This window comes from Solea senegalensis, linkage group LG5 (assembly GCF_019176455.1).
Source record: "Solea senegalensis isolate Sse05_10M linkage group LG5, IFAPA_SoseM_1, whole genome shotgun sequence".
NCBI lineage: Eukaryota > Metazoa > Chordata > Actinopteri > Pleuronectiformes > Soleidae > Solea > Solea senegalensis.
In genome coordinates, this window is record NC_058025.1 from 13,628,738 (window position 1) to 13,750,633 (window position 121,896).

Below are 121,896 nucleotides of genomic sequence, written 5' to 3' on the forward strand. Positions count from 1 at the left end.
ATTATTTCATTTTATGGCTCTTTAAATAGTTTAATTGCAAAGCAGCGTTTTTTTTCCCCAGTGTTAATGTTACTTTCTCATTCTGTGTCTTTGTCATCAAGTCAAGTCCCTTTATTTGTATATGTAGCTACATTTGTTTGCCAGTTTTAAGACCGAAGCATGCAATAACAAACATCTAACAGAAAGCGCAGACATGACAAACATAATTAGGGAGAAAAAAAAAAAAATTAAAACCAAGTAAAAAAAGCGAGATAAAAGAGCTCCAGGCTCCCATGAGCCAGACTTAAAGTACATGATGGTAAATAAATAACTAACAGAGCCACTGGACCAGTACTGGAATAGAAATAAAATAAATATTATAAGAATAAAACTGTAAAAATCAAATAAATAGATAATGTGAAAATATTACTTCTTTTCTTTCTTATCATCATACCTTCCCACTGTCCCGTGAGGGCGAGTGTGCGGTTGATGACGATGTCGATTTCAGTGGCACCATCCGCCACCGCCATACGCACTTCCTGCAACCGTGTCTCTAATGGCGTCTGGCCAGCTGGGAAACCAGTGGCCACTGAGAGAGAAATGCAAAAATATATACGGTCAATGAATATCAGGTTTTTAACAATAATAAAAAAAGAAAACATACATATTTACATCACACACAAAAAAAGGGAAAACTTAAAAGGGACCTCAATGAGTTTCAAGTGACTCACCTGAGGCGACAGGCAGGCTGGAGTTGGCTGCTTTTAGTGACGCGACGGCGTCAGCCACACGAGACGGATACACACATACGGCTGCCGTGGTCACTCCTGACACAAAAACAACACACACACACACACGTATATACACACATAGCAGAGCAAAAGGAGAAACAGCATTATGAACTGGTCTCTGTCGCCCTCTCCAGGTTGAATCTTGTATGAACTGAACAGTTTACATCTACAGAATGATACTAACCTGACAAAGACAATTGGCTGAATATGACAAATAAGGAATCAATGGAATCACATTGTCCAGGCATGTTTCAGTCAGATATTAATATGAATGGAATGTTCCATTCATGTAAACATAATAATCTGAATTCAGAATGAGGTCATTAGTCAGATATACAAAACAACACAGACACAATCTTGTGCAAATATGTCCTGATCCGATCAAAATGTCTGGTCATGTGACTGCGATTGACCAGACAAGTCTGCGCAGTCTAAGACCAGACAGTCTTAGACTGCGAATAAGACTGTCACTGAATGTGTTCACTGAGAACTGCTGAGAACAATGTTACTGTCACTGATAGAAATGATGGACAAAATGCTGACAATGTATTGTGCAAAATTAAAATAATTTTTCAATTCATCAATTACGTCAATCAACAATACTTAAATGGCAATCATTTAAAAACAGGAGACAGACTATAAGTCAGAGGGAGCTTTCTCATATCTGCAAGACTGCAAGGGGACAAGCCGTCTTATGAACAGTTCAGGTGTTTTAAATGGATGAAAAGATCAATGGATGAATAACCAACTGGTATTTGATATCAGAAGATAGTCAAGGTTGTGATAACACGCATTCCTGACAGGCACTCCTACCACAAAAAGGACCTAAGATACTGCAGTCACATTTGTGCAGGAGGCAGCACGTCACAGAGCAGTAAGTTAAGCATTGACAGCATCAGGTGCTTTATTAGCAATGTGGATTATATTGTTGTTGGAGATAAGAGGGTTTTGGTTTTTTTTAACACTGCTTTTTCATTAGCAATTTTATTTGGTTGTACACTATTTATAGTCTAAAATGTCACAATAAAAAAAAATAGTACCTGAATTTCATACTATATGTGGGAAAATATTACACGGTACACTGTGAAATTACTGCAACAACTGAACAAAAGTTACAGCTATCGACATATAGATATAGAGTAAAACACTGACAAAGATACACTGGTAACAGCAGTGTTGTAATGTAACAAAGTACAAATACTTTGTTACTGTACTCAAATACAAAATTCACATATCTGAACTTTACTTTGTTACTTATATTTTTAGCAACTTTTACTCCACTACCATTCCTCTAACTATCATTGTTAGAAGAAGAGTTGGTAATGGTCTGATGAGCTGCTTTACACTATAGTTTTGTCATTCACCCATTCACACATCTTTCATACCCATTCACACGCTTCAACATGGGTTAAGCATCTTGCTCAAGGACACATATAGACTAGCAGAGCCAGGAATTTAAACCACAGCCTTCCAGCTGAAAGACAACTCGCCCTACCACTGAGCTACCATGGCTCAACCCTAATTCCTTACTTTTTTTTAATACTTTTACTTCTAAAACTACATTTATAAAGTACATTTTATGTCTGAAAATAACTTTTGACACTTTAGTAAAGTAAATATCATATACTTTAAGACTTAAGTAAGACTATAAAAAGTGACTTCAACTTCAACTTCTACGAAAGTCATTATCTGGTAAGATACCCTTTAAGGTACTTTATACAAGACTGGGCTTGATTGACCTTAACTGGTTCTGATGTGAACAGCACCACACAGAGTCCTGGGTTGGGTAACTGACAAGTAACCCACAAAAATATTGATAATATAAATTCAGGCATATGGGCATAAGAATGCGGACAGGCAGTACTTCAGTTATAAATGTAAGTAATCGTATGACATTAGTTTTAACATCTGAAAAAAAGATGACGTGAAAACTAGTCAGCCGTTTGTTTTCTTGAAGATAATTGCTAGTAATGTTTTGAATTCATACATTGCAGGTCAGAATCAGACCTTTGTCGTGCATATCCATCTTGCGGAGCAGGTCGATTCTGACTGGCTGAATGGCTTTCAGGCACAGTCGGTGCACGTTGGACGGTGTATCGTCTCCAGCCAGAGTTGTCAGGTCAATACATGTCACAGCCTTCAGCAGCCAGGCGGCCTGCAGGACGAACACATGGCAAATAATGAGCAGCCAACATGAAGCAAGTGTTTTAGTTAGACTGCATCTTTCGAGTAAATTCTAATTGGACACTGGTGTGAACACACATACAGGTAGAGATGTCAATATAGAGTAAAAAGCAACCGTGAAAGGGTTATGGTTAGGGTTAGAGCTGTACCTGCCACTGTTTCTTCAGGAGTTTCTGTCCTTGGATCTGCTGTGCTCTCTTCAGAACAGCCTGTGTGTTCACTTTCACTTTGGAGATTCTCTCCAGGTCTGCAGCCAAGGAGCGCGACATGAAAGAAAAGAAAATAACTTGTTCTCTGGCAAAAAAAAAAAAAAATGCTGGTAGTGCATGTTCACAAATAGGGCTACAGCTTCTCAATTAATCTCAATTCATTGAATAGAAAAAAAATGTTGATGGTTGTTTCCCAAACCTCAACAAGAAAAATATTTGCATAGTAGATAAAACAGTCACACTAGAAGAATACAAATGCAACCATAGTGATTTGCCAAGTGCTTTGTTTAGAATATTTGCCCATCAAAGGTGTTGTGCAATATTATTTATTTAATTTCATTATTTAATATATTTATTGAGGTTAAGCTATATCGATGCTGAATTTCATGGGACGAAGGAGAAAAAAACATGGCCAACATATAGGCTGTACAAATCATACATCAGCTGTGGTACCTCAGTTTAAACAAAACTCACATTGGATGACCTCTAGTGTTAATTTTATGCTAAATATGTATATAAAAGCATCACTTGGGCCCAGAATTGACCATTACATATTTAACATAAAAAAATAGCAACTGAAGTGAGTGAAACGGTGAGGAAAACACATCAGACTGATGCTGGATGAGTATGGCTGCTGTTGCTAGTGACACAAGTATGCTGAGTCTATATGTCAGTGAACTATACTCAACCAATATTGAACTATGGAGCTGTAGAGTTCAACAGGTCAGCTGATCAGAGAGGGATGGTCTGTCATGAGTTTTCAATTACACCAACTGTGGTCACAATATATGATACAGTATCTGACAGCCTGTTGTCTGTATTTATGTGAATCTATCACTCCATAGATTGTGTTTCCAGGCTGTTAATTTAGCATATGTTGAGCCAATGTCGTATGAATATTACAGTGGTTTACACAGTTACATTCAGCACGTCACTGACCTATAAAGTGTTACTTATTAATAAGCAGTGGGGAGTCAAGACTGCACTGTAGCTTTCTCTTTTGTCTCTTATTTATTTTCAGTTAAAACGGTAAAAGGACATTTGAGGCAAGGTAAACATCAGCCAAGTGAAACGTTACATAATAACGCTGGAGTGAAAAGTTGCAGCAAAAAGAGTCGACCACACGTGTTAGCATGAAACTTAGCTTTAGCTCTGAAACACCGAGGACAGAAATAAGTGGACTCACCGAGTTTGGTCCCTGGGTTCCTGGCCGACATGTTGAAGGACAGACAGAAGTGTGTTTGAAGTTGTGCTGCATGTAATAAAACTAACGGCACGGAGTAGTCGCAGCCACCTCTGACAGAAACAACCTGTCGACACCACTTCCGGACTACAACACGGAAGTACCGCTGGTTTAGCGGAAAAGGAATCCCTCAGCAATAAAAGGTTCTTTTTTTTTCCACTTAACTTTATTAGCAGTACGTTTGTAAACTTTAAGTAAAGACATACGTTTGTGTGTGTATGTGTTTACTACAAACGTATGACTGTGAATTTAATTATTTACTACGCAAAAAGGGAAGGAGACAAAAGTGTATTACACAGTCACATAATTCAAATTTAATTCAAAACGAATTATTTGCAGCTAACTTAAAGGGGATTTCGAAGACATCTGGCACACAGACATGTCACATTGGCAAACATCACGAAGCTTGCCTTTCGTCAAGGAAATAAATGTTTTGCATTCTGAAAAGATAACTGTATTGCCATGCAGTGGAGTGATATGTATTAACTAAAAGTCACAACTGTCAATGATTTCTGGTAATTATGTTTCCTCTTTTTCCCATTGTCTGTTTTCTCTGGTTCTTTGCTGTCTTTTAGTGCCTTTCATTTCGCTTGTATGTTTAACGTGCCTTTGTTTCGTATACAGTTCAGTTACCTTCATGATCGTTATGAACACTGTGGAGGAAAGGAAATATGCATGATCTGTATTTATAGTTTTTAAAATGCACTTTTCTAGTCTCAATGACAACTCAAAGCAGCTTTACACTACAGTTTTTCCATTCACCCGTTCACACTCATATATACAGTGCATCTATGTGAACCACTTTTTCCATCACACATCTGTCATACTCATTCACACGCTCCCCACTCTACCACTGAGCCAATATCCCTGATATACATGGCTCATAACTCAACCACAAATAAACGGCTGGATTTTGGTGTAGTGGTATAGTTTCTTGTTATGTAAAAGAAAGGTTATTGCATTCAACACTGACCCGTAAGATATGGGACTACATTCATGCTACATTCTCACTCATGTTAAATAAAAGGCAACCCATATGGAAATAATTGGTTGGTCTGAAGAGTACATTTTCAGGCTCTTTTGAACTGCTGTGTTGGTGCATTTTAGTGAATGTGGAGCCAGAGCGTGCCAAACGTTTTTCATCCACACTAACATTAATTGTTTTTAAATGCCTCCATGGCCTGGCTCCAGATTGCATTTTAGACCTTTTAAACCCAGCCTTTTCTTAGTGGCCCAGCCAGTGGTCCCACCAGAAACACTGAGAAAAACACATTTTACTGTCCCTCAACGATTCCTACATAAATTCATGCAGTAGTACTGACCATTAATGCAGCACTCATGAAGCCCGAAAGAAAATAAACAACATCGCTTATGGCTGTGTAAGACACATCGGCGAGTATCTTGAGATCCTCGGGCACCAGCATTGTGTGAACTTCCTCTTCTTCTCTCTGCCATGACTTTGCGGTCACTCCCGATCAATATATATTAATCTGGGGGCGTTTATCTCACTATTTATGGTCAAGTAGAGTGGTTACCTGAAGCTCACAAAAGCAGTGGCTACAAATCAACCAAATACAGTTAAGTCAGAGGAGGTCAGCTGAGTCTCTAATGTGTCCTGAGGACAACCACATGTGTCCTCAAACTACTTCTGACTGTGGTTTCTGTGAGGATGGATTCAAGTTGTGTATACTTAAGTGGATCATTAAGGCCAGATGTTAATACACGGTCTGAATTTTTACTAGAAAGTCTATTCCAATTTATCCATCTGCTTGGTTTCTTGCAACAGTTGTACGTATTAGGATTTCAATTGCACTTTTCTGTTTGCTTTATTAATGTGTTATTTTACTGAATGTTGGGTTTTATACTGTATTTTTCTCAGTGTCTATATCCTTCTATTGTTTTGAAATGAGATTAGTTATTATGATTGTATTTTATTCTAATTTGTGCTCATGAGGTACAGGAATCTGTGGAGAAATAATAATGAAATTCTTGATGTACAGACAGACTCTTTCCTTGCAAGGATTCAGTTAGCCTGGACTTCAGCACAGTCTCACATGCTTGAGCAATTGTCACATACCAGACGTATATGCAGAGGCACATATTGGATCTTGTGGCTGGGAGAGGCCGGGCCTGAGCCAAATCCTGCCCAGTTACCATGGAGCTGCTGCAAAATATTATGGAGACATATGTTACAGGGGTACGTGTTGTTATATAGTCTGTCGTGGTTTCGTTCACTTTGAGTTCTTTTCAGCCTCGTCTGGAGATGGAGAAAAACAGAGTCGATTTGAATGTAAACACATTGTTTGTAGAGAACATGTTGATTCTTAACTGAGCATGGTTACTTTACTTTACTTTTACCTTTTATATACACTCATCAGCCACTTTTTTAGGTACACCTGTCTAGCTGCATGTTAATGAAAATATCTAATCCAGCAACTCTGCACGTATGCATGTAGACATAATCAAGGCGAGTTTAAAGTGAGCATGAGAATGAGGAAGGAAGGGGATTTAAGTGACGATGATTTTTTTTTCAGAAACTGCTGATCTACTGGCACGTTCTCGCACAACCATCTCGAGAGTTCTCTGGGAGAAAATGCCTTGTTGAGTCCAGAGAAAGAAGGCAACTGGTCTTCTGTTCTTGACAATGTCTCGCCTCTCATCCAAAAGGCTGCTTCAGTCCTGATTTTGGCCAAAAATTCAATTGAGTGTTGCACACTTCACTTTTCCTCCACGAGATGTCAGTGCAGTGCTGGGTTTAGAAGACCACTGTACCTTCAAACGCTACTCTTGATAGAGTTCTGTTTTTTCTTTTTTTTATCTTGAGACTCAAAAATGATATTTATGCAAACTCATGCACACACACTTATAAACTAACATTTAAATAATGTGTAGCTGATTTGTGTGTATTTGAGACTCAGTCAAACCTTCAAAATCTATCACGAGACGATATGGATATACTTCAGTAGCTTTGATGTTGTGGCTGATGAATGTATATATGAACTGTGTAACTAAACATTGTTTAAAAAAAAATTACAGATCAAACACACATTTCAAATATAATACGTTATAAGTTACATATACAAATATCTTGGGCTGAATTTGAGGGACAGTCTGCTCACAACAATGTTTCTAGCCATAAAAACATTCATCTTGTGTTCGGTCTGTTAATTACCTCCAACAGTTACAGTATATTTTCATATATGAGTCCGTCCGTCTGTCTGTCTGTCTGTCTGTCTGTCTGCCGCAGGTTTTCTCCAAACCCACTGAACGATTTGCAATGAGATGTTGTGGAGAGGTGGGGGATGACCCAAGAAGGAAGCCATAAAGTTTGAAAACTGTTTGGGTACAACTACAAGCACTTCCTGCACTCACATATTTTAAGGTGCACCTTGGATGAGATACATATGGATACAAATTTAGGGAAAACAAGACATTATCTTCTTCATATATGACAATGCACCAAATAAATGGAACAAATTCCACGTTATATTGCAACTTGGCAGAATTGGATCCTGTTGCTTTATATTTCAGCATCTGCCACATTCTGCTTATTTAAGACATTATTGCCATTTTATTACTTCAAATGTGAGATTCTTGTCTGTTTTGTAGACTAAATTGTAAATTGTGTCGTCTGCTCTGTAGTAATTGATTTATTATAAATGTATTGTAATTACTTATTACTCATTGAAAGCATTTTACAAATGCATTTGTTGTTGCTATGCTCATTATGCTTTTTTCAAACTGCATTTTTTTATTTAAGAAATTTCTTGGGCATCATTGATTTTAAATCAGACAATTCAAGTATCATTGTGTGCGTACTACACCAGCTGCAGAGTTATACACAGCATCCATCCATCCATCTTCTACCACTTTATCCTCTCCATGAGGGTCATGGGGGGGCTGCTGGTGCCAATCCCAGCTGACACAGGGCGGAAGGCGGTGTACACCTTGGACAGGTCACCAGTCCATCACAAAGGCCACATATAGGGACAAACAACCACTCACACTCACACCTACGGTCAATTTAGCAGCAACAGCAAATATAGGACCGATAATTCACAGAATACGAACTACAGAATAAAATAAATATGGCACCTGTTATAAAACACAACAAAATTGTCAAATGAAAATACATCAAAAATGTGAAATAATAAATGAATTGACCATTTCATTGCATTTTTATCATACTTTCTTCTCAAAAATGTGACAAATACCACACTTTAAGCACTTTCGAGTTTAGTATATGTAGCATAGTTTCACTGTAATCTTTTAAAAACAATTTTTTTGTAAAACTACACAGCTCTGATAGTGAAGCACTTCACTCTTGTGTTTCAGGGGAACTGATGATTCTGAGAGAAAAAAAAAACTGGATGACTTATGAGCTGTGACGCCTTGTATGGAATAGTAAATACCTCCCGGTCCCGTGTGTTTGGTCGTGACACTCTTGAGGTGGAAATTCCCCCAAACCAGATTCAGGTTACCGCGGAAGTTTTTTTGTTTTGTTTTGTTTCTCCGCCACCATTGTACATCTCGGTCTCCATATAGGAAAATAACAATGTCATTTTCTGTGACTCCATAAGACACTTTGCAGATGCATCTCTGAATAGCTTTGATTGTCACAGAAATGTTGCACATGCTGAGACGCCACTCAGAAGTGGTTTTAAGTGGCAAGTGTGCGCGGATGGGTTGCACAGCCTTTTCCGAGCCTGTGCTTCATTAAACTGAGGTCGCGTTTCAAAAGGCGAGGAGGGTGTCCACTCTAAGAAGTGAAGCGAGGGGGGGGGGGTGAAAGTGAGGCCCAGATGAATCATAGAAGAGGAGAAGGAAATTGTTCTTCGATTACTGGGTTGTGGCGAGAATGACAGGGCTGTGAGTCAGTGGAAGACGGAAGTAAGTGGAAGTGAGTCAGTGGGCGCCTGGTCTTGAAGTGATCTGATGCTGGTTTAAGGGTCCGGATCAAGAGAAATATTTCTCATTCCTTTCCACCCCACAAATGTACCTTTGACTGCTCTCTGTGAATGTGTTGACTGTCCTTTGACTGGCAAACAAAAGAGGCATGCGATAAATGGTGGGTTTCCACAATTCTCTTTTGATATATTTTGGATTTCCCGCCAAAATAAGATGAACGTAAACACAGAAAAACCAAAGCAAAAGTCTTGACACGTTGCATAAACATTTTTACTCGTAAGAAAGGAGAATATGTTGATGTAATTAAAAACCAAGTGCAATGGAAACAGATTAAGTGAATGAAGGATGACGCTTATAAACCATGTGAGTGAAACCTCATTCCAGCTTCTGCGATTCACTGCACTGGACAAATGGGAGAAATGACAGAGGAATGTGGAGCCTGATGGCAAACATTCCTCCACTTAGTGCAAGAAGCAAATATTACTACAATAACAGATGAAATCAAGAGCTACTGGCATTCTTTATCTACATTATTAACCTTCTTTCAGTCTAATCTGACCCATTTTATCACTTTCCCTTCTTTCCTTTTATTGTCTCAAGTATTTGAGCAAATACAATCGTTGGTCACCACTTTCATACATTGTTTTCGTGACCCCCCCATAGGGAATAAATGGGTAAGGCTATATTATGTTAATCGAACAGATAAAACAACATTCCCATACGTTCATACACTCACCCACACATCCACTCCCACATGAACCATACTCTAGCTTATTGTTTCCCAAACTTGCTCAATGGGGACCCACTTTTTAAAGATGCTAAATATCATTCATGACCCAAACCTAATTAGTAATTGAGTCATTTCTGAGACATGTTTATGATGATTTAATTAAAACTTAATTTTATGTATGTTTTTTTTGAAACGTATACATGTAAATCTTCACTAAAAGGCTGGGCAAGTTTGTTGGGGGACCCGAATAAAAATGTCAAACATTGTTATTCCTACATACATACAACTTCACTACTACAAACCCTCCCCAAATCTCCCTTTAATCCAGACACATTAGTTAAATTCATTTATACATTAAAAAGAACATAAACTCTCAAACACCTGTGTTATGGATGCCATACATTTTATTGTGCTGAATAAAACACAGTGGATATCTATAAAGACTTTGTTTAGCAAGCAAGCAAAAAAAAAAAATTGCAGTGAACACAAAGAGAGGAATATTAGGTGGATAGAGAAAAGTTAAAAGATAAAAGATAAAAGTTAGACACTGTAGACAAGGTACGATGATACACGAGGAGAGAGGCAGAGCAAGAGCTGGGTAATCTCTCCACTTAACCCCACAGCTACTACAACTACATTACATTGCATAAAGAAAGAAAGTAAGAAAATGCCTTTTCAAAGTGTAAATGTCCAGTCTTACCTTATGGTGACTGAGAGGCAGAGAAAAAAATAAACATTCTTAAAAAATGTATCCCCCACAAAAATAAACTATATATATATAAAATTTTAAGATGTTCTCCCTAAGCTCTCAGACACCTGAATTTTTTAAACAGTATTTCATTTTTTGAAGTTGAGGTATAAGTATAGGCCTTTCTGGAGGTAGTAGTGTGCATTTGATTGTACTAGAACATGATATCATGAAGAGAAAACCCACTTCATTAAGACTGAATGCTCATCAACAGTGGCTTCTATGGTCAACCTGCCCAGCTCTAGGGTTAATGACCCCTCCAGAGAACATTGGCTGTTCACATCTCGGAAGGACAAAAAAACCTGGAGCTTGTTGAGCCAAGTGGGCACCATTTAAACCTGGTATTATTGTGTGACCTGTATCTGGATATACTACCTGGCATGGATTGGATTGTGTTGTGATTGCAGTCAATTTCCTGGTGCATTAAAGAGGAGCTACACCCTGTTCACAAAGGATCACAGACATCCTTGTTGGTGTATGTTAATTCTCTAACAAAAGAACACAAAGAAGGCCCCTCACAGTGATACACAATGTTACTCACTGGTTTTCAAACTTCTGTCTTAAAGCCTTCTATTTAGTATTTTATTCAGTGCCCCCTGAAGACACCACCTGCAACCTTGCACCCATTGACCAGTCATTTACACGCCCTGTTGGACGCTTACATGACTCCCTGACATGTCAGAAAGTTTAAGTCAGCCAACATCAGGCTTGCGCAAAGTTAAAAAAGAGACGTGACTGGATCCAAGACTTGAGTCTTGTTTTTTTCTGATAGGCTATGAGGTCATTTAAAGTCCAAGCTGCACTTACAAGCCAGGGTTATCACTTCAGATACTGTGATGCACTTCTGTGCAGTATATGTTGTATTCAAACGGGCTTTTAAGGTTCGAGGTTGAACTTTCACCCCCAAGTTCGAAAGTCTACAGTCTATGAATAAAATGCATGTTCTGTGTATAGAGTGATTTTCCCTTCCTGACCTTGACTGTGACATTATAGGTGAGACTCTGAGGTCGTGTTGTGACCGCATGCTGAGTACAAACGGTGTCGCCACGTGTCTCACCTAACAAACACTCGTGGAATGTGTAGAACCAAAATTAATTTACTCTGCAGTGGCGGTGAATCTGGCCATAGCCTGGTTATAGTTGAGGCTTCCAGCATAATGTGCCTCAAGTGACCATCAGAGTGCCCTATTTTCCACCAGAAACACAGAGAGACTCAGTGGGTTCTGATTACCAGCTCCACTTCACCATCCATACAACACTGACAGATGGTCAGTCAGTCTCACCCACTACATACCAAAGAGGCCACACACTTCTGAAAACCATTGCATGGTCTGATGATACAGTCTTAAATGTTTTGGGGGCTCTACATGAAATTATCACGATATAACGAAAAGATAAACTGGGATTTACAGCACAATGACTAGAATGAAAGCGCCGGGAATCAATGCAAGTCAATAATGCCCTGCTGTGTGTGTGTGTGTGCCTGTGTGTGTGTTTTTAATATATAACAGCCATTACAGCTATTACACTGTGTGCGTCTTTGACTCAGCAGCATAAATACTGAAAGTATGTGACGGATTGTTTGGCACTCAAATCCGTATAATAGCTTTTGATGGAGACAGTTTTGCCAAAGTTGCGTTAGGGTTGTATGCCAGGAACAGTACAGAACAGAACAGAACAGAACAGAACAGAACAGAACAGAACTCTTCTTAAACAGCAGCCATAACCAGCTTGTGGCCTGTAATGCTAAGTGCAGGAATCAGCAGTGGGTACACAATTTCTTTTGAAAAAGACGGCACAGACCTCCTCCTGGCACCGATGAAACTACAATTACTCCGCAGAGATGACGAAGCTGTGTGTAATTATGGGAATTGTTGCAAAGCTTCAGCTGTGCAGCTTACGTCGGAACTGAGCACCTCTTTAGTATCATCAGAGGAGTTAGCATTGTTGGAGAGAGTCTCCCATTCGTGATTAAATAGTTACAGTAAATATGTAATATAGGTTTCAGCTGCAGTTTTTGTTGTGTGCTTCATTATGGTGCATTTACACAGACAATTAGTGCCAATTTTACAGAAGGAAAAACCAGGAGATGAGCATCCACATCTCGCCAACAAATGGTTGCCAACTACTGCAAGACAAATAAGAAGCCATGGCTTCAAACCCCAAGCCCAATATTTACATATTTCAATAATAGTAAGTTAGTAAGGAATAGAAAAGGAGAACAGGGGACAGAATACCCAAACACACAAGTAAATAAATATAGGAAAATAGCAACCATAAATGTAAAAATAAATAAATAAAGCAACTTGCCAGATCCTCGTAACCAGCAACTTTATCTTATAAAATGAGCTTTCCAATGAATACAATCTTTGATTCAACTTTGCAGCAATGGATGCAGAGAAACCCAAGTGTAATATAAATCTCTCTCTTTTGGGGAAAATTTAACCAGAATCTGATTGACTTTGGAGTTAAATATTATTAAATGAAATGTATTTGATTAAAAAAAGATGAATACCAATCTTAATACGAAATGTATATGTTGTTATACTATCAACATCGACTGTCTCTCCAACAGCTGCTACAGGTCTGTAATGACACGTCACTGACAGATGTATAAATAGCATTTCTGAATAGTTGTGGGTCCCATAAAAGGACTAGTGCCTCTACTGTGTGTGGTGTTTTATCTCAGCGGCACCTGCACCTTCCCACTGCGAGAGTCTTCTTTGTATCAAATGATTGTGAACAATGAGGAACAACAGACAGCCTTAAATGGAGACTGAAGAGACATTGATCATGCTAATGATCAAATCTCACAAATATGCACCTCCACATGAACAGGTGGTATTCATTAGTGTGATAGGAGCGATTTACAATGTTTTGTGCAGTAAAGAGAGGTCAGTGAATCTGACTTGGAACACTGTTACGAGCAAGAGCTTTGTTAAAAAAAAGTGTAAATGACCACTCAATGTCATGCTAGACATTCACCCATTAAGGCTCATATCACTTCCACATGTTTTTGTTTTTGTCCATCACACATCCTACTCATACACTGCTGGCGTGGGCCTGTGTACCCTCCAATTAATGGACAGCCTGATCCATAACTTCTCAGCAGTGTTGAAGTGTAACACTTCATTTTCAACATAACATTTAAATGTTCGATTTTGTTGGAAAGGATAAGGAGACTATCTGCAATCTCGTGTTTGCACAGTAAATCTTCCATAGCCATAGTGGTTGTACTGGCTTGAGTGTTATCATCAGTGTTGCCAGATCTCGCAAAAGAAACAAGCAACCGGGCCCATGAAAACAACGCCAAAACAAACGACTTCTCTCGCTCTCAAAATAAAAAAAACAATAAACACCAGCAAAATGTGCACAAGAGGGACTTAAATAAAGACTGTTGTACCAAGTACCTCTGATAATTAAACTTTGCACACACACACAAATATCATCCTGAAGCCACAAAGCATTATTCTTTTTTAATTGCTCATCTGGCTTTTTTCTTTTAGTTCCAGTACTTCAAACCAATATGTCATACAATACAACTAAACTAAGATTTTCCCTTTTTCAGTGGAGAGTGGATGGTTGTTTTACCACACCCTTTCGGCCTTACGTCAGCACCCCCGCGACCCTCATGTGGAGGATAAAGCGGTAGAAGGTGGATGGATTCAGACAGGAGATCCCATTAATAATTATAATAATAATTACAAGTGGAAAGTGAAGGGTGGTGGGATCTAGCAAGCAGACAAACTATCCTGTGTTTTAATAACATATTGAAAATATCTCCTTGACAACTCATGAAGCTGGAAACAAGCCCAAATACACAACTACACTTTATCAACAAGCCCAGAAAACCTGCAACATGACTACTAATATCTGTAAGCGACTTTACAGAAAAAACAAGCGAAAAGTCGCTTATAAAGAGCAAACGTATTAACTGTGATTATCATCCCATTGATGAGCAACAATTTTTCCCAAAACATTTACAACATCATCTGCTGTCCCTGGACTGAAGTACAAATTGTGTTTTTTTTTCCCTTTGTTATGTTTGTGTGTCATTTTTTCCATCATTTTCATCTCATATGAGCTTTGGGGCGTTTATATTTTGTTACGTCTAGGAAATGAGATTAACAATGGTTTGGAAAATGTTATTCACAAATCAATTTTTTCACTCAGTATTTAAACCCATCCATACAAAAAACACATTTACACACATGAATGTGACAACTGAGCACTTCCTGCAAGTGAGGACTGAGGGATAACAAGAAGGAGAAGCACTGAAAAGAACAGGAACAAATAAAATCAAGTTAACCAGTCATTGATTGAATGTTTTGACAGAAGTGGTTTGGAACATGAGAGTGTCTTTGACCCACCACAACAGTTCAAAATGGACAAATTCTAAGTCGTTCAAGCTGTTTTATATCAGGATACGGAGTCGTGGAAAGATGTTGGGCTGAGATGACAGAAGAAAGAAGGAAGAAAAAAGGCAGATGGCAAACAGGGAATTATTATGTCCCGAAACATTCATTTCTTTTTGTTTTTTTATAAGATGCTGACTGTGGTGGATGGGCGTGAGAGGTGGCTCCATAGGGGGACGTGCTGAGATCGGGGGATAGGAAAAGGACAGATGGAAAAAGACAGGAGAGGAGGTGGTTGATGGAAAATGTTATTCCTCTTGCTGTTAATGTTGTAAGCGCTGTCATGAACAAGTGATGGAAAAAGGCGGACGCAGCAACAGAATGAAGGGGAATAACGTTGATTAAAAAATGATAGGTTTAGCAGCTGAGGGGAACGGCGATGGGGAGAGATATATCATGAAACAGGGGGATGCTAAATATGGAAAGTGAGCAGATAATGAGGCCTGATGGAAGGTTGCTAAATGAGAAAGTATGACAAGCTTGGAAAAACGGGCGCTAATTTAGAACAACATCATCAAATAACAGTACAAAGTTTGGTAAATGGGGAATCATATTTCTGTAGATGTTAATTAGGGACACTGATTGAGGATAAGATAATAATATGTTGCACTGCACACAGAGATATAGTTTAACAATGACTGTGGAATGGGAGGAGGAATGCAGTGGCAGAAGCTCATTTCCGGCACAGGTATTTATATATAAATTCTTACATAAATTAGAACAATGAAACACGCTAATTATGTAAAACTGAATATGATAGTGTTTTTTTTACAGTGTAAATGTACAAATGAAAATGGTCTAAACCGCAGAGCAAATCACACAACGACCAGCTATTTGTCTACAGACTTCCCTCGCAAATCAAAAAACAATCAAAAACTGGTTCCACCTTTCAGACCGTTCCTCCAAGCATCATGCAGAAGCCCACCATCCACGCCCACCCACTGCTCCATTGACTCCCAGAGAAGCTGAGCTTCCCTGGAAGTGAGGACTTTGTCTCACATTCGAGCCCACTGCAGTGAAAAAAAGCTATTCTGTGTCACCCCATAGAGAACAGTTGAAGTTGAGCTTCAAGTGGTTTTAATGCGGAGGCTGCTACAGGAATACGAAAATCTCGTAAGACGATACGTCACCCGCAAACAGCTGATTCTGAACTAGCTAGTGGCGTGTTGTAATCGCGTCCTAGCACATGTTTAGTATTGAAATGTGAATACAACACAGTACATGTATGACCACATTTTAGAGGAAGCTGAGCTTCAACAAAAATTAACACAAATTTTACACACTGTACTTTTAAAAATGACGGTATGACGTACTGTAAACCAACACCAAAATTTTTCCGCTGAAGGGAAAAAACATAGAAAGCAATTGGGGAGGCATTAGTCTGCACATGTCAGTTTATTTGCTGTTTGGGGGTGTTAATTAAGGAGAAGTAGTGCGAGGCATTTTCATGGGTGAACGCTTACAACCGAACCACACTAAGAAACAGTGTGGTGAGGTAATTAGCTGGTTAAATGTTGGGTCTTGAGGGGATGTGGATTTAATGGGCTGCTTTCGCACAGGGTATTGTGAAAATGGGAGTGCTGTTGTTTTTTCTGTTTTTGTTTTCTTGAAGACTCTTCGTCATGAGCCGAAGATAGAAAATGTAAATACGGATCTTTAGCCACATTTACTGGATCACAGTTGGATGACCAAACAGAAGGACAGTTATAAAGTTGAGAACCAATGCATTTTGAGGAAAGATGGAGATTTGATTGGCCAAACCACCACCGTCAGGAAGGCATCATGTAAATGCGATGTCAATCCACATATAACAATTATGTGGGCGGATATAATAATCACATGTGACCGTTCCAAACCAGTGAAGTAGCAGCTGGGCAGGAAGTGGCCATTAGTCAGTAAACAAATGAAACAGTCCTCTCCTCAGTCTTCAGCTGCAGATGTTATTCAAGATAGTCATGGATGGAGTGAAGACGACAACGGAAGAAGCTCACATTTATGCCTGTAGATACTGTTTTCAACTTGTAGTAGTTTTAGTAGTGTTTATTTATTTATTTATTTATTTCGGTCATGACATTTAGATCACTCATCACACAACAGTGCAGTTCACACAATATGCATAACCGAAAGGGAAAGCGGGAGAAGCAAAGCTTATATATATATATTGTATATAAGTATATTGTAGGTTTATGTTTTATCAGCATGATGAACAATATAATCAACAAAATCATCAGTGAAGTTTTTCTAAGAAACACCTTTTCTCTGCAACTAAATCGATTGGGTTTAGGCCCTCGAGCACTTTAGGAAACATCGACATCTGTGTTTGACCGATAACAAGTCTTTGAACGCTCAACACTTCTTTACAACTTAAGCCAAGTTCACACAACATGATTGTCAAGTGTATGTGGACACTCACAGACTTTCACCAGCAGGAGACAAGAACTGCTGCATCTTCAAAGCTCACATGATACAAACACACAGATTGTCTGGTGGGTGTGTTCTCCAAAAAAATCTAACACTGAAAATGAGATGCTTTTGGATATCTGATGGAGACAAGCAGTGGTTTTCTCTCCCTGCCTCCCTCCCTCTCTCTCTATGTGTTTGTCCGTCTGTCTGTACAATATTGGGTTATGGTGGACTTCAGTTGCTTACAGCGTAGATCGATGCAGCCTCTGAGAGTCTAGCTGGGCTTTAATGTGATATTCTGAGTGGACAGCTTTTCTTCAAATGCACCTCTTAATCACATCACAGATAAATCTCAGATCTTCTTGTCCCCCCCACTCTCTGTCAGTCTCCCTCTCCCTTTCTTTCTCTGACTTTCTCTGTCCAGTGTGTGTGAATGTGTTCCGACCTCTCCGAGTACATGCCATGAGCCATAGGATGAATGTATGTCCTTGCAAGCACAGAGCTGCTCATCTGTCCTTTATCTATATATGGCTATAGTACGGGCACAATGTTGTTACTCATTTTTTACTCATTCCAGAATAAAACCTTGTATCATCATGGTCAGATGCCAAATTTTATAAAATGGCAAAGAGTCACGAGTTACTAAGCAACAGAGAGCAGGTTTCCCAACTCTGATCCAACTGCGGGTGAGCAGAAGAGAGTGAGACAAAGAAACATATTTTCAAATACAGGATCAAAGGAAATTAAAAAGGTTAGCGTATTTAGACATGAAAAAAATAACAAGTGCAACAGGAAAAATATCCTCATGCATCTATTAAATAATGATCTCCCTTCTTATGATCTAATAAAATTATTATATATTTTATTGTTTTTCTACCGCAAAACAATAAAATATATAATAATACAAGAAAATTTACATGAACAGAAATACAGAAAGGGAAAAACAATGGCAACTTAAAAAAGTGAAAGAAAACATTTATCTCTTTGTGTAAAAACATTGGGAATAAGACAATGTCAAATATTTTATATTAAAGAAATTACATTTGCACTTCAGGGATTCATTAAAATGTGCTTTTTCAAATTGAAGAGAGACAAGTTTGTTGCAGCAGTTCAATGACAATGGCACTAGAGTTTGTACATCTGTTAGATCATCATCCATGTTCAATACACTTACCATACCATATTTTCCAAAACATCTGTTTTGATACCTGGTACTGTAGCATGTGGTCACCCACAAATCCTCCCCAAATCTGGGTGTAATCTATTAATCTTTTCCTACAAATGTCCACATATTTACTCCTTTAAATCCTCTGGCCTTGGTTTTTACCCTTGAAATTGGATTGGTCAAATAAAACAACATATATAGTAAAGTGTAATATTTAAGTTCTACTTGCAACTGTCAGAACTGTGACCTGTGGACTTTCCACACTAACAAAGGTGTAAATTGTGAAATTGAAAGTATGCAGAGTTTCTGACACAAAATGGCCAACGTGTATTTTATTTCTCTCTTTGTTCAACAGTCGTCCAGCATATTAAGAGACACAACATTGTGTTGAAGAGAGAGCTTGGAGAGGGAGCCTTTGGAAAAGTCTTTCTGGCCGAATGTTACAACCTCTCCCCTGACCAGGAGAAGATACTGGTGGCTGTCAAGGTAAACTGGAAGTTTAATTGTTCAATTTGGTATATTTGTCTACATGAGAAACACATTTAAAATCAAAATGATGAGTAAGTGTCTGGTGTGTCGCTGATTATACGATAAAGATATTAAGAGGTTATATAACTACAGCAATCCAGTGTTTGTCCCTTCTTAATGCATAAGGTTACAGTGTGGGTAAGTTGGATTGTGGGTGAAAACACATCTTTACCACTCATCAGTTAGATGAAAGGACACAATCTTTTCCCTTTTTTTTATGGTCTTATAAACTGAAGGCCACACATGAAGGACAGGTTGTCTTTGTGATAAGAAATAGAAAGCCATCTCATCTGGATTACAAAGAATGTACTCCAATACACGAGGACTCCAGTTTCACGATAAGACGTTTTGAAAATTCCTGCTCCTGCAAAATGTTTGGTGGCACCAAAATAAAACACATCGACGGTGAAGTTATTTCCTTATTGACAGTATTTTGCCATTCGATCTGATGCCCGAAATACATTAAAACTATTGAAAATACACCTGATAATCTAATGTTCCCTGAAATGTATACATGGTCCTCTTGAAGTGAATCCTTTATGTGGTGTCTGTACAGTTTCTGGACTCATGACCTCCATTTCCTCTACTGTTGTTACAAAGTCACTTCTTTCAAGTGTTTTTTTTTCCTGCAAGTGAAAGGTGAAATTACAGTGAAACCACTGACTTCCGGGGTCAATCATCCCATCACATCTATCTATCCATCTCTCCATCTCTCCATCAAGCACACTCTCACTGTTGGTGTGTGGTGAAAAAGGATCTGATTGGTGAAGAACTTCTCATTAACAATACATGACCTGTGATAGAACCCCACGCCCCCCAACCACCCCCCTCTGCCCCACACTTCCTCTTTCTTCTGTGCCTCTAATCCCACATTTCAACCTGGATAAAACAGATCTTATAAAATGTGTAGAATCTACATCTACTCCCATGTCAATCAACTATGGGAATGCAAGCAATGCAAATTCCTGTGTAGTTTCCAACATAACTGTATGACACATTCATCTTCCGACCACCAGCATAGCCATTATCCATGAATGTTTTTCAATTTGTTTTGTTTTCAGCACATTCCTGATGACACAATAATGGACAGTATATAAAAATGGAAGTAGTCCTCTGGTTACAAAATAGAATGAAGACTTGAGAATTACAATATGGCAGACACCATGACAGTTTTTGAGTACAAACTGGAAATTCACATCACCTACAACCAGGCACTTCTTGCACAGATCTAGCTAGAACTGTGCAATTAACACTTTCACACCTAAGCCTCAAACTTGAGGTTAAAAAGACTTATTTTAACCAGACAATGTCCTGTGAGTAAGTGCCTATTTTCCCAGAATAACTCTCAATATGTCGTATGTCGTGGTGTATTAATGATTTTAAATGAAGAAAAACAAATGGTTTTATTTAGAAAAAACACTGAGAATTTTTGAGTTTTTGTCTCAATGTCCAAAAACAGGCCAAAAAATGGAAATTTATGTACAGACGTTTTTACACCACTCTCCCCTTTGGTGCAACAGCGCAAGTGAAATTACTGTAATAACCACTAATAACTTGTGTTTCAATTACAATGATGGCCCCCAAACGATTAACAAACCAAAATAATCGCACGTATGACTACCACATTATAGTTTGGCTTACTTGAAGCACTTACTTACTTCTAGCTCTTGTTTGTACCCAAATGTTTAAATGCACTTATTATAAGTCGCTTTGGATAAAAGTGTCTGCCAAATGACATGTAATGTAATGTAATGATTGAAAACAAAAGGATTATTACTAAACGGGGGCTTTTATTCTGACACATTTGTTGTGCTTGTAATAGTGCTTGATTTCCTGTCCCTGTCCTCATCATTCAGTGGAATGATTTTAAGGTCTATTAATGTTCATGTTTATGATACAGTAAATTTACACTTGTTTTAGATAACCATGATGTCAATTTTGACCCAAATAATCGGGATTATTATTTACCCATAATCGAGCAGCCCTAGTTCTTAGCTTTCATCACACTTGTGTCCACTCATATGTGTCGTGCGTCATTGTCAAGTTTCCTCTAAATGGGAACACAATTTACAAAACATACATCATGTTCTGTTGAAGAAGCAGAAGCAGACACTAGCGATTTAGTCCATTAATTCCGCAGGAAAATGTTAACTGACATTATCAATCAAGTTGGCTCATTTCCCCATAGACCTTTCATTCAGAGTTTATTTCTATATATGGAGACAATTCATGCATGACTAACACCGGGATGGAAAAAAAAATACCACCAGACAGACCAATCATTGGTAATGGGAATTGTGTTAATAGCTTTTTTGGTGGGTTTACGGTTTTACAAATCTGGGGTACTTTCTCTCATTTTAGTGTGAAAAAGACCTAAGTCTCTCCGTCACCTGGCATTTCCCATCTGTATTTATCTTGACACATTCCTCCTCCAAAAATACTCCACTTTCGTTTCCCCGTCCTACACTTCCCGTTTCCTCTCCATTTTAGCTCTAAACGTCTCACCGCCTCAGTAAAATTCTATGCCAGCTGAGCTTCGGTCTATAAAATATGCACCTGAAAATCCTGGGCTGAATGTTGGTGACTGTACGTCAAACAGGCATCATTTAATCAGCACATAACTTACACTAAACTGTACCATATGCACCGATTCATGGTGTCAATGAATCACATAATCGTTAGTGTCGTGTAACTGATTTAAGTCTCAATTCATCTTTTTTTTTTTTCAATTGGCTAATGCACTACCTGCTCACTGAGTGCACCATATGCTCCTCCTGCTCTTTTCTTCTTGTCATTTGCATGACTCACCATTTCTCATCTGTTGTCTTTTCATCCCATGAATGAAAGAAAAAACAGCTTTTATAATTAATGACGACGATTCACCTTTAAAGGGTTGATTCACCCAAACTGACTTAAAGGGGGCTGTTTAAAAAAAAAATTAACTATTATTCTTGTTGTATATGTTTTCAATGGGTAAAAGCCCATTATTGAGGTTACGGGCAACACAATACTACATTAATCAGCTAGTGAATGAAATGCATTTATTCTAGATTGAGCAGAATAAAGCTTAAGGTCTTTAAAAAGTCATTGGTGCCTGGAGAGGAGAGATCAAAGCTGAGGTGTTTCTGCTTCTTAGCCAAATCCCCTTAAGTCCTACTCTGGTGATGACAGTGGTCACCTGGTGGTTAAGTGATGAAGAACAATGGATCAGATGAGAGGGTGTAGACTTTGTGGAGATGGGGAGGTGCAAGGTGCACACATATGTGCCCAGTAGACTGCTTGTGTTTGATCGATTATTTCTTTGTTGTAACAATGTTTCTTGGCATACCGTTATACCGTTGGAAAGCCTGTTTATTTCCCTCACTTAAAAGGTTAGCTTATTCTGCCATTGTCTCTTGTGTGGCATCTCCCATACTGGAAAAACAATTCTCTTCATCATTGGAGGCAAGCTCAATGCAGAGAGATATCAAGATGAGATTGTGCAACCACAGTCTGGACCAAACACTGTCCTCCAAGATGACAAGACTTGGGTTTATCAGAGACTACCTCCGGAATTTGGGAGTCAAGATGATGGAATGACCTGCCTGTAGTCCTGAACTTAACCCCATTGAATACATGTGGGATCAGCTTGGGTGTGACAACACAGCCACTGACTGGCTGATTGACCAAGCTGGCGACCAGCATGAGGAGGAGGTGGTGCCAGGCTGGTGTGGCTGTGCATGGTTCTTCCACATGCTACTGAGGCGCCTGTTTGTTCAACAAATAAATTGTTAAAATGCCAATATGCCTTGTTCCTTCAGACTTCAATCATCCAATCCAAATAAATGACAACAAACAAGAGTCCGTAGCAGAATAAGCTGTTTGGCATTGGCAGAGAAGATTTGGGAAGTTTTTCATGGACGCAACCCACAACTCTGCTGCTCATCCTGCAAATGCTTTGCAACAGTTTAAGACTTGTTACAACAAAGAAGTAACCAACCAAACACAAATGTCCTTATTTTTGTGCTAAGTTTATAATATGTGACTTTTGAGATCCTCCCAGTGTGTACAGTGTCTCGTGTATATACTGGACATATGTTCTATATGTTATGTACTATATGTTGACTTTGTCATTTATGGTATAGAAACATGTTCTTCTCTCCACAACACATTACAATAACCTACGCTCACTAATAGAGCTTAATGGCTCTGGTTTTAGAGTCGGCCATCAATCACCAGGTCATCCATAATACAGAAGCAAGTTTTGCTATTACTGTATATTACACACTGAGCAGCCATCGATCACTGCACACTTTTACATAAGCAGCAGATGAATGCAGATATATGCATTTGCATACCCGTCCATACACACTTTCACACTTACATGCCATCAATCATGAACACCTTCCGCTTTCAATGATGTTGCCTTTCTCACTCATAAAGCGTAAATCACCACACTCACGGGCTGGACGTTAATGTGTGCGGACTGGATAACTAACAGTGCAAAAATATGGCCTTCTGCTTGGGAAATAATGCAACACGGACCTCAGAGACTACACAGTCTCTACGTTCACAGAGGTTTGTGACTCACTGGGAAGTCTCCATTGTATTGTTCATGAATTTAACATCGATGTGATTTGCTGAATGCAGAGATCTTTGTGCAGTTACCTGATTGAGCTCGGTTTTGCAGTGCAAGTCTTTGCAGAGAGGGGAAAACATTCTCTTTGATCAAATTTCGTGTCGCAGGTTTTCTTTTACCCGAGGCACAGTGTGTTATTTACAGACAGGACAAGTACTATGTTTCAGCTTCAACCGACCACCATCAGTCACGTGGTCTGCCTGTTGTCCCCTAAGAATTTCAGTGGCAATTTTAATACATCAGGTAATGCATTTACAAATACCTAACAGATAAATATAAAATAAAACCTGGGTTGCCAGGTTGTGTCTGGTTTTCTGGCAGTTGTAAGAATAAATGCAAAGGAAGGAACACTAGACTGGTTAATGCAATTGATTATCATCAGATAAGGATTTAGCAGCTATATATTAAGCTATTAATAACGATTTGTAAACCCTCTGTAAGTGTGGTGCACTGTAAATACTTCGGACAGTCATTATCACACACGCATTTCGAACAGAAAGGCCTTACGAAAGACATTATAACTCCAAGCATGTGTAACCTCCTCTATGGAAAGTCATCCCATATTTCCCATACATATCTGATATCACGTTTCAAACTGGGATCGGAACATCGTCTATACAGCATCTATACTGTAATAATCCACAGTCATTATCAGGCAGTATCCGATTACAGCTTGAAATGTACATGGTCGAGGCTCTGTTTCGCCTTAAATGATTGGCTGGAAATGTATGTAAGTGTTTTTCTGGCATCTCAGTGGTCTGTCTGGAGGGTCACGGGTCACTTCCTTCTTGCTGAGTTTTCTTGGTGACTCCTCCTTGTCATTTAGGTCTTTATTTGTAACTGGAGCTTCGATCTACAAAGTATTAAGCGAACATATATCCATGTCGTACTCTGTAGGAAGCCAATCAATTATTCATGTAAAGGACAAAAGGAATTCTCTATCATTTTTTTTCCCGTATCACTCTCATTTCCTGCTACTCTCTCTATCTCTCTGAACATAAGTTATGGAGAGATCCACCAGTACAACAGTGTTGTCTTTTGTAATGGTTCATATTAATATTAAGTACATCAATCAGTCTGCTCTGTCATGGAATCAGTCCTCACTCCGTGCCAGTGATCTCACAATGTGTCTGTCGAGTTGCTGGAACTAAATTGGCGACACTGCGTGTGGCACAATGTGTGAGTTTCTCCATTTGACATTTTCTCAAAGTGTCACTTTTTGTGTGTGCCCAGACGCTAAAAGAGGCCAGCGAAAATGCCAGGAAGGATTTCCACCGTGAGGCTGAACTACTGACCAACCTTCAACACGAACACATTGTCACATTCTATGGCGTCTGCGTGGAGAGCGACCCACTCATCATGGTCTTTGAGTACATGAAACATGGAGACCTCAACAAGTTCCTCAGGTAGGCTCTATGGCTCTTCATGACATGAAGTGGTCATCCATATGGAGTAGCAGTTATCTTGAAACATTTCCACCATGAAAACGTTAGGATCAATAGATGTTTTCTCTCCAATATCGATTTTTTTGAAAAAATAGAATAGAATAGCCTTTATTGTCATTGTGCAGCCAGTGGTTAATGAGTAATAAATAAGAATGTTGGAATTGTTTCTTCTTAAAAGGACTGACTCAGCTCACTAACTTGTCTCCCAGGGCTCACGGTCCAGATGCAGTTCTGATGGCAGAGGGCCAGACCACCAGACCTGTGGAGCTGACCCAGTCTCAGATGCTCCACATTGCCCAGCAGATAGCGTCCGGCATGGTCTACCTGGCATCACAGCATTTTGTGCATCGCGATCTGGCCACCAGGTTTGTCATGTACTCTGTTACTACACTATGGATAGTTTAGAACACAACATTTATTCAGGGATGAGGTGTCAAGAGACTTTGGAGGCCTTGACAATAAGGAACCTGCAACACTGAACCAAAGCAAGTAGTATTGGACTATGGGGTTTTCAAACCATAGTGTTGTTGCAGTCTCCTGTACAAAGCATATTGTTAATTTTAGGTGGGTCCTCACAAAAGTGCTGTTGCTGTCTATCAACATAATCATCGATTCTCTAAAGTTCGATTCTAAAGTCAAGGATCCATGAACATCCATAAATATAGGGACAAAAAGGGTTTTATTTTATTATTGAAGCCGGTTTTATATTAATTACACTTATATTATTATACTTTTTTCTTCCGTTTCTCTGACAGGAACTGCCTGGTGGGTGAGAACCTGCTGGTAAAGATTGGGGACTTCGGCATGTCCAGAGACGTCTACAGTACTGACTACTACAGGGTAGGTGTATGTGTCGATATATTTTTTGGCCCTTCTTTCAGACTCCCCCCCCTTCCCTATTGCATGTGTGTGTGTTCTCTGCTCCTCCCCTGCATGGGCATGACTGACAGAGATACACAAAGAAACCTGCTGTGGTACTGCAGGTCTATGACTGCAAAACAAGTACAATTTTAAACATACACCGTATTAATACTCTACATAAATACAATGACCAGTTTGTGTGTTCTTCCATCCAGTAGCACTGTAATTACTGCGGTGATAGGTTGCAGTGACTGTCACTTAGTTTTTGACTACCTAACATAGTCATTATTACTAGTATAATCTATTAAAAGTGTGTACTGGTATTACAGAGCAGATACATTCATTAGAAATGTGAACATGTCGGTCGTGCGCATGTCCAGGACATCTGTGAAAGTGTCTGGTTGAACACAAAGACACTCTTCAGCGTCTATACTAGATGCAACAGAGTGAACTCACAAGAGGAAGAACGCGCTGGATGCTTTCTTGGGTGATTTTAGGTCACAGCAAGTGTAATATTAGAGCCGTTTATCATTGCAGTATTTTCTGCCACTGAAAGCCAATATTTCATTCAGGGTTTTTCTTCTCTTTCTTATTTATTTGACAGTATAATTCGCTGTTGTTGAGCAGTCTGTTGTTCACCAGAGACCAGGCTAATGAGACAGCTGCATGACAAGACCAGACACATTTTAATACGCTCTCCTTGATGAAAGCTCCTCGTTAAAATTATAAGAAGAAAATTCAACACAATGATGTGTAAAGATTCACAATATATTAAAAACAATATTTACATTCATATTGCTATTACAATTTATAAACTATAAGAAGATGCTGTATTTTTACTGACAATAGGGAACTTAATCCACATTAACTCTATTCACACGGCAGGAAGTGTAATATAACACACACACACACACTCACACACACACACACACCTCTGTCATTTTTAGAAATGTAGCCACATTTCCTTTCTTAACAGCTCTTTCTAAAGTACCCCTGGAGATAAGTGTGTGTGTGTGTGTGCAGGAACATTTAGCAGCTCTACTGTGAGTGTCAAGATAACTCAGGGGTACAAGAGACAGCTGAGTGTGTTTTTTCTTTTGCACAGTAATCTGTCACCTTTCCAAAAGGGCAAATTCTAATAAATCGTTCAGACTGATTGATAGTGACTGCCCATTTGTCCAGCCCCTTTTTCCCATCCACTGTGACAAACTGACATGAATGACACTGACAGAACACTCAGGCAAGGAGGCCCAAAAGAGAAAACCAAGGAGCAGCCACTCACTAAATGGAAAAAAATCTTAATTTTGAGCAAATTTCAGATAGAGAACAAGAATCTATAGGAGTGACATTCCCAGAGACTGTCTGGGCCCACAGATGAGTCAAAGGATATTTCTTGGGTCTCCAAATAATACATGTGAGTTAAGCCATTATGGTGGATGTTAACTGACCTTTGCTTTGTTAATGAAATTAAGTTCACAAAAATAAAGACAAAACACAGAAATAGACTATAAGCTGCATCAGATATGCATTTTGCTCTCTCAACGATCAACAATCAGGAAATTAGTTGGAATTTTATCAGTCTCTTGGAAAAGAGATGGTGGTTGAAATATAATACAAAGCACACATTATGTTGTATAGTAAGTTGCTTTGATTTGGCGTCTTGAAAACATGAATCCCCATTCGAGGTAGGGCTTAACAATTAATTTGAAATTTTATCTAAAAATCACAATTGCATGGGCTACTGTCATTTTCAAATCGCAGGAGGTGCAATATTTGTTAAAGCCAAAATGTGTGTCAAAATATGATTTTAGATGAACTATCTTCTTGACCTATACACACCTTATTCTACAGTGAAGGGAATACCTTTCTTTTCTCACGGATCTGCTCACAAATCATACAGTAATCATTTTAAATATGTTTTTTGAATGAAAATGAGAATAATGATGTAAAAATGACCATCCCCTCTGATCATATGCGAATCATATCGCAACCGCAATTCCCGTCAAAATAATCGCAATTAGACATTTATTCAAAACCACTCAGCATTAATACGAGATATGCGAGATTGTGTATTACAATCAATAGATTTGGTGTTCTATGTAAAAAGCCTCTACATGATTTTAGATAGTAAATCATTTACTCAATCCAAAATTCTATAATCCTACAAAAATTAATGTATTTTTAGTCTGTGCGTGTGTCCACATTAAATCAGCAAAGCGTGGATGTACTTTCAGCAAACAGGGTGGGAATATTATGCTGGAGATTAGCCTATCTCCAGGCATTTTGGGGCCGTGTTGGTCTGACTGCCTGCTGAGGGCTGAATGTTTGCTGATCGAGGATAGTTAAGAATTTATGGGTGTTTTTAATAGGCCACCAACGGTTCCTCCCACTGCTGCCACTGGTCAGCCTGACTATGACAGATTGGCCAGCGTGTGTGTGTGTGTGTTTGCAGAGTGCTGCACAGCTGCACAATGGAAAAAAAACACACTTATTTTATGTTCTATGAACAAAATGCCATATTATGAAAGTGTGGTAGACCCCATTTAGACAAGGTTGGACTTAACGCTTATAAAATCAGATCCTAGCATTAAAAAGGAATCATCAGGACATCACTATGGAGTTGGAAAGTGATGTCATGCTATAGAGTATAGTTAGGCACATGGTCTCTTTGTGTGATTGATGTGATTCATTTTTAAAAACAAATATTATATGGTTAAAAGGCTTTTTTTATACTATCTATCTGTGTGACGACACACAGCAGTCTCCCTCCTCCTCCTCCTCCTCCCTTTCACCTCTCCTCAACAAAGGCTAAGCGCCGAGGCTGTAGTCATAGAAACGGGTGAAGGCAGTGGTGGTGAGGCTTGTAGATGTATCTAATGTTTCTCAGGAAAAAGTAATCAGTGAACTTCTATTTAGTAGTCTAAAAGCAGTGTGTGAGAAAGAGAGAGAGGTGGAAAAAGAGAGATGGGAGTGTGGGAGTCAAAGATGGCAAATATGAAGGGGAGAAAAAAGAAAGAGAGGGTGGACGGAGGAGAGGAAGGCCAAGGAGAGAGAATGGAAGACGCTGATGAATACACAAAATCAGTAATAGAATGATAAAGGGGAGGAATCCACCTGCCGAGGTTGGAGAGGAGGCAGCCAGTGGAGAAGACATCGCACAAGATAATTAGTAAGAAAATAAACACAGGAACACACAAGCACAGACTGACAGCAGTGAAACAGCCAAGCAGGGGAGGAGTACAGAGTGGTGGGAGGCAAAATACAGTGTGTGTGTGAGACTGTGGGGAGTATACTGTGTAGGGACTCAGTCATGCTCTTGCGTCAGACAGGAGCAAAGATGAGTCATACAGGAATCAGAGCTCCCCCACACCTCCACCACCTTCCCCAGTGCCTATATGTGTGTATGCATTTGTGGAAGAAAATAGAAGCAGGGGCGTAGGGACTGAGGGGGCTGTGGTGACGTCATTCAATTCCCTGTGTGGAGGAAGAAGAAGAAGAAGGCCCCGCTCAGACCTAGTATTAATATCTATTCTCAGTGAATCACATGTAGATTTAGCTCTAAGCATGACTGTTTACACCTGACATTAAATGTGTCCTAGATGGTTTTCCTGTGACCACATGAGATCAGATATGGTTTTGTGTGCCCTTAACTCAAATACACACTGATGTCATGTCTCTTCACAAGAACGAAATAATGTTTTTAAAGAAGCTAAGTGTACAGATGTTTCCTGTTGTCAACATGTTTGACAGACAGAGACAGAAAGGGACTGGCAAAGCCCGTCTTACACTGCTGTAACGTGAAATCCGAAAATATGACAATCAGTGTTAATTCTGTGATGATGGCTACAAATGAATCAGTGTGTGGGCACTGATCAGTGAAAAAAAACAAAAACAAAAAAACCTGTAGGTTAGTGGACATCAGCTAAGGAGGCGGATTGTCTTCATGCATGCTCAGAACTGTGGACACTTGCGTCTTCAAACCACCTTCGAATGAGGCTTTTATGAGCAGATCTGAGGATGCATTTGGAGGATAGGGACAGTTCACACCTGTACTTAGTGCAATCTGGACGTAAAAGGGATCACGCAGGACAGATGTTAACACCACGTGTTAATGGGCTCATAATATTTCTTCTGTTCACACATGGTATTCCTTACTTGCAGTATACAGTTACAATCCAGTTCACCAGCTTCCACTCCCAGTACAGACAGAAATAGATCAATGGCAGAGGTGTTTGGTGTTGTGATTGGCCAAATGGGATGCTTACACATGATGTTCAATACTTATAATTCTGTGATGTCATCTTACAGATACTATATGATGTTTATTTTTCATATTTCTGATCGGGTGGTATGTTTCTGTTGTTGTCCATTTTCTTGTGTGGTCTATGGAAGTAGAGTTATTAGTAGTAGTAGTTGTACATGGACAGATAATCACACACGCACTCTAGCTCGTCTGTGCAGATATGTGGACCTGGAAAGTATGAACTAAGCAATAGTCTGTCCTTCCTGCGCTCATCTTTGTTGTGACACACATGTTTTGAAATGTGGATCTTGAGCTGTAATTGTGCAGTTGCCTTCTGTTTCCACTGTGGTGGACCTGAAGGAACGTTTTTAATCGTCCACACCTTCAGCAGACAAACAAGGATGATATGATTCAACGCCTTGGATTATGTGGCTATGTGGGTGGGGCCCAACATCCAGTTGAAGTTGAGGAGGAGGATGGCACATTTATAGCACACATATTTATTTTCTCCATAAACGGATTTCCTGCCCAAAGGTGTGGGATGAAAGTAAATTAGATGCCTGCATTTGAATTGTTTTATATTTCTGACACAGAAAAAATCTGAAATTGAGCTAAACAATTTAATTTGGCCCCTGTATGTGTGAGAGTGTGTTTGTATCCTTGGTACTTATTATGGCATGAACCGGACCAGTAGTCCTCATAGAGACCAAAACCTGGTCCTAATGAGGAAGAACCTTATTTCTGAGGTACTGGTTAAGTTTATGACGCTAAGGAATTGCGGTGAGGTCAAGGTTATTGTAAGGTAAAACGCCTTGTTTAGGCTGGTGAGGCTCAAATGTGAGACACACACACACACACTAATGTATGAAAAGAGTTTTGTTTCCATGGCAACACAGAGGGCAATTAAGGTAGACTTCCCATGTCGCGATAACAGTAGAGTAGATAGGATTAGTCACACAAGTCCCTCCTACATCACATCCCATAATGTTGTCTTTTAACCAGTCTAGTTGCTATGGAAACTACAATTTCCAGGGGGTCACTACAGGGAGCCCACTGCCTGCATCTGCTTTATTTCTCCTGGCTTTTTAAGGCTTTCCTGAAATGTACAGGGAGTGGTTTCGCTGTAATTGTACTTATTTGTAACAAGGAGAGGGTGAGACAGTATGTGCGTCGTGAAAAAGAATGTGTGTGTGTGTGTGTGTGAGTGAGAGAGCGAGAGGTAGACAAGGAAAGCAAAGGAGACGAAGGCTGATGACGAAGCTTCTGACAGGAAAGACGCATGGTGCAAAGAGAGATGCACCATCCGTGGGACTGCTCTGCTGTAAATGTGACTTTCTTACATTTTGATGCCCCTTCTCTCCAACAGAAATGTGCAATGCAAAGATTCCCATTCCTCCTCCTTCATTCCCTCTTCTAGTTTCTTATAAATCAACCTTCTCGGAAGCACTGGCTTTTTCTTTCCCCCACCTGACATGCACTGCATCAATGCAACACATAATGAGGCAAAGTTAAGATTAATATTTTGAACCATCAGGAGAAATGATCAGCCATGATGAATAAAACAACGACTAATGCGTATGTGCAAATTAAGACACATCAGTGAATAAATGTTGCCAGAAAGTGTCTGTCTATCTGTCTGTACATTTAAAAAAAAAAATGTGAGCACATTTGCATTCAAAAGAAAACGAGGGAAATATAAATGAAACAGATAAACAAGGAGAGAGACAAGGCATTACAGAGCGAGAAAACCGAGGTCCTGGTTATGAATGAAATGAGCGCGAGCTGCAGAGACGACGGCAAATATGTTTCTCCCAACATAACAGTGAACCTGATGGCTATCTGACCGTGCACTTTTTATTACTCCATTAAATAACCAACTGACTAACATAGAAATAGGCCAAGTGTGGGTACCAAGCCATTAATAACAGACATAAACCTCAGAAAATAGATCGTGCTGTCTGTGTGGAATAGTGGAGTGTGGATCGGTTGGTTAGATTCATGTGAGGAGCGGAAATAAAAGGAAGAGGGGAGGTTCAATATAGAGGGAAATAGCATCAACACAAGGGGATAGATTTCATTTCACCCAGCTGTATTTTAAACATGTTAGGTTTGAAAATCTACTTTAAATATTTACCCCCTTAAACCTTGTTTTTTTTTTTTATTATTCATTAAAATTCATGCCCTGCAGACAAACATGCATGCTGAAAAGTATAAAACTAAGTTTTAAATTGAGGGAGAAATCTCTACATTTCTTAAAATGTTAAATATGTCTAGTTGATTTAATGAGTATTTCTCATTGGACGGAGCAACTGCGTTTGCTTCATTCGCTGTCTACGTATGACAGGTAAATTGATTTCATGAACTGCATTCTGCAGTTGCATATTTTCAGTGCCACTGCTGACTCACACGCGCACACATTTTACAACACTGAATTGTGATTGATAATCAGGGGGCTAATCACAGACTGCAATCAGTGGCATGCTAATTAGGTGTTCAGAGCTCAATGGCATATTTCAGGAGTGAGATGTGGCACAGTCAAATACACGGCACATTCCGCTGGATACTGCTGCCAGTGATGTCATGTTTTGAGTAACTTTTGAATAACTTTTTTTTAGCCATTGCTGCCCACAGTATCAATATCCCGCACCCTTCTCCCTATATTACTGCATAAATGCATTTGGTGAGACGGGAGGCATTTATACACTGACAAAGAGACAAACCTCATGAGCAGAGAAGCACTGTCCATTTGTGGGGTTTTGGCTTCTGATAGGATAAAGTGTTGTGGGATAAACAAGAGAAAGCCGAGCATACCCTAGCTTATTCAAACATGAATAAGAAGGAATAATAAGTAATTAAATAATGATATGACAGGATGCACATCAGATTTGTTGCATCAGATGCTTTTACGCGCAATATGTTGAACAGCTCAGCAACATTAGCACCCGTGTGGTTCTCATTCATTGCTCTTGGTTGTTTTGGAGCACATGTGACATTAGCCTCCAGTCATCGATGATAGAGTGCGCAGTTATAGTGACGTACAACGCACTTCGGAGTTGCGCCTTTTCGTACCGCCTATTTTTTACGTTCTTTAAAATCGGAATTTGGACATTCGAGAAAACTTTTACAGTGTTGTTTTAAAATGAATGAAATATGAAAAGTATGAAAAGCTGCATGCCCATGATTTAATAGAATATAGAGCATACATGTTTTGTTAAATGTTTAACAGCGCCCTAAATCTTTAGTATTTCCTCTGTTTACTCAACTCCTGACTGCTGACTGACTTTACTCTCTCTCTCTTTCTCCCTGTGCTATGCATGTGTGTGTTCAAAAGGTCGGAGGTCACACCATGCTACCAATCCGTTGGATGCCGCCTGAAAGCATCATGTACAGAAAGTTCACCACAGAAAGTGATGTTTGGAGTCTCGGGGTTGTTCTCTGGGAGATCTTCACCTACGGAAAACAGCCTTGGTATCAGCTCTCCAATAATGAGGTACAGAACAAAGTCACTTGTGCTACCACTTTGTCACCTATGAACCCACTCGTCGAGATGAAGTTGCAATATCTCGACAGTTGTGAACCTCGTGGAGATATCTGATCCATCACAATGACAAAGTAATGTAGCCAAAAGTAGAGAGCAACAACTTTATGTGAATGTTAGGAAGCAACTTCAGCCTAATAACGGCATACACGACGTTGTAGCCTCAAGGTATAGTGACATTTTTATTTGCAGCTAAACTAAATATTTGATCATCTGTGTGTGCAGGTTTCTCATGGGTATCTTTTCATGAATCATTTGGCCTGAGTCAGCTAGACTGAGGCTCGGAAATTCAGCAAGTTGTTTATTATGTGAACATGAATTAATTGTAAAGTAAGACAGAGAGCTGGGAGCAGGTTTTGCCGCGTTTTCCTCTGTGCAGCTGAAGTGTAGAGACCACTTTCTGGCATCGCTGTCAGGCTGGTGCAGGAGCAGATGTTTCTTTTGTTTCAAGTGGAAATGTGTTTGAATCCATGTTTTTCAAAGAGTCTCATAAAACATGCCTCTTTGTTTTGGATCACACTGAATTTTGTGGTAGGCATGGCACTGCTGCAACGACACTGCAACGACACTGCTGTCAATGCTTACATTCCCACACTGCATCATCGGATTACATTTATGTTTGTTTTTTGTGTTTTTTACATTCACTTTTGTGACATGCCATTGTTGTTGGTGTGTAACAAAGTCAGCGAGACATAGGTCCAGCACAAGACCATAGTCAGAGAAAAGGTCGACATCAAATGATGTGCCTGTACCCATTGTGTTTTTATTGACATCCAGTGAGTGTTAAGTCTGTGAAAGTATACATTTTAAAATGTAAATTTAGAGTATTATAAGGAAATCTGATTGTTATGAACCTATAATGGTGACACAGTGATTTCTTTTTATGAAGAGATGCTAATAAGAAAAATCATGACCTTTACCTAGACCTCTCCAGGTGCCTTTAATGTCCAAACTAAAACACAGTTTAGTCACTTTGCCTAAAAACCTGATTACTATCACCTTAACTTCTTCATAACAACTGTGTTGATATGCTTGTCTTTATATGTGTAAATACTTGGGTAAATGGGTTACTTTCAAAACATGATTGTGTATGTTTTTGTGTACAAGTTGTGTACATGCATTTTTTAAGGAGACAAGGTTATTCAGTCATATAGAGCGATGGCACTAAATAAGGATTTCCATTTATTTAATGAATAAAAAACATTAAATTGAAGTCTTCAACTAAAGCTTCCAAAGTTAGTCAGTAGACCAAAAATCAAGTGTATCTGTAGTCTGGTATTTTCATTGTACATCATAAGAGCTGGAACAATGCAAGAGATTATATGCATGTGATAAACTTAATGAGGAAAAATATAAAATTGTTTCACATTCTGTCAGTTGACTAAATGATTCACTGATCCTATATAACACTCACATTACAGCAAAATACCCAGACTTGCACAACGGTCTATAGCTTTTAATAATAAATAAGTCTTTACAGAACTCCCCTCTATTACAATCTGGGTCATGACACAGTTTCCGGAAAACACAGCTGTATCAGGGCCTTTCAACCCTTCACCTTACCCTTAGCCTTAACCACATGAACCTTCCTTCTGACCCCAACTCTGGTTACAGCTTTGCTACCAATTCAAAAGTCCCCTTATGATTGGACTAATGCGGTTTACATTTGAAATGAACCTTTCACCCTATTACATTTCTGCGGATTCACAGTTCACTCACCCTCTGACCTGAATGAGGTGCTGTGATATCTTTGACACAGGATATAGACTTTTGTTTTAGTATTAGATATCCACGATATACATACTCTGTTTCCCCATCACAGACTTACAAGAGCTTGGCAACGGCTTGGTTTTTGAAAATAGATAAGACCCATACAGATTAGATTTTTAATTATTATTTTTAATGATAATCTGGTGTTACATTTTTAATGGTTGTGTTATAATTGGGAGGATAGAGGTGAATTCATTCCACACACAGAATAATGCATTTAATGTTCACTGAAATAATTAAAAGCTTCATTATATTACAGGAACATAATGGTGTATTTATGTTGCTCTCCCACCACTGCTTAGAGATGATGTACTGCATGCTCCCTGTATTGCTTTCCTCTGCATATAGCAGTTAAATTTCATCTTCTTTATCCACAATTCTTTATCCTGAAGCATATTTTAAGCTCCGTTTTTCTAATCAATACAAAAAAGAAGGTATTATGTGTGCAGGAACAGTAAAATAATTGAACTGAGGTAACTCTATAAGTGGGAACTTTTTGGGAAAGTTATTGAGAAATTGCACCATTTGTCCAACTGACTTGTCTAGTAAAGTGTAACTTCACCAAAGCAATAAATAATAAACTCATATTTACTGACATTTTCTCTGTATGCCAGTGCTGCAAGGTCAAACAACTTCACCAAACAAATATCATATTCCCTGAGCAAAAAGGTTTTGGATTTCAACGAAGGAAATGCCTTAACCTTACCTTAACACCCATTCACATTAAACCTAACTACTTTATTTGTTTCCATGTGTTTCTTTCTTTCTTTATAGGTGATAGAGTGTATAACCCAGGGCAGAGTGCTGCAACGCCCCAGGACCTGTCCTAAAGAAGTGTATGACCTGATGCTGGGCTGCTGGCAGAGAGAGCCACACATGAGACTCAACATCAAAGAAATCCACTGTCTGCTCCTTAATTTGGCCAAGGCCTCACCTGTATACTTGGATATACTGGGCTGAACAAAGGAGGTGGACGGGAGAGAGTTGTGTGTGTGTGTGTATGTGAGGGAGAGAGAGATAGAGAGGTGTGAGAGGTCTGTGTAAGGATGGTTACTGTATATGTGCATTTGAGGCGACAGTGACACCTCTGAATATGGTGTCAGCGTCTGCAAGGTGCCGCTGTACAGGATGTAAAGCTATTATCAAACTCTTCAAGGCAATCAAAAGGTCCTTCTACCGAGCCCCAATCGTCTCTTTTCCTCCCTACCAATTTTCTGTCCTTTGTGCATCCGTACCCTTTCCCTCTGTCCTTCCTGAAGAGTAATTTAACTTTGGAGGAACAAAAGCTTCTCAATTCTTTTCAAATGCTTTAAACTGACTGGGGCTAAATTGATGATACCCGATTAACAGGACTTTAAATTGCCTGACTTCTCTATCGCTGCCTGTCGGACAATGGGACTCGTTTGAAACATCCGGCAATTTTAAAGGAGTCATGACGTGGGGAGGATTTGCAGAAGCGTGTAAATATGAGGGTGCGTGACCTTTCAGAGGAAATGGCTCTGTGAGATTTTGAGCCATAAGGACACTGTGTTTCTCCACTCACCCTGTCTGTGTATTTGTCCTTTCTTTCTGTCTGTCTGTCTGTCTCTCAAAACTGTACAACAGTATTATATGAAACCAACCAATATGACTTGTGGAAACAACAACATAATTAACACACAGATTAGCATATGGTGGATTAACAATAACAGAAAAAATGACCAAAAAATGGAAGTGGAAAGTAAACCAAATCTGGTTTTCTGCCTGTCAAATAAAGTTAGATGAGGGTTGAAATGGGGTGATTTCTGGTTGGCCAATTTTGCTACGTACAAAATGAACCAACAATGCCATGTCAACTGAGGCATAATGGAAAAAAATGATTCAGGAAGAAGGCTGAGGTTTTCTACTACACTGTAACTGAACGACTAATATACAAAATATAAAAAAAGAAAAGTCAAAAAGGCTGATGTATCTGATCTACAATATGTTGTCATGCAACAGATTGATATAAATGACTTTATGGATATAATGTACTCACATCTGCATACAGGACTCTTTTTATTTATTTGTGTTACGTTGGACTTTTGTTCAGGCATGGACTGTACATGTACTGTACTGTCATACAGTCCATGCAGGGTAACGCGATGATCAACCACCCAGCCCCCAGCAAAGTGACAGATGCTTCACGTGTGATGTCAAGCACTCGTGTCGGAGGTCAATTGATTCATTTGTCCACAGCTGTCCGACGATTGCGAGAAATTGGTGTTGATGGAGGGTGGTTGGGGGTGGGGCTTGGGGGGGGGTTTAAAAGTTGCTTAGGGAGGCTGGGTTTTGAGTGGTCAGATCACTGTCAGATGTGTGGGTGGTGGTGCTGTAGAAGGTGTGGTTCATTTGGTCAACCCATATTAAATCATCAAGGCTTTCAGCACTCAGACATCCTTGAAAACCACATCTCGGAGATGCACACACACACAAACACACACATGTTGTATACCTTATCCCGTCACCCCACCATCTCCACACTCACACACACTGAAAGACACTCAAAACGGGCCAAGAAGGAAATTGAATTGTGCATGTTTTATTATTTGAGCGGTGCAGTGCTTTAGCCAGGCCCCCGTCCTCTGTAATGGTGTAATGTATATTTCATTACAGCCTAATGGGCCCCATTAGCACAGTCTCCTCACAGACATTCAAGACTTATTGTTTTATGGCTGAGAAGGAGAGATGGAGAGAAGTGGAAAGGAGAGGTGAAGGAGAAGAAAACAGAAAAACCATTGAGGAGAGATGGAGGGGAGGGGTAATAATGCATATTTGTGTAGGGCCAAAAAAAGAGATGGTGATGGTAGTGTAAAGCTTGGAATGGATCAACAGAGAAAGAGAGAACAAGAAGAAATGGGAAGGTAGCGGAGCAAAAAGAGTGAGGAGGAAAGGAGAGGAGGTGTGAATGTCCTAGGGGAGAAAGTGAGAGTGAACATCCATCATCACTGTGGGCCGCAGATGTTCTGTAAGCCGCAACTTCGACTTCATGCTCCCAACACATTCCTATGGCTGCGCACACACACACACACAAAGAAAGAGACATTTGTTCAGCTGCCCTTAATGATTTATCCTAACCTTAACCTAACCACAATTCAAACCTTAAGTTCCTCAGAAATTAGGTTCTGCCTTACTCAGACCAGGTTGAGGCCACTGGTCCTATAGACAGGAAAGAAAAGAAATCTTAACACGTCCACAGGTGTGTAAAGGAGAAAATGTAGCAAGGAGACTCTTGCACACTACTAGACTACTTTTTGTGTCTGATATTACATACATATTAAAATAGTAAAGGTACTCTTGAAGGTTCAGTGTGCGGGAGTATCCTTAAAGGTCAGTGTTTATATGGCAGAAAAGGTCTTTAAGAGGTACACAACAAGTACACACACACACATACATTTTACTGGCAGTCTACCAAACGCTTACACTGAAAATAAATTCAATAACGCACCACACATCCCCATGATGGGGAACCACTTCACTTGCATTCCTCACCGCTCACATATCTGGTGACATGTTCACACACACTCTGTATATACAACAGCTCATGTTCGTGCAAGTGATTACATTTAATGTTTGTTTTTGCATTTTACTTTGGCATATTTTACCCCTTTCAGATGTTTGAAGAGGTCACAATCACTGCGGTTTCACCAAAAGCTGTGCAACATTAACCTGGTGTTTGTTCAGTTTATTTATCTATGACGAAAGCATTTGAAGGTATAGGTGTTTGTGAATTTAAAAAAATGTTGATTTTATTGATTTATAGTGATTGATTTATATTGATATTATTATTATTATTTGTAAATTGATAATCATTTTGTACTTGTATTTCTTTCTATATCTAAGGTTGCCTTTTGCAACACCAAACAAGCTGAAATTGAACACTGGTCTAATTAATTATGTTTTGCAAATGTGTAAGATAATTTTCAGTATTTATATATAGTATATATATAAATATATATTGTTGTTTAAGACAGGACTCCCTTGTGAAGCTGCCTATTAGCGCGTCCTCAAATATAGTCCGCTGTACAACAGGGATGGATGTTTGAGCAGTCTGTTACATTTGTAGCCGTAGTTTGACACATTGCAAAAACCATTATCACCTGCTGGAATGCATGAAATGAATGCAGGGTTAGTGGCTGCAGCATTGACAATGCAGGCTAATCCATCCCTGCTGTATAGACATGTAGAGATTGCACTGAGTGAGCACGCTCAAATTCTTGCCACACAGTATTCTCTGTGCAATAACAGAGAACAGGGTGTGTGAGGGCCTGTGTGTAAGCTGGAAAAAACTGTGAGAAAGAAACACAGACCGAATGCATCTGATGTCAAAAGAATAGAGTACATGTTGTTTTCCTTTTTCAAAAAAAAAAAAAAAAGAAAAATTAACCATGTCCAGTCAAATGGCAGTTAAGTTTTTACAGCTCTAGGAAGAGGCTGGGAGAGGGATGTTTGTGAGGATGAAGCCTTGTCAGCACAATGCTGGAGTACTCTGTGAACCGAAGATCAGCTGCATCAATGCCTCACATCAAAGACATGGCTCCAACAAAAATTAGGAGAAAACAACTGCTGTATGAACGGACACCTCAGAAAATGAGGGACCGACAATCACTGACTTCTTTCTCTCTCTTATTCAAGTGACCTACTGTAAAATAGACTTTTCAGCCAACTTTCCTCTTCTATGCTGCCTATACTGTACGTGATAGTCTTAAACTTTGGTGTCTAGAAGTGCTACTTTCTTTTTGTAAAATGAAATAACAGCGACTGGAATGGAGAAAAATACATGTACAAATGTGAATAAGCTGCTGGAGGAAATCAAAAGCATCGCTAACTGCTGTGTCCGAGACTGTGTCTATATCTAAGTTCTACTGTTTTCTTCTTTTGTCTTGGAAATGGAGGGCAGAGAATTGGGGAAGCTGCATGGGATTCTCTCAAGTACACAAAATGACATACATCAGCCCCCGGGACACAGACTGATGTTTGCTCATTCTCCCGGTGGTGTGTGCATGTGTATGTGTGTAAAGCAGGTTGATGCTAGTGTGAGTTTGGAGGGATCTATAGACTGGGTTCAGGCTCTATAGCCAAACTGTATAGTTCAAATAAATAAGTACTAGGAATCGATTTGTTGTGACCATTTACCAATTCATCATAAATGACTATACCTATTTATGTAGGACTGAGGCTGGTATTATGGCAGCTAACATTTATGGAATCATTCAGCTGCTTTATTTATGATTCCAAACCCCTTTTTTAAAAAAAAAAACAATAAAAACCTGAGTTTCACATGAGTATATCAGCAATACAAGAGATGTTTTACTCACTTTAAAATGAACGTTGGGTTGAGTTTGAACTAAACTATGTGACTCAGTGAGTGCAAATAGAATCACTATTCTATGATATACTATTTACAAATCATGACATGAATATCATGACTTATCCATGATATATCCATTCCCCTCCATCTCTTTCTCACAACCATAACATCACAGTTTGAGTTGAAATATAGCTAAAATATCATTAGGCTTACTTTTAAGATTACCTTTGTGCTTCTGGTGCCCCTGGAGAATTTAATGTCATAAAAACTGCTACTGGGAAAAAAAAGAAAAAGACACAGATTTTGCCTATCTGCAGTACGTCTGTTTTTTAATATCTTTTTATTAATTAATTATTATTATTCTGTGCAATTTGTCTCTGTGTTAGGAGGAATTTGCAGATAAAAGGAAGGTTTTTGATGTTTTTTGGTGGTTTTGGATTTGTAAGAGACTTTAAACAGGACATTGTAAGATTTCTGTATGAAAGGTATGTTGTAATGTTGTTTTTATGCCAAAAATGTTCTTCAAAATGTAAGGAATGGGTGTATTGCAAAGCACACAGAGTAATTAAAAGCTGGAAATATTCTGACTGGTGAAGCTAATGCTTTTCTTTGTAAGCAGAAACAACAATTAATGCCACCCATGTGCTTTGCTAATGAAAACCCACATCTCTCACACACACACGCTCACACACAGACGGGGGGAACTTGTACAGTCAGCTGGTGGAAATGGTCGTAGTGAATCCTGATGGTGATATGATTTCTCTCTGAACGTCGTGATACAGTGTAATTAATAAAAAGTGTTATGTCACATCAAATCTCCCGCAAGTGACTACAATGAATAGCCAAGTATGTGTCTGTGTAAATGCGTTGCCGAGGACACACACACACACACACACACACACACACACACACACACACACACACACACACACACACACACACACACACACACACACACACACACACACACACACACACACACACACACACACACAGAGACAGAGAAAGGCATGCGATAGAGAAACAGCAAAATATGCTAAATTGAATTCAAAAGTGTTGGAGTGACGGAACATCAATTTATTAAATCCCAATATAAATCCTGTGTGTTTATGGGGAAATAAACTTGCTTGGTTTGCAGATTAGGAACAAGCCTAGAGCTGTTGCAGAGAATTGTACAAGCAAATTGGACATAAGAGTGCCCCTAAATCCCTGATGCAATTAAGCAACAGCTGAATTAATATATTCTTTTTACCCAGAGCCCTATACAATTTATCTTTTAATAAAAACATCACTGGAAATGAGATGTGAAGGCACAAATTTAATGCAGTGTAACCGTGTGTATATACCTGTATTTGTTACCTCTTTGGGACATTTTCTGGCAAAAACACTGACCATGTCAGGATCAGTGGTCTTCATGGATACCAAAACCTGGTCTAAAAAATAAAAATATTTGAATGGTGGTGCAGTTAAAGGTTAGGCATTAACTGGTTATGGTTAATGCAAAGGGATAATGCATCATTTAGGCTGTCCAAATGAATGGATGTCAATGCAAACAGATGTGCAAACCTGTGTGTGAGAGAGAAAGGAGGTGTACAATATAGAATTCCAGTACTCAGCACTCCACCTCATAAATAACACTTTTAATCAACGAATGAGCACACACGCACGCCGTCTTATTTGTGTAGTGCACTTTATGATGTTTAATTGAATAACTTGAAAGACAAATTGCAATTCACAAATACACATGAACATCCCAGAAGCCTTGCCCAACATTTCAACGCTCCATCTTTTGTCGTGATAAGCATGTGCCAAATGCCGGTCGTTTTGTCAAAAAAAAATCTCATCCCTACCTTCCACAGAGAAGGCACTTACTGTTTGGACCATGCTGGAACCACTTCAATGTGGAAATTGTCAGTTTATTTAATTTTTTCTACTTTTATAGGCACACATTTAATTTTCGGCATTTAGCCGTGGGCAACCGGACTAGCAAGTCAGCCAAGTACTGAAGACAACAATGACCCTCACAATCAAGACCCCAGACAAGTTTTGGATTGTTCATTCCCTACTCTGCAAAAGCTAACCACACAAGGAGGCCAACACGGCAGTCCATCTAAAAACAAAATGTTAGTGCATTGCAATTTATCAAGCATTTTTAGGAATTGGCATGCCAGCCCTTTAAGACAAACCTACTCAATCCCACTTCAATGTGAAATGCTGAGCAGAACCCTATTCTTGGAGCATCTCAACTATTCAATCTATAAATCACACAAAAACCATTCAACACCCTGATCAGCAGTCTGCCAAAAAACTTTAAAACCCCACATCAGTCAAGCACCTCATTCTTCCAAATCACTCGCTGAGCTGTTCCACAATGATAAACAAGGTCCAGATTAACATTTTGCATATTCAGACCACCCAAAAAATGTTGCTTTGACCAGCAACAAACAGAACACAACCTGTGGATAATGCACCATGTACAACCCGCAGCTATTGAACAGATGAAAAGAACATGCCTATTTTGGACAGTTTCAGTAAATTCAAATGGACAACACAGAGGCATGGCAGCCAAGAAAAAGAGTGGGACACGGCAGCCACCCAGAATTAAGACATGACACCTACTGTTTGAAGACCTTCATGAAGATCAACCTGAAAAAAAAGAGACAGTTGTAAAATAACTAGTTCAGGTGTTCTGGAACGTGGTTGTATAAGATGCAGACATGGTTCAACCAGCCTGAAATGTAAAGTCTCAGTGAAAACATGGCTGCCAGCACAAATTCTATGTAATCTTAATATGTTCACTGATTTATACATGTTTGAAAGCAATTTAACAGGTTTTGTAAATTGCCATTTCCCACTCCAGAGTTCACAGAGAAAACTAGTGACAGCACCCAGGAGTCATTGGTCCACTGCTGCCTCCATCAGTAAGCTCCTATGCGTTACTTTGTGACTTTAATGTATGAAGACAGATCAGATTTATCTCGGATGTGTTCCCGTGTGATAAAAATGCTGATTTTCAATATGGAGTTTGGTGTAGGAGAGTGAGAAGTACAAATGATTCAGTTTTCTGGTGTAAAAGGCCACTGCACAGTGAAATAAAGAAACAGACATTATAACAAGTGATTGTAGAATAACAGTGATGAAGATTTGAAGAACGCCTTTTGTTAAGTTCAAATGTAAAAAATGGCTGTACCTCATACGGACATTTGTTTACACACACACACACACACGCTGTATTGATATCAGTTCAATAAATTATTTAAATTAGCCCTAAAGTTTTGAGGTGAGATAGAAAATTGTCTCTAAAGGCGTCACCTTTTTAACAGTCTCAGGTCTCTATGATGCTGGACGAGTCTGACCAGGTCTCCATGAGCAGGAGGCAGAAGTTTATTCCTTTGAAAAAGAAGTTGTATTTTAATGACTACATTAAGTTCAGAGATGTATAGACAATACTTTCCCTGTGTAAACCTGAATATGCCTTTAAACCTTTAACACAACACTAAAAAACAAATGAATCTTTCCAGTGAAAACCCCCCATAGTAATGACATTGACTACAACAGTGAGTTAACATAACAGTGGCCATTTTAACTTGTTTTTAATCGTGTTTCATTTAACTTTTGACAGTGGTTTGACTGTTAAACAACCTGAATCTTAAATATTGATATTTCCCAATTACTTTGCTCCATATAACACAGAAATCATTAAGTACAGAATCATTTTGGATTGAGAATATCATTTAGAGATTTGAGAAACACCAATTCGGATAAGAATGAGCTACAAGTGACTGAACATAAGTCAGTTCATAATAGTTCAATTTCTGTTGGTACAAAGTATGGACAACAATGAGCCATGGATTATATTGAGCACATAATTAAGCCAACATTAAGCCATAATTGAGCCAATAGTGAGACAAATTCACATAACACTGAGCCAATGCTGAAATTGAGCACATAAGCAAACATTAAGGAGGTACAGCACAGCTAACACTGAGCTAAGGCTAATTTTGAGCCTAAAATTAAGTCAACATTATGACATAATTCAGCCATGGGAGTCACAGTCAAGATAACTTAGTTACTCACCATTCTGCCTTGAGTCATCAATCTGGACCAGGTCCATCTCGCCAACTTCAATGTCGTTGACAGGTTTTTGAGCTACTGCACGCATGGTTGCACGCGACCAACTTCTTGGCGTCTGACGTCACGCCGCAAGAGTTATGTTTTCTTTTTGAAAGTTACCCTCCTTCAGGAACAGTGTATGTCTTTAAACAGCGTCACTTTTTCAGCGTCTTTTTTCGTTTTTGCGGTGCGTGTACGCGATTTCTCTTCGAAGTAACAGCACTGAACCGACGTTGGCTGGAGGAAGATGAGGAAGAGGATGAAGTCGCGGTCATCAGCTGATTGAAAACACCTGCTGAATATGATCAGGTGTGTGTATGTCACCAACCAATCAATCTACCAGTCTCTTCTTTTATATGATATATCCACAAATTATTCACATTTACCTACTTTACCACTAGTTTGTCATCTTCAGCAAGATAAAGACAAATACTTACGATTTTATTTTGATTATTATGAATATACTGAGTACTTTCTAACTTTAGCTGTATCTGTATCTATCTAGTATCTTTCTTTTTTTTCATGTTTGTTTTTTTAAGTTAAAACAAAAAAACTGATTCTGAAAATTGGTATTTTAGTGTAGATATACATGGAACAGGTCATTTTATTTTGTAATTGTCAGGGATTCTCCTTTATTTGGACTTTAAAATGTATCTGGTGTGAGACAGTAATCAAACTTTAATCATATAAGTGTCATGACATTTTGCTCAAGTAAAAAGCAATCTGGGTCTCTGTCCCTCACAATGCTTGCCACATTTTGCCCTACTCTAATGAAAACAGACGTGTAAAACAACATTTGCATGAAATGCCACACCATTTTTAACGATAAACCATTTTTACGATCGTCGCAACAGCTACTCACATAAACGGGAGGCATATCTGATGAAAAATGGTCCTTTCTTCCTCCTCTCTCCTTTTATTTACTTATTTATTTATTTATTTGTGCTAATGGAGAGGATGTTATGTTTACCTAATGAGGGAAAATCTGTGATTTTTTTTGTGCCTAAACCTGACCAAATTCACCAGGGAACAATTATGATCACGTTCATTACTGCCAAAAGCACCACAAGTGGTCAAAACACTATTATGTTGACGTTCACATCTGTAGATATAAATATGCAATGTAATTTTGGTTCTTTTGGTTTATTTGTTGTTTGCCAAAATGTACAATGGCAACGTGTGATACTGGTTACTGACTTTCATTATATATATATGAAATAATATAATGCCTGCAGAAACCTGTGGGTGATGTAGTTTTGTGCATGATATCATTTATAGACAGAAAATTCCATAACCCTCTCTTGATTATATATCATATTCTTACAACGGACTTGTCACACAGCAGAACAGCTTTCACTCCCTAAAAACACAAAATGGAGATCAAAGCCTGACAAATGAGTGGTGAACCCTCCGAAAAGGACAGCTCACCTGACCCATGTGACAGGAACCCTCCAAAGTTTCCATGAAGCCTGCTGTGCATCAAAGCTGCCTTGGTAATGCTATTACTAACTATAGCCTGTTTCCACCTTAATACTATACTATTATAGTATAGTATTAACAGCAGCTTCATCCCAGAGGATCCAAAAGCAGCAAGGAGGAGCAGCTAAAACTGAGAGAGAGAATGCATCATTATTACAGACACAAAGCCTGGGAGAGAAAACACGCACCAGAACAACAGTTTAATGGAGAGACGTGGCAAGCCGAAATAGCTTTGTAATGACGCTGACCAATTACAGACTCGTTAAGGCAGTGACAGGTGGTCATTAGTGGTTAATTCTTCACTGGTGCACCTGTGTGGTGACATCACAAACAAAAGGACGAGGATGTGGAGGTGTTCGCTTACAAATGCAAGCATCTCTTAGTGTGTGAGCGATTTACTGGTCCCAACACAGCAATATCAAGCATAACAAATGTTTTTTCTTTGAAACAAAGCCACGTTACATCTGATCTGTATTGTTTTGTTGTTACATTTTTCAAGTGAAAATTGGCTGGTTTCTTACTTAAAGACCACATATTTCTCTAATCAGACCAAAACTATTACATTTAAAGACATTTTGGCTTTAAAACACATTAAAAACAGTTAGTTTTTTTCCATCATCTACTGTACACAGCTTATCCTGTGTCCGGCAGACACTGGGTGCATTCACTGAACTCTTCTTCAATGAACTCTGGTCCGCCTAAAAACATAGGTCTCGGTTCGCTTCAAGTAAACCAAATTCAGGAAGCGGATTACAACACAGAGCACTGTGGGTAAACACAACAGAAAACATACACATGTGTAGAACGATAGCCTGGAGAAATAGCTGAGCCCATTGTTGCAGTGTTTATGTGTCGTATGTTTGCATAAAACAAAATAAAAACGCAAGACCGATAGGACTTGGCGTAGCGCCATGTTTTGCTCTTATGTGGCAGAAACTGTGTTAAAACAATAGAAGAGCAAGTTTTAATTGTTTATTGTTTGTCTTGTCTTCTCCTCCAGTAATTCTTGATGCTGGAGCTGGAAGCTGGAGTACCTGAAGAAAACACACACAACAAACGCTCCCCTCTGTATAGTGACATTTACTTATCATGCCTTAAAGAGGTTTTTTTGTTGTTGTTTTTTAAAGAAACACATAAATAATTAAATACAGATATTTTGCTCGCTGAAAAAATACAGCTACAATTACAAAATAACACCTTTAAATTGAATTTCACTGAAAAAAAGCACACTGGAATGCTGTCTCCCAGAGGACAACATCAAAATGGAAAACACAGAAAAACAGGACAACCTCATAACTGGGAGCAATTCCTCATCTTCTGTCTCCTCCTCCTCCTGTATGAGTTTCCTGTTCCACCAAAACGGAACAGCCAGTGGCTTTATCAAGATTTATGAGCTAAATCATCATTGGAAATATAAGACACTTGCTGGGGCATGGGGGGGAGGTGGGAGGAGGAGAGGGGGAGCATGAGGGGACAGGGGTGGTGCCGACTGGAGAAGAAGAGGGAAAGGGGGAGAGAGGAACGAGTGAGTCAGACAGATGAAGAGAGGAAGACAAATGAAGGAGATTGAGGGAAGATTTTGTTAAAAACAGATGTCTAGTCTTGAATAAAAAATATAACACCACTACTTCAGTACTATCATCCATGTTGCTGATGTTTTTCTCTCCAAATGTACTGAAATCCCATTTGGAAGCTGTTATCAAGTAAAGCCAAACTATTTTTTGGATTAAAATGTTTAAATTGAGTCTTCAAATGTTAATTGACAAACTACAGTATAATATATTAAACTGTCATTACAGATTTTGATATAGCCTCTGTTAGGAATTACACAGGAGTGTAGGTCAGTTATCATCAGGACCACAGGAGGTCAATATAGAATATATACAAGGTCCGAGTATAACAGGTGGAAACCAGTGTAACTTGAAACAAAAAACAAATGAGTTGTCTCAACAATTTCTACTTCATTTAATTAACCATTGTAATGACGTAATATTTGGAAGAATTCTAAAGTGCATTGGCTTAATGTTCTTTATGGTCTGTCCTCTTCCAGACTTCCACAGTGGTCAGGGGTTTCGTTCTGGTTGCCAAATTGTTTAGATGTGAGTGATGGACCTGCAACTGTGAACCACCCACAGCCTTGTCCTTCGTCTGTCCGTCCTGGGAGAGGGATCCCTTCCTGTCGTCAGTCAGTCAGTCATCATCTAACCGCTTTATCCTCCACCAGAGGGTCGCGGGGGGTGCTGTGCCAATCTCAGCTACATCGGGCGATAGGCGGGGTACACCCTGGACAGTTCGCCAGTCCATCGCAGGGCCACACACAAACTAGAGACAAACAACCATTCACTCTCACACTCACTCCTATGGTCAATTTAGAGTGTCCAATTCACCTAAACCCCACATTGCATGTTTTTGGACTGTGGGAGGAAGCCGGAGTACCCGGAGAGAACCCACGCACACACGGGGAGAACATGCAAACTCCATGCAGAAAGGCCCTTGTTCCAACCGGGGCTCGAACCCAGGTCTTCTCGCTGCAAGGTGAGAGTGCTAACACTACACCACCGTGTGGCCCCTTCCTGTCGTTTCTACCACAATTTTTGTGGCGTTTTTCCTCACTCGATGTGAGGGTCTAAGGACAGAGGCTGTCACTTGCTGCTCAGACTGTAAAGCCCTTTGAGGCGAATTGTATTTGTGATGTTGGTCTATATAAATAAAATTGACTTGACACAATGCACAATAGAAATGTGACCCTTTTAACGACCGGTTACTGAAGCAAAGGAACTTTCCATGTTCAGAACTGTAAGAGCAAAACTAGACATCATTTAAAAAGACACACTCGTTGTCTCACTCAACACGCAACGTTGTTTTTGACTTGTTCAGGTTGTCTCGGGTGTCCAAACTTGCTCAGACCACTTACAAAGTGTATCACAGTCAACACAAGTGCTTGATAAATCCCAGCTCTGATTATTTTGTGTCCTGTTCCACATTAACAAGCTCAGTGTCTGTCCAAGGAACAATACCGCGCTCCATGAACCAACAGTTGAGCCGTGTGTTTCTGTAAATTTAATCAAGTGTGTCTGCAACTGCCTGATATTCAGATGATTGACTAATGAATTGCAAGTGATGCAAACCAAACTAAATCAGTTTAATTTGCCCTTTGTGCGATCCGGTAATGACTGCTTGTGCAATTCCCATTTATTCAGCAGATAAAGTGTAGAATTAGAAATGTGGGAGGGGGGAAATATTGAAAATAATTCTTAGCTAACGGGATATGATGAATGCGGTGACAGCAGTGAAAGAAATTAGAGAGTGAGGTAGAAAAATAAAACAATCAATCAAATGAAGGACACATAGAAAGCAACAATATTGAAAAAAAGACTAAATTCAAATGAGGATGAGACAGTGAAATCATGCATCAGGAGCCAGCAACAGAAAACACAAGGGAGCCCGATGGAGGGAGAGTGAAAGAGCAAGCAACAAAAGACAGCCAGTGAACTAGGGATGGGCTTTTGATGGAGTCTCATCTGGAGTGTTTATGACGAGGCAGCGCCAGCAACGTAATGAGTTGACTGATCAATCTTTCCTCCTTGGTCCGCTGGATCAATAACACTGTTTTGACATCCTACATTAAGCTCTAACTAATTGCCAGATTGCTAAATGCTTTTAAGAAGGAAGAAAAAAAAACATATCCAGGGCAATCAATAATGCAATCACACCAGTGGCTCTCCTACACTGCCTAGGGAGCAGGGATGTGCTGTTGTTTGTTTCTAAGCACGGACACGTGTGTGAGTGTAAATGTGCGTGTGTGTGTGTGTGAATGTGGAGCTAAACATTTACCTATAGTTCATGAATTTTAGGACCTGTGGATGTGGCAATTGGTTGTGGGAGTGGGGTTGAGGCAGCTGGGAGTTGTGGTCAGGGAGAGGGAGCAGAGCAGAGCAGTGGAGTATTTGGGGTTTGAACTTCAATGGCCTCATTGGGACAGTTAGTTGACTTGGCTCACCGTGGCTAAACCACCAAGACCACCAGGCACTCATCGACAAGGGATAAGAGTCTTAACAGCTTCATTTAATAATGCCTGTCTGTATGGATACTGTTGTCCTATATGTCTTGTGTCAGTTTTCTCTATTTTCTATTAATCGTTAAATCGTTTTTTGATCGTGGTGCAGACCAAGAACAGAGTTGAAGACGAATGAATAATGAATTTACATTTTCCAGGTTGTAACAAACAGCTCTAAATGTAGCTCCACACCTGCTGGATGCTCAACATCTGGTTAGTTTTGAAAAAACGTTTCCATAAATAAAAAAAAAATTACAACATTATATGTTTTACTGTCTTTGGCTTAACAAATCATTCTTAACACTGAAAATAACACTTCAAGGTCCTTCAAATAATGGGTTGTTTGCAGTTGCCACACAATGTGATACATACATAGTTATCAGAGGTGGAAGGTAATGAATTCCATTTACTCCTGTTACTGTAATTGAGTAGGTTTTTTTTGTGTACTTGTACTTTTTAAAGTCATTTTTAATTAGTCATTTTACTTTAATTTTAGTATGTATGTTTTTTTTGGAAGTACTGTACTTCACTATTTTAAATCACATCCGTTCAAAATGTTCAGGTCCCTGAGTGAGCGTGAAAGTTAAAGCATGTGTGACCTTTGACCCATTTTGACTGATACATTATGTGTTTTTGTCAGCACTTTAATTTGTGTGTCCCCTTGTCCTTTTTGCACGACACAAGAAAGAACTCCAACTTTGTTAAAAAGGTCAAGGAGTAAACTTTAAACTACTACTTTTTTACTTTAACTTGAGTACATTTTTAGACCAGTACTTTTACTTGAACTTAAATGTTATCAAGATTGTGATACTTTTACTTGAGTAGAATATTTCAGTACTTTTTCCACCTCTGATAGTTAGTATCTAAGGCAATGAAAGAAAAGGCTAAGGTCTGTTATGTTTTAAAATAAATGTAATATGTGAACACGTGTTTTGGTCCAGTGCGTAAAATTAAGCGTATATTTGCAGAAATGTAATATACTACCCATAAGTATTTTGTATAATAGCTGTAAAATATAAATCAATGGGTTTTTGTAGCCTTAGAATATGCCTTTTATGTGAATTTTAGGAGAGGGTCTTGCCTGACTTAGGCTGCCATCTTGTTCTGTCCGTGTTTCTGCTGCAGCCAAAAACAGTGGAAGCTCACAACCACGAGAAACAGCTCCATCCACACAAACATGATGCATTAATAAAACAAAAAAAGCAGGGGGTCACTGGCAGGGAGAGAGAGTTGTGAAAGAGTGTTTATATGCTTTCTAAGCAGAGTCTGCAGTCTCTCCATTAGATGTCACTAATTCTTACTGCGAGTGGACCTTGCTCACTTGACTTTCCCGAATAGTGTTGCGAATAATATGCACACACACGCACATGTGCACTGGCCGGGAAAACAATCTCCTCATCCCCACAAAACTGGGAGCTAACAACCCCCGTTTCATGAATTTTTCAGATAAGTGGTGCTTCTTGGGCTGAAGAGGCCTCTCCCGCGCTGTGGATTCATACATTTTTAAGCAAGAGAAACACACCGGACAAAATGTCACTGATTCAAAGTGTGGCCACGAAACAGAGAGTGAGAGAGAGAGAGAGAGAGAGGCTGACCTGGTGTCTGCTCTGTTTTCACAATGCACACGATACACTTTGCACAAGCCCAACTGAAATGGAGGCAACCTGAGAGGTGAGCATGCAGGACACAACAGGAAACGTAGACACACACACACAATCACAATACATGATCAATAATAACAATTATTATTCATTGTCTACCTTTTTATCCTCCACATGAGGGTCGCAGGTCACTGGAGTCCATCGCAGGTCCAACATACAGAGACGAACGACCATTTACTCTCACAGGGTGAACACGAGGCAACAGTGAAGCCACATAAATCATTTTTATAAGCTTTTTGAAGACCTCAGTGACATTAAAACTCTCTTTTACAAGAGGGTCCTGGACAAGACAGACAGCAGCACATTCAACATGGTTGCAGACAGACATATTAACAAATAACATTATATCTTGTTTGGTTTTACTGACATTAATGAGGCTAATCTACATTTAGAGTGAGCAGGAACACTGACACTTGTCGCTAAGTCATTTGGCTGAATAAAAATGTAAAAATACTATATACTTTTGTCTACTGCACATTATTTAAACAATTCTTCTCCGATCTGCTCCGATTTGAATATTTTTTTAATGCTTTATTGTTGTTTGCAATTAGGATTTCTGAGCCCATTTATTTCCATCAAATGATCTAGTCTGGGAATTATTCCCTTTCATGTTTATGTTTGTATTTGTTCTCCTCTTACTCATCCTCCTACTCCTCCTCTGGCTCCGCCTCTCTCCCTGACTGTTCATCCTCTCTTTGCTTTCCATATCTGCTATTAAAACAACTAAATTATTAAACCAAAAGTGATAATCAATCAATAACACTCTTTCTTAGAGGGATAGACTGCTTAATAATTGACTACTCACTGGGGGGGGACCTCAGCCCCAAGTGAATATATGAGTGGCTCTGTTTGTGTACGCATGCACCCCGCGATGGAACAGACCATCCATTTGCATCTGTGTGCACCTGCATTTCCCTATTGTTCCCCTTGATTGAGGTGACTGTTACCGAGGTAGACTGACTCTAATTAAACCTTTATCTGTCATTTCTGGAGAATGAGAAAAAGAGAGCTATCAAGGAATGCAATTAGTATGACAGAGCCACAGGTGCAACGAGGGTAAACAAACACACAGAGTGCTACGTCACATAACTATAGTAGGTTCAGTCATTTGATTCCGGTATGTAAACAGGAAATCTCTGTACTCATGGATCTGAAAGTATTCATCATTGTCATTTGTAAAGACGGAAACCTGAGGTACACGCAGAGCTTTCCCTTTGAAAAATTGCCACAAATAACATACTTTTAAATTCACAAGCAGCTCTAAGTTGATAACGGAGTTGCATTCAATGAACCAGGACCATAGAACAAAAATGTCCCAAAAATGGATGTAGTCTTCCAGTTGTAAAACAAAAACTCCCGTTTGTGAAGCCTCCAGATTCACGATGTCAAATCTTTGAAACTGGAAGTTCACAGATGTCACCTATTGGAATATACCAGCTCTCGGTCATGGTAACAACTCATATGAGCCCTATTCTATTTTTTCCCTCTTAATGGGAACATAATTTACAACTGAAGAAGATCTGAAACTAGCGACTGAGACCATTATCTACTCAAGAAAATGGTTACTGATGTTTTTATATAGACTTCCATTCAACTGGAGTTCTTTTTGGTAATGAGCAGAATCGCCCCCTAGTGGCTGATTGCTACTTCATATTATTTTTATGCAGTCCAGGTCCAGGACCAAACACGGTGCTCACATTCAGTGCACGTATCTAGACCTAGCATTGACACAAAGGGACAGTAAAGGTTCTTTTAATTCATTATTTTGGTCAACCCATGGCTTCAGTTTTTTACGACAGAAGTTTTAGCCACGCATGAGGAAAACCTTTTTTTCCGTGTCGAGTTTATAGTCGACATGTTGAGATTAAACTCCAAATTTTCGAGATTTATGAGGTTGAAATGCGAACATGAATTTTTGACCTGCTGAGATGGGAAGTGGTAAAAAAATCAATAACATATAATAACTTTTAAGTCTTTGGTGACGAGTCGGTGGAGCGGTTCCTCTCGCTGATGGACATGTCGCGATGAACTGTCGCTATGGCATTCGAAATTTATTCCAGAAATATCGAGTTGAATCTTAACGGGTCAAGTTTAATTTTGTCATACGTGACCTTTAAACTCCGTAGTAGTTTTTTGGTTCCTCTTAAGAAACATTTTCCAGGTGCAAGAGACAGACAAGAGACAGACAAGAGACAGACACACGTGCTGCTGAAGAAAAGCTGATATGGTAAAGCAGCTGGTGAGCACAGCCACATTTCGCCGTGAGCAGAAACCGAAGCAAACGCACAAGAGCCAAATCAGAGAGAAACACAATTTCACATGAATGATAATGTTCGTACACGCTGTGTGGATTTGCAATGGGTGCCTGTTCGTGCACGAGATCGCCACATAATTGACGTCAATGTTGAATTCACCAGCTGCGACGGTACGGCAGGTCCTGCTTTCACCTTTGACTTCTTCATAGAACATCTGGTGCATTTTGCAGGTGCACCCGTCCTCATTTGGAAAATCAATAACATGAAATAAATGGAGGAATGAAACGCAGTCAGGTTTGTGTATTGTGTACAACATGTTGTATCGTATACATTCTGGTGTATTTTGGCTCGCCTGGGTCTTTTTCAGTCCTTTCAGTCAGCAGTCCTCCTCTCATTCCATCTCTGCATTTTGCATCAATAACAACTCTCCTGACAAAAGCAGCCAGCCGGCACTCAGCTGCCTCGCACAATCCTTAAATTACCTTCTAAATCGTGAAGGAGGGCCACACAACTGCTCCGCTGATGGGATTAGAAGCTGCCCATTTTCTTGAGACGTGCGCTTGACAGTCCGTCGGTCAAGCGCTGGGGTCGCGCAAGAGGTCACAGAGTGGATGTTTTGATTGACATCTGAAAGGAGAAGATACGGAATTAGCAGTAATTATGTCATCCATTGTTATTGCTCAGCAAAACTCAGGTTGGCCTCCCTGTGTGCAATCATGATGAGTCTGGGAAAAACCCCAGGACACTTTTATTGATTATTTGAAGCTCAAGTCCGTCACCTGTCACTGATGAAGATTCCCCTCAGTGTCCGTCGAACTACGGAGCAACCATGAGGAGCTGAACTCCCATTTTGAAGCCTTGACATTTGCAATAGAGCTGCAACTAACGATTATTTTCATAATTGATTTATCTGTCGATTATTTTCGTGATTAATCGACTAATCATTTGGTCCATAAAATATCAGAAAACCTTAAAAAATGTAGACATCCATTAAAACAAACTTCTATTTGCAAACGGTGGAGTCGCCCCCTGGTGACAGCAACGTGGGAAAAACACCCAGTACAACAGCATTTCTCATCAACATTCAAGTTCCACAAGGTGTGTCTCACTCTACATCCTCAGGGGACACTAGGGGTGCACATTAATATCTCTATTCATCCATCCATTATCTATAATAAGTATCCTTTATGGGGTCACAAGGGAGTCACAGGTCGCCTGTCCATCGTCAACATTCGGACACTCACAGGTGATTTAGAGTCAAACAACCTAACCTCGATCAACATGTCTTTAGACTGTGGGAGGAAAACGGAGTATGACTAGAAAACATGAGGAGAACGTACAAACTCCAGAGAGTCGGTAGCTTTTTTAATTTGGAGAGGATCAGACTCACACTTTGAGCTGCGGTGCCCCTTTGTTCCCTGTGCCCTGTTCACTGCTGGATGGGTTAAATGCAGAGGTAAAATTCACTGATTGGTGTGAGTGTGTGTGTGTGTGTGTGTGTGTGCAAAAATAAGCAATTGTAATTCTTGTCATTAAATTCTCATTCTAGGTTGTAGCTCGAGCCGGTGCAAAGCATCTGTCCTCTCACTCAGACCAGGGTATTTTGTACACGGTCCCTGGTATGAAAAAACAAAAAACAAAAAACAACCAATGAATTAACTAAATTAAAAGCACAGAGGCTCCAGTTGAACGAGGACTCAAACCATTCATACAGTTTGGCTCAGCAAAACAACACAGAGCCTGTTCATTTCCTTTTAATACTTTTGTACTGAAAATTGGCTACATTTCCCAATGAAACGAATAAATGGAGCTACATGGTCAAAACAATGACTTGTATCTTCTTGTCCCTTTTGTGACCCACTTTTAGATTTTGAACAGAATTATACACAAACACATGCACATACAGTGTATACATGTATATATACATATATATGTACACTTCTGGCGAATCAGCGAATATTTGTCCCCCTTTAACCACATGGTTTCCATTTTCTCTGCCTGTTTTTGCACATTGAGAGACAAAGCCTCAAATTTTTCTTTATTGTAAATATGTTTTATACTGCAAATGTAAACTACAACATGCAAAATCTCATGTACAACTGCAGTGTTACTTTAAACTGTCAATACACTCTTTTAACATGCAGTAAATTGTAAATAACCGTCAGATAGTCAAAGTTTTCTAGAAACATGAGCAAGGGTTAGGTGTTAAAGTGTTAAACAGAGGAGGAAAGGAAAACACGTGTCACATACAGTCTGTGCTGCATGTCCACATACTGTACACCTGCCGAGAAAGAAAGGAAAAAAACACAAAGCGATTTTGTCTGAGTGATGTTTTCTTTGTCCGCTTTTGCTCTGTCTGTATATTTATGTCTCCTTTCACTGCAGTTTATTGAGGAACAACACATGATATGTAGGTCATACCGTAGAGAGCAAGATCAGCGAGATGCAGAGAGAGAGAGAGAGACCGCCAAACTCATATCTATGACACACAAACTTTCACCTCGCACATTTTACTACACTCTCGAGACGGAGGGCGTGCCGCTCTGTCTGTGTCTCTATGTCTTTGGATCTATCAACACATTCATTAGTACCATATATACTCATCTGTCTCTTCCCTGGCGTCCCATGAACTTAACATGCTTTATGCTCATCGTGTTTGTCTGTTTCTTTCTCTCCTTTTACATTACTCTGCACAGTGTGTTTTTGAGCGTAGTATAAGAGCTTGTGTTAACATGAAGGTTATGGCTGATGACCTTTGTGGCGTCCATCCATCGATGTCCCAAAGTCGCCCCTGGTCTGACTGGACGCTGACACGGGACAATTAGAGCTTGCTGTGTCTATGTCTTTCTTTCTTGTCTTGAAGCTGACACAAGAGACAAAGATCTATACCTTTCCTGCGTCTCATATTCTCATTTTTTTCCCTTTTTGCCCTACCCCAAAATGTCTTTTTTTTTTAAACTGTTTTACACCTATTTTCTCCTGCTCTGCCGCCGTGTATTCAATTTCCACTGTGTTTTCGGCGCTCTGTGTAAAATAAGATGCAGATCTCCTGTTTAACGACAGAGTGGGAAGTTTCATGTGAAAGAAATTCACAAGGGTTTTCTCGTGATGCTTTGATCTTCAGTTCACTTCATCGTTTTATCATCCCAGATGGGGAAACTTGGCTTTCACTCAGCTGCACAAGGTAAAAGACAACAAACAACACAGAAACAACACAGAAACAACAACAACACCAACACAAAAACAGAGAGTATATCTATAAGTATAGGTGACACAAAATATGATCAATCTCTGGAATACTGTATTACATGTAGAACTGTGTCCTTCAGGTTGCCAGATTTGATATAATAGTGACATAAGAAGCAGAACGTTTACATGCTTTTAACATTCTCATGCACAAATGTCCCACCTTCTGTTTTACATTTATAAATACTTTGATTCAATGTTCAAATGTGGTTTTCATTCTCCTACATTTAAAGATACCTCCACTGCAGACCCTCATCTTGCTTCTCCTCTGATTGAACCTTCTTTGGACTGGTCGTGTCGTATTAGGTTCAATATTGTTCAGCATTTGACATATTTAAGGAACAAATGAAATGTGCCTGTTTCACTGTAAAACTCTGTGTATGTGGTTTTATGTGCGGCTCACTGAGCCTAAGTTTGGGCCAATCCTCGCTGAGGAGCTGCTGGTCAAAGATATCACATTATTCCAAGTCTCACACTGCCGTGCTCCATATTCCCAAGCTGTAAAGAACAGTTTGTTTTTTCACGTAGCTGCTTACCTACGAATCACTGCTGCTTTAATATATTTTCCCTCCTTGCAGAAAGACTTTTGTGTCAGCCCGTGTGTGTGTGTGTTCTGTGTCTCCAGAGTTCTGTCCATGAGGCAATATAAACTTCCTGTTTCCTGCTTTGTCGGCCAATGATAACCTGATACACCCAAGAGGGAGCGGTGGGGGTGACAGAGAGGGAAGTGCAGGCAAAGAGGCAAAGGATGAGTTGTGAAAGGAGATGCAGGATTTTGAGATGTAAGTAAAAAAGAGTCTCAGCCCATTCTAATGCATCTTACGGCATTAGATCCATACATCGGTTGCCAACTTGATAAAGACACACTGTGATTTTCAAACCCTTTATAAAACAAAATGCAATAAATAATAATCTATTTTGTGTGCGAGCAAATCTGAGCCACGATCGCTGCTTGCAACCACCAAGGACACAATGCTGTTCCTTATTCTCTCCACTCTCTGTTTTTTTTTTTTAATTGGTTTCAAATCTGCCTCATTTGCATATGCATACTAAGAGGGCATCTTATTGGAGGAGAGAGAGATGGGAATGGACTGAAAAGCACCCAGAGAGAGAGGGAGAGAGGAGGGCGACCTTGTCGGGTGGGCGAGAGGGGTGGTGTTATAAAGAAAGACTTAAAAGAGGAATGAATGAACAAACAAGTAACTAACAGACGGGATGTGAGTAAGTGCTTCTAGAAAAATCAGTCTCTCTGGTTGCCACGGCAACGAGAGGTGCAAGTTGGCTCTGCTCCCTATGTAACCAATTATCTGTGTGTGTGTGTATCTACTATCTATCGAGGGTTATTGATATGCAAAAGAGGTCCAGGTCCATGTGAGCCTCAGCAAAAATGTTTGCAGAGCATTTGATTTTTTTTTTTTTAACGTGGTCTGTTTGCATCTGTTACCTGTGTCAAACTGTCTTCTGTACATTTATCATCAGCCCTACACACACACACACACACACACACACACACACACACCCCAACCCCAGTGGAGCTTTACAAGGACACATTCACAAGTAGCTCCCCCTAGTGAGAGATATTATCAATGGCACACAACTTCTTTAACTGGCAACATCTGCCTTTAAAATGCATTTAGGCAAAATGCAAGGAAAGTTTTTATCATGGCTTTACAGTTTTGATATAAACTGGCTTAATGTAAAGGCTTAACACCTTATATTATTTTACCAAACAACTTCCCGTTTTGACGTTACTGAATAGCGTATGCGGAGAAGTCGTCTTTGGGGTTGTTTAAACCTTGATACCTAATATACTTGATGTGTGGAACATCCGTCCATCCTTATAATGTCTGACGGAGTGGTATCGCAGGTCGTTTCTCTCTGCCGTTGGACTGTGAAACAAGCACTGCTCTCACTGGACCACATTTACTCATCCCATGTGCAGTATGACCAGTGTCATTTACAAAAGTGCGATACCTTATGTGCAATTCCCTGACTTTGTTACACTGCAAATAGCAAGTTCATATCGTTCAGTATCGTATCGTATCGTATCATACCGTACCGTACCGTACAGTATCGCATCGTATCATACCGTACCGTATCGTATCATACCGTATCGATCGATCATACCGCAATTCGTATCATATCATACCGCATCGCATAGTACCGTATTGTATCGATCATACCGGTATCGTATCGCATCATACCGTACCGTATCGTATCGTATCGTATCATACCGTACAGTATCGTATCGTATCGTATCGTACTGTACCTCATCGTATCGTATCTTAACATTTCAGTTGTAAATGATCAGGATAATGTGTGACTATCATATAAGATTGCAGTATGTCAGTCCATTGGAAACCACTTTTCTCTGACTGGATTTATCTGAAACTAACTCCAGGACATATAGTCTCCACAGCCTTTACACTGTTTGGATGGACGGATGGGACATTACAGGAAAACAATTGCTGTGTGTATCCATACCTTGTAGTGCAACCAAAAATCATGACAAATCATTAAAGCAAATGAAGAGAATGAAAAATGACTGTGGAGTAAAGACTGAAAACAGTCCCTCTCCAGTCTTCTGTTCTTTTTTTTCAGCATGTCTAAAAATATGGCTCGATGATGCGGTGGAGTCATAGTTATTATAACTCCACCTTAAATGCTGTAAAGATAAAAAAAGGGGTTAAAAAACACTGCATGTTTCATCAGCAGCTACTCATTCGTGAGTGACTGCACCTGCTCCTACACTACTGCCTTTGTTTTGCAGATGTCTTCATCCTGAAAATGATTCTTTCATTGAGTGAGAAAACACACAGAAAAGCTCTGACACTTTAGTTAAAGTATGTAAAGATGAGGAAATGAAGTAGAGGGGAGCAACAGACTCCAGAAAGAGGAGCAGGACTTCAGCTAAACCAGCTCTGTTTGTGGACAGTGTGTTGTTGAGCTGCAACCAGATGAACAGCGATGTTTAGCTGCTTTGGTCACCGCTAAAGCATACATGTCTCTGTGTCCATGCAAGAGGAGGAGAGGACAGAACTCGACGGGGTGAGTGGTAGAGCAATTCGTCTTTCAACTCAAACGTTGTGGGTTTTGATTAAGTAAATGACAAAACAAATAATTTACCATTAAACTCCTGTTTACATGCACTGGTGTACAGTGTACATACTTCAGTGGGGACAAAGCAGGTTAATGTTGCTAAACTACATGTCTGTTATGTTAATATTCTGCACAAACACTGACAAACAGCATTTGTGGACTTAAATGTGGCACTTTAATTATTCAGACTGGGCAAGGTGGTTAGTAATATGTTTTCCAGTCAGGTGGCAAAGTCAAGAGAGGTATTTTTATCATTTAACATGGTATTTCATGTACAGTAATTATCTGAACTTTGCTTACATCCCACTCTTTGTATTGTATCATTATTATTTGGAAGCGTCTAGCTATGTTGCAGCCAACAAGTTTCTCAGCACCTCTGGGAACTCCTTCAACACTGTTGGAAAACCATTCCAGGTGACTAACTCATGAAGCTGACTGAGAGAATGCCAAGAGTGTGCAATGCTGTCATCGAAAGCAAAACAGTGGCTACTCTGAAGAATGTAAAATATAAAAACGTACAGTATAGTGGTCTCTTAAACACTTTTTTGTGTACTACATAGTAATGATAATAACAATTCCACATGTGTTCCTTCATAGTTTGGGTGTCTTCAGTATTTATCTACAATGTAGAAAACGAGGACAGGTGAATGACGAGGACAAACGAGGACAGGTGAATGATGAGGACAAATGAGGACAGGTGAATGATGATGAGGACAGGTGAATGATGAAGACAGGTAAATGACGAGGAAAGGTGAATGATGATGACAGGCTAATGGCAGGACAGGTGAATGATGATGAGGACAGGTAAATGATGAGGACTGGTGAATGATGAAGACAGGTGAATGACGAGGACAGGTGAATGATGAGGACAGGTGAAAGATGAGGACAGGTGAATGAAAGATGAGGACAGGTGAATGATGAAGACAGGTGAAAGATGAGAACAGGTGAATCAAAGATGAGGACAGGTGAATAATGAGGATAGGTGAATTGGTGCTAAATAAGGCCCCTGAGTGAGTGAGAAAGTTAAAGCATTTGTGACCTTTGACCCATTTTGACTGATACATAATGTGTTTACATGTTTTACTTTGTCAGCACTTTAATTTATAAAGATTTGCCTTCAATTAAAAACAAGAAAGACCCTTGTTAAAACAAAAGGGACAAAGTAACTTTTACTTGAGTAAATATTTAGACCAGTACTTATCTCTTATAGTGGTACTTTTACTTAAGTAAGCAAGAGGGTGAATGTGTTTGATGTACACTTTTAAGCATTCAGTCATCTTCAAAAGCACTTCTTATTATACTCTTTTTTGAAGACTTTATGTTGCATTATAGTAAGATCTCTCTCTCTCTCTCTCTCTCTCGCTCTCTCTCTCACACACACACACACACACACTGGCACATGGTGTGTTACAGTCCTGTGTGGTGCTGTGACATGCAGCCTAAACACACAAGTCTTTGTCAGGCTCTTCTTTGTGGACTTGTACCTTTTCAGGGGGAACCATTCTGTCCCTCAGTAGGACCACCAGTAAGTTAGAGATGCAGCCAAGTCGGACTCTGGCACTAATTGGCCACGCCATTAGAGGCCCACAGAGCCACACTTAGACTACAGAAATAAGCTGCTCAGAGTGCAGATAGAGGCTGGGCACGGTGCCGGTGTGAATGCGTGAGACAAAGAGGGCCAGAAGGAGAAAGATTTCTAATTGGGGGTCTCTGGAGGACATGAGAAACATACAGGAGCAGTCCAAAACCCTCCAACACACACACACATACTCACTTGTCCCTGCAGTTGTGGGGACATTGTGAGGACTCCTTACTCGTACCCTAACCATCTAAACTAACACGAAAAAGCTGTTTAAAGTTATTCAATGATTGCTTTGAACCAAAATGTGTCCTCATAAAGACATGAAACACAAACCTCCAATCCATAACCAGTTCATTGATTGGTTTATTGGTTTGTGGTGATTTTGGTGTGTGTGTGTGTGTGTGTGTGTGTGGCAGGGTCTTTTGTCTGATGCACTTCATCTACGTTGATTGACAGCAGGGACAGGAAGTGAGGGCGTGGGGCTGAGAGAGGAAAATAGCTTCTTTTTTTTTTCTCTCTCTACCCCCTTCCTCAGATTAACATTCTCCTCCACCTCTTCAAATTCCTGTGCTCTTGCTTCTCTTTCTCTCCGTCCTCTCTGCCATGTTTCCTCTCCTCCTCCTTTCTCTCCGCATCCCCTTTGTCCATTATATCCGTTAACATTCAGCATCTCTCGGTTCTTCCCTTCAAGACATTCTCGCTGGCTTCTTTCTTTGCTTTTTTTTTCTTTCTTTCGACCCCACTCTTGTCATGTTCATTTCCTCAGAAGCAATAATATATGAGGCTACTTGGGCCACTTGAGCAGCGAGGTACAATGAATGGAGTGGCAGTGTCTGTTTTATAACGTACATCTAACATTAATCAGTGGAAAACTAAACCCAGACGGTACTCTGTAGATACAGGCCGACATCTTTAATGTTACTGAAAAAAATAACAAAAAAACAACAACAATCATTTTTGAGCTGCTGCACTTTAAGAGGCTGACTGAGGAAAAGCATTTCAACATCATCACATTCTCCACACGTCTCCTTTCAACATTTAACTGCTGCAGTTTGCCTGTGAAATGAAAAAATGTCCTAAAAAAGCATTCAGTCGTCATCCACGTGGTGCCGCAGTGGCTTGCATTGTTGCCTCACAGCAAGAAGGTCACTTCCTGCCGCACTGAAGAAACACGCAGTTGGGGATTAAGTTAGGATTGGACAATCGGACATCTGGAGGCTCTAAAACTGGCTATAGCTGCGTATGTGAGAGTGAATGGTTGTTTGTTTGTGATGGCCCTGATCGGCCCTCTCCGGGACGAAGCGGTAGAGAATGAATGAATGAATGAACAAAAAAATCATACAATCTGAGGACTTTCGGTCAAAAATAAGTTCTCAGCAGTCAGAGCCAGATGTATGGTCTATAAAAGTGGATGCAGTCCACCGTTGTCTGAGGACAGACACAACAAAGCTGCTAGGATCACCCACATTAGGACCACGTTAGTGAACACCAGAATCTAATAGTTAAAGGAATACTTCAGCGATTTGCATTTAGCTTTGTATGACTTGAATAGGGCCTTTCTGCATGGAGTTTGCATGTTCTCCCTGTGTGTGTGGGGGTTTTCTCCGGGTTCTCCACTTTCTTCCCACAGTCCAAAAACATGCAGATTTGGGGATTAAGCAATATGGACAATCAGGGGTCTCAACAGCTGGTGGGCCACTTCTTTGCCCTGTGGCCCTACACTTATTTTGAAATGATTAAATTCAACATTCAATTATATATATATAAGCTTGTCTAGTGTTTTAATTACAATTGTCTACTTGTATATGTTTTAATTTTGTTTTATTTCTGTCTTTTTTGTTATTAAATGTTTTTTTTTTGTGAGCTATACATCAAAACACTTTTACTTTGAAATAGTGTGTAATGTCATCCTAAATATTTGTAATTGCAACAGCATGATGTATTATCAAGATATAACTTTAATTTCTACTCACTAAACTGTTAGTTTTAGACTTTTTTCACTTGACCCGGGCCCTCCTGACCAGACTAGAAGTTCACTGGCCCCCCAGGTCATTTTCAGGTCCTTTTGAGGGCCCTGCTCTAAATTGTCTGTAGGTATAAGTGTGGGAGTGTGTCTGTCCAGAGACAGTGGTTTTGTTCTATCACATGTAACTGTAGCCGGCTGGTGGAACTGGTGGTTCAGTAAGAAGTAATGACTGGAAAAGAATCAATATTGATCGGGGAATAAACCTGACATCAAGCAAGAGGCACAGTGAAGGATGAACAGTGGGGAAATCCCTTTAAGAACTGACAAGTTGCTGATCTTGGAACGGATATGGTCAGATTTAAGGATGTGGAGATTCCCCACAGAGAGATTCAAAGTCTACGGTCATGTTGACATGAATAGAAGACCACACAGTTGGCAGTATTGAAGAAAGGTTCATGTCTCGCATACATACAGTTCTTGCAGAAATCAGTTTTACTCTGGATGAGAGATAGAAAAGCAGAAGCTATTTCTGGGAAATCGAGTCAATGTTTTCTTTTTAAATCACATTTTTCTCTCTCTTTCCACAGAATATGTCCTTGTTGAACAGTGGTTGGAGGTTGTATAATAATAATAATAATAATAATATTAGAAAAGGGGAATTTTGCTCTACAAAGACTACCACTGGACATTACTGAGTAAATGTAAAAACTTAAAAGACAGAAGCCTTACTGAGATGGACTGTCTGCACAGTATGAGGACATCAGAATTCGCCCCAACACTTTCACTGATGCGTGTTCAGGCCAAAGCCAACAAAACAAAACAATTTTATATACAAAGAAATAGAGCACAACCTTATTTATCTTAAAACTGCCAAATACAAATAACATCACATACAACATATACATATCTATTTTCTCTCTCTAATAAATGAGGGACTTTTCAATAGGACCAGGAGAGGAAAAGTGCTTAAAATGATGTGTGTGTAGATGAGTAGTGAGTATTGCTAAAGGTTAGGAGGGGGGGGAAAAAAAGCCGCAGATCATTAAAAATCTATGAAGGATATCCTCATTTCTATCGTGCGAGTTGTGACATTTTACGCCTCGTTAGTCGGGGTCCAAATTCTGTGCGGTATTTTTAATTTTAGTGTGTAAGCAATCACGAAAAATTGTAAAAAAAAACCACAAATGCTAAACAAATCCGGGTAGGGAATAAATTAAGTTGCGTGTGGAAGAGACCACATTTAGGAGAATATTCGCCATGACAAAAATGAAACGCCGCAGTTTTACCACATTCATATTTTATTTCTCATGTCTTAGCTTCCGTCTCCTGCGTTATACAGTCAACCTAAAAACCTGCTGCTATTTCCACTTGTTCACCTTCAAACAAACACGTAACAAAAGAAGCAGGACAAACACAGATACACTGTAACAGCACCCACAATTTCATCATATATTCCACACAAAGACACACACACACATGAACAAAAAAAAACCTCCCCAGGTTTGCAGGATGTTCATGATTAACTCTTAAAAAAAGGGAAGTAACTGAAAAAGACTGAAGAAAAAGAAAGGAATGAAAGAGGTTCAGAGGGAAGAGGAGAAAGCAAAAATGATTGGGGAGAGTGAGGTGGAGGATAATCAAATTCAAAGAAGAAACACTGTGTAAGAGCATTAGCTGAGCTGAATAATGGAATAACTTAAACTCCTGTGCACACACACACACACACACACACACACACACTCACAGACAGACACACAAAATCCCTCATATACATACAGGTTACATCCCAGAGACAATCCGCAATAAATTACAAAATAAAAACGACAGGAAAATAGCCATGCATTAGCTGTACAATTGCAATAGAAACTCAATAAAAAAAAAGTGTCAACACAAAGCACCGTCTCTATTTAAGCATCAATCTCTCCCTAATCGGCAAATTCACAAAAGTAAAGTGCTCACACAAGGAAAGAACAAAAAGACATTCCAGTTTGCAAAAAAAGTTGACATTTGTTTCCATCTATGTTCCGCATTTATAGTGTTTATTGAAAGTGCAAAAGGGTTTTTCTGCTCGTCACAAGCTCGTGTGGTTGCGTGTGTGCGTGTGTTGCGTTCGTCGCCGCTGGCTAACAATAATAATACTGTCTATTATTAAAAACAATGAAAACACCACCACAACAGTGCGTGTGGACGTTCTAACGTTCCACCTCGATATTTTTTTTTACGTCTGTGCGCAACCAGGAAACATAAACAACCAGTGTTAGTCTGTGTGTGTTTGTAACAGCAAGTCTGTCTTCAGAAAGACAAAGTACATTCTACATTTGAGTGACGTTAAGAGTTTCAGTTTAAGATACAGCAAGGCAAAACAGCTCGTGGGTTATTGGACCAAGCGCACCGTCGTCAAAGAGGTATGGGTTACGGAGAGGAGGAAGTGAGGGCGTAACTCAAATTTCAATTTGTTTTAACCAGCACAGAAGCGAAGGGTGGTTTTTTTTTGTTAGTTTGACCCTCTACCACAATTAGACACTATCACCTTGACCTGTCAGGAAAGAACAAAGGCTGAAATTGAACAAATGGAGAGTTAAAAAGAAAGAAAAGAAAAATCCAGGATGAGTAGATCAGTGCCGAAGATCCACTTTCCTGTTTCAACCAAACACAGTGTAACAGGTAAGAGAGAGGTTTCAAAAACAGTATAGAAAGAAGCTGCTGGCTTCGTTACATGGTATGTGGTTATATGTGCTGCTGCTATAATGCGAGAGCGTATGGCGCCCGAGGTTTAAGTCCATGAAGGTTAGAGCGAAGGTGAAAGGTGAGAACAATCATTAAATTCCATCCTAAATCTCACCAAGGGCTTACTCTATGCTGCGATCCATTTGTAGTCGGAACTCGGATTTCCCCGCAAACTCGGACACTCGGAAAACACACTGCTACTTTCACCGTTAATAGCACCTCCGTCGCGTTTGTTTCCCAGTTATTCAGTTGTACACGTAGTAGTGTTTACATTGTTAACCATGGACATGTTGCTACGCTGTTGTTAATGAATGGAATTGCCAACAATGCCGAGGCCAGAGGACGGTTTGCATTTGTGACTCCCAGTTTCCGAGTTCCAATGTAAATGAAACGCAACGTTGTACAAGTCTATCTGACGCGAGAGGCTGATGCAGCAACAACGACGCAGTCACATCCAGAGGGCCGACAAAATCAATCCACCTGGGAAAATCGGATCCGATTGGTGCCAAACGCAGCGCAACATACCTAGCGTGTCGATATAGAGGGGTCAAGTGTATATGTATATATATACATATACATACACACACATCTAAATTTATTCATCAGTCAAAATGACAAGTATAAACAAATATTTAAACTTGCGACGTTTTGATCTGAGTGGAGCTAACAGTCTGAGCAGTGGATGGATAAAAGCATGAGCTGTGTGAAGGAGATGACCTCATCCGTCCGCATCAATCCCTGTGATTGGTGTCAGTGTCCGACAGGTGATCGGGATTCTTTTGGACTTCGCCGCCGTCCTCGTTCTCCGGCTCCGCGTCCTCGTCGTTGCTCTCCGCGCTGTAGTCGATGGCCTCCAGGAAGGACGGCTCGTCCTCCTCCATCACGTAGGTGGTGGGGCAGCTGGAAAAAAAGTAAAAATAAAAGCGTGTTAACACAGGTGTCGCCCAAAGCTGTCACTGAGAAACGCCTTTGTCTGTAACCGGAGAGTTTTTTAGAGCTTGAAGATCAATATGACAATTTATGAAATGCTTCTACAGAAACACACGCCTTCATTTGCATGTGTTGTAGCAGCGACATTGTTCGTGGTTTCACGGAAAAACAAACACCCGTGAAAATTAAACTGAGGGGAGTTTCATGGTCCTTGAAAATGTGGCGTTGGTCACGTCCATTTGTTGAAAAGCATAAAAACACAAAACAAAAAAAGGCACGGATCAGTGAATCTGAAATCATGTTTCGAAAACCTGTCTGAACTTGTAGCTTTTTCTCACTGTGTGATGAAGTCATATGAGGGCTGATGTTTTTTAATCTTGGAGCTGCTATGACTGAGGGTGTGGATCGAGGAACTGTATTTTTCCTTCTTTAACAGTCTTAATGGAGTCAGTTGGTCTTAATGGAGATATATGCCGTTAGCACAGCAGCTGAGAGCAGCCATGGTCGCGGATATGTTTTTTTTTCAGTCCGTTATCTTGAGATCACGGCATAATCAATAATTAACGAGATAAATGAGTGCGTTATCTCGAGAGAACGAGGCTCGTTTTCTTGCGACGACGAGATAACAAAAATTAGAGGTTGTTGCCTCTATCAGATCAGCAGTCGTCATTTAAGGAGAAGACTATCACAGCTGAGGCTCCATGACATGTTTCCACCGAGTGGAGCGGTTTGGTACGGTATGGTGCGTATGTTTTTCACGTTTCCATGAGTAATAGTACCAAAATAACTGCCCCAAAATGTTCCATATTTCAGTATCCTTCCCTTGAGTTACCAGAGTGATGGTACGGTACGAGTGGATCTAGATCCACGACGGTCAGCTGATTGGGCGGCAGAAAAAGCGCCACTCCCCTTGTAGACACCTGCAGTCTATTCTCATACAAAGCCCAAATTTGTCTTGTTGAAGTTGTCCATCTGTGTTGTTGTCTGTTGTGTTCGATGTTGTTGTCGCACTGGTACAACGTCGCCACATCGGGCATTACCAAGTAAAAGGTATTGTTCCGAGCTGGAATGCAAGCACAGCTTGACTGTCCCAAACAGTACTGTAACTGTACTAAACCGAACTGCACCACGATGGAAACAAGGCTGTCGAGGCGATTGCTCTTCAGTGACCCTGCAGGACCATGGACAGCGCCCTGTCGTCCTCTCAGAGAAAGTGTTGACAAATATAGAAGTGACTGTGGCCGATCTCAGCTTCTATCTGTCAGAGCAGCCTCTAGTAACATATCATAACACAAATCATAACAAAACACAATAAAAGAGGTTGCTAACAAACTGCGCTTGTGTGCTAGGACTGACAAGGCTGTTTTTTTTTCTGAGGGGCTTAATGGTTAAATGGTTGCTGGTTCTTTGAGGTTTTAGTGGCTTTAGTGGGTTTTTAATGGTGTTAATGGGCTGAAATGTGATCCCAGGGAGACAGTCGATCAGGGGGCTCAGACAATGATCTTCCAAGTTTACTGGTGTGTGAGTGCACTGGAGAGAGGGAGGCAGAGAGTGAGTGTGTGTATGTGTGTGTGTCAGTATATGTACAGTAAATGTGTATGTGTGTGTGATAATGTTTTTTGTGTAATGATGTGAATGGACAGCAAACTCTCCAAATAAATAATGAGAGTTGTGAGTTGAGCCAACCATTACAGACCATTATAGGAAGCCCAGTCTCTACTTTTTTGGAGTTAGATTTTTACACTGAATCCGACTGAAGACCCCTTCATATACAATTGCATTAATGCACAATGAAACATCCACATCTCCAAACATTCACATGTAACATGTCTAAATTAAAGAGAATTAAATAATTTGGGTTTTCTTTACACTTAGAAAAAAGCACACCAGTGCCGGTATCCGAGACACCCAGATATCTGCAGACGCCTCCCAATGGCAACAATATTGTTGTGATGACCTATTAAACGGTAAGTGGTACCATACCAAGCCCCACGCATCAACCCGTAAACCTGGGATGAGAGAGCAACCAATCCCAAAGGACGCTCAAACACACACACACACACACACACTCACACACTTTGACTCCCTTAATGATCAGACACATAAATGATGGATGAATTTATCAATATGAGAGTAGAGAAGGTTTGTAAGAGAGAAACACTGCCAGACACAAAGAGAAAGAGACATAAGCATTAAGTGGTCTTGAGTACGAAGCCATTCTTCCAAATGAACTGCGTTAACAAACCTTTGGAGGGCAGAACGCCCAACATTTTATGGGGACCTTGGTGGTCACAGGTCAAGTTTAATAATTTATTTGCCAATGTTGAAGTGAAACACAGTCTAATCTGCATGGATGTCATGTTCCTGAAGAGTAAACTTCACTGGTGATTAGATGCTGGATTTCTTGAAGATGAAGAAGAGTAATGTGCTGGCTTAGCACTGTCTTTGAGTGAGGCTGGCTCATTTATAACCTTTATACTCTGGTTTGGGGCTTTGTAGCTTAATTAAGTGCTAAAAACTTAAGAAGCATTGGTTCATCTACAGTACCTAATATTTTATGACTGTCTCTAATTCCCTGTCTGGCAAAATTACTTACTAATTTCAACTGGGTTACAGGTTTCAAATAAGGCATCGGGTGCATATTCCTTTTAACAAACAGAGAAAAGAAGCATATACTGACAGTGGAGCAGCTGGAGCTAGAGAATGACTGGCATTATTCCATGATAAAGACTAAGCTTATTTATTTTTTTCCAGATAACTAGATATGTAGAGCTTTTCATCATGACCTGTGCATTTGTAGAGATAATAGAGCACAATCAATGTTGTTTTTTTCTGTACTGTGTTATTGATTATGCTGATAAAACAGTGAGAGACCAGAACATTAAGCTGTGAGTTGTACGGAGCTCGATGACGGTCTAACCGCAGACGACTGCACAGAGTGGCAGTTAGTTTACATGTTCCGTGTGCTTTTCAGTTACACTGAACCGTCGACGGCTCGCTGTCCTGAAAAACTCGACTATTTTCCATCAAAGAAATTTGCTTTTTACTTTTTACTCAACATCTTGGGGAAAAGAAATTATGCTTAACTGACAATTCTTCACACTCATTATTCTCTTCTCATTAACTTTTCACTGCATTCATCATTAACAACATTTCGATACTGCTTACAGGCCTTCATTTGTTGGACTGTCACACCGTTGAGTATCAGTGCCATGAGGGACGTGAAAGGCACTAACGATGTTTGGTATATAAAAAATAACAGTCAGTAACCATTTTAATATTTTGAGCAACAGAAACCACGTTTAAATCTCAGATACGTTAGGTAGGTTGCATGAGGATAACACAATTGTTACATTTACAACCGTAAATTTCTAACTTTTAAAGCAACACTGACTGCCTGTGAATCGTCTCATCACATCTGTGTGCATGAGCATGAACTAATGCTGCCACTTTTTCAAAATCTGAACATTTAGCTCAACAGAGGATGGAGTTAATATTTGAACAGAAATTACCTGTGGATTTCAAAATTGACACATTAGGACACCCTTAGGAGAACCTTTTTTTTGTAACCAAGCAGAGGGCACTCCGAAACTCACAAGTAAGGCCTATGGTTTTCATTATTGTCTCAATAGACAATGACCACACTAAAACATCTGAGAAACCATGTGCCAAAGTAACTGTTTGCCACCTACTATGGGGCTGTTAGCTGACTTTGCATCTGTCAGTTGGAAGACTGCAGCTGCTCCACAGTGCAACAACTAATCTGAGGATTCACCCCATCATCATAGATAAACGGACCAATGTCAAGTATACACCCTCCTCTCCCTGCCTCATTTTACACACTCAGCATAAGCAGGCTGCTTGCCAGAAGCTTGTAAATATGCCACCACAAAGAGATAACAAGATTTATACTCAAGGTTGTGCGGAGAGGTGGATTAGAGGGTGCACATTCAGATTTTAACAAATGTATACCATTTTTGGAAAAAAGTGAAACAGGATCCATTTGAGAAGTACAGTACGTGAGCGTTGCTTACCTGACCACTTTGGTCTGCATCCCAATAATGTCGCTCTCCAAATCCAGCAAGTGCTGGTGGTTACGGAGCCCGGTCAGCCTCTTCAGTCTCAACAAGGCCACACAGAACTGAGCTCCCATCTCCTCCAGCTCTCTGGTGCCGATCTGAAGACCCTGGAGAGGATGCACGTGCACATGAAAGAGATTACAACACTAATATATTCAACAGAAGAAATGTCTCTCTTTCACATACAAAAAAAAACCCATCTGAAACACATGAACTTGCATGTACTGTACTGCATGTACAGTCCACAGCTAAATTCAGTCATCTCCAAGGTTAAACAGCAGTCCACTCTCACATGGCAGCTGCAGTTTTTTTTTATTGCTGCTGCTGCTGTGTCACTGTCCACCTTCAAACAGCCCAATTTTCAATGCTGGGAAAAACCCTCACTACAGAAACTTTTCACAGGGAAACAGGATCATAAATTTCAGCGGCATCAAGGACACATTCAGACAGATATGCACTCATATGTACAAGTCTAACAAAGTCCGTACAGCTTTATTCAATCATACAGGTACTGTGTGGTCTCAGACTCCACTAAAACTGAACAATAAAACACACAAATGTTCATGTTCCCTTTTCCTTTGAGCTAAACCCTAAACTCGGTGGCCTGGCCGGAGAGAAAGACAACCACAGTTCAGAGCACATTAGTTCCTGCACATCTGGACAAATACTTTTACAAAAAGCAGTGGGGGGTGCAACTCGGAGCCAAAATGGCATTCAGGGTTTACCGTTGGCTATGTTAGGTGCTGAAACTGGGATAATCCATTTGGAAAGAAACTGTTTTGGGATGGAAAGTCAAGTCAGAGAAGAAGGGGAGGTTATCAGGTTAAAGGGAAAGAGGAGAAAAGACAAGTGATGAAACAAAGTATAAAAAGAAGACTGCAGTGCCATCTGCTGGACACTTGGGGGATTTATGGGTGGCCTCGCTCAAACTTACAGGGGTGGAAACAAAATATAAAGTGGATAAACAGTCATTCAAAAAGGACAAAGGCAGAATTCAACCGTTTACAACAAGCAGACCTTTTCGCCCCTGTGAACAAAAACACACTTACCTTATATTTACCCTGGTCACAACCACAGAGCGTACTCTCCATGGTGTAACTGCGTTGCACTCCTATCTCTCTCCATACAACTACACGGGCAGTCGACTCTTTAGTGCGCTCCACAACAAAACTGCAGCTCGCCATGCTGAAGGCCGGGGCAATCTGAGAGAGGATCTTAGGAAGTGCCTTAAGAAAAAGACATAAACTGTTAAAAAAGTCTGAATGATTTTGTGTGTGTGTTCATTTATAGAAAAGAACAAATATCTTGGTAAAATTTAAGGGAAAATACTAAAAATGACAGAAAGTAATAAAAAAATATGAGCATGTTGGTAAAATAAATGTTTGCGGGTTACAGGCAATCTTGGAACCCATCTGCTAAACCGTCTGGTGACAAATTAGCCTTGGGCTTCCGGCGTAGACAGCAGATATATGGGCCAAGACTTTTGTTTGCCATTCTTCTTCTTATACTCCGCTCGACTAGCAATGTGAGAATGAAGATGCGAGATGTGGGACTACATTTCCCGCCAGATGTTTTTGGGCTTTTCTTTATTAAAAGGTGCCGACATATGGATGCAGTTAAATAAAAAAATACATTACTGATAGCCAATGCATTTCAATCGAGCACCTCTTTTTCTCTACACATGGCCAAAGAAATCTTTCCCCTTAAGTAAAGATTCTGCATATTGACATGCAAAATTTGTTTATAGGTGTTACAGATTATATTACAAGCACAGATGTGTGTGTGTGTGTGTGGGTTCTCACCCTGTATCCAAGGTCCTCTTGAAGGTCGCTGGATGTAGCAGTGATATTGGAGTGCCAGACTGTCTCCTTCACGCTGCAGCCGTACATGAAAACGTTTTTCTTTCTGGAATGACCGTGGTAGTCACAGAACACCTGTTCGAGTTCACCCATGCATTCACACATTGAAAGGAAGCAGAAAGAGACAGGAATAAAATCAGAATGCTCTGCATATTGTAAATTGTATTGTATATTCCTCATGTCTCTTTCTCCAAAGTGCTGTAGTTTACTCAAATGTGTAAAATGTTCTTAAATAAGAATGATATATTATAAATAAATTCAATAAACAAATCAAGGCTGTGGTAGGTCTGGAGGGACAGCTACAATAACTCAAATATCAATTTTAATGTACTATCATCAAAAAAAAAAGGCCAGCATAGACACTTGTTTGTAGCTCCACTAATGTCTTAATGTTGAGATGTGCGGATGTGAAGTTTAGTGACCGTGCAGCTTAAGAGACTGAGCAGCTGAACAGGAGAGATGGCACCACCATTTCATTTACAACTTAAAAAAATACTCTGTGTTCTTCCCAAAGGAAAAATTATAAAGCTGAATTAATTTATGGTCATACCAGTGGTGCCCTTTGTATGTGTACAAGGTACTGCAGCAGACTCTTAGTGTGGAAGATGGTTGGGTGGAGCTCAGGATTGGGGTTCTGCCACTGGCGATTCAAATCCTCTCCACTAAGAGAGCAGCGATGACTGCAGCAGAAAAGAGACAGCATAACACAAGAAGAGAATAAATCAACAGTCCTTAAATCTTAATATTCATAAAGCTGTAATTTATACCAGACTAGAATTTATTTTTTTTTTACTTACTTTCCATTTACAACTCCATCAGGGTTGAGCATGGGGACTATCTTGAAGATGTAGGCCTCTCTCAGGCTGGCTGCCAGTGGGCTGGTGCCCATCAAGAACTCCAGTGTGCCCTTCATTACCCAGCTGGCATTGGTCTCTCCAGGGTGCACTCTGGCCGACAGGAAGATTATTGGACGATTCCCTGGAGAGTGAGACAGGATGAGAGTGCACTTCAATCACAAACAGAGGAAGATGGAATAAGAAAGTGCTGTCATTTATAACATTTCAGAGCAGTGACGCAGCATCAACGAACTAAAGTATACAGCAAACATACTAGTATATGTTGATAGTGCAGGGAAAACTAATGTTCTTGGAAACAAAGAATGAGGAACTATCCATTTTTTGGAAGAATTTGGAGAACTAAAAGGTCAACAAACCAAATCCTCAATCAATCAAGTGTACAGATGAATAGATTTACACTGGTTTACTTACTAAACTGACAGATGTGATCATTGGAGTTGGACTCTGGCATGGCAGTGATGGTTAGAAGGGGGCAGCTGTTTCCTCCCAAGGTTTCGCACAGGACATCTTGTCTCAGGTAAATCTGAGGGGTCCGCAGGTCCTCCAGTTTGGAGAGGTGCATCTGAGGATACAGTGACCAAACATTCAAACAATATTATCTCCAACTTCATTCCTCTTGGGTTATCAATACGTTTCCTGCTGCTCTGACTCCTAAATAGGTCACTTGTAATGAAGTGATTCAGACTGGGCTTCTCGAACATTGCTTGTATGGTCAACTGTTTTGTAAATAACATGAACACAACTCGAACAAAACATTAGAAGTGGACAATGAGGAAAGGTAAAATTGTGAGCGGTCAGTGACATTTATACGACTAAATGCTAATATCCTCCGGATTATAGTAAATAACAGGATTGTTACGCTACCTTAAGAGTGGAGTATGTATATGGGTAATGATAGGCAAAGTAGCAGACATCATCCTTGTGGCTGAAACTTGTACTGAAGGTCATTGAATAGTACGACTTTCCTTTCTGACCACCAGCTGCAACAGAGCTCCTTGCAAAATGATTCCTATGGAAAAACGCGGAATATTACATCAGTAAACATTGCACTCACACACTGTATTAAATATGCTTGTGCACATACAGTAAATACTGCAATTAAATTACTTCCATTACATATTCAATGTTAGGTTTTTATATCATGTTTCTAATATTCTGCCCTCATAATGTAAAACTGGAATCAAAAACAGCTTTGACTTTATAGGCAGAGTTAAATTAGACTTTATATCATCATACATGTACTTTTTACGTAGGGAATGTGCAGAAAGGCAGCGTCATCATTCCTTTCAAACAGACAATCACAGTGTAATTCTACCTCACAATAATTCTGTCAGGGTTGCAAGCCACATTGCAGTTGAGAGTGTTTTATGGCGTTATAAAATGTAAAAAGATACGAGGCATTTAATTCAGTATCGTATAATAGCTGCTGAATGGACCCATTTGTATGCTGCATGCAAAGCAGCATAGAAATGGGTTTTTTTTTTTTTACCCAAAGTAAGCATCAACACTTCTAACAAAAGGTACTTTTTGCCACTTTTTTTTGAAAGTACCTACTTGTAGTAACAGATGTCTGCTCCTGTTCTGACCCAGCGAGGCCTGCCACTGATGGCCTCCTGCACAGAGTACATTAGCACCTGCATGCCTACACACACACAGACAGTAAAGGGTCAAATGTCAGCGGTCAACACGTCATTTTTACTGTACATGTTCATTAGGTCAGATAAATAATTGAGAGCTGTTAGCTACTTGACTATGTTTTCTGTCTAGGTGCTGAAGTGCATCTCACCGTAATTGAACTGGCTGTTCGACTTCTCACAGTTGATGATGTTGAAGCGGTAAGTTGTTCCAACACGCATGCCGCTCACCTCAAAGTAGAACCACTGGTGGTAATGATTACTGTTGATATCTGAATTTAGCATCAGATCATACTCATATCTGGAGAAAAAAGAAACACACATAAAAAGTAAATATTGAGCCAAACATCATCATATATATTTTGTTTTCATTCTCATTTCTGAAAGATTGAAGCAAGATGGAAAGTGACAATCTTGCTCCAAAGCTGCAGTGTGTAACCTTTGGTCATTTTTATTGTTGATCCCATTATTCTGCCTCCAGTCATGGTGACCTGACATAAATGGTATGCTGCGTGATTCATATGAAAATTGGCCCTCTCAAGCATTACTATCAGACCTGATTGAGAGGAACATTAATGTGCAGTATATACACCAGCAGTGGAGGTGCGGGGCAAGGCAGGGGCAAGAGGCGTTTATCCTGTCAAACTGATGAACAACCAGGTTTCTGAGTCTAAAAATTGATCTTTCCGTGGCCACTTCTGTGTTTTTAGACAAACTCCAACCTAAAAACACTTTAATTGGTTGATTTGAACACTGCTATACTGAGAAATACAGAGAGACTTGTGTGGAGCTGATAGGCTAAATCAAAATTGTATCAACTCATTTGACAATGGTTTAATCTAAAAGATTTATTTTTTTTCAAAACATACACACTACAGTGTTAAATAAATGCATGTAATTATATATATATATATATATATATATATATACATATATAGATGTTTATGCGGTTAATGCTGCAGTACATACTTACTTTCTAACCTGAACTGCCTTCCTGAGATTCCCACACTCAAACTGAGAGTTGAACTTAAGTGATTCGCCTTCATCTTCAATCACGGGACAACTGAAACATGAGGAGGAACAAATTATACTTTTGAGAAGTCATTACCCCACTATATATAAAGATGATAAATTGAGCTAATGTGCACTGTTAAGAGCAGCGCTCTGTAGCTCCATTTACCACGAGTGATAATTGGGTTAGCGGACCCTGTAAGACAAACTTACCTTAACACATCCAGGTCATAAACTACTTTATCCAGGATATCATTAGGATGAATCAACCTCTCGATGTCCTGGAATATCTTACACCTGTAGGGTTAGACCCACACACAAATATGTAGTTAACACGATGAGATGGATACATGCTATAAGCTACAGGAAATGCCTTTCCCTGCCACTATAATTGTATAAAAGTTAAAATGCAACATCTTAACTGTAGCAATCAGATTGCAAAGCCAAATTCACTATAGTGAAAAACAAATACTGTATACTGTGCCTTTATACGTTCATGTCTGGGGCCCAGACTAATCATAACGAGTCAAACACAGCACAATATACGTATAGCCACTTTATTCTTTTTTTAAACTTTATTCCACTCTCCTAATTTTAATGTTTTTCTGTATCTATACCCATTTTTTCTTTTATAGATAATGACCAACGCTATTAAATCTTCTCACCTCTGTACACCGTAGACCCTCTCCAGAAGGGGCTCTCTAAATGTTGGGGCAACATGGCCAAAGTAGTCTGGGTATGCAACTTCAGCATAATGAGGTACAGAGTGTGTTCCCTTCACCATTTCCACATACAGGTCAGGGTCATGCAGTGAGAGGAGCAATGCCGTGTCTGGCACCTCCAGAACGGCTCCTTCCCCTCCTTCATCCTCAGCACCCTCTGAACCACAATCTGAACCCCAGTTACTGCCTCCTCCTCCTGAACGACGTGTCACAATACCTTCTAAGAGCAGAGGAGACTGTATGAGTCTTGTGGAATTGACAGGAGACTCTGCTTGTTTCACTCCCTTTATTCCATCTTCTGCATTTAGAGCCCCCTCCTCTTCTAGAGAGACACTCTCAAACACACGTGCCAGTTCCTGTTCTATCATCTGCCCTTGAGAAGGCTTGGTGAATGAAGACAAGGTTGCATCTCCATCTGGGGAAGGAATGTGGGACTCTTTTTTTTTGTCTTGGTCCTTGGCGAGGTGGACGTCGTCCAGTTTTAGAGGCTTTTGCGATGCAGGGGGAGGAGGAGCGGAAGCAGAGGGAGGCAGCTGAGTGTGTTGTCCTTTGGTATTATTGCAGAGCCACTGAGAACTAGGAATGGGGGTGTGTTTTGGGGACAGGGCTTGAGCTGTGGGCACTATGATTGGCCAAGAGGATCGACCCGAGGCTGCTGATGAGAAGGATGGTGATGAAGCTGTAGTAGAGGCATTCTTTGAGCATTCAAAGTTATACCCCTGTAAGAACAAGATACATGTAAGGCTTTTTCCCAAATGACCATGTTGCATAAAATATTAATTAATGGTTTAAATGTATGTTCTGGTACAATTATTGCAGGTAAATCCTAACACCACACACAGAAAACAGACCTGAAAGTCTTCAGATAGCTCCAGGAAGAACCTCTCATAGACTCTCAGCTCCTCAAAAGAACGACCAGGACTCTTTTGGGGATGTAGTTTGTTTAAGTCTGTCTCTATGTCTTCATTCTGATTTTCGGACACAAAGGGAAAAAACAAGTTTGCTATACATACATAATTTGGCCCACTGCTCAAGTCTGTTTCTCAATTTTGATTGTGAGATACTTAATTTCAAGTATATGTGTGGTGCCATACTTGGAGATTAATTTGTAATGTTTAAAAGTTCAAGGTCCCACAGAGCACAAAAAAGTCTGATTTCATTAAAAATGCCTATCAGACATGGTGAAAGTGTTCGGCACTGGCTTGTGAGGTCATTGGGTTATGACTGCCCTCTGCTGGAAATTTAAAGGAGTGTGACTAGAATTCACAACTGGGTCATCTTTAACAAAAACCCAAATCTTTGAGAAATTCTGCCCTCTAATGAGACAATCTGTAGAGATAAAAAGTGTCATTGAGTATTAAATAAATCACAAATGCCAATTGCCAACAATACATCACAGTCCTCTGTGAATCACAATGTGAAGGCTATGAAAGATGTCATGAACATAAATCACTCTGTGCTGTCTCTTTAACACCATGATTAACACGATGATGCAGCGACGAGATACGCAGCTGTTGCTCTCCTGTGGATATGCGAGTATTACCGTGGTGTGGTGATTTTTCTCATCCTCCTCATTCTCGCTATCGTTTTCTGAGTCTGCCTCCGCCTCCTCGTTATCATCGCTGTCATCTACAACATCGTCCACTGGGTCCAAAACACAAAAACAGACAAACAAAAAATTGTAAGGTCAATAACAATTTATTTACTGTCTTCGTCCACAGTGAAGTATGTTTATCTTTCGAAATGTGCGTAGGGGCTGGCACATGACCAGACTAGCAGACCTTAGATGATTTTGGTCACAGGGTCTCATTTGACAGGAATAAAGAAAAATGTTAACATAAAGATTTGAGCAGCCATGATCAAGCGATGAGTGAGAGGCAGTGAATAAAGAGGAACTGTTGAATATTTTGCAGAGCTTACAGTCTTACTCAGTTCTCCATGTGACACCTTGTTGGGAATAGAGATAAGACTGCAGCACAATGCTGTGCTATGGTTCAAACTTTCAGACTTGCTGTTACCAATTAGAGCTTTTAGAATTATGGCATATGCTGTTTTCTACCAAGTTCCTTTTTGATTTTGGACAATAAAAAGTATGATTTCAGCAAACCAACTAATGTATTTGTCATCAGAATTAAAATAAGACTATTTTTTTATATTTCATGTTCATTGGAGGAAAAGCAAAACGCCTCAAATGTGGACTCAATGTAGGCAGCAAATTGGTTGAGTGCAGTACAAATACATAGGTCGACTACTGAGCAAGCCAGCCCTATGCGATGTGCACTAAGCATCTTTCTTACTAACACATATCATGTGTTAGTTTGGTGAATGTGTCTGTAATGTATAATTATCAATGTCAGGCATGTGTATACTAGTGTGTGAAAGATGAGGCACACACTAGCAAACGGTGTGTGTTTTGCTGAAGTTGGCTGTGTGTTCTAACCTCCAGCAGGCTGGTTGTACAGTTGTGCCACAGGTCCGACAACAGGAATTTGTGGCAACTGGTACTGGAAGGCCGACTTGATGGTGGGTAGAGGCAGACGGTTCTTCGGGAAACACTTCCTCATGATGAGACTTGACACATTCACCAGAGGATCCAGAGTCCGCACTGGGAGACATTCCTGGGGATAAGATCAAACAGAAAATAGTGAACAGCTGAAACCTTGTGTGTATTGCATGTACAGTGCGTGTGTGTGAGTGTGTGGTGCATTCTTTGATTGCATTGCCATTTGTACATCACACGCTCACTCACAACAGATGAGTTGTAGAGGATCCTCATGCCATCGGCTTCTATGAATGCCTTTCTGCCGAGTTTGATATTGGTGATGTTTCTGATGCAGACCAGAAACCCCTTGCGAATCAGCATATGGCGATGTCTTGTGTCACTCCGATGCCAATCCAGGTACAGAGAAAGCAAGACAGGCACGTGTTTGCCGTCCACTGCACGGCGGGCATTAGTTTCTGCACAGGGAAGTGGAAGAAGACAAATAATTAACAGTAGCTAAAAGGGATAAAGAGGTGTATGGGAACAAGTGCAGCTTGAATAACTTGATATCAATCATGTTTAATTATATTAGTAGTAGGATTCATGGTGAGAGAAAGCAGCGTGAGTATACAGCATGGACCCAAACACAAATGAAAGATCACTACTGACGAGTCAAACGTTAATACTATGAAGTAAATGACTTACTGGATTTGAGCAGTGCTCCCAGTGCATCCAGAGCTACTCTGTTGGTTTAGAAACAAAGGAAAATTAGCAAGGTAAAGCCTGTGGATGTCACTAGTGTGTTATGATATTCATGCTGTGAGATTTATCAACATAGACAGATACTCACTTGAGCAGGGTGGTGTTTTTCTTATTGTATGGTGCAACAATCTTAACCATGAGCTCCACCACCCCATTCTTGCCCAGTGAAATAGCGTTCACCACTGTACATAAACAAATGCATAAATGGTACAAAATCAGGCAAAAGCATTTCAAGAAATGTATCATAAAGATTGAAGTTACTCACAGTTGGTAGCGTAAACCCTGAGGACCTGCAGGCATGGCATGAGCAGTTTGGTATTCTGTAGTTTCTGTTTCATTAAGTTGACAGTGACAGTCAGAGCTCCACTCAAACGTGCCTTCACTCCAAACTTTCTGTCTGAACACAGGGGCTGCTATGTCAGTGTACACCACATCACCACAAATCTTACCCTGCAGTTTGTTTCAAACTATTCTACTGATGTACAGGTGGCAATAACACACTGAGAAATCTTGTGATGTGCATACTGTACGTGCATGATGAAGAAGTGGAACTATCTACAAGGATATAAACAAAGTTTAATATGAAATATTATAAAAGGTATGTTAACTTCCATAAAGTTTTGGAATACAAATCTTTCTAGGTGCTATATAAACACTGTCAAAATGCTAATTTCACAGTGAAATACACACAAATAGTATTTTGGGAGTGGAGGTTCTTTTCCCATACCACAACTACACAATCACTATCCTCCAAACCATTACCCCAAACATTTCACGAGGAATGAAAATCACTTATAATGCTTGTTGAACTCCAAATGCTCAATGTACTTTTGTGAGAGATACAAAAATTAAGGTTTTACTTATTCATAAGAAAACTCTACAGGACACATTTTTCCAGCATAGATGAGGCTTCACCTGACATAAATGTGATTTAGTTAGAAAACAAAGACAAAATCAATTAAAAAGTCGACAAAACAAACCTGTTTGTACATTATGTTAACTTAGTGTCTGTATCAAGCAGTGTCATTAAGCATACCTTTTGGGCCAACCTTGGCCAACAGTGAATGCAGCTGCAACATGAGTTCCTCGCTGGGTGACAACTCCTTACTGGCAATGACCAGTATCTGGAATAAAATTCCTGTTCCTCCTTTAGACACAAACACTGCTACCCTGCGACCTCTGCCTGATTGAAAAAATAACAAGCAATGCAACAACATTACTTCAGTCAGACAACACACATTTGAATGTTAGACTGTTTATTGCATCAGAATACAGATGGTTATGTTTGGCGTCCAGGCCCCGACTTAATTACTCCCCACAGATATGTTACACTGGAATATCAGGGAGTGATGAACAAACATCTTAAACCCCTGTGAGACCTGCAGAAGGATGCTGGGTTGGTGGTGGGGTTTAATGCATGAGCAGCAACACTGGTACAGGGCAGCAGTAGCACTGACGAACGAGGGAGAGACGGGGAAATTTTGCAGCTTAAATAGCCTGTCAAATTGAAACGGGTGTACGTAAGCTGTGTTTTATGGACATGGAAATGCTGCCTGAATTAGCCCATGGGTTTGCATCATTTGTGATCAACTGTGGTGGAATTAAAAATACATAGAAATAACTTACCCACAGTAAGCAGCTCACTGAGAATGGACAGGATGTTCAGGGTGGTCTGGACATCCTGTGTGTTCTGTCAGTCACAAACAGTGCCCTTGTTAAAATGACATACAGCATTCAGTAGAGCAAATTGCAGAATATGGTGCAACGATTTCGTCTTCGGCACAAAAGAGACAAACGTACAACCAGGAGCAGAGTCTCCTGCAGCTGGGGTATACACTTTTTATGATCGGATCTGATCTGATGGACTGGTCAATATGCAAAAGTTGCAACAAATATAAGTACAAAAGTATAGATAAAAATGTAGATGAATGAGCTGACCTCTAACGAGGTCAGGATGACCTCCATGCCGCTGCAGCCTTTAGACATCACCTCTTTTCCACTCTTCTCTGTAATACAAACAAAGTCAAATTATTGGCTTATTCCAAGTAAATCAGGTGGGCATTGAAAGACAATTCACAATTTTAAATAGGATCATCTTAGAATGTGTCAGCTGTTCTGATTTAACTGATGACTTATGTCAAATGTGTGCTGTTGCACACGTGAACTTTACCATGTTCATCTTAGAAAACAAGACATGAAGTAGGTAATGAGGTCCTCTTCCACACTTTTACAGAGACTTTTTTTCTTTCCCCATCTTCCCACCTCTTTAAACCTCGTGCCTGCCCAGTAATTTGTGAGCTGACAGACTACCAACCGTTTTGAAGCAGCTACAGTGAGAGGTCCTGTCCTGAGACAAATGCAATCTCACAAATCACAAATGAATGGGTAAATGAGCCTTGGCAGTATCCCCTGAAGCAGTACTCAATTTCATAATAGTTCTCAAAGTTCTGGATGACATGTTTCCAGGTTCACTGCAAAGTTTACAGTTCATGCATTCACAAGGCCTGGCTGTGAATCTAAATGACTGCACTGGTATCTCTCTGTCCATCTAAGGCTGGAAATAAACTTTTCAACTTCTTCAAGCCTTTCCAACTGTGAACAAACACTGAGCTTAAGGGCAGGTCACCATAACCCTAATACTTTCCCTTGCACGCAACCACTCACCCGTCTACCACTAGTGGAGAGCTAACAAACGTACAGCCGATACATCACACTCCTCATGTGCCCTCTCCTCTTGGACTTGTCAACTTTTCTGAATCAGCAGGAGGTGGAAAAGAAGAGCTGCCAAACTCTCAAATTAAATAATGTCTCCGAGTCCAAATACTAAGGAATCGAACGAAACCCCTACTAAGAAATTTCTGTATCATCTGCATTTTTCTTCAGATATGTTTACACAATATACTACTCTCCACTAAGCACTCTGAACATGAGACAAGAGTACAGCAAAGTCCTGATGGTGTATAGTTACCATGAATGGGGTCACAGACCCCCCGCTTCCCCAAACCAACGTCACACTCATACACTTTTCAAGTTGAGGTTGCAACCAGGGCGTGACAGTCAGCCAAGCAGGACATGAGAGAGGGACAGCTGATATATGATGATTATCAGGCTCACAGACAGGAGTTAATCCACTATGGCCATCAAGTTTACTTTTAAGAGGGATAAAGCAACATATTATTGTGAGAGGGGACACAAAACCCAAAAAAAGTGACAGGAAAAAATTACTTCAAGGACATACCCTCTTAAGAATATGCTGCTGCTCTATCACACCAGCATTTTTGGATTGGAAACTGAAGTTTGTGTCCGTGGAGAAAATCTGTATTTCTTTACATAATGGCACACAGCAGTTGTTGATCCACTGGATTACTGTCCACCAGTAAGTTCAAATTGTGTTACTTTGTCACTTTTGTCACAGTTTGAAAGCCTTTGTTCAGAATGACCAAAATAACACAAACTTATCAAACATGGTACCAGTAGACTAGTGACTCCTGTGACTTTAGGACCTACTCTGGCATAAACTCTGACCTTGTCAGGACCAGTAGTCCTCACGGAGACTTAAACATGGTCCAAATTAGATAGAACCTAGACAGAACGTAATTTCTGAGGAAGTTTAGGGCTAAGATTTGAATTGTGGCTCCATTAAGGGATACTCGTTATAGTTACAGTTAGGGTGTAGCATTAAGCTGTGGTGGTTAAGGGGCTAAGGAATGCATTATATCCATCATAGTCCTAACTAAGAATGCGTAGGGTTTGGGTTAAATTTGTGTGTGTGTGTGTGTGTGCTCTCACCCTGCGTCTGTATAAGATGCAGTATCTTTGCGGTGATCTGTCGAGCTGTATCGACATCCTTAACCATAGCCTCTCCAGTCATCCTCTCCAGTTGGCCGAGAAGCATCAGTATCCTGGAGTTACTGGGTACACTAGAAAAGCATACTCAGTTTTACCACTGGAAAGAATATATTTAACAGGATAACTTGATTTGATAATGGCCTCCCCTGCAATCACAAAGGAAAACATTGTGTATTCAAATGCATCTGAAAAGATCAGAGACCAGTGTGAATGACAAACAGCATGATGATACATTCACATTGACAGAGGAATCTTATGATTTCCCACTATATGGCTAAGATTATAAGTAGAGAATAAATGCACCTTATCAAACAGTGCTAAACTAACATAAATAAACTGATCAACCACAGCACTGAAATCTGTAACTGGTTTTTAAATGTATTTTTGACTTAAGCTATTTAGATAAATTGAAATAGCACCTCAAAAACATTTCTTAACTTACTTGCAGCAATGCAATTGATGCTTTAAATTCTGAAGTCCTACGATTAAGGAATGGTGTACCACACGGTTCAATTATAGGCTCATGGTTATTTATTCTGTATATAAATGATGTTTTTGTACCACAGTAGACAATGCAAAGCACATTTCTTCACAGATGAGGAGTATTTATGCGTACTGGTCATCTGTGGAATAAGCAGTGTCAAACTGTGAGTCTGCTTTGGACTGTGTGCAAAAAGCCATCAAAAACCTTCATTTTCAGACTGAAGTTTTTAATGTTGTAATGCTTTATCTGAATGCACATTCAGGGCATTGCAGTAAAAAAAGCTTGATGCTCAGTCCATTTCTCTGAATAAATAATGGTTATACAAACCTGACCAGTATGATCTGGACATTCCTAACTAGTGCACAAAACGCACCGATGATGCTGGTACTGTTCTGCAGTGTGTGAAAATCCAGTTATTCTGGAAAGACATGGTATCATATATTATATGTTTTGGGGCTCTCTCTTGAGGTGCATCTTGGGAAAGCATTGTTGAAAAAGAACAGATGGGAGATAGTGTGTATTGTTTATTACTATTGTTGTTATTATTATTATTACTGTATTACTTATATTACTTATCCCCTGATGTTCTATTTTTGGGGTTGCAAATTGATAAATATTACTGTGTGTTTCGTCTATTCTTGGCAATGTCAAAAACAATGTTAACATTTTTTGCAATCCACGTTTAATGTAGCTTATATGGTTAAGAACTCTGATCACTGCTGACTGTTGAGGTTGTTTCCTTGTGCTTCATTATTTCTGGATTCTTGACCCATTCTCCACTTATGATCTCAGCTCAGTGGTGCTCACATGGAAACACAGGGTTAGAAGTCAGTTGTTGGTTCAGCAACAGCAAACATGGGATAGCAAATCAAAACTCTGTGATTGTACCCAGTGGAGCAAAGTTTCTCATGTCCTTATAAAGACAAGAGGAATAGACAGAGAGAACTATCGTGTGTGTGTGTGCTGGAGACAACAAGGGGAAACACTACATAAATGGAAAGACTGTTAAAAAAGGGAGAATAAACTGCACAAGAGATGCAAATGAAGTAAACAAAGAGATGAACAAATACTTCCTTCTAGAGAGACAAGCTAAGCACACACTCCTGATCCCTCACTCAACCAACAAGCACACATTTTCTTTCACATATAACACACACGAAGAAAGATGACAAACCACACAGAAAGTTATATTGCAAAGAAAGTTAAACATTAAAATGGTACAAGTGCAGAATCTAAGCAGAGAGACCAAAGGTAAAAGGCATTGACATAGATAATATGGGAACAGATGCATGTGACAGAGGAGCCTTCACATAGACACATAACACAGCTTTTGCATATAGTAGGTGTTTGTGTACACAGATGGAACTGTATTGTTTTTCATTGAAAGAGCAAAGTAACTCACCCTTTTTCTGTGGCCATTCTTGGTTTGTTCATTTTTACCAACTCAACATTTCATGTCGTCTGAAAAACAAAGAAAGTCAAGATTTGAAATAAATCAAACTTAACTTGTTGTGCCAATAGAGATCAAATTTAACTCTATGTTGCAAATTTAGTTTTACAATATAACAATAAATTCTTGGTCTGTCCATATATATATATATATATATATGTTCATCCTGTAACAAATGAGAAACTTGTCTGGAGTGCACCTACCACCTTCCACCAGAAACATACTTTATATGATGATTAATGTGTCTCCGCAACATACTTTTAACTACTGGTTTACTATTTTGGCTTTTGGGTTAAAGTTTGGGATAAGGCTTTGTTAAGACTGTCCAATAAATGGAAGTCAATGCAGACCCCTTGAGTCCAGAGTTTTTGGCTTTAAAACTTGTTTTATGTAACTGTGAAAATTCTACTGTATGTAGCTATTTCTGCAGTCACCTATTTCTGCATCTGTGAAAGTTGCACTTCTACATCTGGCACCTGCACAGTCTTCAAAAGCCCCCACGGACATGCCCAGTGCCATTGGTGTCAGTGGGGAGACTGAAAAGGTGGTTGGACTTGGCTGGGACAATTGAGCACGAAGATCCTCACGCACAGTCTTCATTTGAGAGGTCTGTCATCTAACTCGTTACAACCCTGCTAACTGACTAACATCATATGGAGACATACAATCATGCACATGCAAATACTCTCTGCATGCTCCCTTCCGATTCTGTGCCTCTGATCTAGAAAGAATCCTTTGAAGTGGCATGGTATGAAGTAGCACCAATGAGTATCAAGGAGAATATGGTGGAGAGAATGTAATGATTAATTAAATTTTATATAATAAATATTTTTGATTTCAGCACCTAAATGCAAGTTTAAAGTAAGAGTGGTCTAGAGTAAGTTAATGTCTTCACAGTCCTAGGAGGGTGAACGGAAGAAAATTGACCTGGAAGACCCATGAAGATCAAGTAAATATCGACTGTGAAAAGGTGAATAACATTCTCCAAAGCGTCATCGGAGGTGCTTGGCGAGTAAAATGCATGCTTGTGATTTTCCTGGCAATCATAAGGTATGGGACAGGGAGCAAGTCCCTTAGAATCTGCCCCAGCCTTACTTGTTCACATATGAGAATCCCCTCTAAAATCCAGAGGATGCAAACATGTCTGGGCTAGGTTGAGTAGCCTCAAGTCTACTGCAAAAGACCCTTCAAGTGCTCGGAGTTGGATGATATCAAGAAAAATCTAATTTCTTTCTTCACATAAGGCAGCTTAGCTTACACCATTCATTGGGCTGGAGCAGCACACAGTAATTGGATCTGCCTGGTCTCTGGTCCCATTCTAGTTTCGAAAGTGGCCTTTGCTATTTGTGAAGATACACAGAATTTAACAAGTATACAAATCTGCTGTAAGTCAGACAAGAACATTTTCAGATTTTTACAAATGGGTCTAAGGATCTGGAATTTGGACAGACTGGCTTTGGCATGTTTGTTGCTAAACTTCAGAACAGACAGACAGACGTTCGCATGTCAGATCACATTTTTGTAAAATTGCCAGTAGAACTGTTTACTGGATAATCGGGTGTGACCCTGCAGCTGCTCTGATAACATTGAGGAATGGGAAATGAAGGGCCCGCCCTGACCTGGTCGAAATATTTATGTTGAGTATTTAGGTTTAAGTAAATAAACTGTAATATAAAGGGAATTAAATATGTAACTGCTACTTTCATTCCATTCCATTTCTACATGCAGTCAATGAAAAAAAACAAAAAAAACAGAGGGGGACCCAAAACATTTCATCCCTCTTGAGTGACCCTGTTCATGTATAAAGTTTCGACTTTAACATTGGAGCACACTTTGTTGGTAAAATCTGTATATGCGCAGATTTTCATTTGCACTTTTTGGGACATTTGCGAGCTCACCCTTGTGACACTTAAAAAAACAAATCACTGGGACTGTGTTTTTTACGATTTACTTTTGAAGTCAGTTGCGTAAAATATTGACGATGTTGCCCTTTCACAATCAACCCCATAGCTGCAACGCACCGCTATCAATTTCTCATAAGTCCCCTTTATCGCGGTGCAAGATAAAGGGGTATCTCGTCTCATCTCTAGGCTAAACAGCTGTTATATCAGAAACCCGCGGGGACATGCGGGTTAAGTTAGCAGCTGTCGGTGTTTTAGCAAGCTTTACAACTACGCAATGCAGTTTTACCAAATGCACCGTCTGGCTGAGGCTGCTATGCCTCTGCACCTGCTAGGCGAATCACTCATTAACGACCGCCTGTCTGCACCAGCAGGCTAGCTAAAGGAATTATGTAGCACACAGTCATTTTAAATAAACAGCATACAGGCAACGTTAGCTAACGCGCTACACACGTATAACGTTGACGGGGACAATGGTTTTACGTACCTGCATGGAAAATGAGCTGTTATCCCGTTCAGGGCGGTCCAGTATCCGAGATAAGGGGTACTGTTACTGTTGTAAGAGCAGCCTGAAACGCCCTGGTGATGTTGTGGTGGTGACTGTCAGACAGAGGGGGCTGTCTTACGTGATTACGCTATACTACGTCTCTGTAGTCAGGACGAGGCTGGAAAGCTTCCAAATGAGACAAGTGCGACATTACTTTCACTAAAATGTAACTCTGATATAACATATATATAAATATGTTTATATAATATGATACATGCACTGGTCTGGCTTTAAACGTTAAACGGTTCACATCAGGCTTGAGCTCATCGCAAACATCAGACAATGCACACGGACTACATTTCCCATGATGCTACTAACTTCTGACGTCAAAGCTGTGCGCCAGCTTTACAATATACGAAGAAGCTGTGCAATAGCTGCAAAACAAAATAAGAAGGTATGTACACGTCTTTAATGAGATTATAACTTTCACGTCCGCGTTGTATGAAGCGGAATAAATGTAATAACCTTAAACTTGCGCCATTTGGGGTTTGTTCACAGGAGATATGAGAGTAACCCAAGCAACATTAGCTTGTTAGCACACGGTAATACAAGCTAATTCATCAACAACATCGAACATCTCTATACGTATATGTATATATATGTGTTTTTATGGCATGTGCGTTGTCTGCGGTTATAAACAGTAGAACGAAGTAGAAGAAGAAAGGGTCATTTCAATCAGATATACTTTACTGACATAACAGGCATAATTGTGCTAGCAAACACACGATAAACAATAAACAAAATGAATAACAGAGTAAGAAACAATAGTCAAATATTGCACCTCGCTGCACAGTTAAAGGAACACAATTTTTTTTAGGTTTTGTCTTTTTATCAGTGTAAAATATGACAACAAATTGCATTGATGAGTTCAAAGTTTAATACTGAGAGACCCTTGAAAATGTTGACTACTTTAGCTATATCTTAAACTTAGACTACAGCTATTCAACTCAAACATTCAGCAGATAGTTTACTTGGTAACCAGTGGAATGCCTGATGGAGAAAGTGTTTAGACCTAGTAAATGTGTGCAAATCAGGTTTCCATTTCATCATTAGTAATTATGTTAACATATAATACTTGCTACTCTATGACAATGAGACACTGTTTTTTGTCAGTTTAGCTATACATAACTGAACATTTTGTTTTTCTTGTCTGTAATAGTGACCATGGTAATGAAATCAGCAGTTGAGGATGATGATGCTGGCTGGGGGCTAGGCATCCCAGATAAGATGAAGAACAATGCCAACTGGGTGGATATTACACATGAATTCAAGTGTGCATGCAAAGGTAACGGCAGACTGTGTGTGTGTGTGTGTGTGTGTGTGTGTGTGTGTGTGTGTGTGTGTGTGTGTGTGTGTGTGTGTGTGTGTGTGTGTGTGCACGCACACATGTGTATGAAAGGGACTGACATGGTAACCCTTGATGCTCACCGTGTCCTTTGTTCATGCAGAACTGAACCTTGGGGAGTTGCTTCATGACAAACTGTGAGTAAGAAAATAGCTTTTTGCAGATTCACACTTTAGAGGGCTTAGTTGACTGATATTACTATCACAGCAATTATATGATATTGTTTCTACTTGCCCCTAGACAAACTTGAAGTGAGTCACTCTGCTTACCATATAAAAACATTGATTAGAGCTGTTCAATTGATTTTAGTAAAAAAAATATTTATTCAGCATTATGCAGCACTTCTCAGTTGCACACTGGCAGAGCCATCAGGGCACTTTCACTCACACCAACTCTTAGCTAAAATAAACAAACATTTGCTGATGCTGTCAAGATGACCGCATCATGACAGCATCACTTTTCCTTCTTTTATTTGTTTTTATAGTATATTGTTGTCATAGTTAATGATTAATAAAAATGTCAAATGTAGCATAGTTTTCCTTCAGTTTCTGAAGGAATTGCCAAAGAATGCTTGAAAAACAGCAGTCTGTATGGTGTTTCACAGACATTATTATAGACAATGTAATTGCAGAGAAGCACCCTGTCCTCCTCTAACATATGGTTATATGACGAAACACATACTGTTATCTGCAGAAGCTATCACACCAATCCAGAAACATCAGGATGAGTTAATAATATCCTTTATACTGGTACCATGTGTACACAATAAAACATACACTAAATTGTCTACTAATTGTGACAGGTTTGGTTTGTTTGAGGCCATGTCAGCCATAGAGATGATGGATCCCAAGATGGATGCCGGAATGATTGGAAACCAGGTCAACAGAAAAGTGCTGAACTTTGAACAAGCTATTAAGGTACAGTTATGCTGCACAAACCAAATCCTGTATTGGTCAGGAATGACTCCACAAGGCTCTATTCTTCTGATGCACCACAATTTTATGATTGCCACCTTGCCTCATCTTCCTGTTTTATCATACAGGCATGTACATCAATTATTCTTATATCTTGTTTTTTAGGAAAGTGCCATCAAGGTTAAAGACCTTACTCTTCCTGAACTTATAGGGATCATAGACACGTGTTTCTGTTGTTTGGTGAGTTTCTTGAATTATCTTAAACAATAAAAATATGGGCTGAGTAAAGAAGCTTTCCTCCACAGACCCAAAACCTTGTGGGGAACTTGTTTTTGTGTTGTTTTACCTAAACATGTGTATGTTTAGATCACATGGCTGGAGGGACACTCCCTGGCACAGACTGTCTTCACCTGCCTTTACGTCCACAACCCTGACCTTATTGAGGAGCCGGCCCTCAAAGCCTTTGCCCTCGGCATCCTGAAAGTGTGTGACATTGCACGAGAGAAAGTCAATAAGGCTGCTGTGTTCGAGGAGGTAAGCATTGCTACAGTTTGTGACTGTATCTGTGTGATGCTGCACTGGAAGGCTTTAATATATGAGATTCAGCTTATGCTTTTGTATTTCCTTTGGATCTGGTTCCTTTTTGTAATCACTGGTGTTTCTGGCCATTGATATTGATGCAAACATTTAATTATAAATTGTTTAATTTGAAAGAGGCCTTTGAAAGCTCAGTCTTTCTCTGTTTTCCATATTTCTCTGTAGGAGGATTTCCAGGCCATGACTTATGGCTTCAAAATGGCCAATAATGTAACAGACCTGCGAGTGACAGGTAACAGTACTGTACTACTACTTAATGCATGCTGTGGATACAGAGGACCAAACATCGCTGATGTCATCTCTCTCATTTATTCATCCTACCAGGAATGCTAAAAGATGTGGAGGATGAGTTGCAGAGGAGAGTGAAGGTATTTGTTCTCGACCAGTTTAAGTCTATGTCTTAGCGTGAACTCCTGCTGATGCACATTATATTGTGTGTAATGTTTTTTTTTCCTTGTTTATGACTTGCTCCCTCAGAGCACACGGAGTCGACAGGGTGAGCAGCGGAACCCAGATGTTGAGCTGGAAGTGAGTCATCATTCTTCCATGTCTGTACAGCTTTTGTAAAATTCATGTTTTTCAGTCACATTTAGAGCATCTGAAAGCTGAACAGTACTTGTTTTTCCCCATGAAATCTTCAAGCAGTAAAATAAATGTTACACAATATCACACTTAAGTTACAAACTAAACCATGCTTCAACCTTCTCAGTCTCCTTCTGCTAATTATAAACTGTTTTTAATCTCCTGTCTACCAGTGTGGGCTTGAGGTGACCTTTAGAGACTATTCTTGGGAATTTCCATCAGTTGTAATTATAGTATCAAAAATAAAGGAGGGAAAAAAAATGTCTGTCTTTTGTTTTATGCTCTTTTCATTCTAGCATCAGCAGTGCTTGGCACTTTTTAACAGAATCAAATTCACACGCCTTCTACTGACTGCACTGATTGCCTTCACCAAAAAAGAGGTAATTCATTATACAAAAGCGAGACAATTAGTTGACAGAGCACATGTCTGATGAATGGCTTTAAAATATGATGCATATCAGTGAGGAGAATGGCATTTAGGTATCTTGTGCAATTGCAGCAACTTGTCTATAATTTATTTCTTTGTACTTTTTTGTTTTTGTGTGAATCTTTAACAGACCAGCTCAGTGGGTGAGGCCCAAAAACTTGTGGCTCAGGCAGCTGACCTCTTATCCGCTATTCATTCCAGTATCCAGCACGGCATCCAGTCACAGAATGACACCACTAAAGGAGGTGAGACACACATACCTCTACCTCTGTCTATGTAAGGACACATCTCCAGCACTACTAGGGGTAGGTTACATTATATGCGTTCTAGCCGTCCAGTCAAGATGCTGTCATGGCAACCTTGAATTGTAATAGTGTCAGAATCAAATTAGCATTTTCACACACAGAGCTAAAAACAAATATAATCAGGAAGTGAGGTATCTGTTAACCTTTGAGTGTCTTTCTGTGTATGCTGCAGACCATCCCATCATGATGGGCTTTGAGCCCCTGGTCAACCAGAGACTGCTGCCACCTACCTTTCCTCGCTACGCCAAGATCATTAAGAGAGAAGACATGGTGGCCTACTTCAGCAAACTTATAGAGCGAATCAAGACCGTCTGTGACGTGATCAACACCACCAACCTACATGGCATACTGGTATACACACAATAATAAACATAGAGAACCACTCATTCAAAAGTATTCCTTAACCCTGAAGATATATTAGGAAAAAAAAGAAATGCTGTTGTTGACTTGAATTTTATATTTGTGTTTTTTACCAGGATTTCTTCTGTGAGTTCAGTGAGCAGTCTCCCTGTGTCCTCTCCAGATCTCTGCTCCAAGTGAGTTAAAGGTTGTTCTTATCAGTGTCGGGCAAGTTACTCAGGAATTGTAATACGTTTCCTATTAGATATTACTCCTTTGAAAAGTAATATTATTACTTTTTATTATTACTCAAACTGCAGAACTGCAAACATGGCAGCCTTTTAAAGCAAAAAGTCTTAAACTACTAGTTACTAGGTTATGTACTAATATTACAGTGATATGTCCTGAGTAATGATTTACTGCCCAACACTGGTTCTGATACATGAGAACAGAGAAAATCACGACATACTGTTGTTCAGCAGAATCTAAATCCAATTAAACTAAACGGATGATTTTCTGCAAATCCAGACAACGTTCCTGATCGATAATAAGAAAGTGTTTGGCACCCACCTGATGCAGGATATGATTAAAGATGCTTTGAGATACTTTGTCAGTCCACCTGTCCTCTCCTACAAGTAAGTCTGTTGTTGTCAGTTTTTGTTTTTTAATCTATCTTGAGTGAGCATATAATGTATTAAGCTTGTTGTTTGTGTGCTTGTGTTTTTGCACTTCTCTCTCCCTCTCTCTCTCCAGGTGCTGTCTGTTTAACAACCATCAGGCTAAAGACTACATTGACTCCTTTGTAACACACTGCTCCAGAGTATGTCACCTTTCTGTTCCAAGATATTATATCTGTTGGTCCAGTTAAAGATCCAGTGTGTAAGAAAGAATCAGTGAAATCTAATGGTGACACTGCAGGGAATTACAGAGGCCCTTGCACCAAAAAGCATGCACACACTCTTTCACATCTCACTTCACCGTTTGCCATTTCCGTGTTCTTTGTTAATTTTTTTGAACTTATGTGGATGGCGTACTAAGTAAGCCTCTCCTTCGAAATGCCAAACACACACTCTTACTGCTTTGTCTGTTCAGACTGCTGTACAAACATGGCAGTAAAAAAAAGTTAAATTAATGTATTATAAACTTTTTAAAGCAGGTATACTCTTATGAGTAGAGAGTGCAGAGGGCTGTTAATCAATAGTTGGGTAAAAACAAAGGGATGACAGAACTGCCAGATTTGCTGTTGTAGGATAATGGGTGTAACCCCGAAAGTGTGTATTACTTGAACGCCGAGCATGAATTTTTTATGTTTGTGTGTTTTTCAATTTCCCCTGTAGCCATTTTGCAGTCTGATCCAGATCCATGGACACAACCGAGCTCGACAAAGAGACAAACTGGGTCACATTCTTGAGGAGTTTGCCACGCTACAGGATGAGGTGACCTGCACCTGATTCCTCCATTTTCCTTATTTTCTGTCATACAAATTAAGCTTAAATTTTACAACTTTATTCTTTCATGTCAAGGATTTGATCCCCTTAAAACCAGCTACTTAAGTCATTCTCTGTGCTCTTCAGGCAGAGAAGGTGGACGCAGCGTTGCATAGCTTACTGATGAAACTTGAGCCTCAGCGACAGCATCTGGCCTGTCTCGGCACATGGATCCTCTATCATAACCTCAGGATCATGATCCAGTACCTGCTGAGTGGCTTTGAACTGGAACTGTACAGCATGCATGAGTACTATTACATCTACTGGTAGGAGTGCACACATTTTGTTTGTTGTTGGCACGGACAAACTGGCACACATGCTCAGTGACCCTCACACACTGGTACAGTTGTGTTCATCTACATATAATTATGTGATTGTTTTTGCCCCCAGGTACCTGTCAGAGTTCCTTTACGCTTGGCTGATGTCCACCCTGAGCAGAGCCGACTCCTCTCAAATGGCAGAGGAGCGGATTCTGGAGGAGCAGCTTAAAGGACGCAGCAGCAAAAAGACTAAGAAGAAGAAGAAAGGTAGACTTTGTTTTAATAAACCTCATATCCAGCGGATACGCTCTCTTAAGTCAAGTGTACCAGTCTATATCAATAGGTTTCTCTCTCTGTAGTTTTAGCAGATACTGATGATGTTTGTAAATTACTTTGCAGTTCGTCCTCTCAGCAAGGAGATTACCATGAGTCAAGCATACCAGAACATGTGTGCTGGCATGTACAAGGTAAGGTTTGAATAAAAATACTGACCTCTCTTCACTCTGTAGGCCCACTGAGACATTACCTGTCCTTTCTCTGCCTCTGCCTCTAGACCATGGTTGCACTGGACATGGACGGAAAGGTACGTAAGCCTCAGTTTGAGCTGGACAGCGAGCAGGTCCGCTACGAGCATCGCTTCGCCCCCTTCAACAGTGTCGTCACCCCCCCACCTGTGCACTACATCCAGTTTAAGGTAATCTTTCCTTTCCTCCCTTTTCATCCAACCATTCCTCTTCATCCTCTCTCACCCACACTCCACTTTTTTGTGTTTGCTCTCTTGCTTGGTGCAGGAGATGTCCGATCTAAAGAAGTATAATCCTCCGCCAGGCTCGGCTGACCTCTACCTGGCAGCTAGCAAACACTTTCAGCAAGCCAAGCTTATCCTAGAAAATGTGTCCAGCCCAGATCCTGAGGTCAGTTCATGAAACGGCTATAAAATAAATGTTTGATTGTTTAACCCTTAAGAGTTAACCCTAAGGACATTTTCTGCCATTCCGTTCTTGATTGTTGTGTAAACATACTAGCCTTTAAAGGGTTGGATGGCAAAAATATTTCAGGCTGAAGTAGTTTTAAAACGCATATAAAGTGGAAAAGAATAGAACAGTTTTTGGGCAGGTGACATTTTCTGCCACTAGGAACAAATTAGTAAGTTTTTTTAAAAGGAACTCTTAAAGGTTGTGTTTTTGATGTCAAAGGCTCTTAATTTGCAGAGGGAACTCTTGAGCACCATTTTAGTTGTTGTCATGATCTATTGTGACCTAATTAACAGGTGAACCGTATACTGAAGGTGGCCAAACCCAACATAGTGGTTATGAAGCTCCTAGCTGGAGGGCACAAAAAGGAGACTAAGGTAACGCAGAACTATTTTGAGTACTATTATCTGTTTTCTGGTTACAGTAATCATAAGGTTTTTCTTATATTATATATATATATATATATATCTGAAATGAATGTGTATATGGTGGTGTTGAATTGACAGCCATTGTCATCAGTTTAACTCCATGTGGTGTTTCATTTTTCCCTAGGTGCTCCCTGAATTTGACTTCTCAGCACATAAGTACTTCCCTGTGGTCAAGATAATCTAACTCTGCATCAGAGGATGACCATTTCTGTGCATCCAAAGTCAATCCAGTCATTGTCTGTGTGTGTGTGTTTGTGAGAGAGAAAGATACAGATACATCTAAATCTAACTGTAACTGCAAAACTGTGTAAAACATTCTTGAAATGCCCAGAGAAACCCAACTACAAAAGTAACACCTGGACCTAAATGGGTGACCTTATCCATATCTGTGTGTGTGTGTGTGTGTGTGTATACGGACAGACACAAGTTGAGGTTGCCTCCAGAGCAGTTTTGTTAAGCCTTGAAATATTACTGAACTGACATTGGGTGCATATTATTAAATGATTTTAAATGTTTCCTTTTCTGAGTTTTAATGTGCTTATTTGAATAAAAATGTTAAACATTAGACAGTAGGAGTGGCAGTTTTACATTGTATGTGTGTTCATAGATGGTCGTCTTCTGCGTACTAAACCTTGAAGGTTGACATGTGATTCCTATTTTAAGTTCAAACATGTCTGGTCATTCCCCTCTGACCCAAACATTTTTGGGTCAGAGGAACTGCTGCTCAATTGATATTTCCTCTGCTTGAGTTTGTTCTCTGTTAACACTAGAGGTAGTTGTGTGAAAATCCCATCAGATCAGCACTTTCTGAAATATTTTGAGTAACTTGTCTGTCACGAACAACCAGGCCACCTGTGGCACAGCCTGATCTTGATGTCTATTGATGAGTTGCTGCCATGCAACAAGATATTTGAGGACCTAGTAAGAATGGACAATTTGCAGAACAGGAGCATTGATGAAGTAAGCATATATTAAGCCTGTCCATCTAAATGACAAAGAGAGTGAGTGGCATTGTCTTCAAATGAACAAACAGTAGATTTCCGGTACAGTAGATAACAAAAGTAGTTTCATCTCTTGCAAATTTGGTGTTTGATATTGAAATGTACTTTAAGAAAGAGAACAGGTAACACATGAACCGCGTTATTCATGGAGAAAATTTGGTGTGCTTCTGGGATCCGTATCAATCCGCTCACCGCCCCAAACACTACACACATCCTGCACACAATACTCGACCATCTGGAGAACAAGAACACCTACAACTGGATACTTCAGCTCAGCGTTCAACAGGATCATCCCCCATAAGACAGCTGTGAAGCTCCTTCTCCTTGATCTAAACCCCACCACAAGACTCTTGGTTCTGGACTTCCTGACTGAAAAACCACATTGGGAATTAGACCTCCAAAACCATCATGCTGAGCTTTGAATCTGTGGCTGTGTACTTGGTCCTCTACTGTTTGCACTGCATTGCTAACAGATGACTGATGACATGAGAGGAATACAATTATCAAGTGTGCGGATGATAGCACAGTGGTGGGAACAAGGAGTCAAAGTACAGAGATGAAGACTGGTGCACCTGGTGCTAGATATATAGGATAAATCTGACATGTATGAGGCTAAATGAATCTATAAATAACAAAAACAGACAGACAAAACTTATGGAAAACTAATTAAAACACTAAAGAAGCTTTTTATATATATATCATTTGTCTGATTTGACTTTCTATCATTTTCTTTGTAATGAATTGTCAATAGCAACTTTATTTCAGGAATCCAATCCAATCCAATTTAACTTTATATATATATATATATATACATATATATATATACATATATATATATATATATACATATATATATATATATATACATATATGTGTGATTTAATGCATTTCCTGACTTGATAAACACAACCAAATGTATTATAATTTGTGTTGTACAGAACATTTATGGTTTTCATCACAACATTATAGTAAATGGTGGACCACATGCAATTGATTGGAGGGCCACATGTGGATTTGTACCTTGTTGTATACATGTCTTTTATATTGTGTTTATCGAGACAACGTCGAGACGACTGATCACTAATCTCATCCTGCCTGCATTACATCTGTATTCACTGCTCAGTGACAACAAAGTTTGATTTGATTTTATTGACCGGCAAATGTCCACACAATGTAAACTACCACTGACTGTGTAGGAATAACAAACATGCTTCTGTACAAGATCTTTCCCCTTTTAGCCTTAATCTACATAACAGTGAACATAACCCCATTTCAAAGGAAAATATGAGACATTGTGAGCTTATTGTGATGCTTTAAAATGATGCTTATCTGCATGCAAGGTTTCCTCATGAGTTTGCACGTATGGTCTCGTCAATCCACTTCCTGTAGTGACAGACGTTGGCGATTACAATGGGGTTTGCACACTTATCGACAGGGTCGCTCACGACGATCCCGTGTAAGACATTGTTGTACTCCACAGCTGTGCCTCCATCGCCCTGGAAGTGACACAAGTGATCAGACGTGTGATCGAGTCACATATTTTTATAACACAAGATTTTAGCTAAACAATGCATCAAATCAAAGTTTCCTTACAGAGCAGGCCTCCACGCCTGCCTTAAAGGCACACATGATGGTGTCAGGGTCACTGAAATACTTGTCATCAGGTTTGTCGGCCTCACCACACGCAGCAAGATCCGTTTTGCCACACTTTAAACTCTTGGGCTTCTTTGACTCTGAGGATTTAAAAGCAGAGAAAAGCATCGGAAAAGTGTATTTTTATATTATTTCATTATTTTATGTTTGTTTATACGCAAACAACAAAGGTTTGACTCACGCATGACGTCCGCTGTCTTGGCTCCCCAGCCTCCAACCTCAACCTGCTGACCTTCCTCTGGTTTGGAACATTCAGAGGGAGGAAGACTGATGACGGGAAGCTTCGCAGACACATCTTCGTTCAGTTTGATGAGCATGATGTCATGTTTGCGACCCTCCTCGTCTTTGTAAGTAAACTGTTGCTCTAGCTTAATAGTCTGCGTCAGTTTTTTGGACGATCCCTTAATTAGAGACCAGAATTTCTTTAGACGTGATATATTGTTGTTTACACCAATTGTCAGAGTCACAGTCCTGGACAGAAAAAGGAGGAAATGATTTTGTCAGGAGACGGATATAAGAAAATTTTTTATCATTTGTCTTATTTGACTTTCTATCATTTTCTTTGTAATGAATTGTCAATAGCAACTTTATTTCAGGAATCCAATCCAATCCAATTTAACTTTAAAAACAACAACAGCTGAAACAAAGTGTTGTACATCAAAGATAATAAAATATAGAAACACAAGACCTAATTGACCTAAAAACAAACAGAAACTTTTGCACTTTCGTTTTCATATGGAGTGATGTGTAGTTCACAATAAAAACATATTTATGAGGCTTAATTAATCTATAAATAACAAAAACAGACCGAATCAAAAATTAACTAAAACACTAAAGACCCTTTTTGTATAGATTGTATACATAGCAACTTCATTTCAGGAATCCAATCCAATCCAAAACAAATAAAATATAGAAACAAAATACCTAATAGACCTAAAAACAAACAATAAAACATACTGTAGAAAATATATATTAAAAACATTTCTTTCTTACCGTTCTCCACAGTGGGAGGCAGTGATGACCCAACGGGTGTTGAGCAGAGTCTATCTGGACGTGGTATTGCCTGTCGGTCTTACAGGATTTGCTCCCCACGAACCTCTTCTCGATGGCTCCTGACGCAGCGCCTGATATGAGGAGGAGACAGAGCGGAAACACTGAGAAATGACTGCACACACATTTCAAACCAAGCCTTCAACTCTCACTCTTCCTTATACTGAAGAGGTTTATTAATAATAATAATGATAATGATGATAATAATAATAACAATAATAATTTATATATAAAAAAAATTACACTCACCAGCAAGAAACAGGATGAGGATGAGTGCAGGCTTCATGTCGTCACTTCAGGTGTCTCACTGTCTCATTCCTCATCTTTATATAACAAGTATCAGAGGGCGTTGCAGTACAGAGATAGTGGTTATTACCAATTATAGTAATGCGATGTTAGGGTTGGACAAGTAGAGGACTTGCAAAGTATCAAGTATTGTACACATCACTGTTTTATCATTTAAACAGAAGGGCCAGGTTAGAGCACATAATATTATACTTCCTACTTCAAATGGGGTTTTCTCCCATTATTTCTTTAAACTGGATGGAGCCGGAATTTCTGTAAGTAATAAAAGAGATTTTTTATGTTTGACGTTATGTTTATCTAATGACACAATCTCAAAGTCACTTCCTTCAAAAGAAAATAAAAGGTTTTAAAAGAAGAGTAAAAGATCTGCTCCGTATATTAAATTTTTTCAGTTATCATTTAATACTTTTCCTTCTTGTGAAAGACATCACAGATAATTGTGTGTTTAAATTACAGAACTTAAATGCAGCAACTCAATCGGTTTAATTTGGTTTAAATGAATGTGACACTGGGTCCTCAGCGCGGTGAGTCAGTTAAACATCAGTCAGTGGTTCAACACCATTCTCCATCAACACTTAATTTGTAATAATAAAATATTTTTTACGCTTCCACCTCATGAAACTTGACACCAAGATAATTCACATAGAGCATATAATTGCAGAGATGATACTGTATATACTGCAGATATAATATTTAGTTGAGCAGGTACCCCAAAAAGACGGTCAGGGAAGAAGCGGTTGAAAGCTTTCAGACATTCAGTTGAAGTCCAAATGCTACATTTATATTCTCTTTTCTTCACAGTAGGTGAAATTCATTTTCCAATTTCATCTTTTAATTTTAGACTGGACGATACGCCCATCGCAACTCCACTGCAGTTGTTGAATATGCCGAGACGTACTGTATCTGCTCCATTGTATTTGAAAACCACATAAAGATCACGCTTGGATATCAGTCCTGGTTTGACTGTACACCGTAAGTTCCTCTATCTGTGCAAACCCACGCGGATAACGAATATACCGTCTTAAACGCGTTCCATTAGAAACATGCAAACTCTTTCAACTGCAGTTTCATCCCCCACAAAACGACTTTCTGTCGTCCTGCGATCATGCGAATAAATGCACCATACAGCAAAAGAGTAAAGCCCACATATTAGTAATAAAAACAAATTTATTCTCTTTTATATGAATGATCAATATAGCCCATGATTATTTAAACCTTTCAGAAATGTGTTCAGCAGTACAGAATAAAGTTAAACATTAACAAATAAACAAAATAAATGTTAGTCCACTTTATAAAAATCATAAAACATTTCTCTCTAATTAAACAGATTCCCAGTTCAGAACTTATTTTGTCCCTTGAATTAGACAAACAATGCATTCTGGAAAAAACAAAAGCAGTAGTTGTCCAAACTTTGCAATTTCAGATAATTACAATAACAACAGCTCTGCAAAAAAAATAAAAATATATATATATATATAACACAACATTTCAGATGTCTCCAAGATAACATAAGGGCGATAAAAGCAGGCAGAACGATTGATGTGAGGAGAGGAGAAGTTCTCCTGGTTCTTACGTGTATGGTTACTCTGTAACACCATGAGCACGTTCATATTTCAATAACAATAAAACTAAAATAAATTAATGAAGCTGATATGACTCGGGACAAAAGAGCAACTTTGAAATTTGATTGGCTTTTAGCATTTGAAAGAAATCCTTTGTGAACTGAAATATGACATAATGAAATAATCATGTTACGTTAGGTTCTCATAATATGCCGTCTGGTGTTTTTCTGGTGGCACACTTACTACGGATGATGCATAGTCAAGCTATTCATGTTAATCCACAGTAAACGCCATTTAATGAGCTGTATCTTGTGTTAATTCATCTCTGTTAAAGCTAATGTGTGTCATGTTAATGTTTAACCATTACCTTCTTTACATTAAAGGGGAAACTCTGCTGCAGCACATGTAAAACCATCCTGCTCACATGACCTTGTAACGGCCATGTGTCCATTCACTTATCACCTACTTGGAAATGACGGTTGATGATGAGCTAATGCATTTCAACACTGATGTGTGATGATACAAGTCAAATTCACCACGTTGAAATGAAGCAGAATCCCTGAAAAATAATATTGTCACAAGGAACAAAAACACAAGGAAATAAAACATTCTGTTCCAGTTTACCGTTTTTCTTTTTTGTTATTTCTGATGCTTAATATAGTTGATATTTAAAATCTGCCACACCATTTCCAATCTCGGGACGGCTTTAAAATGAGCAGACGAACACATTTTTAGCACAGCTACATAATTTGACTGCAGTAGACAAAGCACAACTCACTGATCCTAAATAAAGGAGAAGTCCTTCAAGATATTACAGCAATTCTCAGAAATGTCTCTCTTTGTGTTCTTAATAAAGTCTTCCATCATATCAGTAGAGGAGAGACGGCGTCAAAAACATGTGGTGCAAGTCTAGAGCTGAAACAATCGATGAATCGACAACTATTTTGATAATCGCTTAATCAGTTTGAAGCTTTTTTTCATGATTAAAACAAGATTTCTGATTGTTTAAGCTTCTTAAATGTGAATATTTTCTTAATTTCTTTGCTCTGGATAACAAAGAAATACTTTTTTTGGCTCACACGTAGAAACATAGCACATTTCAGAATTTCTCAGATTCTGCGGCTTCTTAAATGTGAATATTTTCTGGTTTCTTTGCTTCACATAGAGAATTCATTGAAACTGAAATCATTTTGGTTTGCGGACAAAACAGAACAACTTCATTTGATGTATTGGGGAACACTGAGCCCCTTTTTCTGACATTTAATGGAAAAACATAATCAACCCTCCAAAAAGGCTGTTTTTGTTCAGCAACACTAAAACAAGAATATCCATACACTTCCTTCATTTGCTGCTTTAATAACCCTTTTGTAGACGTACAGGAGTATCTTAAGGCATTGTTTAAGATGCTGTTGTGCCTCGAGAGAGAGAGAAGAGGCTCATGCTGTTCGTACAGTCCCATCACTGAGATTATTTACATTTCCTACACTATGTGACACCTCATAACCCTATAAGGGTCTTAACATTATCATCAAGTTACAGTCATTAAGGAGTGAACACAGACAACACATCTAATCCCCAATTACAAAGGTAGTGATTATTAGAAAATGTAGAATTCCTTTTTTTTTGTTTACATAACTTTTATATCATTTATTTAAATGAACGTGAGCACGGTCACCACGACAGCGAGGGGGCTACCTGTATATATTGAAATGCACGTGAACTGTAAACATGTACGGTCGACTGATGCTGAATATTGCGATAAATGACCATGTAACGACGGACGACATGAACGCTCCCCACAGTGGACGCGACATATCTTGGTTGCCCCCTGGTGGTAGCCATGAATAAACCCTTTTCAATCCTAGTAACGTCTGTCCTCAGCGATCCCACCGGGTGCAGATTGCACTAAAAATTGCAGATCGGAAAACGCCCACAGTCCATCGTGAATGCGACCCAAGCACACAAGCCACATTTTGGGGATGGTGCGAGGACACGCTGCATGAATGCAATTCATCCTCAGGCTGCATGAGACACCACCTCCTCAGCACCAGCCATTGTTTCACAGTATTTTACTGTAATCAGCATCAATACATTCATTCTACATCTCCGCCACAGACACAAACAGACACACACACACATTGACACACACCTGGACAGTCAGATTAGCTAACAATACAACATCATTTTGAGATTAGTGTTCATTTGAATAAAGGACGGGGGAATCACTGCGAATCACTGAGGACAGATGTTGCTACCGTGTTCTAACTGTGATACGTTAAGAAACCGGTGTGGACAAAATTTCGGATTAAATCAACACAAATGACTAATATCACAACAAGTCTGTCGGCTGAAAATCATTGGTAACGGTTTTGTGTTTGCCGTGTTTGGGGGGGGTGCCTTAACCTGTATCAAGTCCAATGTCCTTTTCCAACATCGGCCCTGCAATGAAAGTAAAATGTGTGAATGCAAATATACAGTAAGTATAGCCGCCACGGCAAGATCAATGCTCATGATTATCACGTTTACAACTCAAACTATTCCTCCTAGACCCATATGAGAGGCGTAGCTCTCAGAATTGTGCCAAAAACAAGCACACAGAAGCGAGGACAGAAGAGAGTACAGGTGGGTAGGTAGGTAGGTTTTAAAAAATAAAATAAAATATGTATTTTTTTGTTTTGCTTTACATTGTAAGATTTACATTTCAAGTGATTTGATCTTTTCTGTGCCACACAGGTGGTGTAGTGGAGTTTGCACGTTCTCCCCTTGTGTGCATGTGTTTTCTCCAGTTTCCTCCCACAGTCCAAAAACATGCAGATTTGGGGATTAGGCAACTTGGGCAGTTTAATGAGTGAGTGAGTGAGTGAGTGAGTAAGTGTGAGTGGATGGCTGTTTGTCTTAGTGGCCCAGTGATGGACTGGCGACCTGTCCAGGGTGTACACCCATCTTTCTCCCTATGTCCGCTGGTATTGGCACCAGTGACCCACCCGTGGAGGATAAAGCAGTAGAAGGTGGATAAGTGAGTATTTATTCTGTGTGTTGTAGATAGAGATAATTGTCAAAAGCTGTAAATGAACACACCAAAGACCAACCTTGAAAATCTATGATATCACCAAAGCTGGTGTCACACCTTCATATAAACAGCACAACAGCACTGCTGCTGAAAAAACAAATCTTCGAGGAATCACTGCATAAACAGTGTACAGCAGCTAAATGCATGTTCAATAGAAAGTTCCCACTAATGTCAACACGCATCTCCTGAAGTTCAGGATGAGATGAGGTGTTTTAGTATCATCAGTGCATGAAAAGGTGAATCGCAGTTGAATGTCACGAGTGTGGTTACCTCAGTTTTGAGCAAGCTCCGCTTGTTTGTCTGCTTCAAACTCCCCCTCATTATCGTCATTGCCATTGTAGTCAGCCAGCTCCTCTTCCATTTCCTTGTCTATCACACAGTACAATTAATATAAAACAAACACATATCCCCACAGGACAGCACAGTGCAGTTATTTCTTTGTCAGTGCCCTGAAATTAGAACCAAAAATGGAGACTGATACAACAAACTCGTACCTATATTTTCAGCCTGTTTATTCTGCTGTTGTTTCTCCAGATCTCCTCCCACTATTTGCTCGTCGGCATCATACTCCTCTGGCTCCTCCAACTTCAGATCAACAGGAGTCTCATCAACCTTCCCCTGGCCAATCAGCATGCCTTCCATCCCAGGGTCCGCCTCTGGACACAAGACACAAATTAAACTTCCTATAGTTGGCCGTGCATCGTCAGCCTGACAGTGAAAGTGTTAACCTGAACCCTGTAACTACACAAGTGCTTCTGTATTCAATGTGCTTCGTTCTCTGAACTCATTACCTTCTGTCTGAGTGTCCTCTTCATGAACATCCATCACCTTCTTCTCTTTGTCCTCAGTCAGATTATTCTTCTCAAGTTTACTTGGCTCTGTGTCAGCCACTTGCGTTTTGACTGCACCCTCTGGTGGTGGCAAAATGGCCTCCTTCACAACAACAGCAGCAGCAGCAGAGGGATCTGATTGTGAATCCATTTTAGCGACGTCATTCACAAGAGGCAGGTCCTCTGATACATCAGCAGCTGGGATATAAAAAGGCACAAACAAGTTATTATTTTGGATGTGACACATAAACACACTGCATGTTCAGTTGTCAGTGATATTGCATGTTTTTAAATAGTTAAATTCTAGTATAGAGTATACTGAGCTATGAACCACGTGAGCCTTTACCTCCGTCCACAATGATCTCATTTGTCAGCAGTTCAGCCGGTTCCTTTCCTTTAGGTTGGGAGAGGCCTAGAGTGTGGTTCACAACCGTTGCCGTCTTCACTGTGTGAGCCACAGTCACCACTGCTCCCTCCTGGTGTGTTGCTGCAGTCGATGGATTTTCCTGATGAGGAGAAAACATCATTATAAAACACTGCATTCCTGTTTGTGGATAATTATCAGAAAGAAAAACAATGAGTCCACACAATAACATCTATTTATTATATACATTATATACATCGGGTGGCACAAGAAATAAGAAGGCAATAGCCATTATATTCAGCTAATTGCCCTAATGTTTGAGAAACACTTGAAGAGTTTTAACCCTTTAACACCGAGCGCATCGCAGACGACACGTTGGCGCAAGTGTACGTTGCACTTTTTGAATATTTCTGAAAGCTGAGAGGTTGCAAGTCAAGGCCAACATGTGGTTAGAACTTCACTTGGACTGCTGAAGGAAGCCAGCGAATCAGTGTCTTTGTCACCAGAGATGAAAGCACCTGTATATAGTTTCCATTTTTATTTTTTACCGTTTTACCTATTTAGCCTTTTGTCGACATTGAGACAAAAACTCAAACAAAAATTATTTAAAATATGTTTTATACTGTTCAAATTTCAAACAATGGAGCAGCATGAGGTGGTATAATCTGTTAATCTGCCAAATTCATACATACACATTACTCATTATATATTGTTATATGTGATAGATACTATGATTAAGATAACCTCCAGTCTGTGTGTGCAGAGCATGTGCTGTTTGTAATAAAAGCACTGTCGTCATCAAAGTGCAGTTTGTCATCAAAGCTTTGCTATCACAGCTCTTTTGTTATGTTAAAAAAAAAAAATTCTTAACCATGTGTCTCAGTCTAACTACAAATCATCAGAACCCGTACGATTTGTCGGTTTACAACCCAACTACCCAGTGTGTGAAATAAAACCTCATAAAGACACTCAAGTTGTTCCCGATGTACTTGTTTCGGTAGCCCTTTCCGGAGGGGTTTACTGATCTGAAAGGATCAGTTTAGTAATAAACCGGCAAAGGTTAACATATAACAAAAGAGATTTGATAGCAAAGCTTTCTCTGGTTATGGAGCACTTTGTGTTGGTGGAGCCAAATAAAAAAAACAATCTGATCATCTGTTGTAGCTTGTGACTGTGAATAAATAGTGTTTTCTGAACTGTTGCATAAAACAGTTGTATAAATATAACAACAACAGCGAAGCCAACTCACGTGTGAGGAAGCAGCTGGGGGAAGCATGAGCTTCTCCATTTTTTTCTGAACTTCAAGTTTCGCAGCAGCCACTCTTTCATCACACAACTCCTTCTGGGACAGGACCTGAGAGTGACAGTGTGTCCTGCATATGTGTAGAAAGAAGAAAAAGAGACACACACACACACACAAACATGTTAACCTATATAATAAAAGAAATATGCTTACTGATTACAGTTTGTGCGCATGATATTTACAGTATCTAAAGCTGAATTTAGTATTATGAGGGCAACAAAAGTCATAAACAAAAATAAAGCACCAACATAAACCAAGTAATTAGAGAAAATAAATTTCTCTTACATGTCATACGTGAGTTTGTTGTTAAGAGTCTTGATATTGCCTTGACAACTTTGTAGCTCTTTCTGCTGATTCCCCAGGTCCTCATTCAGCTGGTTCAACTGACCTTAAATACAGACATGCAGAGGACATCGAGAGCTGAACTATTGAGACCTCAATTATATTATTTTTCGATGGAGATTTGTAGAGCAATAGGTTAAATGTCAGCAGCCTACCTTTGAGTTCTTGTGTGGTTTTTGCACAGGAGGAAATGTTCCGCTGATGTTTGATCTAAAGGCAGAAACACAGCGAAATTTCCTTCATGGGTTGTCAATATATTGTAAACCATAATAGGGAGCATGTTAAGGAGGTATTTTAATTGGTCCCAATATTGTTTGTGCATTTTTTTGACAACAGTTTACATACAATTAATCTCCGTTGCATTATGTTCCCACTTAAACTTGCAGATTGGGGTACGTGTGCACCTTTTCTTGGTTGCACGAGTCCTGTGCTGCTTCCAGCTGCGTCCTATAGAGGCTTTCCACGTGGCTGATCTGCTCCCTCTGTCTCTGGATCTCCTCCTGGAACTCGATCTTCTTCAACTCTGCCGCTCCTCGTTCTGTTGCTCCCCGTCTTACCTGGCCCTCCAACTCATACAGCTTAGTCTACATCACGCACAAAAAGACAAACGGTAAACGTTAGATCAGAAAATGATCTGATTTTCTTGTGGTTTGTTTGTTTGTTTGTTTGTTTATAGGCAATTCATATTGAGGGGTCTGTCTTCGCTCATTAAGACCCCATTCGGACCTTGTATTAACATCCAACCTGAGTGATCTCATCACATCCAGATCATGTTAAGTATAGGTCTGCAAACACATGCTGAATGCATCCTCAGGTCCAATCACAGAAAGCACATTTGGAGGGGATTTGAGGACATGTGTCCATATTTCTGACACACAAAAACCCACAACAGACCATTATGACTTCAGTGCGTATTTAAATAAAGGTGTGGGAAGCCGGACGTTATGTGGTCACAGGGGACACATCACATCCAGGATGCATTTTACTGCTGTGTAAATAGTCATACTGTGTATTATCCATGTGAGACTGGATATTTCTATATAACATGCAACAATTCTGCATTAAAATATCTAAAAATTATGAGGTTAATGTTGCATATTTTTTCAGTATATTACATGACATCAGCCAAAATGTTTCCAATACTCATTAAATCCAAATATATATATATATATATATATATATATACACAGTACTGTCCAGAAATCTTAGGCCACCATTAGATTTGTTGTTTTAGCAATGCTATAACGACAATAGAGGATAATTATTTATATTTCACTTTACTGGAACACATCCGGAAAATATGTAAGCAATTTCTTGTTTAATAATAATAAAAAAAAAAAGGATTTAGCGTGATCTACCCTTACACTTAACACAGCTGTTAATACTAGAGTGGCACCTTAATTAAATATACTTAAAGAAATATCTGCTTTAAATGAAAAAAAAAAATCTATTACGGCAGGTTTATTCAAGACATGCTTGAGTATTACATACACATGTTACATGAGTTCAACTCATTGACAGCTCGCTAATATACATATAAGACCAGCTTTAAGTCTCATCACTTCATTCCAAAGATCATAGAATTTGACAAACAGAAAAAATAACAGAGTTGGTGGTGCCTGAAACTTTTGCACAGCACTGTATACATATACATACACACACATATACATATATATACATATATATATATATATATATATATATATATATATATATATATATATATATACACACACACACACACACACACACACACATACACACACACAAACATGAAATACAAAGCGACTCTTGACCAAGAGTGACTTAAAAAGATAGCTGAAGCTCATGATCCCTTGCTGCCCTAACGTCATCAACCTAGGCCGTTGTCATTGTTTTGATTGAGAGATCACTAGCAGAAGAAATGACGTACTCTACATATAAACAGATATATAACAATAATGTAAACACTGGAAAAACAGATATTTATGAACATGTATACAATCTTGTGGGAGTTTTTTTATTATTATTATTACTTGCAATAGCTATTCTGTCAATAAACTATTTGAAAGTTTTTAAAGGCCAATGCCTGGAATATAAACAGCCTTTCCCAAGACGAAAAACACAAACAAAAAAAAACTCTCCAACTTCTGGAGAAGGACAACGTGTACGACTGATGATCCAAGTGAGTGAAAAATGTGATAATGTGTTCTATTAACGTAAAACTAAAAGCTACCTTCACCTGTACTTAGTTCAGTATGATTTTGAAAACCACAGAATCACACACACACACACACACAGATATGTTAACTCACCTGTAGTTCCAGGTTGCGGGAGCTGGACACCCAGTAGTTAAATCCCAGAACCAGGATACAGGCGATAAGAGCACCAATCAGAAGAGGGGGTGATCTTACTCCACGACGCCCGTTCCCCAACCCACCCATGGCTGTCTAAAGACTGGAGACACACAAACCACAGCTAAGGTTAGCTTAGCATACATTCAATATTTAAATATAATACATGCATGTGTTATTTTTTAGTGAGCTGTGAATAGTATAAAGCTTACCTTTTCATAACAATATAAATACTTTTATGTATACAGCACGTTTGGTACATAAACTGCAGCTCATAATTTCTTAACCATGGAACGATTTTAAAAGGTACACATAAGAGGATGAAGTTACAGTAAACGTGAATGTTGCAACAAGTAGTCTCAGATTGTTCATTTCATTTGCAGGACATACCATATGTGCTGAAACTAATAGTTTCACTGCATACTGAGTCCATGCAACTAAAGCCCTTTTCTCTGCTCTAGTTCCTGACAAACAAATAATCAAAGAGTGACCGTCCAAGATACAAATGACTGTTTACATTAGTGGGTTAGTGCAGGTTTCTCCACATGAAATCCAGGGTAGAATCATGATCATGAAGTAAATCAAACACCAGCATTTCTGCAATAAGTTACACTGTGTGACACCAAATTGCTTTAACTTTATCATAATTATTAAACAGCACGTACGGTCCGTCTCTCCTAACTGTATTTTGTGTCTGCACTATAATTCAATGTTTGAACCAAATATCAGGTCGTCAAAAACGCTACTTTTGTCAAACTTATGAGTGCAAGTGTTATAAGACTTAGCAGCGTTCATCAAGTTCCATTATTGGTTAATGTTTAACTTAGGCAAACCCCGACCTTATATAAAGAAACACAGACACACGAAAGATAATGATTGAAATAAGTAAGTAAATAAAGTAAATAATACTACACTGCTTAAAGTGTTTATTTATATAATGCAGGATGACGATAAAAAAAACACTTAGGGTGGCCCTGGTTACTAAAGTGACCGTCTCCTTTAGCATTTAAAGGCTACTTTCTTTGAGCAGCAGCACACGGGTCATGAAAGAGGTCGTTTGTTGTCTGCCAAGGATGGATTAACAAATAGGAAGATAACGTAAATAACTTCATTTAAGATGTGACAATCAAACCGACAGAGTGTGGCGACGAATATGTGGCAATTCTTAATGCTCGCGTCGTTAGGCTAGCTCGATAGCTTGTCCAGTAACCACTTACCCTGTACACCCAAGACACGAAGCAGGAAATAAAGACTGGGCTCAGGATGAGGAGAGACGCTTCAGACCGTTTCGATGAGCTCGCAGTTAGCCGCACATCACCGCTAGACAGTGTAATCCATTGTTTGCATACAGACAACACGGCAGATACCTACAGCCCGCAGTGCAGTGTGAGTAAGCAGCGGTTCTGATTTTTCTTGCGTTTTTCTTGCACTTACGGTAGTACGGGTGCTGGAAGAGGTCAAAACAACGCGTAATCAAAAGACACGGGCGTGATTTATTACATTTTGTACGGAAGATACCTCTTTATACTGTATTAAATCTTGCATCTCATATGTCATATGAACATTAAATTTGTGTATATTTTCAATGCATGTAAGCCACTGACTATAATCACAATAAGGCCAAATGATAGCACAAATGATGAAATAATTTTCCCTGTCAATGGACTGGTAAAGGATAATTATCTAATTATTATCTAATCTGTAGAAATATCGTTTTGTATTGAGATTTAGATACAGTATTTTACCCCATCGACCCCTTCTAAAAAGAAAAAAATATCTTTGAACTGACACCTGAATGGCCAGCACAGAGAGGGAGGGATAGATGTGAGTTCAATTAAATCAGAATAAGTTAAGAATTCTACAGGCAGTGCAGTCTTCAAATAAAAAACTATTTACTTGCATTAAACAAAAGAGACCCATCCACCGCTTACTTACTGAGTAACTTTTACTCTGAGTACATTTAAACTATCTACTTTATACTTTTACTTGAGTAGATTTTTAGACCAGTGCTTTCACATGTAAAGTAACTAAAGTAGTTACTTTTACTTGAGTAAAATATTGTTAAAATACTCTATACTATTTCACCTACAATTGTATATATGAATATTCATTATTTTTTAAGTCATGCCACACATTGAATCCAATGCAAAAATTGTCATAGTAACCCAAACAGGTCTTTTTTATTTAAATGTAATGCTCATAACATTTTATATGGATATTAATACTTAAAAAACAACAGACCTGTGACAGACTGGCTTCATGGCCAATGTCAGTTTGGTCACACTAAAAAAGATAAGCACTCTCATGTTTGCTTGAGACAATAGTTGGGTGTACAAAAAAAAGGTTTATGCTTCAATCTCTTTACAGTTAAGCAACTCTTTAGAGTCTTACAGAAAACAGTTGTTTAAAAAGTTTAACTTTAACCCTTCACATCATAATACAATACATACATTTGACAGAATTATTTTCCTCTTTTTTTTCCTGAGATTTAAATGTTTTAACTGTTTACTTTTCCTTCAGGTCCTGAGTCTAGCAAACATCGTCAAAGTTGGCCCTGCTAGACAGAGACTGGTACTGTCCTCCAGTAGATCGACTGTCAAACACGGAGAACACACAGAGAAACCATTTTAAGATATTAAGATTTAGCTCACTCAGCCTTTGTCAATCACTAAATATGTCCAATTAATTTAGTGAAAACAAAAAAACAAAAAAATTTACATACTTCCTGTTTGGTAAAGCTTCATCATTTGAGTCATCTTGCAGTAAGCTTGTCTGCTGCTCATCCATTTCTTCGTCTCTTCTGATAAATGTGATCACTGAGAAAAACAGAAAGAAAAAAGAAAAATTAAACATACAATAAATGGCTTTCATAATTTTTCAAATTATGAAAGAGATGAGGGAGTTTTGGTGTGATGCAGATTTCGCCACCGCTAATTTGACAGTATTATTCCACTACCCTTTAACTAAACCCACACAGACACAGCGTTACACCTTTATCCACCTTGGGCTAATCGGTTAGTGGTCAATATTCTACAACTACTACTAACAAGCTTAAAATATGAAAGCAAGCCACCCATGCAGACCTTGTTCGACATCTGTTATCCTGTCTATTCTATGGTTACATTTGTTTTCTTTAATCCCTACCACTTTTCTTGATCGCAGTCAAAGGGCTGCACTTGTTATCCTTTATCTCAGAGTAACCCGCTGTGTTCTGTTCACTGGTCCCCTGAGCTCCATACTGCTCCCTCCAGGCCTGAAACACAAAACAAAACAGGCACATAAATACCTGGATATAGCACTAACCAGGAGAGGCAGTGAGGCAACAGGATGGTTTGTATATGCTTCTCAGGAGAATAAAAATTCCTAACCCATCTGCGATTTTCTCCATCTTCAGCCTTTTGTCTTTTCCTTCTTTCTGCGAGAGGACAAATATTTTAACCACTTTATGAAAAACAGCCGCACATTTTTTCATAATTATAATCAAGACTTTCCTACTTTCACACATTCAACAACTTAACAACCAAGTATAAGAAATTATACATATATATGTATGTATGTATATATATATATATATATATATATATACACACAAACACACATACATATATATACACACACACATATATACATATACACACATATATATATGAGAGTAAATAAAACAGTCATAACATGCTGAATCAATTTAATATACTTAACTTAAATTACCAGTAACAGCTGTGTAACCTTTACATTTAATTGTTTTTGTCTCACCAGTTGTTGGATGACAACAATAGCAATAGGTATAATGGTGTTATCAATAAGAGCCACAATAACAACAGTTCCTATTAAAAACTGTAATGCTAATAACTCCAGAAATTAGAGGATCAAATCTAAAAGGATTTGGCAAATTTTCACACAAATCTTACATCAGAGCACATCAGAAACAGAGTGATTGAGTTTCTACCTCGTCTGATGAGTTCTGTGCCTTCATTCACTAAGTCTGAGGTCAAGTCATCGTCAGTAATGTACTGATGGAAACCCAGGAGGTTCAAACAACGAGAGCCCAATCTACAAATCCAAGCAAACATACACAACTTGCATTTAAAACTCCATATTTAAAAAAAAACAACAAAAAAAAACACACACATGAAGACACTGCTTTATTTTACACTATATACAACATATGCTATCTTAACAGTGAGCTAATATCAGCTGTTATTGATCTAACTTTAGTAAGTGAATAGGGAACAAGTGTGCACAGTATTTTAACACTGTCTTTATACAGTATATGATAATTACCAAAAATGGTTGGTTTTGTTTTACTTACTTGTAAAAAGTGGCAAAGCACAGCAGTAAAACCAGTATGGGATAATAGATATAGAAGCCATCAGATATGAAGGAGAGCAGAGACATTGAGCCCATGATCTGACACAAGGAAAGAAACAGAGATATTTCATCATATATTGTAACATTTCCTATATTGACCTCATTCGTGATGGGTGCATAAATAAAGGATTTTGACCCACAGAAGTGTAGGATGTTTGTATTTTATCCTGGTGCGAGATGGCCGAGTCCATGTGAATCAGGCCCAGGAAGTTGAGGCACAAAGGTGGAGTGAGGCGACAAAACAACCTGAGCAGAGAAAATAAGAAGAAGATCATGACACAGGAGGTGAGAACGCTGTGAGAAGGTCAGGTATTTTTTTTGGCATTATTCAACTATGATTCCATAATAATGTAAATCATGGGAGAGAAGAGAGAACAAGTTTCCAGCCTAGCAATTACATTTTATACAATATAACCTTAAAAATGTTCATTTTAGATTATGTTAATGGTTACACATTATATAAAGGAAATCTGTGACCTGTTATTCTGACTTACATGCCGCTAAACTGCAGGCTGTAAGCATCAGTCTGGTGATGTGGCACCAGGTAATAGTAGTTGAAAATTCGTATCCTGAACACTGTGGAGTAGACACACACACATAGGAAGAAGATAGTGATGAAGCACGCCACCTGGTGAAGAGAAAGAGAATAACAGGTAGAGAAAGGATGCAGGCTGGCAGGATGAGTTCAGTGCATTGCATTCGAAGGGCACACCGTTTTATTAAAGTACATTTAGGAAATATTAAATGTGTTTACATGGCAATAATTCGTTTAGTTTGACTCAAGCCCGTCACTGTTTTCTCACCTCGATGGAAATGTAGTTGTATTTTTTTTCAGCCATCTGAATAAACACAGCAAAGAGAGAAAGGACGGGGTGTGTGCTGAAGAAGGTGCACTCGGACCACACGACTACAATGGAGAGGAAACACAGGAGCAAAGCCAGCAGCCTGTAGAAACCCTGCCGCAACACACACTCCCAGTACCACTCTGAAGACGACAAACACACACAGACACATCAATTCAATCAATTTACACACATCTCATATCGTAGGCTTTGTACATGAATTCAAAAGGTTAGGGCTAGTCTGTGTTGTGCTGGGCGCTGGTCCCTTCTTCATATTAGCAGACTCCAAATTCGATGGCAACTACTACAACTCACTCATTGCTTTCAATTCACTGCATTAGTCTTAGAAGTATGGAAGTCAGCCACAGCTGTTTAACCAAGGTATAAGCACTAAAGCACTATGGGTTAATCTGACCCAAATACAATCCCTATGAGTCAGAGTCTCATTTTTTTAAGTCGTGTCATCATGACCTGTACTTTCAATGTCATGAAAAATAAAATTAAAGCATGAATAATCTTACAGATAGCGTCTGTAATTAGGCAATGTTCCTGTGGAGGTGGGTGTGGTTTTGGGCAGTCAGAGTTGGTCCAGCAGGAGCAGTGCCAGGTGAGTTAATTAGCTCAGCTGGGGTGACTTGACTAATTAACCTTCTTTGTCTCAGCAAAGACACAGAGGGAGTGCAGCTTGGGATAAGAGCTGGACATTTGAGTTTTAGAATTTTGATAATAAACAACTGCACCTGCCTGTTGTGAGAACCCCTCTGACTTTGCTACAGTCCTTAAACATCAGTGACACCCACTCAGAAAATCTGACTGTATTTAGAGCAGGGATTCCCTGCATGTTTTACAAGTTTCCTCGCTCCAACACACCTGATTCAAATAAAAGGCTCGTTATCGGGTTTCTGCAGTGCTTGCTGATGAGCTGACTATTTGAATCAGGTGTGCTGGAGCAGGAAAACATCTAAAACATGCAGGGCAGTGGGTCCCCGGAACGAGGACTGAGAAACCCTGATTTATAAGATTCTCAGATATAATAGGCATTTAAAAAAGTGAAATAAAATAATCTATTAATAAAATGTAACATGATTATTTTGATTTTAAAAACTACTTGCTGTGGCTGCAACATTGAATTCAACCACTGATCATCAGAGCATATAATACACCTTTCCTTTCTAGCAGTTTAGAAATGTGTATTTTTTGGAATTTATTTGCCACCCTGGGTCTACATTAATACTTATTAGAGGCCCAGAATGACTGGAAAAAGATGGTAGTACTACTGTAGATAGAAGTTTTAAAAGTAGAGTAAGAAAAATAAGTCAGTGAAGTGTATGTACATAAGATGAGTGACTCAACTCACCCACAGTGGGTGTGTAAATGAATCTTCGGATCCAGCTGTGGCCGTGAGTGGAGGGGAAGCTGTGGAAAAAGTGCTTGACCGGGCTGCTCTGGCTTTTAGCAACATCTTCCAGATGAAAAGCCTGGTCCAACAAGATCGACCACTGAACCCGAGTCTGACTTTGTCTCTGCACTGCAGATATAACCTGAAACACACATGCAGGCAACAAAAGACATGTTAACATGTGCAGCTTTAACTCCACATTGAAAATAGTGAAGTAAAAATAAAATTGACAATGACTTTTTTATGAAGCCTAATGAGTCCATTTTTGGTGGGAGGGACAGAGGTGGTTTCACTGTCATTTCCCAGGTCTTCTTGGTAATCAGCGGGGCACTGAAAAGAGATGACAAGCACATGAAGGACATCCCACTAAAAAAAGAGTGCAACATTTTTATTTCTCACCTTTGTCAAAATGGTGTCCACACATTTCCTGAGAGAATGGTTGTGCCTGACAGATTCATGGACAGCTGCCACCTCCTACATTTAACATTTAATAATCACTTTTTTAATAAAAACAAGCTTAAAATACAGGTTGGTTTTGTTCATAAAACCAGTCTGGTTTATAATCATGCTTTCTAAACAAACAGGGACAATATTTTTCAGGCAACTCTCATTGCACTGTCAACAGTACTGAACTGAACTCACCTCCATTACATCTGCTAGGTTCTCATCAGCTGCAGCCTTCTCAGCAGACAGTTTTGCTGCCTTGAAGTAGGCCTTTGCCAGCAGGTAACCATGGGAAGATGAGAGCCAATAAGAACGAGGGATCTCAACCAGGCCATTGCCGAGCAACAGCACCAGAAGGAAGAGGCCCCAGGTGTTGGCAGCTGTAATACCGATGGTCTGGAGTTCCGCCCTGCACAAATTACAGATGACGACGCATGCAGACCCCAGAATAATGTATCAGCTGTTTTATGATTTCTCGACTGAAGTTACACTTCACCTACCATGTGAGTTCCCACTGAGGGTGAGCAGCCACGTAGATGAGCAGAGAGATGAAGATGAGGAGGTAGGTGCCGTAATAGATTGCATTTTCAATGAGAGCCGTTTTAATCTTTCCAACTCTGGAGAAAGCTCCGGACTGTGCATAAGACTGCATGAAGGGCAACAACAGCCTGCACACACAGATACACAAAGAGAGAGCGGAAGAGAGTCAATGTAGTGAAACACAACTGTCCAGATTATAAATAGAAAATGGATGAGTGTGTGTGTGTAAGATCTCACCAAGTAAGAAACTGGGAGGTCCAGTAAACAACTCTCCAGAACACTGGGAGGACACCATCTGGGATGTAACTCCAGGGCTGAACACACTTTGGTACACTAACACATACACACACACAAACACAGCCCATATAAAGCCATTTGGAGCAGCATATGCTCCAATAAATTTCCCGCTTTTGTCCCACAAACATTAAAAAAATAAAAATGTTTTATGTAATGCAATTCACTCTCACATCATATGACATTTGATGTCACAGCAATCGGGGGTCGAACCCGGGTCTTCTCGCTGCAAGGCGAGAGTGCTAACCACTACATCACCGTGTGGCCCTGAATTCAGTTTGTTATTTGCCAAATAAATAACAGTACATTTTTTTGTTTTAAACAAGTTTTTGAAAGATTGCAAAAATAAAAAAAAAATATCAACGCTTTATGACGGGGCCACACGGTGTTGTAGTGGTTAGCACTCTCGCCTTGCAGCGAGAAGACCCGGGTTCGAGCCCCGGTTGGAACAAGGGCCTTTCTGCATGGAGTTTGCATGTTCTCCCCGTGTGTGCGTGGGTTCTCTCCGGGTTCTCCGTCATCCTCCCACAGTCCAAAAACATGCAATGTGGGGATTAGGTAAATTGGACACTCTAAATTGACCGTAGGAGTGAGTGTGAGCGTGAATGGTTGTTTGTCTCTAGTTGTGTGTGGCCCTGTGATGGACTGGCGAACTGTCCAGGGTGTACCCCGCCTATCGCCCAATGTAGCTGAGATTGGCACAGCACCCCCCGCGACCCTCTGGTGGAGGATAAAGCGGTTAGATGATGATGACTGACTGACAATGCTTTATGACAAGTGGTATAAAATAATATTGCAGAGGACAAAGTCTAACTGGAATAGTAAAAAGTGTGTTGTGTGTGTCACTCGTATTTTTGGTTTCAGTTAGCCAAGGGACTGAACAATTCACACAACAGGTTATATACTGTGTATCATGTTGAATGGGTTGGAATATAACATGTGGAATCAGATTGAGCTTTAATGGTAGTCCAGGAGGTACCAGTAAATCAGAAAGTGCTTTCCTTACCCCACAGATGGATAAAGAGATGGGCTGGCTTGAGTCTGATTAGCCGGAGTTACAGGCGTAGGTTGGTTTGAAGTGTCTAGAAGACACTGCCTGTAGACGGTCTAGGAGCAGAGTCAGGTAAACAGGCAATGTAAATAAAGCCTCAAGATTCATCTCTTAACAATGGCACAAGTACGTAAAGCAAGAGCAGTGTAAACAAAAACTCCACTTCATTTATATAAGGACAATCAAATATACACCCACACATTTACATCCTGTTGTGTTGATCCTGTTTTTGTCCCGAGAAAAATGAGTAACATTGGTTCCTACCGTGCTGACATCAAGTGGCAGGATGAAGACGATGAGAAAGCAGAGGTACCAGGAGAGCAGTGTCCCTAGGAGGACCAGCCGCTGCTGCTTCCGCAAGTCTCCATAGCGCTGGAGGAGGCAGAGGGCCAAGAAGAAGACAACTACAACCACAACAGCCAGAGCAGCGCCGCTCATATCGACGGACGAACCAGGCAGATGTCAGGAGCTCATGATGACAGACTGGAGAGTGAGAGAGGGAGACGAGAGGACAAACTGTCAACTCACTGGATAGCAGCTCTTATCTACAGATAACAGGGAGAATGTATATGACACTCTGGGACTCAGGACAGTGCCTTACATGGTACAGCTATGAGGCAAAAGGGGTGAGAAGATTTTTTACAAAAAGTGTAGTAGAAGAGAGAAGGGAAGGAATTAGAGAACAATAAAATAAAATAAAACAAAATAAAATAAAAAATAAAATAAAGTGAGACAGGTAAATAGATGCATGAACCTTTAAACCAGGGGTTCTCAAAGACAAAAAAAAACCACTTAAGTTGCTTGGAAATCACAGTATTAATGTGCGAGATTTGTATAAACATATTTTTATATTATATTGAGATTTGTATATCATTATGTGTATGTGTAAAAGAGGGACAATCATTTTGCTCAGCTGTTGACTTTTTATGGGACCATTAGTTGTTTGGTCCATAACATGTCAACCATTGCTGAAAAAACAGATGGTAAGTTTTGTTTACTAAGTTTTCCCTTTATTTACGCACACGGAACATATTTAATGTGATTTTTTGTTTTACCTGTGTAGCTTCTTCTTTCAAGAAGAGTCCACTTGTTGTTGTTTTAACAGTCACGACGAGTCCGTTCTGTTCCCTGACAAATGTACACAACCTTTGAAAGAACATTGTGTAACAAGCGTGCCTGCTCACGCCGGCGCAGCAGGGGCTTCTGGGTAATGTAGGCGAGATTCCAGGAAACTCGAAGGACTCTCCCCTATAAATAAATACTAAAATATATGCACACTTAAAGCAGGAGTTTTCGGCGTCACCGTATGGGGTTAAATAAAGGCCAAAAAGATTTTAAGATTGTAAAGTTGACAAATAATTTTATATTTGCATATCATAATAATCCCTGTATTATATGTACATATCTGAATGATTGAATTGGTAAAAAAAATGTAAATGTGTAATAAAGTTATATTATTAAATATTTTGATGATGTGCTAAAAAAAGTGCTGTAATTGTTTCACATGGATTTGGTTTCAATTTGAATAAAAACAGATATGACAGTTCATATTCATCACTACAAGTGTCTTGAATCTGACATTCACCTTGACTTCAGGCTGGAAATGTGAACGTAGCCTGAGAGAGAAC

General features: G+C 39.6%; 7 protein-coding genes across 7 annotated transcripts in view; 2 read left to right on the forward strand and 5 right to left on the reverse strand.

Annotated features, from left to right (window-relative positions):
* LOC122769183 (deoxyribose-phosphate aldolase-like) overlaps positions 1-4,470 on the reverse strand; it is a 4,682-nt gene extending 212 nt beyond the window's left edge. Inside the window, exons 1-5 of the mRNA XM_044025520.1 lie at positions 4,350-4,470; positions 3,104-3,201; positions 2,778-2,925; positions 711-806; positions 1-568 (exon numbers count right to left, since the gene is read on the reverse strand). The exon at positions 1-568 is cut by the window's left edge and continues 212 nt beyond it. Of these exons, the coding sequence (XP_043881455.1) occupies positions 357-568; positions 711-806; positions 2,778-2,925; positions 3,104-3,201; positions 4,350-4,380 (585 nt within the window). The 5' untranslated portion in view covers positions 4,381-4,470 and the 3' untranslated portion in view covers positions 1-356. The remainder of the gene's footprint in view (positions 569-710; positions 807-2,777; positions 2,926-3,103; positions 3,202-4,349) is intronic.
* An 11,381-nt stretch (positions 4,471-15,851) lies between these two features.
* Positions 15,852-37,789, forward strand: LOC122769442 (BDNF/NT-3 growth factors receptor-like). The gene is made up of 7 exons (XM_044025967.1): positions 15,852-15,894; positions 19,130-19,260; positions 25,154-25,326; positions 25,575-25,730; positions 26,121-26,205; positions 33,801-33,959; positions 36,552-37,789. Exons 1-7 carry the CDS (start codon positions 15,852-15,854, stop codon positions 36,735-36,737), a joined length of 933 nt encoding a protein of 310 aa, XP_043881902.1. The 3' UTR covers positions 36,738-37,789.
* Positions 37,790-65,844: 28,055 nt separating this feature from the next.
* Positions 65,845-89,912, reverse strand: agtpbp1 (ATP/GTP binding carboxypeptidase 1). Its single transcript, XM_044026224.1, has 26 exons — positions 89,799-89,912; positions 87,363-87,421; positions 85,417-85,547; positions 83,566-83,633; positions 83,254-83,317; positions 82,664-82,810; positions 81,893-82,024; positions 81,716-81,809; positions 81,571-81,608; positions 81,133-81,341; positions 80,824-81,001; positions 79,927-80,027; positions 79,235-79,351; positions 78,327-79,102; positions 77,875-77,958; positions 77,624-77,713; positions 76,803-76,951; positions 76,571-76,658; positions 75,881-76,025; positions 75,428-75,578; positions 74,957-75,137; positions 74,710-74,839; positions 74,103-74,234; positions 73,350-73,526; positions 72,256-72,407; positions 65,845-68,191 (listed from the first exon to the last, which is right to left on the reverse strand). The coding sequence occupies exons 2-26, from the start codon at positions 87,392-87,394 to the stop codon at positions 68,023-68,025; spliced, it is 3,735 nt and encodes a 1,244-aa protein (XP_043882159.1). The 5' UTR covers positions 87,395-87,421; positions 89,799-89,912; the 3' UTR covers positions 65,845-68,022.
* Positions 89,913-90,163: 251 nt separating this feature from the next.
* naa35 (N-alpha-acetyltransferase 35, NatC auxiliary subunit) lies at positions 90,164-98,031 on the forward strand. The gene is made up of 23 exons (XM_044027129.1): positions 90,164-90,252; positions 91,018-91,143; positions 91,307-91,340; positions 92,006-92,120; positions 92,283-92,357; positions 92,484-92,651; positions 92,880-92,946; positions 93,039-93,082; positions 93,192-93,242; positions 93,593-93,676; positions 93,854-93,968; positions 94,201-94,379; positions 94,505-94,564; positions 94,896-95,002; positions 95,121-95,187; positions 95,705-95,803; positions 95,942-96,120; positions 96,245-96,381; positions 96,514-96,581; positions 96,668-96,808; positions 96,906-97,028; positions 97,385-97,465; positions 97,641-98,031. Exons 2-23 carry the CDS (start codon positions 91,023-91,025, stop codon positions 97,698-97,700), a joined length of 2,175 nt encoding a protein of 724 aa, XP_043883064.1. The 5' UTR covers positions 90,164-90,252; positions 91,018-91,022; the 3' UTR covers positions 97,701-98,031.
* A 1,620-nt stretch (positions 98,032-99,651) lies between these two features.
* LOC122769443 (kallikrein-2-like) lies at positions 99,652-102,438 on the reverse strand. Its single transcript, XM_044025968.1, is given in 6 exon segments — positions 99,652-100,013; positions 100,111-100,250; positions 100,352-100,641; positions 101,164-101,211; positions 101,213-101,359; positions 102,425-102,438. Coding segments are annotated over 6 exon segments (789 nt in total). The 3' UTR covers positions 99,652-99,863.
* A 237-nt stretch (positions 102,439-102,675) lies between these two features.
* Positions 102,676-112,763, reverse strand: golm1 (golgi membrane protein 1). Its single transcript, XM_044025892.1, has 11 exons — positions 112,548-112,763; positions 111,292-111,433; positions 109,402-109,581; positions 109,153-109,207; positions 108,941-109,043; positions 108,602-108,725; positions 107,335-107,494; positions 106,950-107,186; positions 106,653-106,814; positions 106,429-106,527; positions 102,676-105,527 (listed from the first exon to the last, which is right to left on the reverse strand). The coding sequence occupies exons 2-10, from the start codon at positions 111,418-111,420 to the stop codon at positions 106,430-106,432; spliced, it is 1,248 nt and encodes a 415-aa protein (XP_043881827.1). The 5' UTR covers positions 111,421-111,433; positions 112,548-112,763; the 3' UTR covers positions 102,676-105,527; position 106,429.
* Positions 112,764-113,482: 719 nt separating this feature from the next.
* LOC122769381 (G-protein coupled receptor-associated protein LMBRD2B-like) lies at positions 113,483-121,658 on the reverse strand. Its single transcript, XM_044025891.1, has 18 exons — positions 121,324-121,658; positions 120,533-120,751; positions 120,224-120,324; positions 119,161-119,256; positions 118,884-119,051; positions 118,582-118,792; positions 118,339-118,413; positions 118,177-118,269; positions 117,898-118,081; positions 116,502-116,683; positions 116,193-116,326; positions 115,839-115,944; positions 115,640-115,737; positions 115,277-115,380; positions 114,699-114,745; positions 114,475-114,583; positions 114,053-114,146; positions 113,483-113,923 (listed from the first exon to the last, which is right to left on the reverse strand). Exons 2-18 carry the CDS (start codon positions 120,704-120,706, stop codon positions 113,860-113,862), a joined length of 2,040 nt encoding a protein of 679 aa, XP_043881826.1. The 5' UTR covers positions 120,707-120,751; positions 121,324-121,658; the 3' UTR covers positions 113,483-113,859.
* Between the last annotated feature and the right edge of the window lie 238 nt (positions 121,659-121,896).

Excerpts from the sequence above, each read along its gene's own strand:
- LOC122769442 (XM_044025967.1), top strand. The coding sequence starts at position 15,852 with ATGGGAGGAGGAATGCAGTGGCAGAAGCTCATTTCCGGCACAG. Across the intron at positions 15,895-19,129 it reads GAAGCTCATTTCCGGCACAG|TCGTCCAGCATATTAAGAGA; the intron begins GTATTTATATAT and ends TTTGTTCAACAG. Across the intron at positions 25,327-25,574 it reads GACCTCAACAAGTTCCTCAG|GGCTCACGGTCCAGATGCAG; the intron begins GTAGGCTCTATG and ends CTTGTCTCCCAG.
- agtpbp1 (XM_044026224.1), bottom strand. The coding sequence starts at position 87,394 with ATGAACAAACCAAGAATGGCCACAGAAAAAGG. Across the intron at positions 81,342-81,570 it reads GGGAGCACTGCTCAAATCCA|AAACTAATGCCCGCCGTGCA; the intron begins GTAAGTCATTTA and ends TTCCCTGTGCAG. Across the intron at positions 76,659-76,802 it reads GAACAGCCAGTTCAATTACG|GCATGCAGGTGCTAATGTAC; the intron begins GTGAGATGCACT and ends GTGTGTGTGTAG.
- naa35 (XM_044027129.1), top strand. The coding sequence starts at position 91,023 with ATGGTAATGAAATCAGCAGTTGAGGATGATGATGCTGGCTGGGGGCTA. Across the intron at positions 92,652-92,879 it reads AGGCTGCTGTGTTCGAGGAG|GAGGATTTCCAGGCCATGAC; the intron begins GTAAGCATTGCT and ends ATTTCTCTGTAG. Across the intron at positions 97,029-97,384 it reads TGTCCAGCCCAGATCCTGAG|GTGAACCGTATACTGAAGGT; the intron begins GTCAGTTCATGA and ends CCTAATTAACAG.
- golm1 (XM_044025892.1), bottom strand. The coding sequence starts at position 111,420 with ATGGGTGGGTTGGGGAACGGGCGTCGTGGAGTAAGATCACCCCCTCTT. Across the intron at positions 109,208-109,401 it reads ACTCGTGCAACCAAGAAAAG|ATCAAACATCAGCGGAACAT; the intron begins GTGCACACGTAC and ends TTCTGCCTTTAG. Across the intron at positions 107,187-107,334 it reads TGAGATCATTGTGGACGGAG|CTGCTGATGTATCAGAGGAC; the intron begins GTAAAGGCTCAC and ends TTTATATCCCAG.
- LOC122769381 (XM_044025891.1), bottom strand. The coding sequence starts at position 120,706 with ATGAGCGGCGCTGCTCTGGCTGTTGTGGTTGTAGTTGTCTTCTTCTTG. Across the intron at positions 119,257-120,223 it reads TCTCTTTATCCATCTGTGGG|TGTACCAAAGTGTGTTCAGC; the intron begins GTAAGGAAAGCA and ends TGTATGTGTTAG. Across the intron at positions 114,746-115,276 it reads CACAGAACTCATCAGACGAG|AAAGAAGGAAAAGACAAAAG; the intron begins GTAGAAACTCAA and ends GTCCTCTCGCAG.